We start from the raw sequence: 141,697 nt of genomic DNA, 5'->3' as shown, positions 1-141,697 counted from the left end.
GAGAAAATCGGAAATTTTTTTTGGAAAAAATCGGGAAAAATCGGAAAAAAATCGGGAAAAAAATCGGAGAAAATCGGGAAAAATCGGAAAAAAATCGGGAAAAAAATCGGAGAAAATCGGAAAGAAATTCGGAAAAAATCGGAAAAAATCGGAAAAAAATCGGAGAAAATCGGGAAAAATCGGAAAAAAAATCGGAAAAAATCGGGAAAAATCGGAAAAAAATCGGAAAAAATCGGAAAAAATCGGAAAAAAAATTCGGAAAAAATCGGAAAAAATCGGAAAAAAAATCGGAAAAAAAATCGGAAAAAATCGGGAAAAAATCGGAGAAAATCGGGAAAAATCGGAAAAAAATCGGGAAAAAAATCGGAGAAAATCGGGAAAAATCGGAAAAAAATCGGGAAAAAAATCGGAGAAAATCGGAAAAAAATTTGGAAAAAATCGGAAAAAATCGGGAAAAAAATCGGAGAAAATCGGGAAAAATCGGGAAAAAAATCGGAGAAAATCGGAATGTTTTTTTGGAAAAAATCGGGAAAAATCGGAAAAAAATCGGGAAAAAAATCGGAGAAAATCGGGAAAAATCGGAAAAAAATCGGGAAAAAAATCGGAGAAAATCGGAAAGAAATTCGGGAAAAATCGGAAAAAAAATCGGAAAAAATCGGGAAAAAATCGGGAAAAAATCGGGAAAAAAATCGGAGAAAATCGGGAAAAATCGGGAAAAATCGGAAAAAAATCGGGAAAAAAATCGGAGAAAATCGGAAAAAAAATTCGGAAAAAATCGGGAAAAATCGGAAAAAAAATCGGAAAAAATCGGAAAAAAAATTCGGAAAAAATCGGAAAAAATCGGAAAAAAAATCGGAAAAAATCGGGAAAAAATCGGGGAAAAAATCGGAGAAAATCGGGAAAAATCGGAAAAAAATCGGGAAAAAAATCGGAGAAAATCGGGAAAAATCGGAAAAAAATCGGGAAAAAAATCGGAGAAAATCGGAAAATTTTTTGGAAAAAATCGGGAAAAATCGGAAAAAAATCGGGAAAAAATTCGGAGAAAATCGGGAAAAATCGGAAAAAAATCGGGAAAAAAATCGGAGAAAATCGGGAATAATCGGGAAAAATCGGAAAAAAATCGGGAAAAAAATCGGAGAAAATCGGGAAAAATCGGGAAAAAATCGGGAAAAAATCGGGAAAAAAATCGGAGAAAATCGGGAAAAATCGGAAAAAAATCGGGAAAAAAATCGGAGAAAATCGGAAAAAAAATTCGGAAAAAATCGGGAAAAATCGGAAAAAAAATCGGAAAAAATCGGAAAAAATCGGAAAAAAAATTCGGAAAAAATCGGAAAAAATCGGAAAAAAAATCGGAAAAAATCGGGAAAAAATCGGGGAAAAAATCGGAGAAAATCGGGAAAAATCGGAAAAAAATCGGGAAAAAAATCGGAGAAAATCGGGAAAAATCGGAAAAAAACCGGGAAAAAAATCGGAGAAAATCGGAAAAAATTTTGGAAAAAAATCGGGAAAAATCGGAAAAAAATCGGGAAAAAATTCGGAGAAAATCGGGAAAAATCGGAAAAAAATCGGGAAAAAAATCGGAGAAAATCGGAAAAAAAATCGGAAAAAATCGGAAAAAAATCGGAGAAAATCGGGAAAAATCGGAAAAAAAATCGGAAAAAATCGGGAAAAAATCGGGAAAAAATCGGGAAAAAAATCGGAGAAAATCGGGAAAAATCGGGAAAAATCGGGAAAAAATCGGGAAAAAATCGGGAAAAAATCGGAGAAAATCGGGAAAAATCGGAAAAAAATCGGGAAAAAAATCGGAGAAAATCGGAAAAAAATTTGGAAAAAATCGGAAAAAATCGGGAAAAAAATCGGAGAAAATCGGGAAAAATCGGAAAAAAATCGGGAAAAAAATCGGAGAAAATCGGAAAAAAATTCGGAAAAAATCGGAAAAAATCGGAAAAAAATCGGAGAAAATCGGGAAAAATCGGAAAAAAAATCGGAAAAAATCGGGAAAAAATCGGAGAAAATCGGAAAAAAAATTCGGAAAAAATCGGAAAAAATCGGGAAAAATCGGAAAAAAATCGGGAAAAAAATCGGAGAAAATCGGAAAAAAAATTCGGAAAAAATCGGAAAAAATCGGAAAATAAATCGGAAAAAATCGGAGAAAATCGGGAAAAATCGGAAAAAAATCGGGAAAAAAATCGGAGAAAATCGGAAAAAAAATTCGGAAAAAATCGGGAAAAATCGGAAAAAAATCGGGAAAAAAATCGGAGAAAATCGGGAAAAATCGGAAAAAAATCGGGAAAAAAATCGGAGAAAATCTGAAAAGAATTTGGAAAAAATCGGAAAAAATCGGGAAAAAAATCGGAGAAAATCGGGAAAAATCGGGAAAAAAATCGGAGAAAATCGGAAATTTTTTTTGGAAAAAATCGGGAAAAATCGGAAAAAAATCGGGAAAAAAATCGGAGAAAATCGGGAAAAATCGGAAAAAAATCGGGAAAAAAATCGGAGAAAATCGGAAAGAAATTCGGAAAAAATCGGAAAAAATCGGAAAAAAATCGGAGAAAATCGGGAAAAATCGGAAAAAAAATCGGAAAAAATCGGGAAAAATCGGAAAAAAATCGGAAAAAATCGGAAAAAATCGGAAAAAAATTTTGGAAAAAATCGGAAAAAATCGGGAAAAAAATCGGAGAAAATCGGGAAAAATCGGGAAAAAAATCGGAGAAAATCGGAATTTTTTTTTGGAAAAAATCGGGAAAAATCGGAAAAAAATCGGGAAAAAAATCGGAGAAAATCGGGAAAAATCGGAAAAAAATCGGGAAAAAAATCGGAGAAAATCGGAAAGAAATTCGGGAAAAATCGGAAAAAAAATCGGAAAAAATCGGGAAAAAATCGGGAAAAAAATCGGAGAAAATCGGGAAAAATCGGGAAAAATCGGAAAAAAATCGGGAAAAAAATCGGAGAAAATCGGAAAAAAAATTCGGAAAAAATCGGAAAAAATCGGAAAAAAAATCGGAAAAAATCGGAAAAAAAATTCGGAAAAAATCGGAAAAAATCGGAAAAAAAATCGGAAAAAATCGGGAAAAAATCGGGAAAAAAATCGGAGAAAATCGGGAAAAATCGGAAAAAAATCGGGAAAAAAATCGGAGAAAATCGGGAAAAATCGGAAAAAAATCGGGAAAAAAATCGGAGAAAATCGGAAAATTTTTTGGAAAAAATCGGGAAAAATCGGAAAAAAATCGGGAAAAAATTCGGAGAAAATCGGGAAAAATCGGAAAAAAATCGGGAAAAAAATCGGAGAAAATCGGGAATAATCGGGAAAAATCGGAAAAAAATCGGGAAAAAAATCGGAGAAAATCGGGAAAAATCGGGAAAAAATCGGGAAAAAATCGGGAAAAAAATCGGAGAAAATCGGGAAAAATCGGAAAAAAATCGGGAAAAAAATCGGAGAAAATCGGAAAAAAAATTCGGAAAAAATCGGGAAAAATCGGAAAAAAAATCGGAAAAAATCGGAAAAAATCGGAAAAAAAATTCGGAAAAAATCGGAAAAAATCGGAAAAAAAATCGGAAAAAATCGGGAAAAAATCGGGAAAAAATCGGAGAAAATCGGGAAAAATCGGAAAAAAATCGGGAAAAAAATCGGAGAAAATCGGGAAAAATCGGAAAAAAACCGGGAAAAAAATCGGAGAAAATCGGAAAAAATTTTGGAAAAAAATCGGGAAAAATCGGAAAAAAATCGGGAAAAAATTCGGAGAAAATCGGGAAAAATCGGAAAAAAATCGCGAAAAAAATCGGAGAAAATCGGAAAAAAAATCGGAAAAAATCGGAAAAAAATCGGAGAAAATCGGGAAAAATCGGAAAAAAAATCGGAAAAAATCGGGAAAAAATCGGGAAAAAATCGGGAAAAAAATCGGAGAAAATCGGGAAAAATCGGAAAAAATCGGGAAAAAATCGGGAAAAAATCGGGGAAAAAATCGGAGAAAATCGGGAAAAATCGGAAAAAAATCGGGAAAAAAATCGGAGAAAATCGGAAAAAAATTTGGAAAAAATCGGAAAAAATCGGGAAAAAAATCGGAGAAAATCGGGAAAAATCGGAAAAAAATCGGGAAAAAAATCGGAGAAAATCGGAAAAAAATTCGGAAAAAATCGGAAAAAATCGGAAAAAAATCGGAGAAAATCGGGAAAAATCGGAAAAAAAATCGGAAAAAATCGGGATAAAATCGGAGAAAATCGGAAAAAAAATTCGGAAAAAATCGGAAAAAATCGGAAAAAAATCGGAGAAAATCGGGAAAAATCGGAAAAAAAATCGGAAAAAATCGGGAAAAATCGGAAAAAAATCGGAGAAAATCGGAAATTTTTTTGGAAAAAATCGGGAAAAATCGGAAAAAAATCGGAGAAAATCGGGAAAAATCGGGAAAAAAATCGGAAAAAATCGGAAAAAAAATCGGAAAAAATCGGGAAAAAATCGGGAAAAAATCGGGAAAAAAATCTGAGAAAATCGGGAAAAATCGGAAAAAAATCGGGAAAAAAATCGGAGAAAATCGGAAAAAAAATTCGGAAAAAATCGGAAAAAATCGGAAATTAAATCGGAAAAAATCGGGAAAAAATCGGGAAAAAAATCGGAGAAAATCGGGAAAAATCGGGAAAAAAATCGGAGAAAATCGGAAAAAAAAATCGGAAAAAATCGGGAAAAATCGAAAAAAAAATCGGAAAAAATCGGAAAAAATCGGAAAAAAAATTCGGAAAAAATCGGAAAAAATCGGAAAAAAAATCGGAAAAAATCGGAAAAAATCGGAAAAAAAAATCGGAAAAAATCGGAAAAAATCGGAAAAAAAATCGGAAAAAATCGGGAAAAAATCGGGAAAAAATCGGAGAAAATCGGGAAAAATCGGAAAAAAATCGGGAAAAAAATCGGAAAAAATCGGGAAAAATCGGAAAAAAATCGGAGAAAATCGGAAATTTTTTTTGGAAAAAATCGGGAAAAATCGGAAAAAAATCGGAAAAAAATCGGAGAAAATCGGGAAAAATCGGAAAAAAATCGGGAAAAAAATCGGAGAAAATCGGAAAGAAATTCGGAAAAAATCGGAAAAAATCGGAAAAAAATCGGAGAAAATCGGGAAAAATCGGAAAAAAAATCGGAAAAAATCGGGAAAAATCGGAAAAAAATCGGAAAAAATCGGAAAAAATCGGAAAAAAAATTCGGAAAAAATCGGAAAAAATCGGAAAAAAAATCGGAAAAAATCGGGAAAAAATCGGGAAAAAATCGGAGAAAATCGGGAAAAATCGGAAAAAAATCGGGAAAAAAATCGGAGAAAATCGGGAAAAATCGGAAAAAAACCGGGAAAAAAATCGGAGAAAATCGGAAAAAATTTTGGAAAAAAATCGGGAAAAATCGGAAAAAAATCGGGAAAAAATTCGGAGAAAATCGGGAAAAATCGGAAAAAAATCGGGAAAAAAATCGGAGAAAATCGGAAAAAAAATCGGAAAAAATCGGAAAAAAATCGGAGAAAATCGGGAAAAATCGGAAAAAAAATCGGAAAAAATCGGGAAAAAATCGGGAAAAAATCGGGAAAAAAATCGGAGAAAAATCGGGAAAAATCGGGAAAAATCGGGAAAAAATCGGTAAAAAATCGGGGAAAAAATCGGAGAAAATCGGGAAAAATCGGAAAAAAATCGGGAAAAAAATCGGAGAAAATCGGAAAAAAATTTGGAAAAAATCGGAAAAAATCGGGAAAAAAATCGGAGAAAATCGGGAAAAATCGGAAAAAAATCGGGAAAAAAATCGGAGAAAATCGGAAAAAAATTCGGAAAAAATCGGAAAAAATCGGAAAAAAATCGGAGAAAATCGGGAAAAATCGGAAAAAAAATCGGAAAAAATCGGGAAAAAATCGGAGAAAATCGGAAAAAAAATTCGGAAAAAATCGGAAAAAATCGGGAAAAATCGGAAAAAAATCGGGAAAAAAATCGGAGAAAATCGGAAAAAAAATTCGGAAAAAATCGGAAAAAATCGGAAAATAAATCGGAAAAAATCGGAGAAAATCGGGAAAAATCGGAAAAAAATCGGGAAAAAAATCGGAGAAAATCGGAAAAAAAATTCGGAAAAAATCGGGAAAAATCGGAAAAAAATCGGGAAAAAAATCGGAGAAAATCGGGAAAAATCGGAAAAAAATCGGGAAAAAAATCGGAGAAAATCTGAAAAGAATTTGGAAAAAATCGGAAAAAATCGGGAAAAAAATCGGAGAAAATCGGGAAAAATCGGGAAAAAAATCGGAGAAAATCGGAAATTTTTTTGGAAAAAATCGGGAAAAATCGGAAAAAAATCGGGAAAAAAATCGGAGAAAATCGGGAAAAATCGGAAAAAAATCGGGAAAAAAATCGGAGAAAATCGGAAAAAAATTCGGAAAAAATCGGAAAAAATCGGAAAAAAATCGGAGAAAATCGGAAAAAATCGGGAAAAAATCGGGAAAAAATCGGGAAAAAAATCGGAGAAAATCGGGAAAAATCGGGAAAAATCGGGAAAAAAATCGGAGAAAATCGGGAAAAATCGGAAAAAAATCGGGAAAAAAATCGGAGAAAATCGGAAAAAAAAATCGGAAAAAATCGGGAAAAATCGGAAAAAAAATCGGAAAAAATCGGAAAAAATCGGAAAAAAAATCGGAAAAAATCGGGAAAAAATCGGGGAAAAAATCGGAGAAAATCGGGAAAAATCGGAAAAAAATCGGGAAAAAAATCGGAGAAAATCGGGAAAAATCGGAAAAAAATCGGGAAAAAAATCGGAGAAAATCGGAAAAAAATTCGGAAAAAATCGGAAAAAATCGGAAAAAAATCGGAGAAAATCGGAAAAAATCGGGAAAAAAATCGGGAAAAAAATCGGAGAAAATCGGGAAAAATCGGGAAAAATCGGAAAAAAATCGGGAAAAAAATCGGAGAAAATCGGGAAAATTCGGAAAAAAATCGGGAAAAAATCGGGAAAAAAATCGGAGAAAATCGGGAAAAATCGGAAAAAAATCGGTGAAAAAAATCGGAGAAAATCGGGAAAAATCGGAAAAAAATCGGGAAAAAAATCGGAGAAAATCGGAAAAAAAAATTGGAAAAAATCGGAAAAAATCGGAAAAAAAATCGGAGAAAATCGGGAAAAATCGGGAAAAAAATCGGAGAAAATCGGAATTTTTTTTGGAAAAAATCGGGAAAAATCGGAAAAAAATCGGGAAAAAAATCGGAGAAAATCGGGAAAAATCGGAAAAAAATCGGGAAAAAAATCGGAGAAAATCGGAAAAAAATTCGGAAAAAATCGGAAAAAATCGGAAAAAAATCGGAGAAAATCGGAAAAAATCGGGAAAAAATCGGGAAAAATCGGAAAAAAATCGGGAAAAAAATCGGAGAAAATCGGGAAAAGTCGGAAAAAAATCGGGAAAAAATCGGGAAAAAAATCGGAGAAAATCGGGAAAAATCGGAAAAAAATCGGGAAAAAAATCGGAGAAAATCGGAAAAAAATTCGGAAAAAATCGGAAAAAATCGGAAAAAAATCGGAGAAAATCGGAAAAAATCGGGAAAAAATCGGGAAAAAAATCGGAGAAAATCGGGAAAAATCGGGAAAAATCGGAAAAAAATCGGGAAAAAAATCGGAGAAAATCGGGAAAAATCGGAAAAAAATCGGGAAAAAAATCGGAGAAAATCGGAAAAAAAATTAGGAAATAATCGGAAAAAATCGGAAAAAAATCGGAAAAAATCGGAAAAAATCGGGAAAAATCGGGAAAAAAATCGGAGAAAATCGGGAAAAATCGGGAAAAAATCGGAAAAAATAGAAAAAAAAAAAAAATCGGAAAAAATCGGGAAAAAATCGGGAAAAAATCGGGAAAAAAATCGGAGAAAATCGGGAAAAATCGGAAAAAAATCGGGAAAAAAATCGGAGAAAATCGGAAAAAAAATTCGGAAAAAATCGGAAAAAATCGGAAAATAAATCGGAAAAAATCGGGAAAAAATCGGGAAAAAAATCGGAGAAAATCGGGAAAAATCGGGAAAAAAATCGGAGAAAATCGGAAAAAAAATTCGGAAAAAATCGGGAAAAATCGGAAAAAAAATCGGAAAAAATCGGAAAAAATCGGAAAAAAAATTCGGAAAAAATCGGAAAAAAAATCGGAAAAAATCGGGAAAAAATCGGGAAAAAATCGGAGAAAATCGGAAATTTTTTTTGGAAAAAATCGGAAAAAATCGGGAAAAATCGGAAAAAAATCGGGAAAAAAATCGGAGAAAATCGGAAAAAAAATTCGGAAAAAATCGGAAAAAATCGGAAAATAAATCGGAAAAAATCGGGAAAAAATCGGGAAAAAAATCGGAGAAAATCGGGAAAAATCGGGAAAAAAATCGGAGAAAATCGGAAAAAAAATCGGGAAAAAAATCGGAGAAAATCGGAAAAAAAATTAGGAAATAATCGGAAAAAATCGGAAAATAAATCGGAAAAAATCGGGAAAAAATCGGGAAAAATCGGAAAATAAATCGGAAAAAATCGGGAAAAAATCGGGAAAAAAATCGGAAAAAATCGGAAAAAAAATTCGGAAAAAATCGGGAAAAATCGGAAAAAAAAAAATCGAAAAAATCGGAAAAAATCGGAAAAAAAATTCGGAAAAAATCGGAAAAAATCGGAAAAAAAATCGGAAAAAATCGGGAAAAAATCGGGAAAAAAATCGGAGAAAATCGGGAAAAATCGGAAAAAAATCGGGAAAAAAATCGGAGAAAATCGGGAAAAATCGGAAAAAAATCGGAAAAAATCGGGAAAAATCGGAAAAAAATCGGAGAAAATCGGAAAAAATCGGGAAAAAAATCGGAGAAAATCGGGAAAAATCGGAAAAAAAATCGGAAAAAATCGGAAAAAAAATTCGGAAAAAATCGGAAAAAATCGGAAAAAATCGGGAAAAATCGGGAAAAAAATCGGAAAAAATCGGAAAAAATCGGAGAAAATCGGAAAAAAATCGGAGAAAATCGGGAAAAAAATCGGAAAAAATCGGAAAAAAATCGGGAAAAAAATCGGAGAAAATCGAGAAAATCGGGAAAAATCGGAAAAAAATCGGGAAAAAAATCGGAGAAAATCGGAAAAAAAATTCGGAAAAAATCGGAAAAAATCGGAAAATAAATCGGAAAAAATCGGGAAAAAATCGGGAAAAAAATCGGAGAAAATCGGGAAAAATCGGGAAAAAAATCGGAGAAAATCGGAAAAAAAAATCGGAAAAAATCGGGAAAAATCGGAAAAAAATCGGAAAAAATCGGAAAAAATCGGAAAAAAAATTCGGAAAAAATCGGAAAAAATCGGAAAAAAAATCGGAAAAAATCGGAAAAAATCGGCAAAAAAATTCGGAAAAAATCGGAAAAAATCGGAAAAAAAATCGGAAAAAATCGGAAAAAATCGGGAAAAAATCGGAGAAAATCGGGAAAAATCGGAAAAAAATCGGGAAAAAAATCGGAGAAAATCGGGAAAAATCGGGAAAAAAATCGGAGAAAATCGGAAAAAATCGGAAAAAATCGGAAAAAATCGGAAAAAAATCGGAGAAAATCGGGAAAAATCGGAAAAAAAAAAAATCGGAAAAAATCGGGAAAAATCGGAAAAAAATCGGAGAAAATCGGAAAATTTTTTGGAAAAAATCGGGAAAAATCGGAAAAAAATCGGAGAAAATCGGGAAAAATCGGGAAAAAAATCGGAAAAAATCGGAAAAAAAATCGAAAAAAATCGGGAAAAAATCGGGAAAAAATCGGGAAAAAAATCTGAGAAAATCGGGAAAAATCGGAAAAAAATCGGGAAAAAAATCGGAGAAAATCGGAAAACAAATTCGGAAAAAATCGGAAAAAATCGGAAATTAAATCGGAAAAAATCGGGAAAAAATCGGGAAAAAAATCGGAGAAAATCGGGAAAAATCGGGAAAAAAATCGGAGAAAATCGGAAAAAAAAATCGGAAAAAATCGGGAAAAATCGGAAAAAAAATCGGAAAAAATCGGAAAAAATCGGAAAAAAAATTCGGAAAAAATCGGAAAAAATCGGAAAAAAAATCGGAAAAAATCGGAAAAAATCGGAAAAAAAAATCGGAAAAAATCGGAAAAAATCGGAAAAAAAATCGGAAAAAATCGGGAAAAAATCGGGGAAAAAATCGGAGAAAATCGGGAAAAATCGGAAAAAAATCGGGAAAAAAATCGGAGAAAATCGGGAAAAATCGGGAAAAAAATCGGAGAAAATCGGAAATTTTTTTGGGAAAAAATCGGGAAAAATCGGAAAAAAATCGGGAAAAAAATCGGAGAAAATCGGGAAAAATCGGAAAAAAATCGGGAAAAAAATCGGAGAAAATCGGAAAGAAATTCGGAAAAAATCGGAAAAAATCGGAAAAAAATCGGAGAAAATCGGGAAAAATCGGAAAAAAAATCGGAAAAAATCGGGAAAAATCGGAAAAAAATCGGAAAAAATCGGAAAAAATCGGAAAAAAAATTTGGAAAAAATCGGAAAAAATCGGGAAAAAAATCGGAGAAAATCGGGAAAAATCGGGAAAAAAATCGGAGAAAATCGGAATTTTTTTTTGGAAAAAATCGGGAAAAATCGGAAAAAAATCGGGAAAAAAATCGGAGAAAATCGGGAAAAATCGGAAAAAAATCGGGAAAAAAATCGGAGAAAATCGGAAAAAAATTCGGGAAAAATCGGAAAAAAAATCGGAAAAAATCGGAAAAAATCGGGAAAAAAATCGGAGAAAATCGGGAAAAATCGGGAAAAATCGGAAAAAAATCGGGAAAAAAATCGGAGAAAATCGGAAAAAAAATTCGGGAAAAATCGGAAAAAAAATCGGAAAAAATCGGAAAAAAAATTCGGAAAAAATCGGAAAAAATCGGAAAAAAAATCGGAAAAAATCGGGAAAAAATCGGAAAAAAATCGGAGAAAATCGGGAAAAATCGGAAAAAAATCGGGAAAAAAATCGGAGAAAATCGGGAAAAATCGGAAAAAAATCGGGAAAAAAATCGGAGAAAATCGGAAAAATTTTTGGAAAAAATCGGGAAAAATCGGAAAAAAATCGGGAAAAAATTCGGAGAAAATCGGGAAAAATCGGAAAAAAATCGGGAAAAAAATCGGAGAAAATCGGAAAAAATCGGGAAAAATCGGAAAAAAATCGGAAAAAAATCGGAGAAAATCGGGAAAAATCGGGAAAAAATCGGGAAAAAATCGGGAAAAAAATCGGAGAAAATCGGGAAAAATCGGAAAAAAATCGGGAAAAAAATCGGAGAAAATCGGAAAAAAATTCGGAAAAAATCGGGAAAAATCGGAAAAAAAATCGGAAAAAATCGGAAAAAATCGGAAAAAAAATTCGGAAAAAATCGGAAAAAATCGGAAAAAAAATCGGAAAAAATCGGGAAAAAATCGGGGAAAAAATCGGAGAAAATCGGGAAAAATCGGAAAAAAATCGGGAAAAAAATCGGAGAAAATCGGGAAAAATCGGAAAAAAACCGGGAAAAAAATCGGAGAAAATCGGAAAAAATTTTGGAAAAAAATCGGGAAAAATCGGAAAAAAATCGGGAAAAAATTCGGAGAAAATCGGGAAAAATCGGAAAAAAATCGGGAAAAAAATCGGAGAAAATCGGAAAAAAAATCGGAAAAAATCGGAAAAAAATCGGAGAAAATCGGGAAAAATCGGAAAAAAAATCGGAAAAAATCGGAAAAAATCGGTAAAAAATCGGAAAAAAATCGGAGAAAATCGGGAAAAATCGGAAAAAATCGGGAAAAAATCGGGAAAAAATCGGGAAAAAATCGGAGAAAATCGGGAAAAATCGGAAAAAAATCGGGAAAAAAATCGGAGAAAATCGGAAAAAAATCGGAGAAAATCGGGAAAAATCGGAAAAAAATCGGGAAAAAAATCGGAGAAAATCGGAAAAAAATTCGGAAAAAATCGGAAAAAATCGGAAAAAAATCGGAGAAAATCGGGAAAAATCGGAAAAAAAATCGGAAAAAATCGGGAAAAAATCGGAGAAAATCGGAAAAAAAATTCGGAAAAAATCGGAAAAAATCGGAAAAAAATCGGAGAAAATCGGGAAAAATCGGAAAAAAAATCGGAAAAAATCGGGAAAAAATCGGAGAAAATCGGAAAAAAAATTCGGAAAAAATCGGAAAAAATCGGAAAAAAATCGGAGAAAATCGGGAAAAATCGGAAAAAAAATCGGAAAAAATCGGAAAAATCGGAAAAAAATCGGAGAAAATCGGAAAAAAATTTTGGAAAAAATCGGGAAAAATCGGAAAAAAATCGGAGAAAATCGGGAAAAATCGGGAAAAAAATCGGAAAAAATCGGAAAAAAAATCGGAAAAAATCGGGAAAAAATCGGGAAAAAATCGGGAAAAAAATCGGAGAAAATCGGGAAAAATCGGAAAAAAATCGGGAAAAAAATCGGAGAAAATCGGAAAAAAAATTCGGAAAAAATCGGAAAAAATCGGAAATTAAATCGGAAAAAATCGGGAAAAAATCGGGAAAAAAATCGGAGAAAATCGGGAAAAATCGGGAAAAAAATCGGAGAAAATCGGAAAAAAAAATCGGAAAAAATCGGGAAAAATCGGAAAAAAAATCGGAAAAAATCGGAAAAAATCGGAAAAAAAATTCGGAAAAAATCGGAAAAAATCGGAAAAAAAATCGGAAAAAATCGGAAAAAATCGGAAAAAAAAATCGGAAAAAATCGGAAAAAATCGGAAAAAAAAATCGGAAAAAATCGGGAAAAAATCGGGGAAAAAATCGGAGAAAATCGGGAAAAATCGGAAAAAAATCGGGAAAAAAATCGGAGAAAATCGGGAAAAATCGGGAAAAAAATCGGAGAAAATCGGAAATTTTTTTTGGAAAAAATCGGGAAAAATCGGAAAAAAATCGGGAAAAAAATCGGAGAAAATCGGGAAAAATCGGAAAAAAATCGGGAAAAAAATCGGAGAAAATCGGAAAGAAATTCGGAAAAAATCGGAAAAAATCGGAAAAAAATCGGAGAAAATCGGGAAAAATCGGAAAAAAAATCGGAAAAAATCGGGAAAAATCGGAAAAAAATCGGAAAAAATCGGAAAAAATCGGAAAAAAAATTCGGAAAAAATCGGAAAAAATCGGAAAAAAAATCGGAAAAAATCGGGAAAAAATCGGGAAAAAATCGGAGAAAATCGGGAAAAATCGGGAAAAATCGGAAAAAAATCGGGAAAAAAATCGGAAAAAAAATTCGGAAAAAATCGGGAAAAATCGGAAAAAAAATCGGAAAAAATCGGAAAAAAAATTCGGAAAAAATCGGAAAAAATCGGAAAAAAAATCGGAAAAAATCGGGAAAAAATCGGGAAAAAATCGGAGAAAATCGGGAAAAATCGGAAAAAAATCGGAAAAAAAATCGGAGAAAATCGGGAAAAATCGGAAAAAAATCGGGAAAAAAATCGGAGAAAATCGGAAAATTTTTTGGAAAAAATCGGGAAAAATCGGAAAAAAATCGGGAAAAAATTCGGAGAAAATCGGGAAAAATCGGAAAAAAATCGGGAAAAAAATCGGAGAAAATCGGGAAAAATCGGGAAAAATCGGAAAAAAATCGGAAAAAAATCGGAGAAAATCGGGAAAAATCGGAAAAAAATCGGGAAAAAATCGGGAAAAAAATCGGAGAAAATCGGGAAAAATCGGAAAAAAATCGGAAAAAAATCGGAGAAAATCGGAAAAAAAATTCGGAAAAAATCGGGAAAAATCGGAAAAAAAATCGGAAAAAATCGGAAAAAATCGGAAAAAAAATTCGGAAAAAATCGGAAAAAATCGGAAAAAAAATCGGAAAAAATCGGGAAAAAATCGGGAAAAAATCGGAGAAAATCGGGAAAAATCGGAAAAAAATCGGGAAAAAAATCGGAGAAAATCGGGAAAAATCGGAAAAAAACCGGGAAAAAAATCGGAGAAAATCGGAAAAAATTTTGGAAAAAAATCGGGAAAAATCGGAAAAAAATCGGGAAAAAATTCGGAGAAAATCGGGAAAAATCGGAAAAAAATCGGGAAAAAAATCGGAGAAAATCGGAAAAAAAATCGGAAAAAATCGGAAAAAAATCGGAAAAAATCGGGAAAAATCCGAAAAAAAATCGGAAAAAATCGGGAAAAAATCGGGAAAAAATCGGGAAAAAAATCGGAGAAAATCGGGAAAAATCGGAAAAAAATCGGGAAAAAATCGGAAAAAATCGGGAAAAAATCGGAGAAAATCGGGAAAAATCGGAAAAAAATCGGGAAAAAAATCGGAAAAATCGGAAAAAAATTTGGAAAAAATCGGAAAAAATCGGGAAAAAAATCGGAGAAAATCGGGAAAAATTGGAAAAAAATCGGGAAAAAAATCGGAGAAAATCGGAAAAAAATTCGGAAAAAATCGGAAAAAATCGGAAAAAAAAATCGGAAAAAATCGGGAAAAATCGGAAAAAAAATCGGAAAAAATCGGGAAAAAATCGGAAAAAAAATTCGGAAAAAAAATTCGGAAAAAATCGGAAAAAATCGGAAAAAAATCGGAAAAATCGGGAAAAATCGGAAAAAAAATCGGAAAAAATCGGGAAAAATCGGAAAAAAATCGGAGAAAATCGGAAATTTTTTTGGAAAAAATCGGGAAAAATCGGAAAAAAATCGGAGAAAATCGGGAAAAATCGGGAAAAAAATCGGAAAAAATCGGAAAAAAAATCGGAAAAAATCGGGAAAAAATCGGGAAAAAATCGGGAAAAAAATCGGAGAAAATCGGGAAAAATCGGAAAAAAATCGGGAAAAAAATCGGAGAAAATCGGAAAAAAAATTCGGAAAAAATCGGAAAAAATCGGAAATTAAATCGGAAAAAATCGGGAAAAAATCGGAAAAAAATCGGAGAAAATCGGGAAAAATCGGGAAAAAAATCGGAGAAAATCGGAAAAAAAAATCGGAAAAAATCGGGAAAAATCGGAAAAAAAATCGGAAAAAAAAAATCGGAAAAAATCGGAAAAAAAATTCGGAAAAAATCGGAAAAAATCGGAAAAAAAATCGGAAAAAATCGGAAAAAATCGGAAAAAAAAATCGGAAAAAAAAATCGGAAAAAATCGGAAAAAATCGGAAAAAAAATCGGAAAAAATCGGAAAAAATCGGGAAAAAATCGGAAAAAATCGGGAAAAATCGGAAAAAAATCGGGAAAAAAATCGGAGAAAATCGGGAAAAATCGGGAAAAAAATCGGAAAAATCGGAAATTTTTTTTGGAAAAAATCGGGAAAAATCGGAAAAAAATCGGGAAAAAAATCGGAGAAAATCGGGAAAAATCGGAAAAAAATCGGGAAAAAAATCGGAGAAAATCGGAAAAAATTCGGAAAAAATCGGAAAAAATCGGAAAAAAATCGGAGAAAATCGGGAAAAATCGGAAAAAAAATCGGAAAAAATCGGGAAAAATCGGAAAAAAATCGGAAAAAATCGGAAAAAATCGGAAAAAAAATTCGGAAAAAATCGGAAAAAATCGGAAAAAAAATCGGAAAAAATCGGGAAAAAATCGGGAAAAAATCGGAGAAAATCGGGAAAAATCGGAAAAAAATCGGGAAAAAAATCGGAGAAAATCGGGAAAAATCGGAAAAAAATCGGGAAAAAAATCGGAGAAAATCGGAAAAAATTTTGGAAAAAATCGGAAAAAATCGGGAAAAAAATCGGAGAAAATCGGGAAAAATCGGGAAAAAAATCGGAGAAAATCGGAATTTTTTTTTGGAAAAAATCGGGAAAAATCGGAAAAAAATCGGGAAAAAAATCGGAGAAAATCGGGAAAAATCGGAAAAAAATCGGGAAAAAAATCGGAGAAAATCGGAAAGAAATTCGGGAAAAATCGGAAAAAAAATCGGAAAAAATCGGGAAAAAATCGGGAAAAAATCGGGAAAAAAATCGGAGAAAATCGGGAAAAATCGGGAAAAATCGGAAAAAAATCGGGAAAAAAATCGGAGAAAATCGGAAAAAAAATTCGGAAAAAATCGGGAAAAATCGGAAAAAAAATCGGAAAAAATCGGAAAAAAAATTCGGAAAAAATCGGAAAAAATCGGAAAAAAAATCGGAAAAAATCGGAAAAAATCGGGGAAAAAATCGGAGAAAATCGGGAAAAATCGGAAAAAAATCGGGAAAAAAATCGGAGAAAATCGGGAAAAATCGGAAAAAAATCGGGAAAAAAATCGGAGAAAATCGGAAAATTTTTTGGAAAAAATCGGGAAAAATCGGAAAAAAATCGGGAAAAAATTCGGAGAAAATCGGGAAAAATCGGAAAAAAATCGGGAAAAAAATCGGAGAAAATCGGGAAAAATCGGGAAAAAAATCGGAAAAAAATCGGAAAAAAATCGGAGAAAATCGGGAAAAATCGGGAAAAAATCGGGAAAAAAAAATCGGAAAAAAATCGGAAAAAATCGGGAAAAAATCGGAAAAAAAAAAATCGGAAAAAAATCGGAAAAAATCGGAAAAAAAATTCGGAAAAAATCGGGAAAAATCGGGAAAAAATCGGGGAAAAAATCGGAGAAAATCGGGAAAAATCGGAAAAAAATCGGGAAAAAAATCGGAGAAAATCGGGAAAAATCGGAAAAAAAACGGGAAAAAAATCGGAGAAAATCGGAAAAAATTTTGGAAAAAAATCGGGAAAAATCGGAAAAAAATCGGGAAAAAATTCGGAGAAAATCGGGAAAAATCGGAAAAAAATCGGGAAAAAAATCGGAGAAAATCGGAAAAAAAATCGGAAAAAATCGGAAAAAAATCGGAGAAAATCGGAAAAATCGGAAAAAAAATCGGAAAAAATCGGAAAAAATCGGAAAAAAATCGGGAAAAAAATCGGAGAAAATCGGAAAAATCGGGAAAAATCGGGAAAAAATCGGAAAAAATCGGGAAAAAATCGGAGAAAATCGGGAAAAATCGGAAAAAAATCGGGAAAAAAATCGGAGAAAATCGGAAAAAAATTTGGAAAAAATCGGAAAAAATCGGAAAAAAATCGGAGAAAATCGGGAAAAATCGGAAAAAAATCGGGAAAAAAATCGGAGAAAATCGGAAAAAAATTCGGAAAAAATCGGAAAAAATCGGAAAAAAATCGGAGAAAATCGGGAAAAATCGGAAAAAAAATCGGAAAAAATCGGGAAAAAATCGGAGAAAATCGGAAAAAAAATTCGGAAAAAATCGGAAAAAATCGGGAAAAATCGGAAAAAAATCGGGAAAAAAATCGGAGAAAATCGGAAAAAAAATTCGGAAAAAATCGGAAAAAATCGGAAAATAAATCGGAAAAAATCGGGAAAAAATCGGGGAAAATCGGGAAAAATCGGGAAAAAAATCGGAGAAAATCGGAAAATTTTTTGGAAAAAATCGGGAAAAGTCGGAAAAAAATCGGGAAAAAAATCGGAGAAAATCGGGAAAAATCGGAAAAAAATCGGGAAAAAAATCGGAGAAAATCGGAAAAAAAATTCGGAAAAAATCGGGAAAAATCGGAAAAAAATCGGGAAAAAAATCGGAGAAAATCGGGAAAAATCGGAAAAAAATCGGGAAAAAAATCGGAGAAAATCTGAAAAGAATTTGGAAAAAATCGGAAAAAATCGGGAAAAAAATCGGAGAAAATCGGGAAAAATCGGGAAAAAAATCGGAGAAAATCGGAAATTTTTTTGGAAAAAATCGGGAAAAATCGGAAAAAAATCGGGAAAAAAATCGGAGAAAATCGGGAAAAATCGGAAAAAAATCGGGAAAAAAATCGGAGAAAATCGGAAAAAAATTCGGAAAAAATCGGAAAAAATCGGAAAAAAATCGGAGAAAATCGGAAAAAATCGGGAAAAAATCGGGAAAAAATCGGGAAAAAAATCGGAGAAAATCGGGAAAAATCGGGAAAAATCGGGAAAAAAATCGGAGAAAATCGGGAAAAATCGGAAAAAAATCGGGAAAAAAATCGGAGAAAATCGGAAAAAAAATCGGAAAAAATCGGGAAAAATCGGAAAAAAAATCGGAAAAAATCGGAAAAAATCGGAAAAAAAATCGGAAAAAATCGGGAAAAAATCGGGGAAAAAATCGGAAAAATCGGAAAAAATCGGAAAAAAATCGGGAAAAAAATCGGAGAAAATCGGGAAAAATCGGAAAAAAATCGGGAAAAAAATCGGAGAAAATCGGAAAAAAATTCGGAAAAAATCGGAAAAAATCGGAAAAAAATCGGAGAAAATCGGAAAAAATCGGGAAAAAATCGGGAAAAAAATCGGAGAAAATCGGGAAAAATCGGGAAAAATCGGAAAAAAATCGGAAAAAAATCGGAGAAAATCGGGAAAATTCGGAAAAAAATCGGGAAAAAATCGGGAAAAAAATCGGAGAAAATCGGGAAAAATCGGAAAAAAATCGGTGAAAAAAATCGGAGAAAATCGGGAAAAATCGGAAAAAAATCGGGAAAAAAATCGGAGAAAATCGGAAAAAAAAATTGGAAAAAATCGGAAAAAATCGGAAAAAAAATCGGAGAAAATCGGGAAAAATCGGGAAAAAAATCGGAGAAAATCGGAATTTTTTTTGGAAAAAATCGGGAAAAATCGGAAAAAAATCGGGAAAAAAATCGGAGAAAATCGGGAAAAATCGGAAAAAAATCGGGAAAAAATCGGGAAAAAATCGGAAAAAAATCGGAGAAAATCGGGAAAAATCGGAAAAAAATCGGGAAAAAAATCGGAAAAATCGGAAAAAAAATTCGGAAAAAATCGGGAAAAATCGGAAAAAAATCGGGAAAAAATCGGAGAAAATCGGGAAAAATCGGAAAAAAATCGGGAAAAAAATCGGAGAAAATCGGGAAAAATCGGAAAAAAACCGGGAAAAAAATCGGAGAAAATCGGAAAAAATTTTGGAAAAAAATCGGGAAAAATCGGAAAAAAATCGGGAAAAAATTCGGAGAAAATCGGGAAAAATCGGAAAAAAATCGGGAAAAAAATCGGAGAAAATCGGAAAAAAAATCGGAAAAAATCGGAAAAAAATCGGAAAAAATCGGGAAAAATCGGAAAAAAAATCGGAAAAAATCGGGAAAAAATCGGAAAAAATCGGGAAAAAAATCGGAGAAAATCGGGAAAAATCGGGAAAAATCGGAAAAAATCGGAAAAAATCGGGAAAAAATCGGAGAAAATCGGGAAAAATCGGAAAAAAATCGGGAAAAAAATCGGAGAAAATCGGAAAAAAATTTGGAAAAAATCGGAAAAAATCGGGAAAAAAATCGGAGAAAATCGGGAAAAATCGGAAAAAAATCGGGAAAAAAATCGGAGAAAATCGGAAAAAAATTCGGAAAAAATCGGAAAAAATCGGAAAAAAATCGGAGAAAATCGGGAAAAATCGGAAAAAAAATCGGAAAAAATCGGGAAAAAATCGGAGAAAATCGGAAAAAAAATTCGGAAAAAATCGGAAAAAATCGGGAAAAATCGGAAAAAAATCGGGAAAAAAATCGGAGAAAATCGGAAAAAAAATTCGGAAAAAATCGGAAAAAATCGGAAAAAAATCGGAAAAAATCGGGAAAAAATCGGGGAAAATCGGGAAAAATCGGGAAAAAAATCGGAGAAAATCGGAAAATTTTTTGGAAAAAATCGGGAAAAATCGGAAAAAAATCGGGAAAAAAATCGGAGAAAATCGGGAAAAATCGGAAAAAAATCGGGAAAAAAATCGGAGAAAATCGGAAAAAAAATTCGGAAAAAATCGGGAAAAATCGGAAAAAAATCGGGAAAAAAATCGGAGAAAATCGGGAAAAATCGGAAAAAAATCGGGAAAAAAATCGGAGAAAATCTGAAAAGAATTTGGAAAAAATCGGAAAAAATCGGGAAAAAAATCGGAGAAAATCGGGAAAAATCGGGAAAAAAATCGGAGAAAATCGGAAATTTTTTTGGAAAAAATCGGGAAAAATCGGAAAAAAATCGGGAAAAAAATCGGAGAAAATCGGGAAAAATCGGAAAAAAATCGGGAAAAAAATCGGAGAAAATCGGAAAAAAATTCGGAAAAAATCGGAAAAAATCGGAAAAAAATCGGAGAAAATCGGAAAAAATCGGGAAAAAATCGGGAAAAAATCGGAAAAAAATCGGAGAAAATCGGGAAAAATCGGGAAAAATCGGGAAAAAAATCGGAGAAAATCGGGAAAAATCGGAAAAAAATCGGGAAAAAAATCGGAGAAAATCGGAAAAAAAAATCGGAAAAAATCGGGAAAAATCGGAAAAAAAATCGGAAAAAATCGGAAAAAATCGGAAAAAAAATCGGAAAAAATCGGGAAAAAATCGGGAAAAAATCGGAAAAAATCGGGAAAAATCGGAAAAAAATCGGGAAAAAAATCGGAGAAAATCGGGAAAAATCGGAAAAAAATCGGGAAAAAAATCGGAGAAAAATCGGAAAAAAATTCGGAAAAAATCGGAAAAAATCGGAAAAAAATCGGAGAAAAAAAAAATCGGGAAAAAATCGGGAAAAAAATCGGAGAAAATCGGGAAAAATCGGGAAAAATCGGAAAAAAATCGGGAAAAAAATCGGAGAAAATCGGGAAAATTCGGAAAAAAATCGGGAAAAAATCGGGAAAAAAATCGGAGAAAATCGGGAAAAATCGGAAAAAAATCGGTGAAAAAAATCGGAGAAAATCGGGAAAAATCGGAAAAAAATCGGGAAAAAAATCGGAGAAAATCGGAAAAAAAAAAAAATTGGAAAAAATCGGAAAAAATCGGAAAAAAAATCGGAGAAAATCGGGAAAAATCGGGAAAAAAATCGGAGAAAATCGGAATTTTTTTTGGAAAAAATCGGGAAAAATCGGAAAAAAATCGGGAAAAAAATCGGAGAAAATCGGGAAAAATCGGAAAAAAATCGGGAAAAAAATCGGAGAAAATCGGAAAAAAATTCGGAAAAAATCGGAAAAAATCGGAAAAAAATCGGAGAAAATCGGAAAAAATCGGGAAAAAATCGGAAAAATCGGAAAAAAATCGGGAAAAAAATCGGAGAAAATCGGGAAAAGTCGGAAAAAAATCGGGAAAAAATCGGGAAAAAAATCGGAGAAAATCGGGAAAAATCGGAAAAAAATCGGGAAAAAAATCGGAGAAAATCGGAAAAAAATTCGGAAAAAATCGGAAAAAATCGGAAAAAAATCGGAGAAAATCGGAAAAAATCGGGAAAAAATCGGGAAAAAAATCGGAGAAAATCGGGAAAAATCGGGAAAAATCGGAAAAAAATCGGGAAAAAAATCGGAGAAAATCGGGAAAATTCGGAAAAAAATCGGGAAAAAATCGGGAAAAAAATCGGAGAAAATCGGGAAAAATCGGAAAAAAATCGGGAAAAAAATCGGAGAAAATCGGAAAAAAAATTCGGAAAAAATCGGGAAAAATCGGAAAAAAATCGGAAAAAATCGGAAAAAATCGGAAAAAATAATCGGAAAAAATCGGGAAAAAATCGGGGAAAAAATCGGAGAAAATCGGGAAAAATCGGAAAAAAATCGGTGAAAAAAATCGGAGAAAATCGGGAAAAATCGGAAAAAAATCGGGAAAAAAATCGGAGAAAATCGGAAAAAAAAATTGGAAAAAATCGGAAAAAATCGGAAAAAAAATCGGAAAAAATCGGGAAAAAATCGGAGAAAATCGGAAAAAAAATTCGGAAAAAATCGGAAAAAATCGGGAAAAATCGGAAAAAAATCGGAGAAAATCGGGAAAAGTCGGAAAAAAATCGGGAAAAAATCGGGAAAAAAATCGGAGAAAATCGGGAAAAATCGGAAAAAAATCGGGAAAAAAATCGGAGAAAATCGGAAAAAAATTCGGAAAAAATCGGAAAAAATCGGAAAAAAATCGGAGAAAATCGGGAAAAATCGGAAAAAAAATCGGAAAAAATCGGGAAAAAATCGGAGAAAATCGGAAAAAAAATTCGGAAAAAATCGGAAAAAATCGGGAAAAATCGGAAAAAAATCGGGAAAAAAATCGGAGAAAATCGGAAAAAAAATTCGGAAAAAATCGGAAAAAATCGGAAAAAAAATCGGAAAAAATCGGAAAAAATCGGAAAAAAAATCGGAGAAAAATCGGGAAAAATCGGGAAAAAAATCGGAGAAAATCGGAAAATTTTTTGGAAAAAATCGGGAAAAATCGGAAAAAAATCGGGAAAAAAATCGGAGAAAATCGGGAAAATCGGAAAAAAATCGGGAAAAAAATCGGAGAAAATCGGAAAAAAAATTCGGAAAAAATCGGAAAAATCGGAAAAAAATCGGAAAAAAATCGGAGAAAATCGGGAAAAATCGGAAAAAAATCGGAAAAAAATCGGAGAAAATCTGAAAAGAATTTGGAAAAAATCGGAAAAAATCGGGAAAAAAATCGGAGAAAATCGGGAAAAATCGGGAAAAAAATCGGAGAAAATCGGAAATTTTTTTGGAAAAAATCGGGAAAAATCGGAAAAAAATCGGGAAAAAAATCGGAGAAAATCGGAAAAATCGGAAAAAAATCGGGAAAAAAATCGGAGAAAATCGGAAAAAAATTCGGAAAAAATCGGAAAAAATCGGAAAAAAATCGGAGAAAATCGGAAAAAATCGGGAAAAAATCGGAAAAAATCGGGAAAAAAATCGGAGAAAATCGGGAAAAATCGGAAAAAAATCGGGAAAAAAATCGGAGAAAATCGGGAAAAATCGGAAAAAAATCGGGAAAAAAATCGGAGAAAATCGGAAAAAAAAATCGGAAAAAATCGGAAAAATCGGAAAAAAAATCGGAAAAAATCGGAAAAAATCGGAAAAAAAATCGGAAAAAATCGGGAAAAAATCGGGAAAAAAATCGGAGAAAATCGGAAAAATCGGAAAAAAATCGGGAAAAAAATCGGAGAAAATCGGGAAAAATCGGAAAAAAATCGGAAAAAAATCGGAGAAAATCGGAAAAAAATTCGGAAAAAATCGGAAAAAATCGGAAAAAAATCGGAGAAAATCGGAAAAAATCGGGAAAAAATCGGGAAAAAAATCGGAGAAAATCGGGAAAAATCGGGAAAAATCGGAAAAAAATCGGGAAAAAAATCGGAGAAAATCGGGAAAATTCGGAAAAAAATCGGGAAAAAATCGGGAAAAAAATCGGAGAAAATCGGGAAAAATCGGAAAAAAATCGGTGAAAAAAATCGGAGAAAATCGCCCTGTCTGATGTAAGTTACCAAATTTTAATTCCCTATATCTAGTATAAAAATATTATAACAATATAGACACAACTGGGGTGAATGCAATTTTAAGTTGATCAACGTAATTTGAATGTTGCAATGTGTAAATGAAATGTACTGAATATTTGACTTGGGGCCTACAAGGTGTGAATGAAATGTACTGAATATTTGACTTGGGGCCTACAAGGTGTGAATGAAATGTACTGAATATTTGACTTGGGGCCTACAAGGTGTGAATGACCGTATAAATGTGAATGAAATGTACTAGGTAGATCGGTAAATCTACTGGTTTGTGTGAGGGTGGGCGAACGCACTGGTACGATTGAGAGGTGAACGGCAGTTTAACCACATGAACGGCAGTATACTATACTGGAAATAAGATAAGTTCCTGGATATGTGAACGGCAGTATACTATACTGGAAATAAGATAAGTTCCTGGATATGTGAACGGCAGTATACTATACTGGAAATAAGATAAGTTCCTGGATATGTGAACGGCAGTATACTATACTGGAAATAAGATAAGTTCACTGTGTGAGTGAAGTGCATTACAATATTAGTTGGGGCTAATATAAGTGTGATTGATATTTATAGAAGAGTGTTTGGGGACACTCAGTTTATACGGAATACTTTTACCGAGTGACTGAAAGTACATTAGATATTACAGTTGGGGCTGGTATCTTAGGGGACCCGCATTGCATATTTGATTACATTGTTTATATATAGTAGCGTTTAAGTAGAACTGGATAGATATATGTACTAAAATGTCATTAGAAATAGAAAAGGTACTGAAAACGTTGAAGTCCACGTATGTTTGCAGGTTTGAGTGATTCAAACTGATGTATGTTTGCAGGTTTGAGTGATTCAAACAGATGTATGTTTGCAGGTTTGAGTGATTCAAACTGATGTATGGTTGCAGGTTTGAGTGATTCAAACTGATGTATGTTTGCAGGTTTGAGTGATTCAAACTGATGTATGGTTGCAGGTTTGAGTGACTCAAACTGATGTATGTTTGCAGGTTTGAGTGATTCAAACTGATGTATGGTTGCAGGTTTGAGTGATTCAAACTGATGTATGGTTGCAGGTTTGAGTAATTCAAACTGATGTATGTTTGCAGGTTTGAGTGATTCGAACTGATGTATGTTTGCAGGTTTGAGTGATTTGAACTGACGTATGTTTGCAGGTTTGAGTGATTCAAACTGATGTATGTTGGAAGGTTTGAGAGAGTCGAACCGTGTGAAGTCGATGTACTAATACCAAGTTTGTATGACCTTCGGGTAAATAACAGGTGTGAGACCTAGGTTATGTTTTGAAACGGTAAAGGAGAAGTGCACGGTGTTTACTAGACAGTGGCTAGATTGGGACACATTCTAAGGCAGCACACAATTGAACCTGATAATTTCTATTGTATTCAAATGTAAAACAAGTAATTGAAATATTTAACAATGACAATGACTAGTCAGGAGGCTGAGAAGGTGTTGAAAACATTGAAATCCACACTAGAAATGAATGGAGGTAAAGATGGAAAGGATTGGAAGAAGAAAGGAGAAATTATACAGAGTGGACAGAAGAGGGCAGTATTGCCGCGCCCAACGGGCTCCCAGTCGACGGGGAGCCTGGTTAAATACTGGTGACATAATGAAAAACATAGACTCAATTTCATTCTGATTGTAATTCAAATATTTATAGGATTTGCATCATGGGGAACAATGAAAGGCCCGCAAAGTGGATTGCAGGCTGAGTTTATGTTATGTTAAAGTGTGTGAGTTTAAAGGCAGGGTATAAAGCATTTTGGGGAGACAATTTTGAGAAAGAACAAATGAGTTACATGAAACATCGAGGAAATTTAAAACAAATGATTTGAGGGTATTATTATAATTATTAGGTTTTATTTGTAGTAAACGTTTTGGGTTTAAGGGGATTTCCATGTTCCCAGAGACAGGATATCTTAAAGGGGTACACTCACATATGGAATATTAGGAGTTTTATTTTTCAGAGTTTTAATTAGACAAGTGATTTTTTTTTTTTTTTTAAGATAAAGGGTTACTTAATATGTCTAATATGGTATGGAACACGAATATAAGGGGGTGGTGTAACCTTTGACCTGTTTTCATGGCTTTCCCAGGTGGTCTGATCAGCCACAAGGGGGTGCCATTTGAATAATGAATTTGTGGTCATAGGTAATACTGTTTTTTTAAGGTAAATTAATTATAATGGAGTTTAATTAACCTATATAAGGACTTTAGAAATTGCCACCATATACATGTTTTTCTAAAAATCCATGAGTTTAGATAAAGCCAAACAGTGAGACATTTAGTTAAAATTTGGATACAACACAGTTGTTACAGACAGATAGGGGAAAAGGAATAGGCGCCAGAACATGAGCAAAGATAACAGAATGGGTATAAAACAGTTACTGAGTGGAGACAAAACGGACAATTGGACATGTGGAGAATGAAAGGGGCGCTCCTACATGATAATGTCAGAACATAAGGATAATTTACTAATCTTACCTAAGTAGGTAAGGTTGTTACCTGGGCAGAGCCAGGTATCAAAAGGGGGATGGGTAAGTTGTTGTGGTCTAGGATAGGATGGGGCCTATTGGATAATAAAATAGGGATGGGTAAGTTGTTGTGATCTAGGATAGGATGGGGCCTATTGGATAATAAACTAATAAAAAATCTATATATTCTAGCTAACAAATAGGCATAGAAGTTAAAGATATAATCAGATAGAACAAATGAGAAACTGTTTGTTAACCAAACCTGTATGTCCAAGATTTTATGCATTACAGGTGAATTAAAGGACAAGGGGATTCACTCAATATCGTCCCTGAGGAGAATAGACGGGAAGCAGCCCCGTTGGAAGGGGCCATACCAAGTACTCCTGGTGACAGCCTTCGCTGTGAGAATAGCTGAAAGAGCTACCGGGGGACATATCACACATTGTTGGAGGGTAAGACACACTGACACTGTCGAACCATCAGAGTTAGAGAGAAGAACCGAAACCAATATGGCTCGGGGTTTAACTCTCTTAGCTTCCCTGACCCCGCCCTCTCATCACTGTGTAGCGTTCATAGAAGTGAAAGTGTGTCTGGCCTCTGGCTGCTGATGTGTTTTCCAGGAAAGGGTGGGGCTTTACAGGGTAACCTGAATCATAGTTTAGACAATGAGGATTTTATATTAACCAAGCATGTGGGATCACTTAATCTGGATAAGCAGGGAAGAACTTGAGATATTTGTGTTTGGTTTTAACACCTGTGTATAGGAGGGTGCCAGTGTACCTGTATAATGGTGTACCGGTATAATGGGGGAGGGTGTCCGTGTGGGGATTACATGATAACCAATTTGGGACAGTTCTGGGATTGGAGAAGAGGGTATCCTTATAGCATAGGGGATCCCAGAAAGGTGGATAGGTTTTCCATGATATGGGGAAAACCTGGGAGCACTGTTGAACTCTGTAAAGGTGATGAAATCCTACTAACCATTAGGTCCATTAAGCTTTCTGATGCAGGAACCTATACCCTTGGTCTGGAAAGGGATGGGGCTGACACGATGGGTGTGTTCTCTGTAAAGGTGCTGCCCAGACGAACCAGAGCCAGACCCAGAAACACTCCTCCACCACTCCAGGCCCAACCCTGCCTCCGCCAACTAAGCTACCAAATCCTATCCAGGTAATTAATGTTAAGGATATCACAGATAGCGACCAATTGGGTACTGAAATTGGATATGACGGTAGGGAAAATATGTGGTTGGCATACATGCGATATACTGCCAAGACATTACAAAGGAAGGATGGAGGTGTATACTGGAAAGTTTTTACCATGTTAAACCCAACTCCACCCTTTGCAAGACTTTATCTCTAGTGTTCCCGGAAGTCCCTCCTCAAAAGGCTCATGGGGTGTTAAGGCGTACGGAGGTAACTACAGTTGCATCACTGGTACAGGTAGGGGTTTTGACTATGGACGGTTGCCTGCAGCAGATTGTAGTAATGCCACCTGGCCAGTGAAAAGCTTGAATCAAACTAAGGGTGTTGCTTATGTATGGTGGATGTGTGGCCCAAACAGGCATTTAACACCTGTCCTTAGAGGTAACTGGCAGTGTGCTTTAGCCAGTCTGATAATACCACTAACCATTATTGAAGTTACAGCTAATCAGCTCCTGGGATCTACTAGAAAAAGCACCTAATGATGTTCACCCGTACTCCAGATATAAGCGTGATACACCTTGGTCTGAGAAAACAGATAATATACATTTCAACCTACAAGGTGTGCCAGTAGGTGTTCCTTAGGAATTCCAGAACCTAAACAGGAATGATGGTTTATGGCATCTACTACCAATTCTTGGGCCTGCTATTATAGATGCTAAACAGACTTCTTGGATTAATTATATCTACTATAATCAACAGAGATTCGTTAATTACACCCACACAGCTCTCACTGGTATGGCCGAGCAATTGGAGGCTACTACCAGGACCGCCAGGCAGAATAGATTGACTTTAGATATGATCCTGGCGTGTCACTTACCAAGTTGTGGTTAATCAGGTACAGGGAGGGGAGGCTCATCACAAGGTTTGATTGAATTAGAAAATACTGAATAACACAATAACAGATAACGGAAACTGAGTAGTTGCAGTAACTAGGGTGTGATACCAGAACAGTGAGAATCTATACATCGACAGAGGGTAAACTCCAAGAAGCGCCAAGAAGCTAGGACTAGTCTGAGCGCCTGCGATAGGCGGAGCAAAGTCTAAACCACGCTCAGCCTCTACTGTGATAGTTCCAACCCGTCTGTTGGCCTATGTTTATCACAGTATAAGAACAACTGTTTACATACATCCTGCCAGTTCTCTGTTTGCCCTGCGAGGTGGGACAGAGAGCCTGTATATATGAAAATTGCATTTACCATTTATTGCTTGAATTTAATTATAGATAATTAACGACAGATTCTGACTTTTATTCTTCCTGATACCGGATTCGAAAGACGCACTCTAACACTAAGGACTGTTCTTAGCACGACGCAACGCGGAGTGCCTGGATACAGCCCTTAGCCGTGGTATATTGGTCATATACCACAAACCCCCGAGGTGTCTTATTGCTATTATAAACTGGTTATTATATACAGTAGTAGTGGTTGTGTATCCAGTTTTCCATTTTTTTCCATTATTGGTTTCACTCCTGTATTTCAACACTAGGTGGAGACATTGACCACAGCACACCACACCTTGGCTGCATTTCAAACTCAAAGTAGACAGCCCTCGGCTCTTAACCCTCAGCCCTTGAATGAGGTTTTACATCGTGTGTCTTAAATGTCCCTTGCCCAAGCGAGGAAGAGGGATGATCAGAGAGGCAAAGTCCTTGGTGGAAATCTTGAAGTTGAGCTTAAAAACAACCAACCTAAAGCTATTAATGTACCTAGTAAGCTAACATAGCTAGCTAGCACTCCTGTCGGGTAGCTAAGCTACAGTTAGCTATAACGTTAACTGGCTGGCTAGTTTTATAGTTTGGTAATTTATTGCAATACATTTCAGAATTCCCCAAAATATGTTTATGAATCTAGCTCCGTTTTATTATCTCCTCACTACGAGACTAAGCCAATTTGCCAATGATTAAAACAATTTCGTTTATATATATTTTAGCAAACTCTTCATAAATATTTCTGACATGCCGAAAATGCAGCCTTGTTGATTAAATTTGACCCTTCGCGGCCACCAGAGTTTGACATACGAAGGGAAAAGGGGGATACCTAGTCAGTTGTACATCACATGATAGTGAGTGTGTTACTACAAATATTTGTACTACTCCCCTCACAGACCATAGGGCTATTTACATTGATATCAAAATATTTATCCATGATACTAACCTTGGTAGAGCATCTTACTGGAAGCTAAATAGCTCATTATTAAATAATGATATAGTTATATTTGAGGTTAAAGATCTGCTTTCACACTTTTGGGAAAGGGCTTGTGAAGAAAAATCTTGTTGCAAGAACTGGGAGCTCTTTAAATTTGAGGTGTCCAAATACCTTAGAAAATATGGCAGTAATCTTGCTAAGACCAGAAGAGCTGAGGAGGAAAAGGTGATCATTAAGATAACTTCCCTTTCTCAGAGGTCACCAGTCGAGGAGAAGATGGAACTAATTGAGTTACAAAATAAACTGGATAATATATATAAATTAAAAGCAGAAGGAGCCTTTATTAGATCTAGGGAAAAATGGATTGAGGAGGGAGAACAGAATTCATCCTATTTCTTTAGACTTGAGAAATTTCACCCTAAAAATAACACTATCCATAAGTTAAACATTGATGGTGTTATTACAGATGACCAAAAATTAATCGCTAAATACTGTAACAATTTTTACAGAAAATTGTATAGCTCTACGTACTGTCAGGAATCCACAGATGTGTTTTTTGACTCACTGAATAATGTTCACTCTATCAGTGATATAGAATCTAAACAGTGTGATGAACCCATCAAAGTTGAAGAGACTATAGAGTATCAAACATCTAAAGAACAATAAATCACCAGGTGTTGATGGAATTACATCAGAATTTTACAAATTATTTTCTGAACAAGTAGCTCCCTTCCTATTTGAAGTCTTTTTAGAGAGTATTAAAAACAATGTTCTCCCTCCTACAATGAGTCAGGGGTTAATAACACTGATACCTAAGCCTAAAAAAGAAGTGCTGCTCATCGATAACTGGCGTCCAATTTGTCTTCTTAATAATGACTATAAGATATTAGCCTTACTACTTGCAAAAAATAATTCAAGAAGTCCTGGATGCAATCATTGATGAAACACAGTCTGGCTTCATGAGGAACATACATATTTCTAATCAATGGCAGACTAGTATTATACATACTTGACTACTCAGACCTAATAACTGAGGATAGCTTCATATTATTTTTAGATTTTTATAAAGCATTTGACACAGTAGAGCATCAGTTTCTCTTCCACTCCCTTGAGAGACTTGGCTTTGGGGATTGTTTCTATAAGGCTATTAAGACGCTTTATGCAAACGGTAACAGCTCTATGAAATTGAAATATGGCACCTCACCTAGATTTGAGTTAAAGAGGTTTGAGTTGTCCTATCTCTCCGTACCTGTTTTTATTCATCACCCAACTTCTTGCAAATTCTTTAAATAATAGTCCTGTAAAAGGTATTTCCTTAGCTGGTAAAGAAATTATTATAAGCCAGCTGGCTGATGATACTACACTTTTTCTGAAAGACGCTAACAAAATTCACATATCGATCAATGTGATACAATCCTTTTTCAAAGCGTCTGGTCTATATCTTAACATTAATAAATGTGAACTCATGGCTGTCAAAGATTGTGTGACACCTTCATATTATGGTATTCCAGTAAAAGAAGAACTTACATAATTAGGCATAACCATTACAAAGGATCAAAAGTCTAGAGGCTTACTAAATTTTAACCCTCTTATTAAAAATACCCAGAAGAAGCTAAATCAATGGCTACAGAGGGACTTATCTTTAGGTAGAGTCCTAATAACCAAGGCCGAAGGTATCTCTAGACTAACACATGGTGCTCTATCTTTATATCTTGACAGTAAAATAAGCAAGGAGATAGACCAGATGCTTTTCAACTTTCTTTGGAGAAACCGTACCCATTACATTAGGAAAACTGTTGTAATGAACACTTGTGAGAATGGTGGACTGAATTTTCTGGACTTCACTACTTTAAATAATACTTTTAAGATCAATTGGATAAAACTATTCCTAAGAAGACCCACTTCTATCTGGAATTGTATTCCTCATCATGTCTTCTCTACTTTTGGTGGCCTTAACTTCATGTTGTTTTGCAATTATAATATTGACAAAGTTCCAGTGAAACTTTCTGCTTTTCATCGGCAGGTTTTCTTGTCATGGTCCTTAATTTATAAACACAAATTTTCTCCACACAGATATTATATATGGAATAATCGGGATATATTGTATAAAAATACTTATTTGTTTTTAGAATATTGGTTCTGAAATAATATCCTATTGGTGAGCCAACTGGTAAATGCAGAGGGTCTTTTACTCAGTTATAAAGAATTCTTATCACTTTACAAGGTCCCTGTAACACCTAAAGATTTTGCAATTGTTTTAGATGCCATTCCCTCAGGTGTTGCTATGTTATTCAGGAACGTGTCAAGACCTGACCCTCAGAGCCTACCTTCTATTGACACTGTTGACTCATCAGTAGGAAAGAATTGTTTGTCTTTTGGTCCATTCAACAACAGAGCGATACGATCCTTGTTTCAGCAGGATGTTGTATACCTTATGTCATGCCTTATTGGAATGGATTTATTGATAATATCTGTTGGAAAAAAGTTTGGATGTTGCCACACACATTCCTACTTGTTAACAAAATTGAGGAAGTTTCCTTTAAAATTATTCATAAATATTATCCTGCCAACCACTATATGAAGAAGTTCAAGGAAAACATCAACTCAAATTGCTCCTTTTGTAATGACCACCCAGAAACAGTTTTGCGTCTTTTTTGGCATTGTATGCATGTAAGAAAACTGTGGCAAGACATCAGTAGGTTTATAATTGAACACATTTATGAAGATTTTACACTATTGTGAAGAGATGTACTGTTTGGATTCTTTACATACAATAGAAATAAGCGGAAACATTTTTATGTAATTAATTTCATTATTCTTTTGGCCAAATTTCATATACACAAATGTAAATTTACAAACAGAAAACCACATTTTCGTACCCTACAAAAAGAAATTGAACTGTATTTTAAGACGGTTAAATGCTCTACTAACAAAAAAGCTGTTAGAATTGTAAGTATATGCAAGTCCCTTAAGGTCCTTGTGTAATTGTAATGTGATATTGTACCCCCTAGCTCGATTGTCTATTGTTTGTAATCTATGTATGCTTCTGTTCCCTGATGTGCTTTATGTATTGATTTGTTGTTAATAAAATAACAATACAAATAATTAAAAATAAATAAATAATAATAAAAATAAAAAAAGAGACGCAGCCTCGTGATTGAACCGCCCACTACTGTAGCCGCACCTCCGCCTAAACTATTCTAAGGTTGAAGGGGGTTTAGCAAATTTTTATACATGATTAAAAGAGCACCTTTCTGGTCACATATACCCTAAATGACACAATATATGAATTTAAACAGGCATTAACTACAAATGTTAAAGCTTGGTTTAAGTGCCCTATGTTTTTCATTATAAGATACAGCGGCTGGTTTTCCACTTCATAAACATAATGGTACCTTCTAAAAAAAAACATGACTCGAGTCATGTGATGCGACAATATAAATAAGGAAGTTTAAATCCATGTGTGAAATATTTCAGTCGTAAGTAACTTTCCATCTGCAATTAATCGTAATGAAGTGTGGCGGTACCGCCGAGGCGAAGGATGCCACACCCGAAGTGCAGCAAATCTGCGATGAGGTAAGCATATTTCCTTCATTTATCCTGCATAGTCTAGCTGAGGAACGCTCAACTCCGTTATCGAGGCAGAGTTGAGTATTGATAACTGGTCGCGCGATTTGCTAACAACACTGCTAACATTGGGTTCCCATTCGTTGATTTATATTTTTACAATAATGTAAACACTTACCTGTACTTATGTTTGTCTTGCACCACTGCGGTCCTTCAGCGGGGTGCTGAAAGTCATACTTTTAATGAACATTTATCGAATACAACCACCGATTTGTGTTGCTCAACTCGGCGCGAGAGTCCCAGTTGTAGTTTACTACGTCAAGGCCGCTACGTCTCCAGTTGATTAAAGCAAATTTAAGAAAAAGTCGGTTCTCAAAGTATTTATTAAAATTATGAATTTCAGCACCCTGCGGAAGGATCGCAGTTGTACAGGACAAACTTGGATGCAGGAAAGCTTTTTCAGAATCGTCATTATTACTAGTATCGGCTGATGGTGACTCAACGTTGTTGCGAGAAAATGTTATCAATTCTCACCTCCGCCACGATATAGGAACGGAGTTGCGCGTTCCTCATCTGTCCCACTGAACATCCTCATCTTTTTAACAGCGTTGAGACTCATACTTGATGAAGGTGTGATCTTAAACCTTTTATTGAATAATAAGCTCTACAGTGTATTGTCAACGTTCAATCTATAGGACTGTAGGTGTGCTTGTGCGTAGGCTATATGGAGGAAATTTGAGATGCTGTGGGAACAGCTGAGTCATTGCCTGAGTATTTTTAAATGTTTCTAGATGAAGCCATTTGCAGAGGAGAAAGCTGCAAAGAAGTTTGACGTTTTTGCTGCCAAAACATTCACAACGCAAGTTGTGGCTGGGACCAACTTCTTCATTAAAGTGAGTGTTTAATTTTATAAATATAATTTCTAGCCTTTCAGTTATGCAAAAATAAAAAATGTCACCAGTTTCACTCAATTATATTTATTAATCCTAGATGGCTGACATTGTTTTGAAATGCATTGATTAATGTCTACATTTGTTTGACTATTCTAATAGACACCTTTAATGCATAGGCCTACTTTTAAATTATATTAAGTGAACTGAACGTGAAAGTATCTTTTTAAATTCCTTAACCATTTTTTCAGAGTACCAATGTTACTGTCCCCACTACAACAAATACATTATTTTGGTTTCAAGCTCGGTGACAGCCTGCCACATCCTCACAACCCCTGTGTGGGGTTCAAAGCATTGGGCTGCATCAAAAAGTTATAGGGAGTGAGGAAGGTGGTGGCACCTTAATTGGGGAGGACAGGCTCATAGTCATGGCTGAAACGGCATTAATGGAATGGTATCTAACACATGGTTTCCATGTGGTTGATGTCATTCCATTTACCACATTCCAGGCATTATTATAAGCCTTCATCCCCTCGGCAGCCTCCTGTGGAGTGAACATGTACATACTGGAAGAGCTATGTGAACTCTAAACAAACAGATCATTACTCAGAGTCCTGTCTCCCCATCACCTATTCTTCACTCACCGGCCCCTATTCCATCCTTTTCTCATAGGTCCATGTTGGTGGAGATGAATTTGTGCATCTGCGGGTCCATAGAACTCTACCCCACGCTGGTGGGAAACTGGAGCTTCATGGCGTACAGACATCCAAAGCTCACAATGACCCCATTGGTTTCTTCTGATTACCTGTAACTCCCTGCAGGGGATGCAACACCTCTACTCCATGCCTGGATCATGTGTACCCTTGTTTATTATGGTCACCTGTATTGTATACTTCTGTTGGTAAATGTCTGTCTTTTGTACTAAAAGCTGTCTACACCTTCGACTAAATGGCTTTTGCTAGAACATAAATACAAATTTGACAGAAGACTTGTTTTTGTCAATCTGTGGCGGTTAGTAGTGATTAACATGTTTCTCGGGATTGCGTGGTACATTTCGGGGAGGAGCGATTCAGTTGGGTTTGTTTTTCATTTAGAAAAAAAAGTTTAAATCCAGTGCAGTCTTTCAATTGAGGACCTCAAATAAAGGTCTCCTTAAAATCGGTACAGCTGGAGGAAGTGATTTGACACCCTTGTGCAGTTCTCCTTCCTGTAAAGAAGCCTCTGATTATAGCTCGATACTGTTTGAAAACCTATTTTGCATTTAAGATAGAAAGATGTCCAGAACCAAAAGTAATTACATACATCAAAATTAAATGTTGGCAACAGGAAAGGGTGCATCAATTGCATTTTGCAGTCTTGCTTTTCTTTTTTCTGAACATTTGGGTGTCCACTGAATGCAACTCAAGAGGACTGCAACCATTCTAGAGGTGATCACAACTTGTAATGACAGCATGATTGGCTGATGGCAGCTTTTACCTGTTTAAATTCCACCAAAACACAGAGCTGAAAACTGCTAGTTATCCCTTTGTCTTTGGAGGTTTATGGGAAGAATACAGTGTACAAAACATTAGGCACACCTTCCAAATATTGAGTTGAAACCCCACTCCAATTACGCTCAGTTTAATCAAGTTGGCTGAATGTCCTTTGGGTGGTGGACCATTCTTGATACACAGGTGACTGAGTGGAAAAACAGCTGCATTGCAGTTCTTGACACAAACCGTTGCACTTGGCTGGCACCTGCTACCATACACCGTTAAAAGGCACTTCAATATTTGTTTCTTGCCCACTCACCCTCTGAGTGGCACACATACACAATCCAAGTCTCCAGGAGTATACACTTTAACATGTCTCCTGTAAAGAGCAGGTGTTCTTAAAGTTTGTACATTTAAGTCTCCTATTCTATAAGCCACCAGATTAAGAGAGTAGGTGAACACCACTAGAATGATCAAATAACATTTTATTTGTCCTATGCGCCGACTACAACTAGCCCTTAACCAACAATGCAGTTTTACAAAAATAAGTAACACCATGAAATTATAAGGCTATATACAGTGCCTTTGGAAAGTATTCAGACCCCTTTTTTCACATATTGGTACGTTATTTCTAAAATGTATTTTTATTTTTTAAATTCCTCATCAATCTACACTCAATACCCCATAATGACAAAGCAAAAACGTATTAAAAATGTAAACAAAGAAATGCTTTATTTACATAAGTATTCAGACCCTTTGCTAAGAGTCTCAAAATTGAGCTCAGGTGCATCCTGTTTCCATTGATCATCTTTGAGGTGTTTCTACAACTTGATTGGAGTCCACCTGTGCAATTGATTGGACATGATTTGTAAAGGCAAATACCTGTCTATATAAGGTCCCTCAGTTAACAGTGCATGTCAGAGCAAAAACCAAGCCATGAGGTCGAAGGAATGTGTCGAGACAGCTCTGGGGAAGGTTAAAGAAAAAGATTGTCTGCAACATTAAAGGTCTCCAAGAACTCAGTGGCCTCCATCATTCTTAAATGGAAGTCTGGAACCACCAAAACTCTTCCTAGAGCTGTCCGCCCGGCAAAACTGAGCAATCGGGGGAGATGGGATAACATTCCAGAAGGACAACCATCTCTGCAGCTCTCCACCAATCAGGCCTTTATGGTAGAGTACCAGATACCAGTACCAGCCACTCGTCAATAAAAGGCAAATGACAGCCCGCTTGGAGTTTGCCAAAAGGACTCTCGGACCATGAGAAACTAGATTTATCTGGTCTGATGAAACCTGAATGCTAGGCGTGAAGTCTGGAGAAAACCTGGCACCATCCCTACGGTGAAGCATGGTGGTGGGGATGTTTTTCAGGGACTGGGAGACTAGTCAGGATCAAGGCAAAGATGAACAGAGCAAAGTACAGAGAGATCCTTGCTGAAAACCTGCTCCAGAGTGTTCAGGACCTCCAACTGGGGGCGAAGGATAGCCTTCCAACAGGACAACGACCCTAAGCACACAACCAAGACAATGCAGGAGTGGCTTCGGGACAATTCTCTGAATGTCCTTGAGTGGCCCAGCCGAAGCCCGGACTTGAACCCAATCGAACATCTCTGGCCAACCTGACAGAGCTTGAGAGGATCTGCAGAGAGGAATGGGAGAAAATACCCAAATGCAGGTGTGCCAAATACAGGTGTGCCAATTTTGTAGCGTCATACCCAAGAAGACTCAAGGCTGTAATCACTGCAAAGGTGCTTCAACAAAGTACTGAATAAACGGTCTGAATACTTATGTCATATTTGAGTTTTAATTTTTAATACATTTGCTAAAGTCTCTGACCTTCCTATAGACGTGTGTGTGTAAAAGGGTCTGAGTACTTCTCGAATACACTGTACAGGGGGTACCAAGTCATTGTGCGGGGGTACAGGTTAGTCGAGGTAATTGAGAGAATATGTACAGTACCAGTCAAACGTTTGGACACACCTACTCATTCCTGGGGTTTTCTTTAGAATAAAAGTGATGAAATCAAAACTATGAAATAACACATGGAATCATGCGTTAAACAAAATATATTTTAGATTCTTCAAAGTAGCCACCCTTTGCCTTGACAGCTTTGTACACTCTTGGCATTCTCTCTACCAGGTTCATGAGGTAGTCACCTGGAATGCATTTTCAATTAACAGGTGCCTTAAGTTAACTTGTGGAATTTCTTTCCATTTTAATGCGTTTGTGCCAATCAGTTCTGTTGTGACAAGGTAGGGGTGGTATACAGAATATAGTCCTATTTGGTAAAAGACCGAGTCCATATTATGGCAGTCACAGCTCAAATAAACAAAGAGAAACAACAGTCCATTACTTTAAGACATGAAGGTCAGTCAATACGGAAAAAGTTTAGTCGCAAAAACCATCAAGCGCTTATGATGAAAATGGCTCTCATGAGAACCGCCACAGGAAAGGAAGACCCAGCGTTACTTCTGCTGCAGAGGATCAGTTCATTAGAGTTACCAACCTCAGAAATTGCAGCCCAAATAAATACTCCACAGAGTTCAAGTAACAGACACATCTCAGCATCAACTGTTCAGAGGAGACTGAATCAGGCCTTCATTGTCAAATGTCTGCAAAGAAAATGCACTACTAAATGACACCAATAAGAAGAAGGGAATTGCTTTGGCCAAGAAACACGAGTAATGGACATTAGACCAGTGGAAATCTGTCCTTTGGTCTGATGAGTCCAAATTGGAGATTTTTGGTTCCAACCGCTGTCTTTGTGCGACGCAGAGTTGGTGAGCGGATGATCTCCCCATCTGTGGTTCCCACCGTGAAGCATGGAGGAGGAGATGTGAGAGTGCTTTGCTGGTGACACTGTCAGTGATATATTTAGAATTCAAGGCACACTTAACCAGCATGGCTATCACAGCATTCTGCAACGATACGTCATCCCATCTGGTTTGCGCTTAGTGAAGGAAAAGCAGCCTACAAGTGCTCAGCATAACTCCTGCAAGACTATTGAAAAAAACATTCCAGTTGAAGCTGGTTGAGAGAATGCCAAGAGTTTATAAAGCTGTCATCAAGGCAAAGGGTGGCTACTTTGAAGAATCTAAAATGTAAATACATTTTGATTTAACACTTTCTTGGTTACATGTGTGTTATTTCATAGTTTTGACGTTTTCACTATTATTCTACAATGTAGAAAATGGTCCAAATATATAAAAACCCTTGAATGAGTAGGATTGTCCAAACTTTTGGCTGGTATGGAACATGTAGGTAGGGGTAAAGCGACTATGCATAGATAATAAACAGCGAGTAGCAGCAGTCCAAGTAGCCAATTGTTCAGCAGCCTTATGGCTTCAGGGCAGAAGCTGTTAAGGAGCCTTTTGGACCTAGACTTTTTGAAGATCTAGGGGCCCATGCCAAATCTTTTCAGTCTACTGAGGGGGAATAGGTGTTGTTGTGCCCTCTTCACGACTGTCTTGGTGTGTTTGGACCATGATAGTTTGTTGATGATGGGCCACCAAAGAACTTGAAGCTCTCAACCTGCTCCACTACAGCCTGTCAATGTGAATGGGGGTGTGTTTGGCCCTCCGTTTACTGTAGTCCACGATCAGCTCCTTTGTCTTGCTCACGTTGAGGGAGATGTTGTTATACTGGCACCACCCTGCCAGTTCTCTGACCTCCTCCCTATAGCCTGGCTCGCCATTGTCGGTGATCAGGCCTACCACCGTTATGTCGTCAGCAAACTTAATGATAGTGTTGGAGTTGTGTTTGGCCAGGCAGTCGTGGGTGAACAGGGAGTACAGAAAGGGAAAAAGCATGCACCCTTGAATAAGGTTAATGCTGATCGTGATGCTCGTGGTGGCGTTGTCTTGCTTACTGAAGCTGGCGAGTATGACATAACATAGTATGCAGCGTGACACTCAAGACATAATCATGTGATTATGATAAGTGTTACAGGATAGGCTACAGAAACAATCTTGAGTGACTCACAGTTGACGGGACTTCCCTGTTTTATATATTTTTTATTTGAAGAAACACAAAGAAACGCAAAACCAAGAAAAAGAGGATGTCATTACCCAGAGGAGTGAAGAAGATTCAAGAAGCCCTGGGGGAGTCATACGTTATAACTTGACTTGTTTGCCTGTGTACTCTTCCTCTCTTTCTCTCCCCCACACCACCACTGTGTTTTCTGGGTGATTCATTGCATGTGACACTGTGTGGTGATTAAAACTTTATTAAGAATTGAGAGCCTTGATGTTAAAACTGTTACGTTTCATATCCACATTTTTCTCTGTCCTTTCTGTCTGTTTTTCTGTCTGCCTGTCTGGCATTCATCAGAGATTAAAACAATAATTTCTGATCTTTCAATTTAGAAAAAGTTATTGTTAAGGGTGTCTGTAAGACAGGTGAGCATAGTAAAATTGAGAGAAACCTAATGAAGACAACATACACATACTGTGAATGTTTTAGAGTGGACTGTTGTCTGATTAGTTTCCCTCATTTGGTTTCCTCCTGTCCTTTATCCCTACAGTCAGCTATTTATCAGGGATTTTATAAAAAATACATATAATTAGGTCAGTGCTTATGTTTGTCCTATTTCACACATGTACACGTGTGTATTAATACGCATATTTAATTTAATTATCAAGCAGAACAGAAGAACCACCAGGATCCGGACCTCGTAGGGTTAGAGTTGAATACCCCTGTAACAGATGTTCTGCTTTCTATCATCTAATGATTCAAAGACTTGTACTCTCCTCTGTCCTCAACTTGAAGAACACCATGTCAATACTGCAGATGGACAGCAGAGGTCCTCTTCCTCATGGAATATGCTACGGTGCGAAGTTGGAGTGAAAAGACTTGCAGTAACATTTTGAAGCTTCTGCAGTCAAACCACAAACTGAGTCTGCCATCTGTCAGTATGAACATAGTGGCACACTACCTTACAGGGATTCAATACAACTGATGACTGTCCATTTTCTTGCTCATAGTACATACTAGTTCATCTGGAACATAACACAGTAATACCCAAACGTGCAGGTTCAGTCAGTAGACTACAAACCATACATAAGTGGCAACCTTAGGTCAAACTTAACATTTACATTTACAATGACATTTTTTTTGTTAATAAGAGAATGTTCCAGTAAACTATTTTGTCCACTCAATCAAGTGGTTTGATTTTATTTGCACACTTGAATTAAGCACACAAATATTGTCATTAGATACTGAGAACATTTCTTGATTTGATTTCTCAATATTGGACTGATTCATGGTTTCCAGACCACTGTTTCAACTGGCAAGGTATGTGGGTTGCAGGTGTGTCTGTGGCTTTTAGACTTGCCCACACCTGTTTCAGGAGTTCCATCCCAGTATGTCTATCACCTTACCTTAAGTCGAACAGTCAAAAGAGTGAAACATTTACCACTGGAAAATAGTTTCTTACAACATCTCGTGTTTTACAACTTTTATAAGAATTACTTGCCTGAAGCAGTATCCGATTTAAAGGGATAGATCCCCTAAAAAGATAGGTGGAGAATCATATTAGGTTGTGTTTTTTTTTAAATGTTAAAAATGTTGACCTGAGATAAATCAAACTGAGATTACATGAAGGCTTGCTCTACCTCTTCCAGCAAGGTTTTACACTGATAGTTAGATTTAATATTAAACCACACACAAGCTCGCACACACACACACAAAGAGATTCAGGGCTTGTGTGTTAGGGGGAGCTCTGTTTACCATCCAAAGTGCTGACAGTTAGTTTTGATTATCTGTTTCCTGCCCACAGAAAGCACTGGAGAGGCAGACACTGCATTGTTCATCACTGTCTTTGTGGGGGATGGGGGGGACGCTGCTCCTGTTTGAACCTATCCCACCTCCAGGGTTCTATAGAGGGAGGAGTGACTGGGAGGTCTCAGCCACACCCCCCACAAGCCCCATCTCCACCCGTTGGTATTGTGTGTGTGTGTGTGTGTGTGTGTGTGTGTGTGTGTGTGTGTGTGTGTGTGTGTGTGTGTGTGTGTGTGTGTGTGTGTGTGTGTGTGTGTGTGTGGTGTGGTGTGGTGTGGTGTGTGTGTATGTGTGTCTAGGGGGTGTGGTATAGAGATGGTGTCAGGTAGCAGGTTGTGTATGGGAAGGGGGGGGGGGGGGGTTATGTAAGCTCATGCTCTACAGTATATATAGGAGTGAGAGGCAGTGAAGAAAAACAGATCTCCTGTTCTGTCCTCTTCCTCGTACAACCACTTACTTAAGAATTCTTGATACTGACCCTGCTCAGCTGTAGTCATGACGACCATGCTGCTGAGAGCGCTAGGAGCACTGCTCTGCTCCTTGGTTGTCACCGCTGAGGTTCTTCCCCAAGGAGACTTCAATCTACAGGGGGTAAGAGAGAGAATGAAGAGAGGGATTAACAAATCAGGGATACATTGAAAATCAAATGATAAGGACCAAACTAGAGATTATTATAGAGAAAAAATTTACTGAAAAATACAAAAAAGAAACTGATACAAATGGAAATGATTAAGAGAAATGTGGGAATTCTAGTGACACATTTTCAGATTGAGAATTTCATTTGTAAATGATTCAGGGATATTCCAGTATCAGCTCTCACAGATTTAGGATCGAACAAATCTGTGACCCCACAGACAGGAATGAGAAGGTGTTGTAATCTAATCAGGGCTGTTTTTTTTTCAGGTTGCAGGAAAGTGGTACCTGATTGGATTTGCTACTAATGCCCAGTGGTTTGTCAGCCACAGGGACGGCATGAAGATGGGCACCGCCATGCTGACACCAACTGTTGAAGGAGACCTGGACATGGCATATGCTAGCCTGAAGTGAGTGAGTGAGTGAGTGAGTGAGTGAGTGAGTGAGTGAGTGAGTGAGTGAGAGAGAGAGAGACTTTCTGCTGAACCCGAATGAACTGTATTGTCTCTGCAGCACTGATGGCTCCTGCTGGAGAATGAACCACCTGGCTGAGAAGACAAACCTTCCTGGGAAATTCATCTTCAAGAGCCAGCGTGAGTCTAGAACCTACACACATACAGGGCCGGTTATAACCTTTTGTGGGCCCTAAGCGAGATTTGGTTACAGGGCCCACACCTCGCAGAAAAACATTTTAGTGGCCCCCTCTAGACAGTGTAGAGAAACATTCCGTGCAATTCTATACATTTTGCCATGGGGCGAAGAGAAACTGTTGCAGTTTTAAAGTACATTTTCCGCAATTCTACACATTTGGCCATGGGGTGGAGAGAAAACTTTGCAGTTTTATAACTAACTTTGTTATGACTTATGCCACATTAATATGGTCTGAGTGAGAATGACTAACAAAATCGATGGGGGCTCCCCAACTGATGATGCACAATCAAATTGCACCTGGTGTATTCTACTATTCTTACCAATGATGTATGTAAACCTTGGATTGCTGATGCTATGTATTAGGCAATGAGAGACTTTGAAGCCACTGGATGGCCATATTGGTACTCCTCAGAAAAGCAGTCCTCCGTAGGAATAAATGTAACAACAATTACATGTATTTAAGTGTTTTTGTTGTTGTAGTGGGGACAGTAACATTAGTACTTTCTAAGTATTATATAAAATATTATATAAACTTGTTTTATATCTTTTCAAATGTTTCATTTTTTATGTTTAGCTCGCACAATATAGTTTAAAAGTATGCACTAAGGTGTCTGTAATAGAACAAGTGTTTCAAAAGCAAATGTAGACTTTTATAAAAGCCTTTCTATAGCTTCCAAAATATATTTTACAATGGTGGGGGAGTGCCAAGATGGAGTCGCGGTGGCTTCAAGACATCGCCCCCTGTCAGTCATCTAGTGTATGTATAAACTGTTAGTTGAGACCCGACTGAGTTCCTAAAAATACAAACATATGTTGCTTATGCCTGGAACCCTGCTCATATATATATATATATATATATATATATATATATATACACACACACACACACACACACACACACACACACACACACACACACACAAAAAATGTGTGTGTCTATTCATCTTCTATTCACCCCTCTCTAGGCTGGAATAATGAAAATGACATGCGTGTCGTTGATGTTAAGTATGATGAGTACGCCCTCATTCACACCATCAAGACCAAGGGAGGTGTTTCAACTGTGCTCAACAAACTGTATGGTAAGTTCTTTTCCACTCCTCTGTTAATTCCTATAACTCAGTCTCATTTTGTCACTATTTTTCCCCCATAATTTGTTAGCAATCTTGCGTAATAAATTGTATTGTATCCTTCATAGTATATTTAGTCTGCCATGTTCTGCATGTGTGGTGTCTACAGCCCGCGGGACAGACCTGAGCCCTGACCTGCTGCAGAAGTTTAAGCAGTTCTCCCTGGACACTGGCATTCTGCCTGAGAACATTGCTATCCTCCCCAAAAACGGTTAGTCCCATTTCTGTTTGTGACGTGTATTTAAGGGTTCTATTAAATCCATATTGCGGAAGTTCAGCGTTACAGCGTGGTTGAAATTTAAAGGCAATGTTCCTGCGTTAGCGGAGACTGCATTTCATGATGCATATGTAACCGCTGCATATGTCTGCTCAATCAGATTTACCTTAACATTTCCAGCCTGCAATCTGTAATGCTTCAGCGGTACCGGTTGAATAGAGCCCTAAGTTGAACAATATTTATGGATAGAAGTGTGGAATGTCTCAGGCCTTCTTTCGCTCTTTCTACAGATGAGTGTCCCGCTGCGTAATTTCATTGATGCTCATCACTTCCAAAGCGTCCTCCCTTGATCCTTCTGCATGGCTTTGCTACTTGATGGGTAGGCAGACACATGGCAACTGTGGCAACCAAGAACCACCTTAAGCTGCAGTGACCCATCTGGTTCCGCCTTAACCTGCAGCTACGCTACATTACCCACTGCAGCCTAGTTTTCCACTTCCCCGATTTGTTCCAATAAAATACTGTCTGGTGCTTTATCAGTTTGTCAGGCATCCTACTCTTATATATGACGGTATTTAATACCTCTGATCCTAAGTAATATAAGCTGCTTTAGAAGTCTGATCACATGTATGCCCTATTGTAAACCCAGCTGTAAAATAAAATGTTATCCTACTCCTTGCAGTTACACACAGGGCCTTCAGAAAGTATTCACACCCGTTGACTCTATCCACATTGTGTTGTGTTACAGCCTGAATTTAAAATGGATTACATTGAGATTTTGTGTCAATGGCCTGTGATGGATAAAGTTACCCAATTGTCATACAGATCAGAGGCAATAGGGATGACCTGGGATGTTCTCTTGATAAGTGTGTGAATTGGACCATTTTCTTGTCCTGCTAAGCATTCAAAATGTTACTAGTACTTTTGGCTGTCTGGGAAAATGTATGGAGTAAAAGGTACATTATTTTCTTTTGGAATGTAGTGAAGTAAAAGTAGTCAAAAACATAACTAGTAAAGTACAGATACCCATAAAAATGACTTTTTAAAGTATTTTTACAACACTGACTGTCCTACACACAATACCCCATAATGTCAAAGTGGAAATATGTTTTTAGAAATGTCTTGAGTCAATAAGTATTCAAGCCCTTTGTTATGGCAAGCCTAAATAAGTTCAGAAGTAGAAATGTGCTTAACAAGTCACATAAGTTGCATGGACTCACTCTGTGTGCAGTAATAGTGTTTAACATGATTTTTGAATGACTACCTCATCTCTGTACCCCACACATTATCATCTGTAAGGTCCCTCAGTCGAGCAGTGAATTTAAAACACAGATTCAACCAAAAAGACCTCGTTAGTAAATGGCAAAACAGTGAAATGATTAATAGCACTTTGGGTGGTGTATCAATATACCCAGTCACTACAAACATACAGGCGTCCTTCCTAATTCAGTTGCCGGAGAGGAAGGAAACTGCTCAGGTATTTCACCATGAGGCCCATGGTGACTTTAAAACAGTAAAATGGCTGTGATAGAAAATTAAGAATGGATCAACAACATTGTAGTTATGACAGAGTGAAAAGACGGAAGCCTCTAAGGAATAAAAATATTCCAAAACATGCATCCTGTTTGCAATAAGTCGCTAAAGTAAAACTGCAAATGTGGCAAAGAAATTATCTTTGTCCTGAATACAAAATATTAGGTTTGGGGCAAATCCAACACATCACTGAGTACCACTCTTCATATTTTCCAAGCATGGTGGTGGCTGCATCATGTTATGGTTATGCTTGTCATTGGCAAGGACTAGGGAGTTGTTTAGGATAAAAAATAAAAGGAATAGAGCTAAGCACAGACAAAATCCTAGTGGATAACCTGGTTGTCTGCTTCCCAACAGACACTGGGAGACAAATTCACCTTTCAGCAGGTCAATAACCTAATACACAAGGCCAGATATACACTAGAGATTGCTTATCACGACGACATTCAATGTTCCTGAGGGGCCTGGTTACAGTTTTGACTTAAAATCATCTTGAAAATCTATGGCAACACTTGATAATGGCTGTCTGGCAATGATCAACAATCAACTTCACAGAGCTCAAATAAAATAAAAATATAATAATGTGCAAATATTGTACAATCCAGGTTTGCAAAGCTCTTGGAAACTTACCCAAAGACTTCTAAAGGTGATTCTAACATGTACTGACTCAGGGGTGTGAATACTTACATCAATTGGATATTTCAGTATTTAATTTCCAATACATTTTCAAAAATGTCTAAAAACATGTTTTCACTTTTATTAAATAAAAAAAGTTTTCCATGTTTTATTCAGGCTGTAACAACAATATGGAATAAGTCAAGGGGTATGAGTACTTTCTGAAGGCACTGTATTGGTCAATTATTAAAAAGACAAACAAGCAGGTAAAATACTTTGCTTTTATTATCTTTTTTTAACAAATACGTCAAGTACATCCATAACAACACAGTTCTGATTCCTCCTTTTATGTAAGTGTTTACATCTACACACTTTTTACAGATTTGTGTACAAAACAATAATTTACGTCCCATAGAATTCTAGTTACACTGAACTATACAACAAATTTCATGATGATGAAATAAATATAAAAACTAAAAATTATCACAGGGGAAGGAACTGTCAAAGCCAGAGTACAAACATACCACGAGTTACATCTCTCTTCAGGGAACTAATACCGCTCACTGGTCACTGACATAAGTAGATGGGAGAATCTCAATCGCATACTCCTCGCATCCTCTCCTTCTCAAAATCCAATGGAGAAGGTCAGAGGGGATGGACCTATGGCTCTCTCATCCAATAGGTTTTGAGGAGCGTGTAATGTTGTGGTCATGAATTAGTGGTACCAGATAGTGTGCATCCTCACTCCGAAGGCCTTGCTGGCGCTGCATCACACTTCAGTCAGGTGTCTGATAATCAAGCTTTATTAGGGGTAAAATAATGTGTATAAAGAGGGGTTTATGGGTTGGAGTTGATACTGCTTACCTGTATATTAGATCCCTCTACCCAGATGGCATGGTTGGCCACATCTAGTATCTCACTGTGTTAAGAAGCGAATCAACTAATAAACCTTCTCTGAAGCCGCAGCTTTTACAAATGCCTTGGTTATTTGCTATGATGCAGTCAACTCCTTCACCGGACAGATAGTTCTCCTCAGAACAACAACGACAGTTCTCAGAATACCAAAGATAAGACAACAGAGAGATGTGGGGTCAGACTACCAGGAAGCACAATATATACATTAACTGACATCCCTCACAACAGGCATACACACAAGCAAGCACTCAACTACATACAACACACATACTCTTCGTGTCTCAGCGTTCAAAGCATCAGGTATAATTAATGAGTTCATGACTACTGCATTCATAATTCTTAAAATAAATTGGTGGCAAGTGCTATTAGAATTGAGTTAATCTCGACCACTCTGCTCAGTGGATCTGCTTTTTCTCTCAGCAGGTGAGTGTCCATTTTATTGTGTGAATACAAACAGCTTGTAGATCATATTTTATCTTAGTCGTGTGCCAAGTTAAAGTAGGCTTAAAAATATCCACTTTAATAAAGAACTGATTGTGGCTGTGGAGTAAAAACAATGAATCTACAAAGACCTCAGAGAGACCTGCGACTCTTGCACATTCTGCCATGCAATACTGTCACCAGCAGGGGGACATGCAGATAAAGTGCAAGTCTGTACAGGGCTTTGTCACCTTATTCCATAGGCCTTACACCGGTATATGTACACGTAAATTCATTTTCAGTTGCAGGAAAGTTGGCTTGAGAGTCATTGCGGTAAAAATAATAGATGTTCCCTGTTAATGCAGCAGACACACACACACACACACTCACACACACACATTCAATTGATTACGGTGTGGTGGTGGTTGCATTAGTGTTGTTCTGGTGGTATGAAGGGTGGGCAGTGCCAGGGTCACTCTGCCTGCACCAAGTCCTTGTGGTGGCGTGCGATATGCTGGTTCTTCTCCGAGGGCCTGCGAAAGCCTTTAGAACAGATCTCACAGCGGTGGGGGTAGTCTTTTGTGTGGATGGAGATCACATGGCGCTTGAAGCCTGAGGCATCCCCACTGCTGTAATCACAGTACTGACACTGGTACACCCTCCTCTCCCTGGGCCCTGTGGCCAAGCCCGCAGCACTAGAACTAGCACCAGGCACCAAAACCTGCTTCTTTGCCACCGGTGCACTGGCAGAGGCAGAGGCAGGGGAAGGTCCCAATAAGGTCCTTTTGGCTCCGTTCTTTTCAGGAGAGGCCTGTTGCTCCTTGGTGTGGACTGACAGGATATGGCGACTGAGCACAAAGGGGTCCGCGATCTTGAAGTTGCAGTGTCGGCACTGGTGCAGTTTCTTGGCACGGTGCGACGCCGAGTGCTTCTTCAGTTCAGACGGCCGGTGGAAACCTTTATCGCAGACTGCACATTTGTGGGGGTAGTCCTTGGTGTGCACCGATATGATGTGGCGCTTCAGGTCACTGGAGTTGGAGCTCTTGTGTTCACAGTGGGCACACTGGTGGGTTTTGGCCTCCTCGTGCGTCAGCCCATGCTGCAGCAACTCCTCCTCCTCAGCAAAGGTCTGGAAGCAGCGTTCACACTTGAAGGGCATCTCTTTGCTGTGCTTGGTCTTGACATGCGTCTTCAGGTTGGAGGAATCAGCCGACTTGTAGTCGCAGTAGAGGCAAGAGTAAGGCTTCTCGCCGGTGTGCGTGCGCATGTGTTTCTTCAGCTCGGAGGGGTGCCGGAAACCCTTGCCACATTCCACACAAATGTGGGGAAAGCTCTTACTATGGACGGCCAGCAAGTGGCGATTGAGCAGTCCTTGTTCAGCCGTCTCATAGTCACAGAATTTGCACTTGTGCATCTTGTTGGCCTGTGAAGGCACAGGGCTCTTGGGCTCACGGTGGTGGTGCTGCAGTCGATGGGAGAACAGCGCCGCCTGCTGGTGGAACTCCTTGCCACACACCTCACACTCAAACAGAGCCTTGTTGCTCAGCGTGTGCACCTCCATGTGGTTATGAAGGCTGGCCTTCTTGTTGGTGGTGAAGTCACAGTCCGTGCACTGGTACTTTTTCCTGGTCAGGACATCCTGGTGGTGGTTTTTGGTGTGGCGCTTCAGGAAGCCTCGCGACTTGAACTTCTTGCCACAGAGCATGCAGGGATATACTGTCAGAGGCTGGCCATACGGACCAATTATGATGGCTAGGATGGGAAACAGCGAGAGAGAAGAAAATTAGGGCAGAAACATGACTCACAGATATCACTTGACGGTGTAAAAACAACAGATGGTCTGTATTCAAAAAATTCAACGTGAAAACCCAAGCCATAGAATCAGTACCAGATAGTTATTTTGTCCCATCTGACAGCTGTGTACCTGTCTGGACCTGGCGAGGCTCAGCCCTTGTTCTCTTGTTCTTGTTTCGTTGCCTGTTGATCTTGTCCACTCCGTCTGATTCATCAATGTGCAGCAGAGCACTGGCAGCACCGTTTCTGTTCTCACAGCTCTCACTGTCCTCAGAACCTGGAATAACACAGCAAACGTTTGATGCAAATGCACAGCTTCTCTCACCCCTGCTAGAGCAGAGACACTTATCACTACAGAAGGCAGGTGAGCAAGAAGACATTATCTGCCTTGTTATTACACTGTATGTTTGTATGTAAAGTGTGTTACTGACCATACGTGGCTGCCCAGGCCACAGGCATGAAGTCCTTGCTGAGAGCCGTGCCGTCGTACGACCGCTCGTGGGTCACTGGTTCCTCACCCCCCACCACCACCTCCATATAAACCTCATCAGATATCTTTGATGAACCTGCAGGGTAACATACTAGTTACAACACAACCGTAAAAAAAACACACACACACACGCAGAATTGATCACTTACCATGGTCCCCCTGAGACATGTACACCATCTTCTCTCTGAGCGTTCGGCCTGTAGAGTCCGTCAGTGCCACATCCTCTGTGTCTCCATCACTGATGTCCACTGTTTCTCCTATACAGACAACCACACACTGATATAATACACCTTGGTGATCAACTATTATAGGTTATAGAATCCCTCTTTCCTGAGGTATTAAACATTATTCATGTCTCCTTACCCAGGTCATCCTCCCCAGAGTCTGCCTTGAAGATGTACACCTTGATCACCTCCTGGCCGTCCTCATCCTTCTCCACCTCCTGGTCCTCCTCGGCTCCCTCCACAGTCACCTCTGTGCCATCGTCTGACACCATCTTGCCTGCCTCATCCACTGGAGGAAGACGAAAAGAGAGAGACAGAGTGAGAGATCCATTCACTACTGGTCATTAGTTTAACTGTAATGTTTTCTTTATAAAGAGGCCAGATGACAGTGGTATTGATGTAGAACTGGAGAGGAGAGAAGCAGCCTGGTACTCACAGGAGATCATCAGGTAGTCCCCACAGCCGTCTGTGTCTTGCTCTGGGTCCAGTTCATCCTGGGTATGCCCATCTGCGACCATCACATCCTCAGGAATGTCCCCCATGGCAACACCTTCGTCCTCCCCCTCCAGTGACATCACACACGTCTCCACGGCAACATCCTCATCCTCATCGCAGTGCACATACTCAGACACCACGTCCTCAACAGCATCCTGGATCACCAGCTCGTCTGAAGCAAATCCATGCACCGCCATTCCCTCCCCCTCCCCCTCCGACACCAGCACAGTCTCCTGCAGCTCCACCACAAACTCCTCCCCTGCAGCACCACCCTCATCTGGAACACATAAACACAGGAACAGTTGGATATATTCAGCATAGGCCTACATAAACATGCTGCAGAAAACACATTCATGCACTCTTACACAGACAATAACAACAAAAAACAAAAAACTTGGAAGAAATGTTAGATTTTTGTGCAGAACAACGAACAGTACAGGGAATTACTTGAATGCGCAAACAAAATGTTGCTATTACCTGATCCATGGAGAATGATTTTAGGCTCTTGGGAATGTAGTGCCAGCCTGGTCTCGTCCTCATCCATTGTCCTTACACCTCATTGGTCACTGCAGCACTGGAGGCAATAATTGACCAGTCAAATCAGTCACATGGGCCTAATGGCAACCAAAATCTACCACAGGGGTGCAACTTTCACTGGGGACAGGGGAGACATGACCCCAACATATTCTAAAATTACATTTTTGTTCCCCCCATTTTATCATTGCTGTGTGACACTAAAAGCGTCATAGGTGTGCTTAAGAACCATGCGGAAGCCTCAGAGCAGTTGGGTAGGTTGTTTGCCGGTTTCAGCAGGCAGGATTTAGGACCACACGGAAACCACAGAGCGTGCGGACAGGCTGTATGAAGGCAAAGCTATTATTATAGGACCAGCACGGTGCTGCTGCCTGCATCTGCTGTGCATTTTCTCCAGGTTGTAAAAGCAACTGACATGTAACATGACATGTTTCATCCCTCTCAAGAAGTTCTGTCTGAAGAGAACTAACTAGCTAGCTAATAGCTGCCACAGTTCTAGCCTCTAGCAATCTGTCAGATAGCAGCATCTAACAGCTGTTCTGTGTATGGAAATGTTTTGTAGCCTTTTTGTCCCGTTTCAACAGAAGTAAATTAACTCTCCTAGTTTATGCTAGTTGATGTAGAATTAGAGCTAGTCAAAAGTTGGCTAACGTTAGCTAGCCAGCTCACTAATTTCAGCTATTTATTTTTGCCTCAATCACACTAGACCTGAGCCAAACGAGGAAACCAGTGACCCAAAAAATTGAGGGACAATATTCAGACATTTTTTTGACAACGCAATGTGATTTTATATTAGTCACTATAGCAATGTAACGTTATTGATCTGTCAGTTTCTCTAGCTAATTCCCTACTTTTCACTCTGACATAGTATAAACAGCTCTACAGGCTACACTGTCATGGTGCACAGTCGGTACACAACACTATGTTCATCATATCTTAGCAGATCAGATGGTGACAGGTGTCCCAGCAGGATCAGACAGCCAGGGAAGACCAGTTTACAGAGCTCAGGGGAATATTGCAGTATATAAAAATCAGTAAATGGATACAAAGTTCCATCTTGCGTTGATGGGTTGGCTACAGTCTGGGATCTGGGAATAACGGCCATTTCAATTATTGAACCACGGATGCTGTTCTTGGATAATATAATGTATAAATGTACACCAAGGTCATTATTTTTCAAGCCTCGTCTGAGCAGAATCAGATGGTGACAGGGGACTCAGCATGGTCAGGCAACCAGGGAAGACCAGTCTCACAGCACCAAGGTGAACTTTTGCAGATACAACACTTCATTATCTCTGTGTAGAAAACACTGGACAAGCCAGATGCTTCATAGATTGAAACTATTTTAAGGCAGTCTGACAAATCTCTAAAATTGATTTCCAAACAGTATCAAGGCTTGAGAGGCTTTTCCCAATGACACAAAACACTCCAAGCAAAAATGTGAGGAAGACCTGGAGACACTATTGATGATGATGAATGGATACTGATATGTTTGAATGTCCAGTAATGTTCAACTAAGAAATGCATTGCTATTAATTGGAAGGTTGGTTATCTTCCCACAATGTCACAATGGATGGCAGAAATGTCAAGATATGCATCACTAGTAGAGGTCGACTGATTAATTGGAACTGCCGATTAATTAGGGCCGATCTCAAGTTTTCATAACAATCGGAAATCGGCGCCCAAAAATACTGATTTCCGATTGTTACATTTTTTTTTTTCAATGACAGCCTAGGAACTGTGGGTTAACTGCCTTGTTCAGGGGCAGAATGACAGATTTTCACCTTGTCAGCTTAGGGGTTCCAATGTTGCAACCGCACAGTTAACTAGTCCAATGCTCTAACCATTGCACTCCACAAGTAGCCTGCCTGTTACACGAATGCAGTAGAAGCCAAAGTAAATTGCTAGCTAGCATTAAACTTATCTTATAAAAAACAATCAATCATAATCACTAGTTATAACTACTAATCCAGTTTAGCAGGCAATATTAACCAGGTGAAATTGTGTCATTTCTCTTGCGTTTATTGCACGCAGAGTCAGTGTATATGCAACAGTTTGGGCTGCCTGGCTCATTGCGAACTAATTTGCCAGAATTTTACGTAATTATGACATACATTGAAGGTTGTGCAATGTAACAGGAATATTTAGACTTAAGGATGCCACCCGTTAGATAAAATACCGAACGGTTCCGTATTTCACTGAAATAATAAACGTTTTGTTTTCGAAATGATAGTTTCCGGATTCTATCATATTAATGACCAAAGGCTCGTATTTCTGTGTGTTATTATGTTATAATTAAGTCTGATTTGATAGAGCAGTCTGACTGAGCAGCAGCAGGCCCGTAATCATTCATTCAAACAGCACTTTCGTGCGTTTTGCCAGCAGCTCTTCGCAAGCACAGCGCTGTTTATGACTTCAAGCCTATCAGCCTAATGGCTGGTGTAACCAATGTGAAATGGCTAGCTAGTTAGCTGGGTGTGCGCTAATACTGCTTCAAACTTCACTCGCTTTTAGATTTGGAGTAGTTATTCCCCTTGCGCTGCAAGGGCCGCAGCTTTTGTGGAGCGATGGGTAACGATGCTTCGAGTGTGGCTGTTGCCGATATGTTCCTGGTTCGAGCCCAGGTAGGGGCGAGGAGGGGGACGGAAGCTATACTGTTACACTGGCAATACTATAGTGCCTATAAGAACATCCAATAGTCAACGGTATATGAAATACAAATGGTATAGAGAGAAATAGTCCTATAAATCCTATAATAACTACAACCTAAAACCTCTTACCTTGGAATATTGAAGTCTCATGTTAAAAGGAACCACCAACTTTCATATGTTCTCATGTTCTGAGCAATGAACTTAAACGTTAGCTTTCTTACATGGCACATATTACTTTCTTTTCCAACACTTTGTTTTTGCATTATTTAAACCAAATTGAACATGTTTCATTATTTATTTGAGGCTAAATGATTTTATTGATGTCTTATATTAATTCAGTATTGTTGTAATTGTCATTATTACAAAAAAATAAAACATTTACCCGGCCGATTAATCGGCATCAGCTTTTTTGGCACTCCAATAATCGGTATCGGTATTGAAAAATCATAATCGGTCGACCTCTAATCACTAGATTTTAATCATTATAAGATTAAGAGTATACTGTGCAACTTTCATAAGGTATGGGCGCCTTATGTGGAATACCGTATGGCGAAAGGGGTCTGTATTGAAAACATTTGAATTTTCTAGTTGAGCAGTTGCAAATAGATACTTTTTTTCATGGCACACAAAACACCTGTCTGATTTGCACCTGTCTGATTTGAGCCAGTCTCAGTGGACTAATCAATTGGAGGCCACAGGGATGCCAGTCCAAGAATATGAGGATTGTGGCTCAGATGCACACGGCACATCTCTCTCCAGAATGTGCTGCTCTCTCCCGCCAATTTGTGGGTATTCAATGTTTCATCATTTCATTGTGTGCATTGTTTTCTGTGTATCAATTCCCCATTACATATAATCACCAGTAGTAGCCTACATTTACTGTTAATTCCCATAATTTCTAATCTGGAATGTGTTTGGTTATTCTAATTTCTGTTAATGCATTCAATATATTATTATTAGTCATTTACCGTTCTCATTATCGGAGTGGACATCTGTTTTGCAGAACTCACAATTTATGCTACACTTGAGAAGCACGTTTTTGTTTATTTAATTCCATTTCTGAGTTCTGTCAATTTATTTATCGTCTTTTGTTTGAAACGTTCCTGTCAGTCAAAGTTTAGTAAGGATGAGCACCCGATTACGCATATAGAAGTAGGACTAGTCTACCTGGCCTCCGCACAAATGTAGGCCTATAAATGTGGCCATTGGGGATGTCTGAGTATTTCTGATTGCCTTAATTCACCACCACTAATGAGCTGTGGAGCTTCTCAAAGCCATTCCCCCCCTCAAACAGCAAGTAAACAAAGTCTGTTTTTATAATCAATTGATAATGACAATATTTCCAGCTCTCCCTTTCGATAACCACTCGGCATGAAAGGGGGAAATGGAACGTTCTGATCCAGTGGAAACATTATCAAATATTTGATTACTTCTTATCCATTGCACAAATAGCCTACAGCTGTGTCTGTCTGGAGCAACTAGAGGGCCCAGAATATTTCATACAATGTCTCAAGTTTGCTAGCAGGAGATTCTGGGCGACCCAGTTTATACAATGTTTCAAGTTCTTTGGCTACGATTGGCCTGTCTGCAATGTGATTTATAGGATATTTATTTTGATCAGGATATTTTCTACCTGCAGGCTGCAATGTTTTCATGTGTTGGCTTTATGTAGGCTATTTTTACATAGTTGACAATGGCAATAAAAGTTACTTTTAGATTTATAGAGTTTTAATTTAGATAGAATGTCGATTAACCACAAACAATGATTTTTAGATACAAAGACTGTTATAAATTAAATGAAACTGTTCCATGAAAACGAGCATATGAAAATCATAACTGGCACGCAGATTGGTAGAAATGTTTAATAAATTGGCACTCCAAATGTAGCCTATTACTGGCAACTTCAGGAGCGTAGCGCCAGAATCTGCGAAGGCCAGCAGCAGTGGGAGGAAGGGGGTCAGGAACAGGTTTTTTTCCCTTCTGGTTAGGCTATCTTGATCTCTGGCTCCCTTGAGTCATATGTGTGTCTTAATTATTTAATAAAACAGTGTGCTTAAAGCATCAGACAAGGTTTGTAGCCTACATATAGGGAGGGTGTGTCTATAATGGTAAAATACACGGTTAAACATTTTGACTAAATTGATTGGTCGAAAGAAAAGGCTACTTTTGGTTGACCAATATTATTTTTTGTCAGGGACAGCCCTGGTAGAAATACAGGAAATGAGCTTTAGATCCCCCAAAAAATCCTGAGGGAGGTCCCCCCTGCCAGTTTGTCCCATAGTCTACCATATTCAAATCCTAAATCTCAAACATATTTTTCTCTCTAACAAGAAGCAATCATGTTCCAATGTAACATATATCATTAAGCACATGTATTTCACATCCTGTGAAATGTAGCCATGTCCCAATCGGTCTAGACATCAATTATATTGGTCTGCACTTCATTTGGGGGCAATCTAAACTAGCTAGCTATTTTACTTGGCCTACTGCCTTAAACCAACATGAGGAAGGGTATAGGCAGCGATTAGGTTTATTACATCTGTGATAGGAATGAAAATATCATACTTTTGTTGTAATGTGCTTTGACATAACGAGCGACGTTTTCAGCCATGCAAAAACATTACTATCTTAATCCTCATAGTCTTGCAATGTGAAGGAATCCATGTGGTTACTTTCCGAAATGCATCGAGACAAAAAGGGTTTGGGCAACGTGCCGTTAAATTTCTCGTCCAATTCACCCACCCCCATGGTCAAATCTGACAGCAGTGGTGTGGGAGCGCGAGACAGGCAGTGCAGCTGCATAATGAGCTGATCTGACTCAAAACCTTTAGCTGGCCTAACATGAAAATAGGAACGAACTCAGTACAAAAACGACTGGTATAATGTATATTTACACAATAAAACATTTAAGACAAAAGGTCTGCAAGCAAACAAAATAAGGACATTTCACCAAATCATCTGGCGGTCGTAATAAAATGGTTACGTCATACCTAATATAAATCAAACAGTAGCTCGTCTAGCTAAATGTGGTTAATGTTGTTTGGGGCAGCTTTGAGCTAGCTAACATAAATGGAAACATGAGTTTCATGACAAGAGCAAACACATCCATCCGATAGTCAATATCAATGCATGTAGCTAGCTATTTCGCGAGCCACCTGAAAGGTTTATAGCTAGGTAACTATGGCGGCTACCCTGGCTAGCTAACGCCCATTTCCTTCAGTGTTTTCAAAAACAGAAGTACGCCATTTTGTGTTGGAGATCACAGGACAAACATTTTGCCCACTATTGCATAATAATGCATGCACAGTATCATATTTGAACATGGTGGCTACTATTGTATTTTGTGGGGGTATCTGACTAGCAGACTAATGTTACCGATGTTTAGAAAAATCCCCTCCCGGATTTTCTAGGCCGTAATTGTGGCCTGCTTAAGGCCTGGGCCCAAATAAGCAAGAAAGGCCCAACTCCTCGTGCGCTTCTCCGCTTGTCAGATAGAAAAATAGAATAATGTAAACGCAATCACATATGCAAGGCATTTCATATGCTCCGTGCACATAAAAAAGCGCAAGATAACCTGCTTACCAGATTTTGTAGTACGGGTTGGCCTCCCTCCGTCGCTCGATTTCCAGGCCGTCCGGTTTCCCCAGACTCGGGCAGGATTCAATCGGGAGTTTGCGCTAGCTGGGCGGGCCGCTGAGGCGCAGGGAGGGAGGGGCCGAGACTTTCGAAGCTCCACTGATACTCAGAATCGCTACAGCCCCCAGCTCCGCCAGCACCAAGGCCGCCGTCAGCATTCACGTCACAGCCCGAAAGTCGTAGGAAAATGCGGAAGAAGTCTGGAAACCTAACTGGTAATTGCAGGCAGGCCACGATCAGGGACTCAACACCGCGTCTGTTTGCTTTGCATACCTTTTGAAAGACTGGTTTAGTTTGTTCATGTATTGCTTCATTGAATGTCTCTAAAAATCAAGAACAAACTGCGAGAACTTTAACTGCTGCCGCCATTAATTAGCAAGATACTGTTATTTTCCATCTATATTTAGCCCTGTATAAAACCCTTGGTTTGTTACTACCAATTTACACTACAGGTTAACTTCACGGCTACATATTTGCCATTGATTGACCACTTCTTCTGGGTCATTTGACACTATTTATTAGTACAGTTGATATTTCTTGATCTTCTCTCTTGCCTGCAATTTGATGCCTTTTGAGATAAGAACATATTTTGAATGTAGCAAGAGAGAGACCAGCTGACAGGGGGCTCGATTTCTTCCCGTGCTGAGGGACACGCTCTACCACATGTACGGTAAAAGCCCAGGTCTCGTGTAGAAGCAGTAAAACACTTACACAAACAGTAGCCTATTCCCCAAGAAGTGTCTCCGTGCACAAAGCCCCACCTGCTAGCAGGGGACACGTACTTCTACAGCACCCGTGACACCATAATAATAGTGTAGCGGGAGAGAGAACAGCGAACAGCATCGATTTTACAGTTTTACGGTGCAGAGGCTACTGCTCTACCACCTGTAATACGAAAAAACAGGCCTCAGCTAAAGGCAATAGACCACTCACAGTCACACACTGTATTACACAAAATACTTTATACGATGTGTGTGCAAAGAAAAAACAGAAAACTACCCCACCCATATGAGTGGAGCAGGGTAATGCTACCCATAGTCATTTTAATTCTGTATCCTTTAGTCTTTTCCAGGTGAAGTTCTACAGTAGTTCAGGTGGGAATCACATTGTCCAGAGCAGAGTTTCACTGCTTCCTCTTCCCACTCAAAATCTGAGAGGGAATCCTCACTGGAGTCTTCCTTCAGTCCCAATGGCACAACTATCTGGGGTGCTTCACAATACTTCCTTCCATGTCTTTTTCTCTTGTCTAATTTTGGGCAGGTTCCATTATCTAATGGTTGGTTTTATTCCTCTGTTACTTCATTCTCATCCTGTGGAAAGATGTAGAAAGAAACTGATCGGGAATCAAGAATGGCTACCAGTACATGAAAGTGGCTTCTTCTATGTCCTGTTTTCTAATCCACAGTGTATTGATTCATGTAAAAAATAACCAAGCAAGTAGAATTTATGGTGTGCATGAATATGTTGGATGTAGACTCACCTTCAGTGTACCCCCAAGGATGTACAGATGCGTCTTGCGGGCAGCTGTGGTGCATGCACGGGCAGAGGGGTGAGTTGAGGGGAGGGGTATGGAGTTAGTGGCAGGTTGTGAGGGAGTGCAGCAGGAGACCTATGATCAAGTGAAGACTATATTGCAGTCTGTCACGAGTCATAAACCACAGTTACTCAAATAATGTTACACACACACACACATCACTGACGCCACACACTTACACCCACATGCACACACCTCTCACACCTACGCTGCTGCTAAATGATTATTGATTAGATTTATTACTACCATTCTGCTGCTGTTCATTGATTATTGATTGCCATTACCATTAGTATCTAGCCATTTGTCCTGCTACTGGTCACTATTACTCCTGTTTACATGTATATACACTGCTCAAAAAAATAAAGGGAACTCCTGGGTTCGCGCCCAGGCTCTGTCGTAACCGGCCGCGACCGGGAGGTCCGTGGGGCGACGCACAATTGGCCTAGCGTCGCCCGGGTTAGGGAGGGCTTGGTCGGTAGGGGTGTCCTTGTCTCATCGCGCACCAGCGACTCCTGTGGCGGGCTGGGCGCAGTGTACGCTATCCAAGGTGGCCAGGTGCACGGTGTTTCCTCCGGCGCATTGGTGCGGCTGGCTTCCGGGTTGGATGTGCGCTGTGTTAAAGAAGCAGCGGCTTGGTTGGTTGTGTATCGGAGGACGCATGACTTTCAACCTTCGTCTCTCCCGAGCCCGTACGGGAGTTGTAGCGATGAGACAAGATAGTAGCTACTACAACAATTGGATACTACGAAATTGGGGAGAAAAAGGGGTAAAATTAAAAAATATATATATATATATATATATACAAAAAAAATAAAGGGAACTAAAATAACACATCCTAGATCTGAATGAATGAAATATTCTTATTAAATACTTTTTTCTTTACATAGTTGAATGTGCTGACAACAAAATCACACAAAAATGATCAATGGAAATCAAATTTATCAACCCATGGAGGTCTGGATTTGGAGTCACACTCAAAATTAAAGTGGAAAACCACACTACAGGCTGATCCAACTTTGATGTAATGTCCTTAAAACAAGTCAAAATGAGGCTCAGTAGTGTGTGTGGCCTCCACGTGCCTGTATGACCTCCCTACAATGCCTGGGCATGCTCCTGATGAGGTGGCGGATGGTCTCCTGAGGGTTCTCCTCCCAGACCTGGACTAAAGCATCCGCTTTGGATGTAGCGAGACATGATGTCCCAGATGTGCTCAATTGGATTCAGGTCTGGGGAACGGGTGGGCCAGTCCATAGCATCAATGCCTTCCTCTTGCAGGAACTGCTGACACACTCCAGCCACATGAGGTCTAGCATTGTCTTGCATTAGGAGGAACCCAGGGCCAGCCGCACCAGCATATGGTCTCACAAGGGGTCTGAGGATCTCATCTCGGTACCTAATGGCAGTCAGGCTACCTCTGGTGAGCACATGGAGGCCCCCCAAAGAAATGCCACCCCACACCATGACTGACCCACCGCCAAACCGATCATGCTGGAGGATGTTGCAGGCAGCAGAACGTTCTCCACGGCTTCTCCAGACTCTGTCACGTCTGTCACGTGCTCAGTGTGAACCTGCTTTCATCTGTGAAGAGCACAGGGCGCCAGTGGCGAATTTTCCAATCTTGGTGTTCTCTGGCAAATGCCAAACATCCTGCACGGTGTTGGGCTGTAAGCACAACCCCCACCTGTGGACGTCGGGCACATGCACATTTGTGGCCTGCTGGAGGTCATTTTGCAGGGCTCTGGCAGTGCTCCTCCTGCTCCTCCTTGCACAAAGGCAGAGGTAGCGGTCCTGCTGCTGGGTTGTTGCCCTCCTACGGCCTCCTCCACGTCTCCTGATGTACTTGCCTGTCTCCTGGTAGCGCCTCCATGCCCTGGACACTACGCTGACAGACACAGCAAACCTTCTTGCCACAGCTCGCATTGATGTGCCATCCTGGATGAGCTGCACTACCTGAGCCACTTGTGTGGGTTGTAGACTCCGTCTCATGCTACCACTAGAGTGAAAGCACCGCCATTATTCAAAAGTGACCAAAACATCAGCCAGGAAGCATAGGAACTGAGAAGTGGTCTGTGGTCACCACCTGCAGAACCTCTCCTTTATTGGGGGTGTCTTGCTAATTGCCTATCATTTCCACCTGTTGTCTATTCCATTTGCACAACAGCATGTGAAATTTATTGTCAATCAGTGTTGCTTCCTAAGTGGACAGTTTGATTTCACAGAATTGTGATTGACTTGGAGTTACATTGTGTTGTTTAAGTGTTCCCCTTATTTTTTTGAGCAGTGTACATTATTTTACCATCAGCATATTACCATACATATTTATATATTCCTGCTACCAGTCTCTCACACACTCACAATAACACCCACACTCTACTTATGCTGCCATATTGCTTATTATTATTAATCCTGCTACCAGTCACCTAATTCCTGTCTACATGTACCTCAACTACTCCAGTATCCCTGGACATTGTACATTTGGTACTGGCACTGACCCTGTATATACTATAGTGAACAAAAATATAAATGCAACATGAAACAATTTCAAAGATTTTACTGAGTTACAGTTCATGTAAGGAAATCAATCAATTGAAATATATTCATTAGACGCTAATCTATGGATTTCACATGACTGGGGAGCCAGGCCCAGCCAACCTGTATGAGTTTTTAACCACAAAGGGGCTTTATTACTGACATAAATACTCCTCAACACCCCCTCAGATGATCCCGCAGTTGAAGAAGCCGGATTTGGAGGTCCTGGGATGGCGTGGTTACACATGGTCTGTGGTTGTGAGGCCAGTTGGACGTACTGTCAAATTCTCTAAAATGGATGCGGCATATGGTAGAGAAATGTACATTAAATTATCTGGCAACAGCTCTGGTGGACATTCCTGCAGTCAGGAAGCCCATTGCATGCTCCCTCAAAACTTGAGACATCTGTGGTATTGTGTTGTGTGAAAAAACACATTTTAGAGTGGCTTTTCATAGTCCATGCACAAGGTGCACCTGTGTAATGATCATGCTATTCAATCAGCTTCTTTATATGTCACACCTGTCAGGTGGATGCATTATCTTGGCAAAGGATAAATACTAACAGGGATGTAAACACATTTGTGCACAAAATAAGCTTTTTGTGCATATAGAAATTTGTAAACAAATTTGTGGTCAAAATTTGAGATAAATTGTGCTTATGGAACATTTCTGGGATCTTATATTTCAGCTCATGAAACATGGGACCAACACTTTACATGTTGTGTTTATATTTTTGTTCAGTATACAGTATATACAGTGCCTTCAGAAGGTTTTCACACCCTTTACTTTTTCCAAACGTTGTTTTACAGCCTGAATTTAAAATATATTAAATTGAGATTTTGTGTCACTGATCTACACACAATACCACATATCAAAGTGGATTTTTTGTTGTTGAATTTTCTACAAATTAATAAAAAATGAAAAGCTGAAATGTCTTGAGTTAATAAGTATTCAATCTCTTTGTTATGGCAAGCTTAAATAAGTTCAAGAGTAAAAATGTGCTTAACAAAATCACAATAAGTTGCTTGGACTCATTCTGTGTTCAATAAAAGTGGTTAATGTGATTTTTGAATGACTACCCCATCTCTATACCCAACACATACAAGTATCAGTAAGGTCCCTCAATCGAGTAGTGAATTTCAAGCACATATTCAACCACAAAAACCAGGGAGGTTTTTAGTGCTTCGCAAAGAAGGGCACCGATTGGTAGATATGTATAAAAATAAAATTAAAATAATGTGCTTCCAAACTCACTTGCCGGAGAGGAAGCAAACTGCTCAGGGATTTCACCATGAGGCCAATGGTGATTTTAAAACAGTTACAGAGTTGAATGGTTGTGATATGAGAGAACTGAGGAGGATGGATCAACAACATTGTAGTTACTCCACAATACTAACCTAAATGACAAAGTGAAAAGAAGGAAGCCTGAACAGAATAAAAATATTCCAAAAACATCCATCTTGTTTGCAACAGGGCACTAAAAGTAATACTGCAAAAACCGTGGCAAAGAAATGTACTTTTTGTCCTGAACACAAAGTGTTGTTTTTGGGGGAAATTCAACACAACACATCACTGAGTACCACTCTTCATATTTTCAAGCATTGTGGTAGCTACATCATGTTATGGGTATGCTTGTCATCAGCAAGGACTAGGGTTTTTGGGGGGATAAAAATACATGGAATAGAGCTAAGCACAAGCAAGATCCTAGAGGAAAACCTGGTTCAGTCTGCTTTCAAACAAACACTGGGAGATGAATTCATCTTTCAGCAGGACAATAACCTAAAACACAAGGCCAAATCTACGATGGAGTTGCTTACCAAGACAACATTGAATGTTCCTGAGTGGCTTAGTTACAGTTTTGACTTAAATCGGCTTAGAAATGTATGGCAAGACTTGAAACTGGCTGTCTAGCAAAGATCAATAACTAACTTGACAGAGCTTGAAGAATTTTAAAAAGAATATCGGGCAAATATTGTACAATTCATGTGTGCAAAGCTATTAGAGACTCAAAGACTCACAGCTGTAATCGCTGCCAAAGGTGTTTCTAACATTGACTCAGGGGGATGAATACTTATCTAATCAATATTTGTTTTTATTAATTTGTAATAAATGTTAGAATTACATTACAAAATATTTTGTGTAGATCGTTGACCAAAAATTACAATTAAATCTATTGGAATTCCACTCTAAAACAAAAGAAAATGGAAAGTATCAAGGGCTGTGAATACTTTCTGAGGAGACTGTAGCTGACATTCTCCAGTTTTTCAGTGCTGCAGACATTTGTTGGTACCCTTCCCCAGATCTGTGCCTAGACACAATCCTGTGACTGAAAAACAGCTTCTATCTCAAGGCCATCAGACTGTTAAACAGCCACCACTAACATTGAGTGGCTGCTGCCAACACACTGATTCAACTCCAGCCACTTTAATAATGGGAATTGATGGAAATTGATGGAAAATATATCACTAGCCACTTTAAACAATGCTACTTAATATAATGTTTACATTCCCTACATTACTCATCTCAATTGTATATGTATATACTGTACTCTATATCATCTACTGCATCTTTATGTAATACATGTATCACTAGCCACTTTAAACTATGCCACTTTGTTTACATACCCTACATTACTCATCTCATATGTATATACTGTACTCGATACCATCTACTGCATCTTGCCTATGCCGTTCTGTACCATCACTCATTCATATATCTTTATGTACATATTCTTTATCCCTTTACACTTGTGTGATCAAGGTAGTAGTTTTGGAATTGGTTGGTTATTACTGCATTGTCGGAACTAGAAGCACAAGCATTTTGCTACACTCGCATTAACATCTGCTAACCATGTGTATGTGACAAATACATTTGATTTGATTTGAAATAACACATGGAAACAAGTCAAAATATATTTTATATTTGAGATTCTTCAAAGTTGCCTTTGCCTTGGTGACAGCTTTGGACACTATTGGCGCTACCTGCTCAAATGCACAGTGCCAACTGTAAAGTTTGGTGAAGGAGGAATAATGGTCTAGGGCTGTTTTTCATGGTTCGGGCTAGGCCCCTTAGTTTCAGTGAAGGTAAATCTTAAGGCAACAGCATACAATGAAATTCTAGACGATTCTGTGCTTCCAACTTTGTGGCAACAGTTCGGGGAAGTCCCTTTCCTGTACTGGCCTGCACAGAGCCCTGACCTCTCCCCCATCGAACACCTTTGGGATGAATTGGAACGCCGACTGTGAGCCAGGCCTAAATACCCAACGTCAGTGCCCGACCTCACTAATGCTTTTGTGGCTGAATGGATGCAAGTCCCAGCAGCAATATCTAGTGGAAAGCCGTCCCAGAAGATTGGAGGCTGTTGTAGCATCAAAGGGGGGACACCAACTCCATATTAATTCCCATGATTTTGGAACGAGATGTTCGACGAGCAGGTTTACACATAATTTTGGTCATGTAGTGTATCTCAGTGAGACATTTAACAACAAAGGCAGACTTGATCATGTGCGCCTCGTCTCGTATAATGAATATATGGCCCTTACCCATATTTCATTTTCAACTCCTGCAATGTTGTTAGGCTACTGACTTGTTTGAGAAGAGTTGCTAAAGGATGATTAGAATACTGACTTCACGAGCCAATGTCAAATCCACCTTTCCTGAGCTAATAACCACTGAAAAAAGACCACAAAAATTTTACAGTAAACTGATTGTCGACATTTGCATTCTGCTATTTGTTAAATAACAAGTTACTATCAAGTAATTATCAGGTTATTCATTGGTTTTATTATGAGAGCACCGGCCTATAGTAGATGAACCAGAATTGAAAGAAGGTAACAAGAACTGATTGGAATGCAGCCAGAGAAGCAGCATGTCCCCTCTCATATGCCGTAGGTACTCGAAGTTTGGCACCGCAAAAAGGATCATGTACAAGGTGAGAATATAAACTTTATTTACTACGTAACAACTAAATCACTTGCATTAATGTATGTCGTCTTCAGTCCACATAGATTTATTGTCGTGTTTTTAAATGTTATTCTTTGAATTGAATAGCGATCTGTTTCATAAAAAAATATTTAGGGGACTCGAACTCACGGTGACGCACCAGAGGCAGAGGACAGCGAGCCAGACACCAGACTGTCAAGGGCATTGCTTTGCAAGAAATGCATAATGTAGTATAAAACCTATAATAAAAAATACAGTATGTCGAGGACATTAATAACCAACTCCTTCTGGCGCTGTAAGGTAGCCAATATGTCACCAGTAATCCATAGCCAGCTAATTTAAAAAGTGAGTAAACATGCCTAGTTAGTTTTTCACACGTGTTATTTAACCAGTGAGTTTACCATTTTGTCATCTTGTTGCTACAGTGTGGAAATGCTTTAGGCTATGATGTGACTGCTAGAAGTTCATGAACTGGACAGACACTTGATAAACCGGTAAATGTGTGTAGATATCAAGTCCCCACCTAATGGGATTAACAATACATTTATTTGACACTAGATGGCAACATAGTTTTTTGTAAATCTTAAGGGCCTCAATTCTCAATTTTATTACAACTTCTAGCTTCTACTCCTAGGGTGTTTGCAGGTCTGAATTGACTGTTGGGCCTGTGAAACGTTCAACATTGGGATGGCTCCATTGAGCCCTCCAATAGTATGTCTCAGCTACTAAATGTAACATTTTAGCCAAATATTTGGAAAGTATTTATTCAGTATTCAATTGTTTTTAATACTTAACATTAATGAAAGCAATATTCACATTATCTAAAATGTGTGTCTGCGTGTTCATGTGTTTGACCTTTGCACACAAGCATGAGCCAAGTCTATAATCCACTGAACAGTATGTCAAACTAAATTCATGTAAATTATTGACTCAGTCAAAAAATGGAAAAAAAAACCTCAAGAGCTTCCAATACATATTTGTGTTATGTGTTTCAGAAAGAGATCAAAACTTTGTGAAATTTAGTGTGTTGTGTAAATGTTTCTTTGTTCCAAAATGTGACGTGTGTTTGCTTATCGTCAGGCTATGCTGTAGAGCGGATATGCTCTCAACTGCAAAACGTGAATAACAGCCTTGAGACCTACCATTTCTCTGTGTGACTGAGAGAGTGTAGACCAAACTGTTAATTTCGCAGTTGTTCTTTGTCACCTCAGGTAGCATGGGTGGCTGCTGTGCCTGTAACTCTCAGCCTGATGTCAGGTACTGTGTTTGCTGCCGCCGAGGACAAGCCCAATGTCACCTTAATAAATACAAATGAGGTACTGCATTGTGCACAGAATCACACTTTCTGAAGTCTGTCAGCATACTTCCTGTCTGAGGCAAGCCAACATTGGGATGAGGTAACTGATCCATGTAAAATGTTGTTTGTTACAGCTCTCTCTCTACACTACACCGCAGCAGAAGTTCCGCTATGTGGAGCCAGATATAGGGCACTTGGAGCCAGGTGTTACCACTCTAAGGAAACTGGCAGAGCCATATGTTACTTGGTGTCAGGTACATTGATAACCCTACTCACCAGTGAGCTACTGGGTGACAGTCATTATTTCCTTTGTTAGGAACAGTCTCCTCTCAGAAAATAAAGACAGAAGATTCATAATGTCTGATAGCCCAGCCTCACTGCATGGACCCAAAATAACTTCACATGGGCACTGAAATGTTTTTGCCATGCTTTACATTATCATCCTAGCTGCCTTTACATATTTTACAATGCACCCCTTTTCCTGTGACCTCCAAAGATTTACTATGATTAGTTGTGACCGGTAAATATTAACTGCAGTAGGTCTCACTATTGTCATTCATCTAAATTTCTCTTTGCGTATTGAGTATCCACAGTAATTATTTTCCCAGAGACCCATTCATATTTACTGGTATTCCTATGTGTCTACACCAGGGTTTCTTAAACTATGGGTCGGGACCCAATGTGGGCCCGAGGCATATGAAATGTGGGTCGTGAGTTATACATCTATAATAACACACTCTTAGTTATACATCTATAATAACACACTATTTGTTCTTAATGTGGGTCGTTAGAGGAAGATTTGGGGTCATGGGAGCACAGTACATTTCTAATTTGGGTCTCGAGCTGAAAAAGTTTAAGAACCCCTGGTCTAGAAATACTGTACATTGTGTTTCACCATGGTCAGTTTATTTAAAAAAAAAATTTTATTTCACCTTTATTTAACCAGGTAGGCTAGTTGAGAACAAGTTCTCATTTGCAACTGCGACCTGGCCAAGATAAAGCAAAGCAGTTCGGCACATACAATAACACAGAGTTACACATGGAATAAACAAACATACAATCAATAATACAGTAGAAAAATCTATATACAGCATGTGCAAATGAGGTAGGATAAGGGAGGTAAGGCAATAAATAGCGAAGTAATTACAATATAGCAATTAAACACTGGAATGGTAGAATGTGCAGAAGATGAATGTGCAAGTAGAGATACTGGGGTGCAAAGGAGCAAGATAAATAAATAAGAGTATGGGGATAAGGTAGATTGGATGGGCTATTTACAGATGGGCTATGTACAAGTGCAGTGATCTGTGAGCTGCTCTGACAGCTGGTGCTTAATGCTAGTGAGGGAGGTAAGAGTCTCCAGCTTTAGTGATTTTTGCAGTTTGTTCAAGTCATTGGCAGCAGACAACTGGAAGGAAAGGCGGCCAAAGGAAGAATTGGCTTTGGGGGTGACCAGTGAGATATACCTGCTGGAGCGCATGCTACGGGTGGGTGCTGCTATGGTGACCAGTGAGCTGAGAAAAGGTGGGGCTTGACCTAGCAGAGACTTGTAGATGACCTGGAGCCAGTGAGTTTGGCGTCGAGTATGAAGCGAGGAACAGCCAACGAGAGCATACAGGTGGCAGTGGTGCGTAATATATGGGGCTTTGGTGATAAAATGGATGACACTGTGATAGACTGCATCCAATTTGTTGAGAAGAGTGTTGGAGGCTATTTTGTAAATGACATTGCCAAAGTCGAGGATCGGTAGGATGGTCAGTTTTACGAGGGTATATTTGGCAGCCTGAGTGAAGGATGCTTTGTTGCGAAATAGGAAGCTGATTCTAGATTTAATTTTGGATTGGAGATGTTTAATGTGAGTCTGGAAGGAGAGTTTACAAATTCATTAAAAATCCTACAATGTGATTTTTTTTCTCATTTTGTCTGTCATAGTTGAAGTGTACCTATGATGAAAATTACAGGCCTCTCTCATCTTTTTAAGTGTGAGAACTTGTACAATTGGTGGCTGACTAAATACTTTTTTTGCCCCACTGTATACAGAATGGTGTCGTCTGCGTAGAGGTGGATCAAATAATCACCAGCAGCGAGAGCGACATCATTGATGTATACAGAGAAGAGAGTCGGCCCGAGAATTGAACCCTGTGGCACCCCTATAGAGACTGCCAGAGGTCCGGACAACAGGCCCTCCGATTTGACACAGTGAACTCTATCAGAGAAGTAGTTGGCGAACCAGTCGAGGCAGTCATTTGAGAAACCAAGGCTGTTGAGTCTGCCAATAAGAATGTTGTGATTGACAGAGTCGAAAGCCTTAGCCAGGTCGATGAATACGGCTGCACAGTAATGTCTCTTATCAGTTGCGGTTATGATATCGTTTAGTACCTTGAGCGTGGCTGAGGTGCACCCATGACCAGCTCTGAAAGTGTTTCCTAGCCTTAGTGCAGTGGGCAGCTGGGAGGAGGTGCTCTTATTCTCCATGGACTTCAGTGTCCCAGAACTTTTTTGAGTTTGTGCTACAGGATGCACATTTCTGCTAGCCTTAGCTTTCCTAACTGCCTGTGTATATTTGTTCCTAACTTCCCTGAAAATTTGCATATCACGGCGGCAGTAAATCTGTACTGCGCATTTCACATGAATCAATAGACCTTTACTGTGAATTCATGCTGCAATCGATAATCGTTGCACGTGTTGGAATGATTTTGTCTGTCTGCTGTGAAGTGTTAGTTGTGATTGTGCTGCTCTGCTTCTGCCCATGTGATCACACCAACGATCTGCTACCCTTTTAGCAAACAAGCCATTCGACAGTGTAAAAGGTTCAGGTACTCCCCATAGCCACAAACACATACACTTGTGTACACACACACACACACACACACACAGAATCATCATAAACTCAAAGAGGGGGATAAAGATTAAGCTGATTAGTTAATTCTAAGAGACTGGTAAAGTACTCTATAAAGAATGTAAAAATTCACAGGTACTGCTGACACATGCCAGACCTTACAATGCCTGGATAGGTCCTTTTTTGTATCAGCTTACGACATCATATGTTTTAGCAATCTGTGAGTCGATGACACATTCAACCATATGCATGCAACGTCTGAGCAGGGGAACGCGACATCTGTGTTTGTCACTGTGTTCACTGTTTCTTAGTTGCCCTCCTGACCTCTTCCCCATTGACTCTTTCAGTCCAGAGATAAGCAGCTCATTAACATACAGCACATGTTTGTCAGTACAGTGACTTGGCTGGAACTTTATTGGTAGTTGTTCTTGTACAGTGCAGAATGTCTTTACAATGGGTCAAGGGTACACAAAGTGCTGTTGTTTGATGTTCAACTCGAGCACTCTACTAGATAACAGAATGGCCAGTGCTTAAGGCCCACAGAACTGGATGAGGTTTCTGGGGGCATGGCAGTCCTACCACTAGTTATACTACCAGTACAAACAACGTAAAGCATCACAGGTGCACAGTGTGCTCAGTAACCTTAAATTGAAGACTATTCGGCAAGAGCATATTTACTATGAAATATCGTATTATCATGTTATCATATTATTAAATGTGAACTTATTCTTTAACAATTAAAAATAAGCATTTATCCATTCTTGAATGGCTCTCAAGGTGCAGACATTGGGTGATATTAGCGGATGTATGTTACATGTTCACTGTACTGTCCTCTCCTGTGGGATTCAGGGTGCCATTGTAAAAGTGAAGCCCAAGGTTGAAAGTGCCATCCAATTAGGAAGTGGTAAGAAAACACACACCCCATGATACACACAAAGTGCACACATTACTCATTACTGTGATCCTGTGTGGCTCAGTTATTGAAACATGGTGCTTGTAACGTGTGGGTTCAATTCCCACTGGGGCCACTCAGACGTAAATGTATGCACACCTGACTGTTTAATAGTCACTTTGGATTGGGTTGTGGTCATTGGATTTGCTGGTATCATTGGACTCTTTCTTGCAAGAGGTATTAGTTTTGAGTTTGGATGACGAGTACCCTGTTTTTTATCTCCATTGTGTGTTTGGGTTTATCCACTTTGTCTCTGTGTTTAAGCAAACACTGTATCAGTGAGTCTCTGAGCTAGAGTCTGGTCTAGCGGTAGAGCTGTTGCCTCCAGACCATATCAAATATCAGGCCTACTACTGCTTCCTGTTGCCCTATCCGGTTTTCCCTTTCTTGCTTCTAATCTATCTTCTTGAATAAAATAGTCTGTGGTCCTCTCTCGTGTCTCCTAGGCTCCAGGGTGAAGAAGCTCATCTACCCTACATGGCTGATGGCTGCGGGACACTCTATGTACAACCCCCAAGCGGCAGCATCAATCGCTGTGTCGTGTGTGGTTTTTATTTGTACTTGCACGTGTGGGAGAAAATGAATATTGTTCCATGCCAAGACATAGTGTTGTAGGGTAATCTTGTGATATTCAGTTCTCAATGTACAGTAGTATACTGTTGTGTTTAAGCCTATTTTTCCTTCCCACAGAACACTCGTTGTACGATTTCGCCCTGCAGGGCTACGCTAACATAGAGACATTTTTCAAGTCCGCCACTACACCAGTAGAGGGGAAGGTGAGCTCATCCTGTCAGGTCCAAAACTAGTACAGATTATTTGTGGGCTCTCAAGTGGTGCAGCAGTCACAGCATCGCAGTGCTAGAGGCATCACTACAGACCCTGGTTCAATACCGGGCTGTATCACAACCGGCCGTGATCGGGAGTCCCACAATTGGCCCAGCGTCATCCGGGTTAGAGGGTTTGGCCGGGGTAGGCCGTCATTGTAAATAAGAATTTGTTCCAAGTGGACTTGCCTAGTTAAATAAAAGGTTACAAAAATGTGTAATGGGTTGTCAAGTCAGAATTTTCACATGCTGCCATGGTTACTTTCACAGCCAATGGAAAAACAACAAAAAGAGGAAAACAGCCCAGCTGCAGCCCAAACCCTGATCACAGCAGCTACAAACCTGAACATTTCTGCACTACCAGTCTTCCAGCACCTTCATTGACCTGGTGGTCAATTAGCCTCTTGATCAGCCTGCAGATGTATAGAACACCCCAATCACTTGTCAATTCATGAAAAATGTTTGTGATAAAACAAAATCAGTGTACTTTACATAGCAGGGGCTTATGCTAACAAATTATTGCAGCTTAAGGCTTTTCAGAAAGTGTGATAGGATCATTGACAAAACAAGTTTAGCAGTATTCCCAGGTCCAGCTCCCTGTATGCTACTGTACATATTGTTAGGCTCACTCCCAAACCTGCAATATCCCAGTGTTTCTCTGGCATTTACCCAGGACCAGTCACTTAGGTTATAAAATTGATGTTGAATTGTGATTTAAATGTACTGTATTTGTTGACAACATTGCTTTTTTACAGTAAACTAAAGTTTAATGTTTAAGACATCAGTTGACTAGGTATCCCCATTTCCTTTCTCCTTGATGAAGGTAGGTCACTCACAACCAGTCAGATTTAAACATTGCCAATGGAGTCAAAGGGGGAAGGCTTTGCCATCAGTAATCATTTGATGAATTTAGCGCATCTTGGTAGAAATCTTAACCAGGTCATCCTTCTCAATCGCATAGAGTCGCCAGCCCTCCTCATCAGACAGGTCTGAGGCTCCACGGCGCTTGTAGAACTCTATGGACGGCTTGTTCCACTCTGCTACAATGAAGTGCATGCTACTGCAGCGAGTCTTAACTGCAATCTGTTGAAGGGAGGACAATAAAGTTAGGCGGGACAGGGTCATCAAATAGCTTGAGATTGTTCCATAGGCTGGACTTATGATGTATAGGCTTAACTTTTTCATGTTTTGGAAAATAAAATGTCCTTCCAGTGAATTGATTGCAAAAAAGTAGACTTACCCCACTCAGAAGCTTCAGGATATCTGACCCAATACCATAACCTGAGAAAAAACAGGATCAAAGGTTAGATTGATTTTTAAGCTCTGGATCTATGGACCCTGATTCAGTTGCTTTGCCTTCAATGTAAATAACACATCATATCTACGGTATTATTGACTGTTTTGTTCATTACATGTGTAAACTCTGTGTTGTTGTATGTGTCGAACTGCTATGCTTTATCTTGGCCAGGTCGCAGTTGCAAATGAGAAGTTGTTCTCAACTAGCCTACCTGGTTAAATAAATAAAAAATATGTTATGACAAGACTCAGGGTAGACAATACTTACCCCTGAACTCTTTCATCACATAGAAGTCCTCTAGGTAGAGCAGCTTTCCAATCCAGGGGTCATAGGTGAAGTAGTACATGGCAAACCCAATGACAGTGTATCCTAAAACAGTGAAAACATCCACATCAAAACCAGCAAGGAAGTCAAGTAAAACTATTATACTACTAGGACTTGATGCTAAACCCCACTGGGCTTATTGTGTATGATAATGGAGATTGGTCTTGGTCAGTCAGGAAAATCTATGGGGCCTAATTATGATATAACTAGGAGGTGTTGGAGAATTTATAAGTTGACATTCCAAACCACATCATGATTAATATCGGAGTCCATGCTTGGTCAGGTTGGTCCTTGAGATGAATCATGCTCTGCAAGGTTGTCCGAGTTGAAACTGGACTTCGAGTTATGCACACCAACACTGCACATTTCAAGTTTTGAATTTAAAAGGGAAACGCCACTCAAACGCATATTGTCTCGTCCCAATGATGGCAGGTGTTACTTTGCTTCTTGAACGTCCAATATCTTGAAAACTTGCCTGTTGACATATGCAAAACTTGTTGGGACTATAAACATTGGACTAATGTAAAAAATAAAATACAAAAATTGAGTTTGAGTGGATTTTCCCTTGAATGATTTAACCGTTGCACCATTTCCTTACAAACGGTCATTGAAAGATGTGTGTGGTGTGAGCGAGAACGTGGAAACAAAATTTCAACATATTTTACCATCTGAGCTCTGATGATCCTCAGGGACTTCCGCGACGACGCAATGGTAGAACGGATGATCCCCAAAGCCGTCCTCGAGTAGTTCTAAAGTAAATTAGGAGGACATTTATGAAGAGACTTCGGATTTGTTTGGGGGAAACATTTCATATGGTCACAATAGGCCAAACAAACACGGGCCTAAGAGTAGACTACCTTTCTCTGTCAAGATGACCTGCTCCTCCATTTCTTCAAATTTAGCAAGTTCCTGGAAATATAGGGCATGAAAAAAAAAAATCAATCGTTATAGTTAATAAAATAATTGTTAGTCAAATATGTCACTAACATTGAGAAATATGCCTAGGCTTTTTTTTAATGAACAAGAAAATCTAACTTTTATAACAGGGATTTGAGAAAGACTAGATACATTTCTACACAAATCCTTAAACACAGGGAATGGAACCTCCTACCTTTATGAGTCGCAATATGTCTGACACGTCCTTGGGCTCAGCTTTCCGTAATATAAAGTTCGACATTTTCTTCTTTTACTCTTTTTTCCTTTTCTTACAAGTCCTCGGAATGTAAAAAGAAGCAAAACCTGTTTCTTCATCCGCTTCTCAGGAGTTCACCCCCCGCAGTAAGGTTAGGATTCCAGCTCGTGTGGAATTACATTCGCCTAGGTCGCAGGCAGCGCAATACCTTTCTAGAGTGCTTTACCCCTTTTTATACGCACTTCGTAAGCATGTCACAATCACATCCGGATGACTAAACGGTCGTCACTAGTTCCCCCAACCAATTTTCTAAAATTAATATTCTTAAAATGTGATTTTAAACATAACCTTGACCCCACTGCAAACTTAGTGCCTAACTCTAACCTTAAATGAAGACAAAAAAGCTCCAATGTTGTTTTCATACATTTTTATGAGAAATTGCATTTAGAATTTGTGGATGTGCTATCTAATCTCAATCAGACTAAACGGGGAAATAGCCTAACAACGTCATAGGGTTTCTGCCGTCCATTGGGTGTGGTGCGTTCAGCAATGCCGCGTTAAACTCAGAAAAGTGCACCTGCGACAGACGAACACCAACGTTAGTGGTTTTCTAACAGCAAGGCTCAGATCAACATGGCAGTGTCAACAAACATTTATAAACAATCCGTTTTCTTTACAAAATGTCGAAATATACTTTTCTATACCCCCACATCATACACACTCAAATTGAAAACATGACGCGCGTGCAATTGTTTCAGAGAGGTATCCCCTGTAGCTTTTAGAATCACAGCAAAGTTGGTTCCTGTTTCAATCACGTCAAAGAGTATCTATTATATTGACAAGATAGTTGAGTGACCGCTCCAACATTGGAAATACAAGTCCTCAAAAGATGGAAGGCAGGCGAGATCAGATGGGACCATTCTAGCAAATGAGAGGGCAGACATACTGTGAACAACAGGCACAACTAAAGTAGTTTTTCTAAAATTTGCAGGAATGCCACGTACATCCACTCATATCAGTACGTTTGTTAACAGCCTAAACATTGCAAACCTCTATTGGATCAAACAGGCCTAGTGTAATTCGACACTCATTGACCTCCACAGGAAGAAAAAAAACTCCACTAGGTCTGCTTATTTTACATGGACAGATTTTGGGGTAAATCCTCTCGCTTCGCCTCTTCCTTTTGGGCTATTTGATTCAGCTATGTATTGGGGGGGGGGGGGGGGGACCCTGCATTAGCTGACCGTTGTCTGTAGGTTGAAGTTGATGAGAAGCATTCCCAGTGACTTGAAGGCAATTTAATCAAATCTGCATGATCTTTGATCACATGGTTTTTGTAAAGTTCATTTTTATTCCCATAATGCAACACACTTTCAAAGGCGGTGACCATCGGACTAGACAAAATTGACCCGCTCAAACGCGCCCATTTGAGGACTTCTGCAGGCTGCTTAATGCTCATCTCTTGATGACAATGCATGTACAGTAGGTCTACATCTGTCCATGCATTGTAAAGACTCTCTACAATAGGTTTAGGGTTAACTCTAATTCAGTCATATTTGCCTAGACCACCTACTTGACTTTGTGGAATGCGTCTATTTAAACATTTTTTTAAAAGTTATTAAAATCAGTGCACAATGACACACTTTTACTAGTATTGTAAATGGGTCATGTTTTATATAAAAAGGTAATGTGATTATTGCATGAAATGACCATCAAAGTTATGTAACCCATTTCTCTTGTCACATGGTGTACAGTATTTGTGCGACACCCACATTGTAAAAACAGGGTCACACAATGCCTTGAAGCTGTCCCACATGCATACACATCTGTTTCACAGTACCATCAGAAACACATAGTCCATGTGTTTATGATGTATCACAAGGCTGAGAAGGGATGGTCAATCAAGGGACATAAAAACATATGTAGTTACGTGGTAGGCACATCTACAGAGTAATTATTGTACACATTGGTAGGCACATGTAGACTAATTACATGTCACAGTTGTAAGTACCATAACCCTGTGTACCTACACTGTAATTACACAGTACCCGCCTTTGTAACTTAATTGTAAATACATAGGCTTTAGGCCACTTAAACGTGAATCACTGAGGTTAAGGGCCCTTCATCTCTTCTTTATGTCAACAAAATCTCCAATATTCTTAAGAAAAAAAACACCTATTCTTGTCAAATTGGCCTGCAGTCTTGGCCAAACCTGTTGGTAGCAATATTCTACTGCCAGTCTGAGTTATGTGAAATCCCAGGATTTATTGGAAGTGTCAGTTAGTTATAAAAGTCTAAGTAATTTAAACTAGATAAGAGACCGTATTTAAAAAAAATAATATGGCTCAGTCCATGGCATTGCTCTGCAAAGCTTCACAGTAGTGACTCAGATGTACTACAATCTCCAGGGAAGCAGGTGCTGGCATGATCCATGAACTTGTGACCTTAAACTGCCACGAAACTCTTTACGTTTGGTTTCTCTTTGACTGGTCCTGCATGTGGTATTCTGATGGCATTTCATTAATTGAGACATGTGACCATGCAAACATACTGTACATGTTGTGTAAATGAATTGTGTGTGCACTTTGAGGTACATATTATGGATGTACTGTAGTTTAATTTACATTTAAAACATTTCAAATTATTTCCAGAGTGCATGTCCATCATATTCCAGAGTATTTATTTGTTATAGGACCCCTCCCCAGGAATGCCCAATACTCAAGCGACTAGTTTATAGCCAACTGTTATCTGGTGTCCAGTCCATTGGAGTGGGACATATTTGGCACACTCAACATATTATATAAGAACAGTGTTTCCCCTATATTCATTTAGACTCCAAAAATATGACTAAAACTAGATCAAGTATGTATGTAAAGTATGTAATTTAATAATTCTCATCTTTGAGAACTAACAATCACCAAAATAAAAGTCAGGGAGAATCTAAAATTCCCAAAATGTCATGACTTGGGGCACCACTATAGCATAGGAACACGCCATAAACCAATGCAAAATGTGTAGAATTGCAGGAAATTCATTTTAAAACAGCAACATTGTGTCTGCGGCCAAGAGTGCCTTAAAAAAAAAAAGAAAAGGAAAAAGTGGCCACGCCCACTACACTAACTTTGCCAACCCTGCTGAAAAAAAAAAATCATAGGAGAAACATTGAATACATGCATTTCACTAATTTCCTCAACAGCGCCATCTAATGTCTCCCATTAGGAAAGGGTGACTCAGTTCCAAAAGGCATTATTTGGTTGTTGTAGTTCATCTCAAAGGTAACCAGTTTACGCAGAGATCACTAGATGAGATTTAATTATGTCAAATATGCCTGTACATTGCTAAAACAAAACAGACACCAGATTATCAAAACTCTGTTTTTATTCTGAGCTTCAACCAAAGTGTTTAGAGAGCAAGGGAGGGTCAGTTCAGCTTGTCAAAGTACTTGAGTTTGCCCGATGGGTCTGGGATTATCTATGGGGAGTATTACACTGAATTAGTACAGTAGTCTCAAGCAATGTCTATGAAAACAATATTTCTCACATGCACGCACTTACTTGGAAACACACACACAGTATGAAACTCACCGTGTCACTGCCTGGCTTCCATCCTGCTGGGCACACTGCAAAAAAGAAAAAGTATTTATTTCACACAAACTGTAAACAAAGACCATCCATAGCAACCACAGGTAGTTAAGTATCTAGCTTTGGTCTACTTCCGGCGCCGACAGAGATGGCCGCCTCGCTTCGCGTTCCTAGGAAACTATGCAGTTTTTTGTTTTTTTTACAGTAGTTTTGGAATTGTTAGTTAGATTACTTGTTGGTTATTACTGCATTGTCGGAACTAGAAGCACAAGCATTTCGCTACACTCGCATTAACATCTGCTAACCATGTGTATGTGACAAATAAAATTTGATTTGATTTAGCTGTAATATCTGAGAATGTGTTATGTGATGAGACTGAACCATACCTTCACCGTGTTTGTCAGTGTACTGGAAGGCCTGGACCAGCCGCAGGGTCTCATCTACAGAGCGCCCTACAGGGAGGTCATTCATGGTAATCTGCCTCAGGACTCCCTTGTCATCGATGATGAACAGGCCCCTGAGGGGGAGAATGACAACAATGATTGCTTCAGTTTCAAACTGCATGAATTTAGACTTCATGAACTTAAAACAGTTAACAGGTATTTTGTTATACCGTTTTTCACTGAACCGATTTATAAAAGGAGGTTAATGAGGAAAAATGTTCTGGCTATAGCAGTTGTATCAAACCAATACTAGGCATCATCTTTTGTAGTAGTTTCTACTTCGTGTGTGAGTGTAACTGCACCGGAGTGTGTGTCCTGCATCCTCCAGGAAGACTCCATAGTCCTTGGAAATCTGGTGTGTGAGGTCAGACAGCAGAGGGACTTTCATTGGCCCAAGTCCACCCTGCTTCCTAGGTGTGTTGATCCTGTTAACATAAAACCAGAGGGTCAAGGGAAAAAAGCTGAAGTGCTCTGAAAAAGTCCAAGCACCTCTGAAGAGGGGTGTGATGCTTATAATCTTACCATGCCAGATGGGTGAATTGTGAGTCAACAGAGCAGGCAACAACCTCAGCATTGATGGCATGGAACTCGTGCACACGATCACTGAATGCAATAATCTCAGTCGGGCAGACAAATGTGCTGCAGGTACACAGTGTGAGGGTCATCAGAATAATACATAGCCAACAGCATTATTACTTTAGACATAGCATACTGCATTTTCATTCAGTCAATGATTCTAGAATATAGAAAATGTCATGGTAAGAACTCAGAAAAGTGTATAAACAGTTACTACAGTGTATATTTTATGATAAAATAATAAGACAAATAAGGTTCCTCCCTGTTTCGTTTGCTCTGTTTGGTTCTTAAACTAGTAAACGGTTTCCATTGCAAGAGGTAATTAATACACCCCAGATTATTTAGATTTCTATTTGATCTTTTAGAGCAGTGGTCACCAACCTTTTCTCAGTCAGGATAACTTTTGCAGTCAAAAACAAAGCAGAGACCTACCGCTCAGATTGTTGCTTATTTTCTAATCATGACTTAACTGTTTTTATTAGGTTCATGTAAAAAAAATAATACTGTAGGAATGAGGTTTGGGCAGTAGGCCTAAACATTAACACAGCATATTACCTTTATGCCTGGCCTGCCAATATTGTTATTCTCAGACAGTATTCGATTTCAAAATTCGAGCTTTGATAACAAAATAGATAAGTTAGTGTAGCACTTGCGGTGTACTGCGGAACATAAATTTAAATTATTTGCTTTTTCATTTTACTGGGCAGATGGTAAATGCATCTGATTGTGCTTTCAAGACAACAGGGAACTCGGGAGAAAATAAAAAAAATATGTCAAATCATGACGAGTTGGATAACCTTTCAAAACAATTTTTCGTAGTCGGGATCTAGCTTTTGTTCCTATGACTAGAGAAAATGAAATATTCCGCAATAGTAAAATAGACAAGCTGCTAATAATAATTTAAAAAATGCAGAGCTATCGATACACTTGGCTACTCATTCATTGCAGTTGCAGCACGAGTGGAAGTAGAGAGAAACACGTTTTATATTTTTATTCAACACAATTACAAAAGTGTCGACACTGCTGAACAAATACGTAAACATGGCCTCCCAAGTGGCACAGTGGTCTAAGGCACTGCATCACAGTGCTAGAGGTGTCACTACAGATCTGGGTTAGATTCCGGGCTGTGGCGCAGCCAGCAACGACCGGAAGACCTGTGAGGCGGCGCACAATTGGCCCAGCGTCGTCAGGGTTAGGGGAGAGTTTGGCCTGCTGGGATGTCCTTGTCCCATCGCGCTCTAGCGACTCCTTGTGGCAGTACCGGCCCATCCACGCTGACTGCGGTAGCCAGCTGTACGGTATTTCCTCCGACACATTGGTGCCGGGCGGCTCGGTGGGGTCGTGTTTCGGAGGACGCATGGCTCTTGACCTTTGCCTCTCCCGAGTCCATACAGACTGGGACAAGACTAACTACCAATTGAATATCACCAAATTGGGGAGAAAAGGGGGTAAAAAGTCATTTAAAAAAATGTAAACATGGACTTACTCAAAAACAGCAGCTCTTTGCTTTATTGTTTGACAGTCTCTGAGGTCATGGTTTTAAAAATTATTACATCTTACGTAGGCTAGTCTCAAACTTTGCCATGGCCGGGGGCATGGAATTTCTGTAGGCACAGTGATTTGAACTATCCGATTGGCTACATTGAGTGGCCAAAGATATCCCGGTCTGCCGGGTAGGCAGAGTTAGTCTTCTCAGACAGAAAAAAAATAGTTAAAAATGGGAACACTTTGCTAATCCAGTACGCAGGGCTTCTGAATCAAGTGCACCTACCGCCAACAGCGCAACAAACAGTAAAAAAAAAAGTCAACGATAAAGTGCCAGCCTTTATCGTTGACTTTTCTACAGAAAAGTTTGGTGATCGACTAGGGATGCCTGGAATGTCGACCACTGTTATAGAGTAACAAAGTCACTAACAGAAAGTTACTAGCCTATGAACACATTTTCTGACAGTTGCAACCAACAGTACAGAGATTGGTTTTAGGATGAAGGTCAATAAAAGATAGTACTCACAAGTCCAGGGGGTAGAAGAAGAAGACTAGGTATTTCCCTTTGTAGTCAGACAGCTTGAGCTCCTTAAACTCTCCATCGATCACAGCTGATCCCTCAAAATAAGGTGCCGGCTTTGAAACTGCAAAAATAAGAAAAAATATAGAATTTGATAATGGTTCAAAGCACGAGCAAGCAAGATATTTGCTGATCACCTTTTAGGGACAAACAAATCAAAAGTCTTCAGATTCAAAATGAAAAAGTAACAGGAAGGGTACAAATCCTGCTGTGCACATGATTACTGCATTTATACTGAACAAAATATAAAAATCAACATGCAACAATTAACAATTTTACTGAGTTACAGTTCATATAAGGAAATCAGTCAATTGAAATAAATTCTTTAGGTCCTAATCTACGAATTCCACATGACTGGGCAGGGGTGCAGCCATGGGTGGGCCGGGAGGGCATAGGCCGACCCACTTTGGAGCCAGGCCCAGCCAATCAGAATGAGTTTTTCCTCAGACAGAAATAGTCCTCAGTTTCATCAGCTGTCCAAGTGGCTGGTCTCAGATGATCCTGCAGGTGAAGAAGCCGGATGTGGAGGTCCTGGGCTGTTGTGGTTACATGTGGACTGCAGTTGTGAGGCCAGTTGGACAAACTGTCAATTTCTCTTAAACAAAATGTCGGAGGTGGCTTATGGAGAGAAATTAACATTAAAATTCTCTGGCAACAGCTCTGGTGGGAATTCCTGCAGTCAGGATGCACATTGCACATCCCTCAAAACTTGAGACATCTGTGGTATTGTGTTGTGTGAAAACTGCACATTTTAGAGCTGCCTTTTATTGTCCAAAGCACAAGGTGCACCTGCGTAATGATAATGCGGTTTAATCAGCTTCTTGATATGCCACACCTGTCAGGTGGATGCATTATCTTGGCAAATGAGAAATACTAACAGGGATGTAAACACATTTGTGCACAAAATAAGCTTTTTGTGCATATAGACATTTCTGGGATCTTCTTTCAGCTCATGAAACATGGGACCAACACTTTACATGTTGTATTTCTATTTTTGTTCAGTATATTATGCGTGGCGGACAACTAATAGTATTTGTTCATTGTTGGTGAGCAGTGTGCAGGTAGGCCTATATCTCAGGCCAGGCTTGTGGCACACTTGGCTATCCCATGAGGAGCATCACATCATTGGGTGCATATTAATAGATGTCGACCCTACTCTTGATTATAGCTGCACTGGGGTCAGACAGGATTCCTGTTTAGATTAAGACAACGCAGAGCCAGCGCAAGATATGGCTCGGAAAACAAACCTCAATACAGGGTTAAGAACTGCGTTGTACTCCGTCATCCCAACTGTTACACCTCGAAGATTAAACAACTGCTAGTTTTTTTCCGTCCTGATGCTAGGTAGCAGTAGCCACAGCTGCCATTATGGAAAGGCATATGTTGAATAACAAACAAGAAGTATTTTGGTGTACGAGATTTGACGTTACAAGAGTTACAGGCTGTGTCGAGTGGTGGTGTCTCGTCCTTTCAGTCTGTTGGCCTGAGGTAGGACTAGATAGGTTTAGAATGGAGTAGGGTGGTGGGTTTTTAATGAGTGTAGGGTTAGATGATTGGGCATTTGTTGATTTATTTTTCTTTTTTCAAGCAAAGTATAAGGGTTATACATAAAGTTATACACTAGTCTAGTTGGTGGTGGTAGTAATGCAACATTTATTGGATACCAACCGCTGTTAAACTTCGAAGAAGGCTGACACTGCCATTCCAAAATGGCTGGTGTGGCTTATGCTACCTAGCATGAGCTCGAAAAGGGCAGTTATTTAGTGTAACAGTTGGGATAATGGTCCTATTCAGAGTATAACACATTTCTTATCCCTGGATTAAGGTATGTTTTCCAAGCCATATCTCACGCTGGCTCTGCAATGTTTTAATCTAAACAGGAAGCCAGTCAGACCCCAGTGCTGCTGTAAGCAAGCAGAGGGCTGTTATCTACACTACAATTTCTGTATGGACCTCACTTTTTGCACAGGGGCATTGTCATGCTGAATCAGGAAAGGGCCTTCCCAAACTGTTGCCACAAAGTTGGAAGCATAGAATCGTCTAGCATTGTATGCTGTAGTGTTAAGATTTCCCTTCACTGGAACTAAGACCTAGCCCGAACTAGATGTCGACCGATTAATCGGAATGGCCGATTAATTAGGTCCGATTCAAAGTTTTCATAACAATTGGAAATCTGTATTTTTGGCGCCGATTTAAAAAATAAATAAAAAAGTTACACCTTTATTTAACTAGGCAAGTCAGTTAAGAACACATTCTTATTTTCAATGACGGCCTAGGAACGGTGGGTTAACTGCCTTGTTCAGGGGCAGAATGACAGATTTTCACCTTGTCAGCTTGGGGGATCGAATCTTGCAACCTTACAGTTAACTAGTCCAACGCAATAACGACCCGCCTCTCTCTCATTGCACTCCACAAGGAGACTGCCTGTTACGCAAATGCAGTAAGCCAAGGTAAGTTCCTAGCTAGCATTAAACTTCTTATAAAAAACAATCAATCATAATCACTAGTTAACTACACATGGTTGATGATATTACTAGATATTATCTAGCGTGTCCTGCGTTGCATATAATCTGACTGAGCATACAAGTATCTAAGTATCTGCCTGGGCGGTGGTAGGCAGAAGCAGGCGCGTAAACATTCATTCAAACAGCACTTTCGTGCGTTTTGCCAGTAGCTTTTCATTGTGCGTCAAGCATTGCGCTGTTTATGATTTCAAGCCTATCAACTCCCGAGATGAGGCTGGTGTAACCGAAGTGAAATGGCTAGCTAGTAAGTAATAGCGTTTCAAACGTCACTTGCTCTGAGCCTTCTAGTAGTTGTTCCCCTTGCTCTGCATGGTGGCTGTTGCCGTTGTGTTGCTGGTTCGAGCCCAGGGAGGAGCGAGGAGATTGATTTGTAAATGACAATATTATATATATTATTTTTTTTCTTCTTTAAAATTGGCCTATTAAATCGGTATCAGCTTTTTTGGTCCTCCAATAATCACTATCGACGTTGAAAAATCATAATTGGTCGACCTCTAGCCCGAACCATGAAAAACAGCCCCAGACCATTATTCCTCCACCAAACTTTACAGATGGCACTATCCATTGGGGCAGGTAACATTCTCCTGGCATCCATCAAACCCAGATTCGTCAATCTGACTGCCAGTTGGTGTAGCGTGAGTCACCACTCCAGAGAATGTTATTTTTCTGCTCTAGAGTCCAATGGCGGCGAGACTTACACCACTCCAGGAAACGCTTGGCATTTTGATTGGCTCTACACTGTCATAGTATTACCACGACAACCGGCAAAACATTTCGTATTTCAATCACCCACGTGGGTATAACCAATGAGGAGATGGCACATGGGTACCTGGTTCTATAAACCAATGAGGAGATGGGAGAGGCAGGACTTGCAGTGCGATCTGCGTCAGAAACAGAAAGGAGTTATATTTTAGCCCTTGGCGTCGCAGATCGTTGGCTCAATAATTGAATAACATGGATTTCTAAATGTATTTTGTGATGCTCGGGCACGCGCCGTGTCCGGTCTGGTCAGCACGTTAGGCTTGTGTGCGGCTGCTCGGCCATGGCAACCCATTTCATGAAGCTCCAGACAAAAAGTTATTGTGCTGACGTTGCTTCCAGAGGCAGTTTGGACTTTGAATTGTTGGAAAGGTGGCATCCTATGACAATGCCACATTGAAAGTCACTAAACTCTTCAATAAGGCCATTCTACTGCTAATGTTTGTCTATGGAGATTGCATGGCTGTGTGCTCTATTTTATACACCTGTCATATAGCAGAATCAACTAATTTGAAGGGTGTTCACATACTTTCGTATATATATATATATATATATATATATATATATATATATATATATATATATATATATACACTGCTCAAAAAAATGAAGGGAACACTAAAATAACGCGTCCTAGATCTGAATGAATGAAATATTCTTATTAAAACATTTTTTTCTTTACATAGGTGAATGTGCTGACAACAAAATCACACAAAAATGATCAACCCATGGAGGTCTGGATTTGGAGTCACACTCAAAATTAAAGTGGAAAACCACACTACAGGCTGATCCAACTTTGATGTAATGTCCTTAAAACAAGTCAAAATAAGGCTCAGTAGTGTGTGTGGCCTCCACGTGCCTGTATGAACTCCCTACAATGCCTGGGCATGCTCCTGATGAGGTGGCGGATGGTCTCCTGAGGGATCTCCTCCCAGACCTGGACTAAAGCATCCGCCAACTCCTGGACAGTCTGTGGTGCAACATGGCGTTGGTAGATGGAGCGAGACATGATGTCCCAGATGTGCTCAATTGGATTCAGGTCTGGGGAACGGGCGGGCCAGTCCATAGTGTCAATGTCTTCCTCTTGCAGGAACTGCTGACACACTCCAGCCACATGAGGTCTAGCATTGTCTTGCATTAGGAGGAACCCAGGGCCAACCGCACCAGCATATGGTCTCATAGCACCAGCATAGGGTCTGAGGATCTCATCTCGGTACCTAATGGCAGTCAGGCTACCTCTGGAGAGCACATGGAGGGCTGTGCTGCCCCCCAAAGAAATGCCACCCCACACCATGACTGACCCACCGCCAAACCGGTCATGGCGTTCTCCACGGCGTCTCCAGACTCTGTCACGTCTGTCACGTGCTCAGTGTGAACCTGCTTTCATCTGTGAAGAGCACAGGGCGCCAGTGGCGAATTTGCCAATCTTGGTGTTCTCTGGCAAATGCCAAACGTCCTGCACGGTGTTGGGCTGTGAGCACAACCCCCATCTGTGGACGTTGGGCCCTCATACCACCCTCATGGAGTCTGTTTCTGACCGTATGCACATTTGTGGCCTGCTGGAGGTCATTTTGCAGGGCTCTGGCAGTGCTCCTCCTTGCACAAAGGCGGAGGTAGCGGTCCTGCTGCTGGGTTGTTGCCTTCCTACAGCCTCCTCCACGTCTCCTGATGTACTGGCCTGTCTCCTGGTAGCGCCTCCATGCTCTGGACACTACGCTGACAGACACAGCAAACCTTCTTGCCACAGCTAGCATTGATGTCCCATCCTGGATGAGCTGCACTACCTGAGCCACTTGTGTGGGTTGTAGACTCCGTCTCATGCTACCACTAGAGTGAAAGCACCGCCAGCATTCAAAAGTGACCAAAACATCAGCCAGGAAACATAGGAACTGAGAAGTGGTCTGTGGTCACCACCTGCAGAACCACTCCTTCATTGGGGGTGTCTTGCTAATTGCCTATAATTTCCACCTGTTGTCTATTCCATTTGCACAACAACATGTGAAATTTGTCAATCAGTGTTGCTTCCTAAGTGGACAGTTTGATTTCACAGAAGTGTAATTGACTTGGAGTTATATTGTGTTGTTTAAGTGTTCCCTTTATTTTTTTGAGCAGTAATAAATAAATAAATAAATATATATACACACACACACACACACACACATTAGTGTATTCTGGATGGATGCATCTCACACACACTATAGTGTATTCTGGATGGATGCATCTCAGAAGTCTGGTATTGGCGTCCTTGTCACCTAGCCATCTTCTGTTTGGAAAACGCAGGAAATGTGAAAGCGAATGGAGGCCACCTACTGATAATTTACATTTCACCTGCCTCTTAACGAATGCTGATGAATGCGTGAGCTCGAAGAGGAACCCACTTAACATAACTGACTGAGATGCATCCATTGGGATTGTGTGGTACGCAGCAATTGTTATTGCGCGGGTACTCCTGTACTCGACAAAGTAATTGGAGCAACGTTTTGGCTTGACGTGTCCAAATGTACTAACTACTACTTATGAATGTGGCTCTACAAGTAAAAGCTGGCATTGTTACAATAACGCGCATACAAATGTTATGCTAACGTCAGTGGTGAACTTGGCAAGGGAAAACTGGACAATTTGCAGATAATTGGCACCGTGTCTAGCTAATCAAGTCAGCTAACGTTAGCTTATTAAGCTGCCTGCAGTCAAGCTAGCTAGCGCCGTAGCTAAAAACAAAAGTACCATATGCATATAATGTTGAGTAAAATACAATTATTTTAAATTATTATTTTTGAGTCAATGGGATTGTTAAGTACAACTGTGCAGGGGGACAGGGACAATACCCACTTTTCGCCTTGCTGAGGTGCAGGGAATGGTCAGAGACGGGCACACGGAAAGCCTCTCCAGGGTAGACGTGTCCTCCAGCGTAGTTGTGACACTCTTGATCCTTTTTCCCATTAGAACCGTCTTGGGCTGCAGTGGAAAAATTGGTGACCAAACAAATTGTGCAAAACACACTTAAAATGTCTAACATCTTCATATGAAGCATGACGTCCATTACACTGTCTTGCTAAAAGCACGTAGCTAACTAGCTTCTAGGAAAGTGCAGGGGCGCTATTTCACGTGAACGCGCAATTGGCCTCGATCGATGGAACCTTTTCGCAAGGTACTTTCCCTTTCTCCTGAAAGGAGGTCGTCCTCTTTGTTCAAGTCAACAGAAATGGTTATTAGTGTCTGATAATGATCGATTTGGGTATATCAAACTATATGAAAACGATGTGATGAACGCATATATTTCTTATTTTGTTTATTTGATCATTCTTATTTTTGCATTCAAGGGTCCTCACAATATAGTTCATATTGTGTTACTTCATCTTAAACAGGGATGTGCAGAATCAAATCGAAGTTTATTGGTCACGTGCACATGGTAGAGTGAACCGCTTGTTTGTTAACTCCTCAGCAATGCAGTAGAATAACAATATCAATCAAGTCAAATACAAAAGAAAAAAAGAACAAATAGTAATACAAATTTGAAGAAAAAAGAGAGAAACTAGGTCCCTGTATAAAAAAAATAATATACCAGTCTATACATCGTTTCTATTTATGACTATTTACAATTTTCTTTTGTATGTGCCTGGTAATTCCCGAGGCTTGCACTGATGGTGATGATAAAGATTTGTTTTAAGTCTGTGATGGTAGGAGTAACATTTTTGCAGAAAGTTTACCGGTGCCTTTTGGCTGATCCATATATGGTTTCAGAGTGGGTTAAAACGTTGGGTGCTGTGGTATCGGTTAAGGTAACCCTACGTGGCCTTGTGGTAATTGTTTGTGTTTCCCGCTGGTCAGAGGGAGCAGGGGTTCCGCGCCACACGAATGGGGACCAGAGATGGGACTTGTTTTGCGCTAAAGAAAAGAGCGCTGTTGAAAAGAGTGATTACTGGGGTAACGGTAAATGTGAAAGTGGACCAACTGAAGGGGAAGATTCCCGGTGTTTGTGACGCTCATCGTTTGGTGCGACACAGACAGGGTGTAGTGTGAAACAGGTGAAACAGAAGTCATTGTTTGTTCTTTTGAGTTTTGATGTTGAGTCTTTGACCGACAAAGTGATGTTTGGATATTTCAGTTATCCACTACAAGCTTTTGTGACGAATCCATTATGTTGTTACAGGTGTCAAGCTTATAGGCATGTCCCAGCAGTGTGTAGGAGGGAGGTTACCAGGTGTGCAGAAGGGCATGAGACAAAGGAATGTGTAGTATTGAAGGGAAAAAAGCAGTGTTTTAATTGTACAGGTGCCCATGGGGCTGGGGATCAGAAATGTCCGGTGCGAGAGACAGGTTGAGGTTAGAGTAGTGCAGAGGGTGTCTGCCAGATGTTGAGGCAGTGAAGAAAGTAGAGGAAGATGGGTCAAGGGGGAGGGATCCTGGGAGGATTAGTGTGAGAATTGGCTTTGGCTTTTTAGCATTCATAGCTATGGTTATCAACTGTACCACAGGGATGGAACATAAGTCGCAGAAAATAGAGGTTGTGGTGGCAGCTACATAAAAATATGTTGGTGTATGAGATTTGACGTCAGAAGAGTTACAGGGTGTGTTGAGTGGTGTCCTGTCTTTCCAGGCTGTTGGCCTGAGGTAGGATTAAATATGTTTAAATAGTCAACTAGCGTGGTGTGTTTTTAAATGAGTGTAGGGTTATGGTAGGATATTTAAAAACGATATCTTCCCTAAAAGTATAAGGTAGGACTGTCCAACTCTCTTCCTGGAGAGCTAGGTTCAGTCCAACCCCAACTTAGCATATCTGATTCAGCTAGTTACGGTCTTGAGCAGCTAATTAGTAGAATCAGGTGTGTTAAATTAGGGTTGGACTGAAACACCATAGAACTGTACATCTCCAGGACAAGGGTTGGGTTGCTTTTTTACATTTAAAAAAAAATACCCCAGTCTAGTTTCATTTAACTAGGCAAGTCAGATAAGAACAAAAACAAAACTTATTTACAATGACGGCCTACCAAAAGGCTCCTCTTTGAGGACGGGGATAACAAATTAAAAAATACATGTAGGACAAAACACACCACTACATAAAGAGACCTAAGACAACATAGCATGGTAGAAACATTCTTGGGCAAGAAGGTAGCGACAATACCTCACGCGAACAGCCACAACTGTCAGTAAGTGTCCATGATTGAGTCTTTGAAGAGATGGAGATAAAATGGTCCAATTTGAGTGTTCCAGTCGCTATCTGCAGCGAACTGAAAAGAGGAGCGACCCAGGGATGTGTGTGCTTTGCGGAACCTTTAACAGAATGTTAAAGGTCGCTCCTCTTTTCAGTTGGTTGCGGTAATGCAACATGTATTGGATGCAATCCGCCGTTAAACATAAACGAATAAGTACCTGGTAATTCATTGTGCAATCAAATACTTGAAGAGGAACTCGCTCGTACAGAAAGAAGCCTGTGCTTCTGCAAAATCTCCAAGCTCGTGCATGTATTTATTTTTAGGCGTAGCGCATGTCGTCATCTGCAGTCGACGTGGATTTTGTCGGTGACGTCATTTTGGTAGCGTTTGTTTTGACAGGCAGGAAGGACGGAGGGGAAAACCTTCTGCAGATCGCTGGCGGACAAATAGTATGCAAAAGATGTTGACAATAATCTCCAACGTGCTGAGGGGTAGCGCAATAAGAAATGTAAGTACTGTTTATGTATAGTATTTTACTATAGGATACACATGACCGCTTGTCCTTTTCTTAAAAAACGAGACGAGCTGCGGTCCTGACCTTGCCATCCCGATAGGCCCCGATTCGTACCCGTACCGCAGTAACTTGCTAGCCGCCCTTGGCTTTAGCTAAATATGACTTGGCAAGTTTTAGGTAAATCTGCGAACTAGCTATAATCCAAATAATCATATGCCTATTTAGTTAGCTGCCAACTTGTCAAAATAGTTATCATCGTGGTGCGTTCAAGATTGCCTGGATTGGGAAACCCGATGTTCAATTCCATAGAATTCTACGTCAGACAGAAATCAGAGTTTGAATCAGGAAAGTGATCGATCACGACCTCAACAAGCCAGCATGTTGAATACAAATTTATTTCAACGTACTTTACCGGTTGTCTGTGCGGTTGGTCATTTTTGCTGTTGTAATGTGAGACAATATGTCCACAGGAAGTATAATTACATCTACATTTCAAGGCGCTGGTAGTTCATTCCGTTTTCTATTACCCAAAGCATGTGCACAACCATGTAAACACGTGCATGTCTTGTGCATCTATTTTTATATTGTTCGCATGTTTCAGGTGATAGAAATGCAATGCCAGCGCTTTGAAAAGTAATTAAACTGTAATGAAACAGGCAGGGAGCAGTGCTCGAACCCTCGACCTTCTAGCCCGACGTCCGGCAGGGTCGATTTCCGCGCTTATAAACCCAGGGTCGTTACAATACTTTCCTGTGGTTATATACTTACCGCCAAAAGGATCAACCACACGGGCAACCCATAAAGATAACTTTTCTCATTCAAACTCTCTTTGCCACCATGTCAGTTTTTAATCAAGATATCCAGTGGTAAGTAGCAACCGTCTCAATTGTGAGAAAAAGCTTTGACGAAGGCTCATAGGTGAATAATGGTAAGTAGAAGTACCGTTAATGAAAAACCTTTTATTAATATATTTGGTAGACATTTCTTTATTTTGACCTCCACAGTTCATTGGAAGTGTAAACTCTAACAGTCTATTACCTAGAAAAGTATCTTGGCGGAGTAAAGAATTGTGCTTATTGTGAAGCAAATTTTCTGTAGTTCTACCAATTATTTTTGATTGTTAGTTCTCAGAGATGGTATTTAAAAATGCATATAGTTCAATATATTTTCTGCGTGCTTTTGAAAATTATCACTTAGAACCACCTAACAATTTTCTATAAAGGAAAAACCCCTGTATTTAGCTCCAATTACTAATTGTCTTCATATTAAATGGATATATTTAGGCCATGAAGCCATTTATCTACTTCCCCAGAGTCAGATGAACAGCTAGCATGCTAACTGTTGCTGTAGACTTCCACTAATTGCGCTAATGCTAGACAGCATTGGCTTGTGAAATACCTTTAACTAGATGCAGCGGTCTAAGGCACTGCATCTCAGTGCAAGAGGCGTCACCACAGTCCCTGGGTCAATTCCAGGCTGTATCACATCCGGCTGTGTTTGGGAGTCCCATAGGGAGTCCCATAGGTCTTTGTAAATAAGAGTTTGTTCTTAACTGACTTGCCTAGTTAAATAAACTTCCTTCATACTGGACTCGTAGACATAATAATGCATTCCACGATGGTATTCTGTTGCAGCTAGCGATATTGTTTTTAAATTAGAGGAGGGGGGAATTAATATTTGCAATGATTGGCTGGTCACCATGAATAACACAACTCAAATATTTGTGGCACAGAATTGTCTGAATTTACCCTTTCATGTCTGACAATAAAATCTTTCCTGTGATTCTCTAATGTATCTATCTCTTTATATCTTGATGTCTCCTGTTGTACTCCCTCACTGCTTCCCTTCTCTGGTTCTCTCCCATTGGCTGCCTGATAGGGAGCCCAGGTTGTGTCAGAGGTAAGATGTGGTTTTACTGTAGTGTAGTCGGTGACACAATCCCTGTGGCACACCCGATCCTGCCTATTTTGTGCTCCATCTTTATTCCTAATGATTTCTTTCCCTTTCACATGTTAACATTATATTCTATACTTTCACTCATTCATTTAGTTATTTATTTGGGGTCCAATTACGGAATAATTTAACATTGCATTTACCCACCCCCATTAGAATAATTTTCATTTGGAAATGTTCTCGGTCAGCAATTATGCTATGCATCATAGACCACACTTTAACAGAAGCAGAAATGGTATCTGACCGACTAACGCTAGAACTACCATCACCAGAAATACCTCTTAAAGTGGACCAATCAACCCGGGAATGAAACGTTTCAGAACCTGACATCAGTACTAACAGGGGTGCTTCTGACTCATCCATATTTGAGCTTCAGCTGGCAGAGAGGAGCCAGAATACTGACATAGCGTTGCTTCAACACCCTGAGATTGCCCTTAGCTTGACGGAAGACACTCCTTTACCAGAGCTACAGCTTGCTGGGAGTAGCGGCAGCCCCTCTGTATCTTACACTCCTCCCCTCACAACCATTCATGCTTTTACAGTACTTTGCCTGATGCTGTGATCCGCCTGTTTTCTCTCACTAACACCATGCCCTAACCAGACGCGCACGTTCGTCTGCCATCATGCACAAATTGTTTTTGTCCCCCCACACCAAACGTGATCACTGCGCGGAGGTTCAAGTATCAAAACAAACTCTGAACCAATTATATTAATTTGGGGACAGGTTGAAAAGCATAAAACATTTATGGCAATTTGGCTAGATAGCTTGCAATTGCTAGCTAATTTGTCCTATTTAGCTAGCTAGCTTGCTGTTGCTAGCTAATTTGTCCTGGGATATAAACATTGAGCTGTTATTTTACCTGAACTGCACAAGGTCCTCTACTCCGACAATTAATCCACACACAAAACGGTCAACCGAATCGTTTCCTCCTTCCAGGCTTTTTCTTCTTTGGACTTTATATGGTGATTAACAACTAACTTTCATAATAAGATGCATTACCACAACTGACTTAAGTTCATCTGTCAATCACCCATGTGGGTATATGTTCCTAAAAACCAATGAGAAGATGGCACCTGGGTCTAGGCTTCTAAAACCCAATGAGAAGTTGGGAGAGGCAGGACTTGCAGTGCGTTCTGCGACAAATAGAATCAACTTCTATTTTAGCGCGCGTGAGCAGTGTGGGTGCAATGATTGAATAACATGTATGTGTACATTTATTTTGCAACGCTCGTGCACGCAACCCGACCGGTGTGGTCAGCATGTAAGGCTATCCCATGGTGTGTGATCACTCATATTCCTTTGTGCTTGAATTGACTGGCTGTGTGAACCTGCCCACCCTGAAATTTGGTCTACAACACAATAATATATTTCTCCTTCATTAACCATTCACATTTGAACACACATTTGATTTTTAGAGTGACGGAAATATTCTGGATATGTCTTTTTCAGCCAATGAGGCATTCTTGTTAGTTGATTGGTTCAGTGTTTTTCAAGACAGTCTGACTTTTCACCGGTGCTTGTCAGTGACAATGGAGTGTTTCTTCAGTCTCATTGTTGTGGTGTGTGGATCAACCTCTGGAAGTATAGCTATGTTCCATACCATAGTTTTTCTGTCTACTTCTCACTTTATGGGTCTGTCCTACTGCAGATGCTTTTGTGCTACCTCTCCCGCCTTGCCCAACCGCAGGTCTTGTGAAGTAGATTTGTGTTGTGAAAAGACGTGATGATGTCCGGTTAAATGAATCTCTCAAGTGTCCTCTTTTTTATTTTAGGGTGCCAGTCTGGTGGTGGCATCACGCTCGTATGCTGATTTCACTCCTGAGGCCACCTTTGACATAAAGGTAAAACAAAAAATATACACAATGTGTAGCTGATTTTGATCCTCACAGTCTGCCGTGTTGAGTTCTCATTGTGTGTTCTCCTGCAGAAAGTTGACCTTCATCGTCTGGAGGAGGGCCCACCCCTGACATCCACTCTGACCCGGGAGGAGGGGCTGAAGTATTATCGTACCATGCAGACCATAAGACGCATGGAGCTGAAGGCTGACCAGCTCTATAAGCAGAAGATCATCAGAGGCTTTTGTCACCTGTATGATGGCCAGGTTAGAAGACACAATCTCACTCACCTATTGTATAAGCAAACATACAGTTTCACATTAACACACACTATTGCAGGCTGGTGGGAGGAGCTATAGGAGGACAAGCTCATTGTAATGGCTGGAATGGAACAAATGGAACTGTATCATACACACAAAACATGGAAAACACATTTTTGATTCTGTTCCATTTATTCCATTCCAGCCATTATAATGAACCTGTCCTCCTATAGCTCATCCCACCAGCCTCCACTGGCACACACTGCATTCAAATAGCAGCTAGCATTTCGCTGCACCTGCAATAACATTGCTAAATATTTGTGACCAATAAAATTTGATTTTAATATGAATGCTCAGAGATTGTTATTCTTTGATAGGAAGCCTGTGCGGTTGGCATTGAGGGGGGTATCACCCTGTCAGATCACCTGATCACTGCATACCGTGCCCATGGCTACACCCTCACCAGGGGTGGGACTGTCAGGGAGATCATGGCAGAGCTCACTGGTGAGTGGACTTGACTCAGTCCAATAGAGAACCCTAATAAGATCTAATCACTGTACTTTGAACCTCTGATTTTATCTCCCTAAACATTAAAACTAACCTCTTTCGCTCTTTTTGTTTTCTTCCCTAATTTTTGTATTTTCTTCCTTTGCTGTCTCTTAGGTCGTAGAGGAGGCATTGCTAAGGGCAAGGGAGGCTCTATGCACATGTATACTAAAAACTTCTATGGAGGCAATGGCATTGTGGGAGCTCAGGTAATTCACGAAGGCCTAGTCTTATTCCTTTAACTTAGATTTGAAAGAATCCCATTTTGATTTCTTTTTTTTTAACCTCATTTGCATCTGGTTTATATCCGATTCAAAGATTTACAAATATAACACCTGCCTAATTTCCGCTCAGGTACCGCTGGGAGCCGGTGTAGCCCTGGCCTGCAAGTACCTGGGCAATGATCAGCTGTGTGTCAGTCTCTATGGTGATGGCGCAGCCAATCAGGTTTGACATAAGGCATGCTTCTTGAACCCTGCATGCATTAAACATATGAAGGACACTCAACTTCAAGTTTTTATTTGACCCCAGCTGTTGACAGAATTTTTATTCATCCACAGGGTCAGATCTTTGAGACATATAACATGTCATCTCTGTGGAAGTTACCCATCATTTTCATCTGTGAGAACAACCAATATGCCATGGGCACATCAGTAGAGCGCTCTGCTGCGAGCACCGAATACTACAAGAGAGGAGACTACATTCCTGGCATTAGGGTAGACCGCTAACTAATATATTCAAACTCTTGTACCTCTTACAAAATATATTCTGTAGTCTCACACAATGCATCTGTATCCAGGTGGATGGGATGGATGTCCTGTGTGTTAGAGAGGCCACCAAGTTTGCAGCTGCTCACTGCCGATCTGGAAAGGTGAGCATCAACCTTAGTGGGTAGGATGGTTGATTTGTTTCTGTGTGTACTGTGTACAGGTTTGTGTGTTTTTAGTTTAAGTAGCACAACTTAAACTTTCTCTGTGCACCACCTGTGTTAAGGGCCCTATCCTCATGGAGCTACAGACCTACCGTTACCATGGACACAGCATGAGCGATCCTGGGGTCAGGTAAAAGTCTACATCTATATTGTTATTATTGGATTACTATTGTTGTTATTGACATGATTATTGTTACATACCTATGTTTTTTTTTACTCCATCAATGCCAACGCACCAGGGATTCAGCTAAGCTTTCAGTGCTCTAATATATTGCTGTCCCTGCACTCTGCTATGTCCCCCAGTAGCCTCCTCCCTGCCCTCCTACCCCCCTGTAGTGACACTGCATAGCCATGATCCCTACCCGCTCTTCCCCCTTCCTCAGCTACCGCACACGTGAGGAGATCCAGGAGGTCCGTAGTAAGAGCGATCCCATCTCCATGCTGAAGGACCGCATGCTCAGCAACAACATGGCCAGCATAGAGGAGCTCAAGGTGATTCTCAAACATTCACTAATATACTGCACATTCAACACAGTATGAATAGGCAGCATATACAGGTATCTGCCATAATAAAGGAAATGCCAACAGTGTCTTCACAGGGTGTTGGTAGGGCTGGGCGACATATCAAATTAATTTGTTTGTTTTGGCACAATATTCCAAATATCCGTATCACAAGAATCTAGTTTTTTTAATGAGAGCTTATGTCCGTCCGCTTGTTCTCTATTGGTCTCTTTCGTTCCTTCTGCTGTGACTGTACACCTTCCCATTTACACACAGCCACTCCCCTACCTGGCACTCACTGTTAAACTGGAACCTTGTCATTTCAAGTTAACATACTTTACTATACCGTGTGAACACACTGCAAGGTAGCCATTCCACTCAAGGCTAGGTCCATTAACAACTAAACTTCCCGCGCAGGCGCACTTTTGACAGAGTGATAGCCCCGTAATAATACAAATATATACTTAAAACATGAACTTCACACTCACGACAACAAAGATGAAACATCACTTCTTCAATAAGCGGTTTCAACTCGCTATTTGCATTTGATGTTTGGTATAACAGAATCGGTCATATTGAGACATTATTTGACTGTAATAGACGAGAAATGTATCTTTCTAAGAATACCCTTTTTATGTTTCAACTCAAATTGTGCAAAGAGCAGACCCTACTAAAACGGGAGTATCAATGAACATTGATTCTGGAAAATATATACGCAGTGACATTGCGTGCGACATTGCGGTACCATGTACTGCTAGCAGCATTTAACCCACAGACTGTTAGACTAGACAGCTAGTATGTGTTTTATAAATGTGCAATAGCCATAAAAAAAGTTATTATATAAGGAATTAGCAACTTATTCTGAGAAATAAGGTAGGCCACTTGATTTCAACATCTGAACAAAGTGGACAGGCTAGCATGCTGTTCAAACAGTTGGAGACAGAACAGTGTCTTCATAACAATTCAACTGTTTTACCTTGTTAGCTAGCAAATAGATCCAAGTTTACTTTAACTGTAAAGATTAGCTGGCTACTTACTAGCAAGTGTGCTTGTGCTTGAGAGATTGTTTGAGATCTGTGTTAATTTTCTATAATGCCTGCTACAAGAAGTTGACTGACACACACCATTTAAACCCCCTATGCTCCCTTGAGGCCCCTCTTTCAAAGTAAAAAAAAAAAAAGTTCCTTTATTTTGACAGTTACCTACACAAAGTCAAATAGCTGAATTTGTTTGAAAAACGCATGATTATTGACACATTGAAAATAGTTACAGCTGACTGAAGCATGTCTTTGAGGATGTAAAGACCAAACTTCCATTGTCCTGTATGTGTGCAGGAGATTGACATTGCTGTGAGGAAGGAGATTGAAGATGCTGCACAGTTCGCCACCACAGACCCCGAGCCCCCTCTGGATGACCTGTGTAGCCACATCTTTGCCAACGATCAGCCCTTTGAAGTGCGTGGTGCCACCCCATGGACCAAGCTGACGTCGACCAGCTAAAGTAGCGTTTCCCAAACTCTGCCCTCGGGACCCCAAGGCGTGCACATTTGTTTTTTCCCTCGCTCTACACAGCTGATTTAAAATAATCAAAGCTTGATGATTAGTTAATTATTTGAATGGGTTGTGTAGTGCTAGGGCAATAACCAAAATGTGCACCCTTTGGGTCCCCAGGCCTGAGTTTGGGGAAACGCTGAGCTAAAAGCTCTTGTGCCCCACCCCTTTGTCTCCCAGGCCCTTCCCCTATCCTCCAACAACGCACATTTCTCTTTGCACACATCACCTTCTCCATCTCAGCCAATGGCCTTCATGGACTCTAATCTCTCGCCCCAAACAGAGAAGTTAAGAACCTTTCATTGTCCCTCTCCAAATGTTCTGAGACTGGTCACATGGACCAATTGTCCTTATCAACATTACAGGTGTAGTTACTCCTATTCAATGATTGTGGTTGGTTTTCTCTCCAAATATAAGATTAAAAGGTATTTTAAATCAAGTGATTTACATGGGGATTATTTTTTTGTCATGCCAAATCAAATCTGTGCCTGTGTTTCGACGATGAGCGTCTCTAGGCTGCGGGTCACTCATAGCAGAACACAAACACTGCAGAGCCACGTGGATGAAGTCTGGATATTGTGGTGTGATGCTTCAGAGATATTATTAAATCATGTTGACCTCATGCCTTCACTATCTTGTCAGTCATACCCCAACTTTGTAGACAATGATTGTCCTTCTAAATCATTATTTGCCCTGCTCTCTTGTTCCCTGAATTTTTCTTTTTTTTTCCTCTATCAGCCTCATGTATTTATTGCTGAATGTGTTTTGTAACTGACATCCCAGTGCGGTTTGTTCAAACTACAACTACTTTAAGCAGGAATAGAAAATGCTGATTTTTTTGGGGGGTCGTCAACTGTTACAGTGGATAATGGTCAGAGAACAGTGGGGCACTACACACAGATCTGTCCTAGTTTTCCCCAGAGATGCTAATGTGTCAGGAAGTGTATGTATGCCTTGATTGTCTTTGTACAGTCTATCAAACAAATAAACTTAGAAAGAAAGCTTTGTATACAAATGTGTCTGAAGTGTGAATGTGTGATCCTTGTTCTAAACAAAAGGCATGGATGGGGGGCTTAATGTTAAACAATTACATGGCTATTCAACTTATAGGACCCTATTGTGATGTAAGTTCTAGGTTACATTTTCCATGTCACATCGAGGCTTATTGCATATTTGATCAACTTTAACCTAGTAATTGCTTATCATCACCTGTTTTGATGCCAAATCATGTCCCTCCCAACCAATGACGTATGACGCATTCCAGAGCCTCGTTCTGACATACAGGTAGACCGAACCACGGCGCCATATTGAGAGAGAACGGAAGTGAGTGATTTTTGATGTGGAAAAAGTGTTTATGAAGTTCCTAGAAAACATTGGCAAGAGTGATGAAAGCCGTTTAAACGCACAGTTAGAGTTGAACTGGAACCATTTTACTATTTTGGTTTTCTCGTTTAAGAGAACCCCCCCCCTCAAGAAATACTTTTCCGAATCCCACCCTTGACAGTGTTAAGTCACTGAAAGCGCGCGGCAGCGACTGAACTCTTGTCGAAGATGCCCTTGGCACAGTTTGGAGCAGACCCATGGCAGAAAATGGCCTTGGAGAATTCGGAAAACGAGGTAATGAACATGCCAATGAACGATGGCCACCTTAGCTGTATTTGTCAACGTTTGACGCGGGCTGTTGTGAATCCACTTCCTCACACAGTTTGTGGGACACCAACTTCGATTTAGTTTCGCATAAACTGATTATTAAACTTAAGCGATTAAAAAAAGGACCACATATTTGTGATTAAAGCTGTCTTATTTCTCAAGAAGTGCAGGCTGATAACTGTAACAGCCATTTGTTGCAGGACATCGTGAGAGGGGGGGGGGGGACAAATCGCTAACTACTCACTACAGCGAACATGTGATATTTATCGTTCAAGTTGCCATTTCTAAAGTCTAAACTAGGTCTATTAAATGCAGTTTTATTTCTATATGTTCTAATCAACTAACAATTGGCCCTGAAGCATATTACAGTTTCAAAAACACGAGCCCACCCCAATTTTGTGTGAGAGACAAAGTTAAATCGCTTTCTCTGTGTTACAGGTCATGGATGACTCAATGGGGGAGGATGAAACTGTATGTAGTGTGAGTAAACATTTTTAATAATCTCACCTGTCTTCTCCCAGACTGTCTCGTTTTCACAGGAGGTTGGTGGCACCTTAATTGGGGAGAATGTGCTCGTGGTAATGTCTGGAGAGGAGTCATTGGAATGGTATCTGTGTTTGATGCCATGCCATTTCCTCCTTTCCAGACATTATTATGAGCCGTCCTCCCCTCACTAGCCTCCACTGGTGTGTGCATATGTATTTATGTTTCATGTTCTCTCTCAATTCAGTTTTCTCTCTTTGTCCTCTCTCACCTACTCACACACCTACATCCAGGCACTCCACAATAATACTGAGTACTATGTATTAATATGGACTAGTGGTGGGGTCGGTGAGAGCAAAATGATTAAAGAGAAGATAAGGGTAGCGAAAGAGTGAAAGTGACTGTGAAAGAGGGAGAGTGCATGCTATGTCTTTTAGTCATCCTCCTCCACACCTTTTGATGCAGTGGGAGGGGGTGTTGGATGTGTGGAACCGGTTGCAAGCTGTCCGTCGGCAGCTCCCTCCCCCGGCAGATCAGAGCGTAGCGCAGTCTATCCCATCGCAGCCACACTGTGACACAGGGAGAGGGGCTCTGCTGGCCCAGCACCGGGATGGGGGATTTGGACACCGCTGGGGCAGAACACGGGCCAAAGAAGGAATTTGCTGAGAGCTGGTGTGCTGTACGTGGGTCTGATGTGGCTTGGTGTTGTGTTTGGGTGGGAAAGCATGGGATTTGATTTCTCCATCCTCCCACAGTATGACTCTCTGCTCTAGTGCAAAGAAAAGGTTCTGAGTATGCAGCGCTGAAACAGTCTCTTTCTTGGTAGGGTTTTACTTCAAAACTTGTGAATGTATTTTATTTGATTAATTCCATTGCTTCTCTTTATTATTCTTTGTGACGTGTGTCTGTACATTTGTGTGTTTGTTTTATAGAATTACTGTGTATTCCTATTCTCTCTCCACACTGCGGTGTATTTGGCGTGCGTGTACCTGGTTTTGTTTTGACTGTGTCTCTAATCTTTCACAGGATGAGGGCTCCGTGAATGAGATCAGTATCACAAACCATGTTAAAGAGGGCTCTGAAAGGGCTGATCCTAGGCAGTTTGAGCTCCGCAAGGTACTGGGACAGGGATCCTTTGGGAAGGTAAATGACAGTGTTTGAGATGAAACTGTGTAGTGGTCAAAATGTTTGTTTTATTTTTTATTATGAATTATGGTTTTCATATCTCTGAACATTTGTGTATATTAGACTGACTGATTGATGGATGCTGTTGGGTTTAATAGCTGAACTGATTTGTCTTTTATCTATGTTCCCCTGTTCAGGTGTTCCTTGTGAAGAAAATAACAGGGCCTGATGCTGGCCAGCTGTATGCTATGAAGGTGCTGAAAAAGGCCACTTTGAAAGGTACACTAGTCTGCTGTGATAATTATTTTTTTCTGTGAATTTGTTGATATTGAATATATTATGTTTTCAATGGTTTTAAAACTACTTTACAACTACAGTATATATATTTTTTGTTGAATTATATTACAGTCATGATTTTAATTGTCATTTCTTTCACGAATGACCAGTGCGAGATAGGGTCCGTACCAAGATGGAGCGAGACATTCTGGTAGAGGTGAACCATCCTTTCATAGTCAGACTACACTACGGTGCGTTATCAGACATCATCTGCCTGCCCTGTCATATGTCTATGTCTGATATAAGCACAGGTCATTAAACCTTACAGATGAGTTTTGACTTCAATATGTACCCATGATTCTCCACAGCATTCCAGACAGAAGGGAAGCTGTACCTGATTCTGGACTTCCTCCGAGGTGGAGATCTATTCACACGGCTGTCTAAAGAGGTGAGCAGAATTCAAATAATTTACGCTTTTTTTTTTTTTTTTTACATAAAAAAAAAGGTTTATTTTTTCCTTGTAATTCATGTCCATATTATATTAGGTGTGTTGTTTTTAACAAGTCTGTCTACCAGGTGATGTTCACAGAGGAGGATGTGAAGTTCTACCTGGCAGAGCTGGCTCTGGCCCTGGACCATCTGCATGGCCTGGGAATCATCTACAGAGACCTTAAACCTGAGAAGTACATATTACACTAATGCTATGACATTGCTTCTTCCCATTAGGTACTTGTTTCTCTTCCAATCAGCAACCTGGGAAATTATTGCATATTTTTTTATATAAATCTAATGTTATTTTGAGCTTCGAAGTTATGTTATATACTGTCTGTTTACTGTATGTGTTTCTGCTGGCGGATGTAGAATTTCCTCTCTGACTTAGATCACTCTGTCCTTTCAGCATTCTGTTAGATGAGGAGGGCCATATCAAACTCACTGGTGGGTGATTTTCTGCTCCTATTACATATTAATGTTTCATATTCACACTCAGCCTGACTCAGCCACCGAGCAGAATAAGAAAGTGTTTTTAATGCCTTTTAATTTTAGGGGCCCTTAGTCTTCCTATGTACCATTTTCAGCTCGACTCATTTTGCTGCCCTTTGTTTGTTCCAGACTTCGGCCTTAGTAAAGAGTCCATTGATCATGAGAACAAGGCCTACTCTTTCTGTGGAACAGTGGAGTACATGGCACCAGAGGTTGTGAACCGCAGAGGACACACCCTTAGCGCTGACTGGTGGTCCTACGGCGTGCTCATGGTGAGTGCTGGAGTTCCAAATGGTTCTGTCTCTCTGCAATTCATTACCCTGTTCAAATATCTGATATCCAGTATCAAGTGTGTCCACATTCATATCTGCCTGGATGGGCCAATGTGTCCAATGGCTGACATTGCCACTGATTAGACATGTTAATAAAATGTTGTTTTCATCTTCCCCAGTTTGAGATGCTGACTGGGACACTGCCTTTCCAAGGGAAGGACCGGAAGGAAACCATGACCATGATACTGAAGTGCGTCTTACTCAACCTGTCTTGAGTACCAGTTTAACCAGGCTGTTCGCACATAAGTTTGATCTCAATCTACCATGGTAATTGTTTTGTTTGCACTGCAGGGCCAAGTTGGGAATGCCACAGTTCCTGAGCCAAGACGCCCAATCTCTCCTACGTAACCTTTTCAAACGCAACCCAGGCAACAGACTAGGTAATCATTCTCCATCACTAAAAGGGTATTGTGCACCATGGCTTGTAACTGATGATTGCATTTATAGTTTTAAAGGTTTAGGCTATGAAGTGTTTTTACATTTACTTTGTTTACAAACATTGGAGTAGAAACAGCTTATTTTGAGTTGTTATGGCGTACAACAGTTGAACTAAGTTCATGAGGTATTTTATAAGTTATCTTATTCAACCAATACAGTTGAAGTCGGAAGTTTACATACACCTTAGGCAAATACATTTAAACTCAGTTTTTCACAATTCCTGACATTTAATCCTAGTAAAAAATTCCCTGTCTTAGGTCAGTTAGGATCACCACTTTATTTTAAGAATGTAAAATGTCAGAATAATAGTAGAGTGATTTATTTCAGCTTTTATTTCTTTCATCATATTCCCAGTAGGTCAGAAGTTTACATGCACTCAGTTAGTATTTGGTAGAATTGCCTTTAAATTGTTTAACTTGGGTCAAACGTTTCGGGTAGCCTTCCACAAGCTTCCCACAATAAGTTGGGTGAATTTTGACCCATTCCTCCTGACAGAGCTGGTGTAACTGAGTCCGGTTTGTCGGCATCCTTGCTCGCACGTGCTTTTTCGGTTCTGCCCACAAATTTGAGGTCGGGGCTTTGTGATGGCCACGCCAATACCGGGACTTTGTTGTCCTTATTTTGCCACAACTTTGGAAGTATGCTTGGGAGTCATTGTCCATTTGGAAGACCCAATTTTGACCAAGCTTTAACTTTCTGACTGATGTCTTGAGATGTTGCTTCAATATATCCACCTAATTTTCCTACCTCATGATGCCATCTATTTTGTGAAGTGCAGCAAAGCACCCCCACGGCTGGTGGTGTTTATACTTGCGTACTATTGTTTGTACAGATAAACGTGGTACCTTCAGGTGTTTGAAAATTGCTCCCAAGGATGAACCAGACTTGTGGAGGTCTACAATTTTTTGTTGGCTGATTTTCTTTTGATTTTCCCATTATTTCAAGCAAGGAGTCACTGAGTTTGAAGGTAGGCCTTGAAATACATCCACAGGTACACCTCCAATGGACTCAAATTATGTCAATTAGCATATCAGAATTTTCTAAAGCCATGACATAATTTTCTGAAATTTTCCAAGCTGTTTAAAGGCACAGTCAACTTAGTGTATGTACGCTTCTGACCCACTGGAATTGTGACACAGTGAATTATAAGTGAAATAATCTGTCTGTAAACAATTGTTGGAAAAGTTACTTGTGTCATGCACAAAGTAGATGTCCTAACCGACTCGCCGAAACTAGTTTGTTAACAAGAAATTTTTGGAGTGATTGAAAAACAAGTTTTAATGACTCCAACCTCAGTGTATGTAAACTTATGACTTCAACTGCACATATCATTCATTCACAAGTCCAAAAATGTTTGTAGAAATCACAGATTGCCCCTTTAAATGAATCTCACTCAATGGAAAAAATAATATCTTGCCACTCTAGGCGGAACATAGTGTTTGGTTGTCTCCCAAGTGGTGCAGTGGTCTAAGGCACTGCATCGCAGTGCTAGAGGCGTCACTACAGATCTGGGTTCTAGCTGGGCTGTGTCGCAGCCAGCCGTGACTGGGAGACCCAGAGGCGGTGTACAATTGGCCCAGCATTGTCCGGGTTAGGGGAGGGTTTGGGCGGCAAGGATGTCCTTGTCCCATCGCGTTCTAACGACTCCCGTGGCGGGCCGGGCACATGCACACTGACACGGTCGCAAGTTGGACTGTTTCCTCTGACCCATTGCGGCTAGCTTCCGGGTTAAGCGTGCAGTGTGTCAGGGAGCAGTGTGGCTTGGCAGGGTCGTGCTTCAGAGAACGCATGACTCTCGACCTTCACCTCTCCCGAGTCCATACGGGAGTTGCAGCGATGGGACAAGACTGTAACTACCAATTATATACCATGAAATTGGGATGATTTTTTTTTTATTTATTTTTTTAATAGTAGTGTTTGACATTTGTCATCACTGAACTGCAATCATATTACAAAAGATACCACAGGTATCCTGTAATGTGTGTGGATTTGTTGTTCACAGGTGCTGGTCCAGACGGAGTGGAAGAGATCAAGAGACATTCCTTATTTTCCACAATTGACTGGAATGTAAGTTTGCCTATTAATATGCGTTTGCCATCTGCCTGCTCCTCTGTCAGTGTGTATTATAAATGCTTTTTATGTTTTTAAACTCTCGAGTGGCGCAGCTGTCTTAGTTCTAGAGGCGTCACTACAGACCCTGGTTCGATTCCGGTCTGTATCACAACCAGCCGTGACTGGGAGTCTCAGGGCGACTCACAATTGGCCCAGCGTCTTCCGGGTTAGGGTTTGGCCGGATTAGGCCATCATTCTAAATAGGAATTTGTTCTTAACCTGTCTCGGACTGAGGTTCCATTCCGCTCACGGAACCCCTCGCCAACAGCCAATAAAATTGCAGGGCGCCAAATACAAATCAACAGTAATCTCATAAATCAAATTTCTCAAACATACAAGTATTAGGCACCATTTTAAAGATACAATTCTCGTTAATCCAGCCACAGTGTCTGATTTCAAAAAAGCTCCACAAACGATTATGTTAGGTCACCACCAACTCACAGAAAAACCCAGCCATTTTTCCAGCCAAAGAGAGGAGTCACAAAAAAGCATAAATAGAGATAAAATTCAGCACTAACCTTTGATCTTCATCAGATGACACTCACAGGACTTCATGTTACATAATACATTATGTTTTGTTCAGTAAAGTTCATATTTATATCCAAAAATCTTATTTTACATTGGCGTGTTAGATTCAGTAGTTCCAAAACATGCAGTGATATTGCAGAGAGCCACATGAATTCACAGAAATACTGATGCTGATGAAAATACAGCTATTATACATGGAACTTTAGATACACTTCTCCTTAATGCAACCACTGTGTCAGATTTCAAAAAAACTTTACGGAAAAAGCATTATCTGAGAACGGCGCTCAGAGCCCAAACCAGCCAGAGAAATATCCGCCATGTTGGGTCGTCAACATTATTCATAAATAGTATCATAAATATTAACTTACCTTTGATCTTCATCAGAATGCACTCTCAGGAATCGCAGTTCCACAATAAATGCTTGTTTTGTTTGATAATGTCCTTCATTTATGTCCAATAGCTTATTTTGTTAGGGCGTTTGGTAAACAAATCCAAATGCGCGATCTGGTCCATTTGGACGAAACGTAAAAAAAGTTATATTACAGGTTGAAGAAAATTGTCAAACTAAGTATAGAATCCATTTTTAGAATGTTTTTATCATAAAAGTTCAATAATGTTCCAACCGGAGAATTACATTGTCTGTTGAAAAGCAATGGAACGACAGCTACCTCTCAAGTGAAAGCGTGTGACTGAGAACGAGGCAGAGGGCAGACCACTGACTCAAAGAGCTCCCATCCGGTCACACATCACATGAGAAGCCTGAAACAACGTTCTAAAGACGGTTGACATCTAGTGGAAGCCTTAGGAAGCGCAAAATAACCCATATCCCACTGTGTATTTGATAGGGGTGACTTCAAAAACTACCTCAATTTCCCACTTCCTGTTTGGATTTTTTCTCAGGTTTTTGCCTGCCATATGAGTTCTGTTATACTCACAGACATCATTCAAACAGTTTTAGAAACTTCAGAGTGTTTTCTATCCAATACTAATAATAATATGCATATATTAGCATCTGGGACTGAGTAGGAGGCAGTTCACTCTGGGCACGCTATTCATCCAAAAGTTAAAATGCTGCCCCCCATCCCAAATAATTTAACTGACTGAGTTAAATAAAATGAACATGTTAAGGTTTATTCCAATGTTTCCCCCTTTTTTTTTGGTATGCCTGTAGAAATTATTCAGGAGAGAACTCCATCCCCCCTTCAAACCTGCGAGTGGCAGACCTGATGACACCATCTACTTTGACTCTGAATTCACTGCAAAAACTCCACGGGGTAAATGACAGATTCTTGTTTGGCGCTTTATACAATACGCAGTTTCATAATTGTGTGTGTGAATGAAAAGTAGTGAGGGTTGACATGAGGATTTTCCCCAAAGACTCTCCCGGCTGTCCCCCGAGTGCCAACACCAACCAGCTGTTTAGAGGCTTCAGCTTCGTGGCTATCTCAGATGAGGAGAGTCAACCTCCACAGAACATTAACATCAACATGTCCTCTATACAGGTACCAACACACGCACACACTGGATAGGTCCCTGTATTTATTTATTATAATATGGTTGTGTGTGGAAATAACAGAATTGGTCTCTGTGTCTATCTCTCTCTTCAGCAACTCCACAGAAACACAGCACAGTTTAGTGATGCCTACGATGTGAAGGAGGACATTGGTGTGGGCTCTTACTCCATATGCAAACGCTGTGTTCAGAAGAGCAACAGTATGGATTATGCTGTAAAGGTGAGCTGTAACGCTGGGGCTGCCCATGTCACACCCTGGGAATGCCCATGGTAGAATGGTAGGATTAACTGTTATTACTGATGTTGTTATCCCAGATCATCAGTAAGGCCAAGAGGGACACAACAGAAGAGGTGGAGATTCTTCTGCGCTATGGACAGCACCCCAACATCATCACTCTCAAAGATGTGAGTCATTACATCAGCAGTATGCGATTGAAGCAAGCAGCAATGTTTTTTAAATCTTTTTTTATGTATTTTACTTTTTCTTCCTAATTTTGATCTTCTCGCATCACTGCGACTCCCCAACGGGCTCGGGAGGCGAGTCATGCATCCTGCCAACCAGCACTTCTTAACACCCGCTCACTTAACCTGGAAGCCAGCCGCACCAATGTGTCGGAGGAAACGCTGTTCAACAGACAACTGAGGTCAGCCTGCAGGCCCACAGCCAGCCACAAGGAGTCGCTAGAGCACAACGAGCCAAGTAAAACCTCTACTAACCCAGACGATGTTGGGCCAATTGTGCAACACCTTATGGGATTCTCGATCAAGGCTGTTTGTGATACAGCCTGGGATCGGACCGGGGTCTGTAGTGAGGGGGGGGGGGGGGGGGGGGTGGTATATTTCTGTCTCTATTAAAGCCCTGTTGTGGGGAAAAACTCATTCTGATTGGCTGCTACTGGCTCTCCAGTGGGTAGACCTGACTCACAAGTGGATGGACCTATGCCCACCCATGGCTGCACCCCTGCCCAGCCATGTAAAATCCATAGATAAGGGCCTAATTTGCTCAACTGTATGTGTAAACATGTATACGCAGGGCCCAGCTTTAAAAGAGACCTTGGTCTCAGTCTGTGTTCCTTGTTGAAATAAAGGTATAATAATAATTTAAATTGACTAATTTAAACTGACTGTAATTCAGTACAATATTTTTCATTGTTCAATGTTGCTTTTATATTGTTGTTCAGTATATTTAATATATGGCACATCAGGTTTGAATTATCATGCTGATCAAAGCTCCAATCAAATCCAGACATTATATACTTTTGAATGACACTTCCAGTTTTGGCGGGAAATACCGGTTTACCCGGGAGGAAAGTGATTTATTCGCAGGATGGAACATTTGTAAAATACCGGGAAAATATATAACCCTAGTGCGTGTCGGACATTTCTGGGATATTTTGTTTCAGCTCATGATACATGGGACCAACACTTTAAACGTTGAGTTCAGTGTAGATTCACAATTGAATTGTTCTATTGTTTGGCTAGTATGTCGATGTTCTGAGAGTTATGGGAATATTTTTTTGTGTGCTGAATACTCTTCTATAATGAGTTGTTATTTGTTAGTGTCTCTCTGGGTGACATTGTGAGGTTGTGTGCCCTGTTAACTGTAGGTGTTTGACGATGGGCGCTCAGTGTACCTGGTGACAGAGCTGATGAAAGGAGGAGAGCTACTGGATAAGATCCTCAGACAGAAGTTCTTCTCTGAGAGGGAGGCCAGTGCAGTTCTCCACACCATCACCAAAACTGTGGAGTACCTGCATGCACAGGGGGTAAAACATTCACCATCACAATGATACATAACTGATATATTACGTGTTCCAAGTATATACTATATATAAGCACTTTGCTACTTTCAATACACAGGACCTTTCTACTGTATAAGCAATACGAGTTGACATTGCTACTTTCAATACACAGGACCTTTCTACTGCAATACGAGTTGACAATCTACAATTTGCCTCCTACTCACTATGTCACTGTTGGAATTTCTGTCCCCCTGCTCAGGTTGTCCATAGAGATCTGAAACCCAGTAACATACTGTACGTGGATGAGTCTGGAAACCCAGAGTCCATCCGAATCTGTGACTTTGGCTTCGCCAAACAGCTGAGAGCTGAAAATGGACTCCTGATGACTCCCTGCTACACGGCCAACTTTGTCGCCCCCGAGGTGTCTCTTCTTCTACATGTTTCTGTGACTAGTACCTGCATGCTCAGCTAATGGTCGTCTAACTATAACAAGTTCATCGTATTTTCAGTTTTCAATATATTTGTCTAGTAACTGACATGGCATTCTTTGCATTATGTATTCTAATGCAGTGTGCTATACTTCCTATTGTTGTTAGGTCCTGAAGAAACAGGGCTATGATGCAGCCTGTGATATCTGGAGTCTAGGAGTGCTGCTCTATACAATGCTTACTGGGTATGCGTGCTTTACCAATAGTAATGCAGCCAATGATGTTCATAAAAATATGAACACATACAGTGGGGAGAACAACTATTTGATACACTGCCAATTTTGCAGGTTTTCCTACTTACAAAGCATGGAGAGGTCTGTAATTTTTATCATATGTACACTTCAACTGTGAGAGAGAGAATCTAAAACAAAAATCCAGAAAATCACATTGTATGATTTTTAAGTAATTCATTTGCATTTTATTGCATGACATAAGTATTTGATACATCAGAAAGCAGAACTTAATATTTGGTACAGAAACCTTTGTTTGCAATTACAGAGATCATACGTTTCTTGTAGTTCTTGACCAGGTTTGCATACACTGCAGAAGGGATTTTGGCCCACTCTTCCATACAGACCTTCTCCAGATTCTTCAGGTTTCGGGGCTGTCGCTGGGCAATACGGACTTTCTGCTCCCTCCAAAGATTTTCTATTGGGTTCAGGTCTGGAGACTGGCTAGGCCACTCCAGGACCTTGATGCTTCTTACGGAGTCACTCCTTAGTTGCCCTGGCTGTGTGTTTCGGGTTGTTGTCATGCTGGAAGACCCAGCCGCGACCCATCTTCAATGCTCTTACTGAGGGAAGGAGGTTGTTGGCCAAGATCTCGCAATACATGGCCCCATCCAGCCTCCCCTCAATACGGTGCAGTCGTCCTGTCCCCTTTGCAGAAAAGCATCCCCAAAGAATGATGTTTCCACCTCCATGCTTCACGGTTGGGATGGTGTTCTTGGGGTTGTACTCATCCTTCTTCTTCCTCCAAACACGGCGAGTGGAGTTTAGTCCAAAAAGCTCTATTTTTGTCTCATCAGACCACATGACCTTCTCCCATTCCTCCTCTGGATCATCCAGATGGTCATTGGCAAACTTCAGACGGGCCTGGACATGCACTGGCTTGAGCAGGGGGACCTTGCGTGCGCTGCAGGATTTTAATCCATGACTGCGTAGTGTGTTACTAATGGTTTTCTTTGAGACTGTCATCCCAGCTCTCTTCAGGTCATTGACCAGGTCCTGCCGTGTATTTCTGGGCTGATCCCTCACCTTCCTCATGATCATTGATGCCCCACGAGGTGAGATCTTGCATGGAGCCCCAGACCGAGGGTGATTAACCGTCATCTTGAACTTCTTCCATTTTCTAATAATTGCGCCAACAGTTGTTGCCTTCTCACCAAGCTGCTTGCCTATTGTCCTGTAGCCCATCCCAGCCTTGTGCAGGTCTACAATTTTATCCCTGATGTCCTTACACCCTCTCTGGTCTTGGCCATTGTGGAGAGGTTGGAGTCTGTTTGAGTGTGTTGACAGGTGTCTTTTATACTGGTAACGAGTTCAAACAGGTGCAGTTAATACAGGTAATGAGTGGAGAACAGGAGGGCTTCTTAAAGAAAAACTAACAGGTCTGTGAGAGCCGGAATTCTTACTGGTTGGTAGGTGATCAAATACTTATGTCATGCAATAAAATGTAAATGAATTACTTAATCATACAATGTGATTTTCTGGATTTTTGTTTTAGATTCCGTCTCTCAGTTGAAGTGTACCTATGATAAAAATTACAGACCTCTACATGCTTTGTAAGTAGGAAAACGTGCAAAATCGGCAGTGTATCAAATACTTGTTCTCCCCACTAATACAATAGCAACAATAAAGTACATTAATATTTTATTAGTCCTTATTATTAGTATGTATTTATCTTGATATTTCAGGTTCACTCCTTTTGCCAATGGACCAGAGGATACTCCCGAAGAGATCTTGGCTCGGATCGGCAGTGGAAAGTTCTCTCTGACGGGTGGCTACTGGAATTCAGTCTCTGCAGAGGCCAAGGTATGTCTGGGATGTCGGTTGTACTGCAGCACTGTGCTTTCCATAGTATCCAATTACTCTATGATAGACGGAATCCTTTTCCTAGCACTATACAGTGCATTCGGAAAGTATTCAGACCCCTTCACTTTTTCCAAATGTTTGTTAGACTTATTCTAAAATTATTATTTTTTTAAATTCATCAATCTACACACGATACCCCATAATGCCATTTTTTGCAAATGTATTAAAAATAAACAAAATTAGTATTCAGACCCTTTGCTATGACTCGAAGTTGAGCTCCGGTGCATCCTGTTTCCAATGATCATCCTTGAGACGTTTCTACAACTTGATTGGAGTCCACCTCTGGTAAATTAAATTGATTGGACATGATGTAGAAAGGCACACACCTGTCTATATTAGAGGTCGACCGATTATGATTTTCAACTCCGATACCGATTATTGGAGGACCAAAAAGCCGATACCGATTAATCGGCCGATTTTAAAATAAAAAATACAAAAATGTATTTGTAATAATGACAATTACAACAATACTGAATGAATACTTACTTTAACTTAATATAATACATCACTAAAATCAATTTAGCCTCAAGTAAATAATGAAACATGTTCAATTTGGTTTAAATAATGCAAAAACAAAGTGTTGGAGAAGAAAGTAAAAGTGCAATATGTGCTATTTTACGTTTCATATGAAAGCTAGTGGTTCCTTTTAACATGTCTTCAATATTCCCAGGTAAGAAGTTTTAGGTTGTAGTTATTATAGGAATTATAGGACTATTTCCCTCTATACCATTTGTATTTCATTAACCTTTGACTATTGGATGTTCTTATAGGCACTTTAGTATTGCCAGTGTAACAGTATAGCTTCCGTCCCTCTCCTCGCTCCTCCCTGGGCTCGAACCAGCAACACAACGACAACAGCCACCATGGAAGCAACGTTACCCATGCAGAGCAAGGGGAACAACTACTAGAAGGCTCAGAGCGAGTGATGTTTGAAACGCTATTAGCGCGCGCTAACTAGCTAGCCATTTCACTTCGGTTAAACTAGCCTCATCTCGAGAGTTGATAGGCTTGAAGTCATAAACAGCGCAATTCTTGACGCACAACGAAGAGCTGCTGGCAAAACGCACGAAAGTGCTGGTTGAATGAATGTTTACGCGCCTGCTTCTGCCTACCACCGCTCAGTCAGATATTTAGATACTTGTATGCTTTTATTTATTCGTTATTTTACATGTTCTCATTTGCAGCAACGACCTGGGGAATAGTTACAGGGGAGAGGAGGGGGGATGAATGAGCCAATTGTAAACTGGGGACACTGCCCTGCTTGTATGCTCAGTCAGATTATATGCAACACAGGACACGCTAGATAATATCTAGTAATCTCATCAACCATGTGTCGTTAACTAGTGATTATGATTGATTGTTTTTTATAAGATAAGTTTAATGCTAGCTAGCAACTTACCTTGGCTTACTGCATTCGCGTAACAGGCAGTCTCCTTGTGGAATGCAACAAGAGAGGCAGGTCGTTATTGCGTTGGACTAGTTAACTGTAAGGTTGCGCGATTGGATCCCCCGAGCTGACAAGGTGAAAATCTGTCGTTCTGCCCCTGAACAAGGCAGTTAACCCACCGTTCCTAGGCCGTCATTGAAAATAAGAATGTGTTCTTAACTGCCTTGCCTAGTTAAATAAAGGTATAAAAAAAATAGGCAAATCAGCGCCCAAAAATACAGATTTCCGATTGTTATGAAAACTTGAAATCGGTCCTCATTAATCGGCCATTCTGATTAATCGGTCGACCTCTAGTCTATATAAGGTCCCACAGTTGACAGTGCATGTCAGATCAAAAACCAAGCCATGGGGTCAAATAAATTGTCCGTAGAGCTCCGAGACAGGATTGTATCGAGGCACAGATCTGGGAAAGGGTACCAACACATTTCTGAAGCATTGAAGGTCCCTAAGAACACAGTGGCCTACATCATTCTTAAACGGAATAGGTTTGGAACCACCAAGACTCTTCCTAGAGCTCCAGAGTTCCTCTGTGGAGATGGGAGATCCTTCCAGAAGGACAACCATCTCTGCAGCACTCCACCAATCAGGCCTTTATAGTAGAGAGTGGCCAGAAGCCACTCCTCAGTAAACGGCACATGACAGCCCTCTTGGAATTTGCCAAAAGGCACCTAATGGACTCTCAGACCATGAGAAACAGATGCGCTGGTCTGATGAAACCAAGATTGAACTCTTTGGCCTGAATGCCAAGTGTCACATTTGGGGGAAACCAGGCACTGCTCATCACCTGGCCAATACCATCCCTACAGTGAAGCATGGTGGTGGCAGCATCATGCTGTGGGGATGTTTTTCAGCAGCAGGGACTGGGAGAATAGTCAGGATCGAAGGAAAGATGAATGGAGCAAAGTACAGCGATCCTTGATGAACATGCTCCAGAGCTCTCAGGACCTCAGACTGCGGTTCACCTTCCAACAGGACAATGACCCTAAGCACATAACCAAGACAACGCAGGAGTGGCTTCAAGACAAGTCTCTTGAATGTCCATGAGTGGTCCAGCCAGAGCCCGGACTTGATCCCAATCTAACATCTCTGGAGAGACCTGAAAATAGCTGTGCAGCGACGCTCCCCATTCAACCTGACAGCTTGAGAGGATCTGCAGAAAGAATGGGAGAAACTCCCCAAATACAGGTGTGCCAAGCTTGTAGCGTCATACCCAAGAAGACTCGCTGTGATTGCTGCCAAAGGTGCTTCAACAAAGTACAGAGTAAAGGGTCCTGAATACTTATGTAAATGTGATGTTTTAGATTTTTTATACATTTTTAAAAATTTCTAAACCTGTTTTTGAATTGTCATTGTGTGTAGATTGAGGGAATAAAAACGATGTAATCAATTTTAGAATAAGTCTGTAATGTAACAAAGTGGAAAAAGTGAATGGGTCTGAATACTTTCCGAATGCGCTGTATACTTGATGGAAGTGATAGTATGCACAATCTGAACATTGGCGTTGCTGTCTTTAGGACCTAGTGTCCAAGATGCTGCATGTGGACCCCCACCAGAGGCTAACTGCTGCTCAGGTACTGCGACACCCTTGGATATTACACAAGGACCAGTTGCCCAAGTACCAGCTCAATAGACAGGATGCTCCTCATTTGGTCAAGGTAACAAAACTTTATTCAATGCACAAGTCTCTCTTTTCTGACACTCTGAAAGCTTCTCTGCTGGGTATTGATAAATTAACACCAAGACTGTTCTCCCTCTTACAGGGTGCGATGGCAGCCACTTATTCTGCTCTGAACATGCATGTTCCCCCTGTGCTGGACCCTGTAGGGCGCTCCTCGTTAGCTCAAAGAAGAGGAGTGAAGAAGTTGACCTCCACAGCCCTGTGATCCACTAGTATCAATCTCACCTGTTTAATGCTACTGCACCAGTGCATTAGTGTGTTTCGACTCCCGCTGTGTTAGAAGAACAGTGTGTAAAGACCAAAAAGAAACGGTAACCCATTCACTGAGAAAATGCATCATGTATTTGCTTGTACAATCATCACTGCCTTCAGACCAAGAGTTACAAACTCTTGGAAAGGCTGAACTGTATATTTTATGAAAATGAGATATTTACTACAAAAATAGAATTAAATGTATACGGGTTCCTACAGGTCTGTGTTTAAACAGAGATTGTGTTAAGCACTGGGGGATGAAGGGGTTTGGAAAGGGTTAAAATGATGTTTCCCCCAGTTGCATGGAGCAGTCAGTCCCCCTTATTCCAAATCAACCGCTAAGCCCCTACCCCCTACCTATGCACTTGTATAGATCTGAAAATATTAGATACGTGTAAACAGTCATATTTTTAGTTAGGCCAATTTTTAGAATGTTATATTGTTCTAATTCCAGACATTTGGTTACATAGCATTGTTTAAATATTCCCCATGTCATGTTAAATGGGGAGCTAACCATAGAAATAGAATGAATGGAACTGACTTGGTGCTCTAACCCTGGCAATTTGACTGGTTAACGAACTCACCGTATAGCCCCACAGTGGAGGTGTCATAACACTCCTAAAACCTAGCAGTTAAACAGGGAAATGGGTCCAATTGTTTTTCCACCATTCATTTTTCCCATATGATACTTAATAAGGGCTATTTTTGGTGTAGGTTTACCCTGGCATGTCATTTTGATGACCATGTAAATCTCTGACAAGTTGACTAACCGATATATTTGTCTCCATTTACTCTGCTTCAAAAATGCTAATTAGTGTCCAAGTAGACATCACGCAAGATTACAAATACCTGCAAGCTCATGCACGTGCTGACACCTTTGCTAACAGTTATTGTGTCAAGACAGTTCACATAATTGTCCATTTAAATACATAATTGTCATTTTTTTTGTGGGGGGGGGGGTAAATACAGGCAAATATATTTATAAGTCACCTTGTCCTAGAGAGATTTACACCGTTATCAAAAGCCCTTATTTTAAGTGTTTCTAAAATCCCCTATGGGAAAAATGAATGGAGCCATTTCCTTGTTTGACCCCTAGGTTTTATTTGGAATATTCTATCAATAGATTCTGGATTGCCATGGTAATGTAGAATGTTAATTCAAATTATGCTAGCTCAGGGGTGTCAAACCTTTTGCATGGAGGGCCTTGTCTGTTGGTTTTTCGTTTCAATCAATCCCTAGACAATCAAGTGTGGGGGGGGGGGGGGGGGTCCTTACTAATTTGTGATCTTAATTCATCAATCAGGTACAAGGGAGGAGCAAAAACACGCAGACACTCAGCCCTCCGTGGAATGATTTTGACACTCGTGTGCTAGCTGATGTGGCTCATGAATGTATTTTTTGTGATGTCAGTTGAGTTGACTTAACAGATTGAAGTTTATACTTCTTGCTTTTACTTCCTGCCATTGGTCTAGGGAAAAAATATACAGGTTAAGACAACGTCGTCACAAATCTGGGATCATTGGTGTTCGTTAACTACCAGCGCCATTGCTAACCAGTACAGCTGGTCCTATTCTTGCAAAGAGTTATGGGCTATTAGAATCTTGTTTTCTTAACCTTTGTCATATTCAACCTAGTCATAGGTACACTCAATGGCTACCAGTCCAGCCATTATGCTACCGTTGACTTTAATGGGGATGCCTGTTATATTCATTCTATTTCTATGGAACTATTATGGCTGCCATGGAATGTTTTAGTGTCATGTTTTTGCATCATTGCCCAATTCAGACATTCAGTTTTATACAATTTTCTATTTTATTTTTATATTCCCCATGTAGCTATTGTTAATAGTGAGCTAACATGGCTGCCATAGAATGTTGAAGTGTCAATATAAAATGCATCATGATGCGGAAACCGCATTGGCTCAACTTTCTAAATACAAGGCTCTGGGAATAAGCAACATGGAATTATTACTATATTGCTTATTTATTGGGCAATTAGGGTTTGGACACTGACAAACTCCTTAATAGTGCAACAGTTTACCAAGGCCCTGTCAGCAATGGGGGAGAAAAAGTGCTAACCTCCTTCCTCACTCCAGTATCTGCTGCTGCACTTTCTCTCAGACCTTTGTGTTGGGGCAGGGCCCAGAGGGGTTGGAGTTTTCTTGCTTTACTTAGTCTTTAATTTTTTTTTGTCCTTCTCATAATCATAAAGGGAAACGTGAACTTGGGATATACTTATAGCAATTAAGATTACTTTTCCAGTCTACTTTTAAGAGACCATTAAGAATGTATTTTTGTATATGTTGATGAATGAAACATTTTCTACATGGTGTGCATGATGGTCACAGGACAGCTTTAGTTTGGGGGGGTTTTAAGGGAAAGAGAAGGGCTTTCCAAGAAGATGCTGGGGAAATGTAACATGCTAGATGGAGGGGTGAATAGATAGCGTCTTTCCCCTCTGGTTTCCATGTTTTACAGAGAAATGTTTCTCAGTAGATGTGGGCCAGGCAAGTGACTGCAGCTTCATTTGTAATCTAAAAAATTATAATGAATACATCAAATAAATATACAATAAAATAATGCATCAATTGTTCATTCTTTCCTCCACCGAAAGGCCACATAACTATCAATTTTAATGAGTATATGATGTAGGAGACCAGATCGGTTAGGAAACATGGGAAGCCACTTTTTAAACCCTAATGCTGCTTCACGGTGCAAGCGGAAGTGGTATCCCCGAGAAAGCTAAGCTAACAAGCTTGCTAACTTTGTAAGTGTGTGACATCGTCACGGATTGGTATTTCATTCCATTTTTATAACACACAATTCGATACGGACAAAACAGGACTGATTTAACAAAGCCTGTTAGTTTGGGAATATGCCGAAGAATAAAGGTAAGTAGCAAACATGTTGCCTTTGGTTGTTAGCTAACGTTATTCCATGGAATGGTTGATGTTTATGCTAGCTAGCTAGCCACCCGGGCCCATGCTTAGCAACGTGACTGGAGGAAGGCACCGTATGGCATTTAACAAATATTTAAACGTGTGGAAACGTTGCTTAACCTTCATTACCACCAATGTCATATTGTTTATATTATCGCAATTTGACTATTAATAATTTAGGAATTCGACTAGCGAACTATGAACTGCCTTTTGTCACATTATTTTGCGCAACTGAATGACGTTAGTACCAACTAGTGCGGTAGGCCAAAAATATCCCTGCCCTGTGCCTATCATCTTGAGCCTCAGCCCTGATTCTGTCACATTAACTAACTAACTAGCACAGGTAAAAGGGATTAATTAAAGTATATTTGTAGCTAGGCTACAGCCATTTGGTTGGCCTATTTATCCGTGTTTATTTGACTCATGTTGCCAATGACTGGTGGAATTGGAATGACAGTCACCCATTAGAAAAATGGGCATTCTAATACTCATCCTCTCATTACAGGTAAGGGAGGAAAGAATCGACGACGTGGTAAAAATGAGAATGAATCAGAAAAGAGAGAGCTGGTTTTCAAAGAGGATGGCCAAGGTGAGTGCAAGGTCCCCCTTCAACCTTATTTAGTCTGTAAGGTTCTGACTTAATTTCAACCAATTGTCAACTGCTTTAACACTGACCATGCTAACAGTGTACACTGACCATGCTAACAGTGTAGCTACTAATCGAATACAGTTATGATCTAGATGTATTCAACATTTGTGTGCTCCCTGGTTACCAGTTCAGCACTTACATTTGAGTCACCTCGTGACCTCTATATGAATTGCCTAACTGCTTCATCTCTGTTCGTCTGTTCTAATCTAGAATATGCACAGGTCATTAAGATGTTGGGTAATGGACGACTGGAAGCTATGTGTTTTGATGGAGTCAAGCGACTTTGCCACATCCGAGGAAAACTACGGAAAAAGGTAATTCTGTACACAGTAGCCTATATAGCGTTAGTGCTACCAGTCACAAAATTTGGCAAATAGCTGCAGGCTGATATGTGAACTGTATAAATGCAATCCAATGACATCATCCTTTACGCGCTACTTCCGTAATGCTTTGGGTTGGAAATGACATGAGGGTTGACAGACTCTTCTACCTGGGCTGTATGTGTCCTGTTCTATGATGGAAGTATTACAGTTATTATACTCTACATTCTCCTTGCTGACATCTTGTTATTCTCTCTTGGGCAGGTTTGGATCAACAGTTCAGACATCATCCTGGTGGGACTTCGAGATTACCAGGTAATAATTATGAGAGACAAAAATCAGCTATGGTTTGTATTTTTTTAATGATAATGATAATACGTTACATTCTTCCTTAAAGGACCAAAAAGCTGATGTTATCCTGAAGTACAATGCAGACGAGGCCAGGAGTTTGAAGGCCTATGGGGAGCTTCCTGAACATGGTAAGTATCTGGGACCTACCTGTTTTTCGACCACTGAATGCTCAGCTATGAAAAGCCAACTGACATTTACTTCTGAGGTGCTGACCTGTGATTATTATTTTACCCTGTTTGTCATTTATGAACATTTGATCATCTTGAAGACCGATCTGGCTTTAATGGCCATGTACTCTTATGATTATGGGCACATGTGCACTCTTTAAGGCAAACTAGTTCATTAACGGTGAGTGTATGTTCTAACTCCCTAGCTAAAATCAATGAGACCGACACGTTTGGACCTGGTGACGACGAGGACATTCAGTTTGATGACATTGGAGATGATGACGAGGACATTGATGATGTGAGTAGAAGGTTCCTCTTGCAAGTCACAAGGAAAGCTGTCAATGAGTAATAGGCTTGGGCGATATACCGCATACCAGGGTATTTCAAAATACGGTATGATTTTCTATACTGTTTTTGGGGGTTGAGGCGGGGGCACGTGCAACACCACTGCTTATAAGTTAAGTATAACTAAGAAATCTAAGATGCCATGAATTATATACAGCACAGGGCTCCAGGTATACATTTAGTCTACTAAGTGGCTAAATGTCAACATCAAGGTTCTTGGTTACAGCAGAGACATTCAATCCCTGCCTGGATTAAGATCCCTGTAACAATGTTCCATCTTGGCCATGTTCTGTTATAATCTCCACCCGGCACAGCCAGAAGAGGACTGACCACCCCTTATAGCCTGGTTCCTCTCTAGGTTTCTTCCTAGGTTTTGGCCTTTCTAGGGAGTTTTTCCTAGCCACCGTGCTTTTACACCTGCATTGCTTGCTGTTTGGGGTTTTAGGCTGGGTTTCTGTACAGCACTTTTATATATCAGCTGATGTAAGAAGGGCTATATAAATTGATTTGATTTGTTGCCTAAATTGTTTTGTGCGCCCCTTGTGTGCACTTCTGGTAATACTGTATGGCACAGAAACGGTATGGAATCTGAATACCCCCCAACCCAAATGGATAACTGATGTAGTCAATCAACTGAAATCACATACAATTGAGTGAAATGCTTTTTCGCTCTGTGCATTTTGCTTGAACGTTTTGTCTTTGCTATTGGGTCAGGTAATACTACTTGGTAACATGCCTCTCTCCCCATTCTCTCAGATCTGAATCAGGACTATTGTGTGCCACATCATTTACGCAGAGGAAAGTGGACATTTCTATAATCCTCAAGTCAGTTGAGACTGCTTAAGACCTGGAATCTGTCAACTGAGAACATCATCACACCTACTTCAGTTCACACTTCATATTTTTGTTATAGGTGTAATATATTTATATTTTATTCCATCTCATGCGGAATATAGGCTCAAATTACAGAACACCAGAATTTAAAATAAAAAAAACTGAAATAAATGTTTGGTCTGAAGATTTGTTGTCTAAAACAAAATATCCTTCCCTTTTTTAGAACATACTTTTGTTTTCTTGATATTGATGATCAATAAAGTAATTATTTTAAAATGTGTGCTAATTTGATATGCCTTTTTCAATCAAAAACCATCTTGGCTGGCAACAGAAATTTCACTTTGTAAAAATGGTGAAAGCAGGTAGAGGAACTCTGTCCTATTGGTAAACCTTTTATTTAGCATTTACAGTATTGGCACAACACTGGACCTAGTATGTAATAGTGCCTCATTTTTATACAGTATTCCACCTATCAATAACAATGCTGCATTTAAGCCTAGGAAACAGATACTTCGCCCAGATTTGTAACCAAATTAGGGGTGCTCAAAAAGATCTGTGCTAGGCCCACAGCATGATCACGGGTGAACTCAGGCAAGGATGGTCTCTTCGCATTTGTTTTATTTGCTATGGCTTGATGACACGCACAGAATTTGGCTGGCTTTGCTACAAAGTCAGACTGACAGTACCGGGCGAGGTTAATTTGAGTCTGGAGCGAGACCGCCGCAGGGTACCCAGTCTTGCTCAGATGCTGCGCACCACTTAATCCACGCTCACGTCTCTGGGCAGAGGGGATCAGAGGCACATCTACTCAAACGTTTTGACGCTGTCATTGTAGTGTTTTTCACTAATAGCCTATTTGAAGAAAGCATATTAATAATACAATTAAGACATCAGTTATCTATTTCCAAATTCATATTGGGCTTTTTTAAGAAAGGTATTATTTCACCCCAAATATAGCCCAATGGAAAATAAAACGCACGAAACAACTGTCCCACTCCCATCATGTATCCAATTATTTGATGGCAACGTATAATGCTATTAAATGCAATTCAATAATTCGATTTTAGCCTACTTCATGCATTTGCTTAGGCTACAGTTTGTCCCTCCATCAATGATGTAATGCGGAGCCGGCTGGCGAGGCACTGACGCGCTGTCGAATATTCGCACATCATCTCTATCCAGCTCTACTCCCTGAACTGGAGCGCATAATTTTCTCCCCTCCTTCCCAACAGTTATCCAAGGATACCTAGCCACGAACACTTTTGACCTTCAAACTAGTCCACTAAACAGCAGCCTATTGCCTCATTCAGTAACCGCATTCACCCGAATATCCTACTGCTCTCCCGATCGCCTGTGCACCGTTCCGGGGGAGCGCACATATTGCAGGCAGTGGAAAACAGATACATCCCTCGATAGCGCAGCATATGTTCTCATGCGCCTGAAGGTAGAAGCTGGCGATGCGGTTTCCCTCGGCTTGATTTGGAGCCTTTTGCTGCGGGGTGTTTGACATTGCACCCATACATTTGAGGGTGATCCGCTAGTGACTACGACGATGGCGGAGAAGGCAGTCAATACAGCGTCCAGCGCCTTGACAGGTAAGCTAGGTAAAACGTTAACGGTCTATTGTTTACAATATCCAATGTTTCTCTCCAATGTAGCCTATTTTGTCAAGGGTTCTATAACATTGGCATAGGGCTACGCGCATAAATCACTGTATCCCCAAACTGCATTTCATTGTAGTCTTCAGTCATTCCTAATGTAGCCTATATAGCCTATGCTAAATATCGTTGACTGTATTGAAGGTCAGTTGCCTAAACAATTAATTATTGTTACATCAAAAGGACAACTTGCACCTTTGTTGATTGCCAAATTGATTGTCTCTGTGCCAGAGGCGTCATGCCAATAGGGGGCACAGGGGCAGTGTGTATTCTAATTTTAGATGTTTTATTTTAATTTTTGGGTTGTTTCTCTGTAATGCTACTAGCCACCTAGTAATTTTATGAAGTTGGTGTTATTTAGCCCAGATAGGTTCCCAGTCTCCCAACCTCACAACTAGCTACTAATAAGCCATTTCAGGTGATCAATGAAGTTAGAGTAGCTAGTTTGTCTATCTACACTACATTACCAAAAGTATGTGGACACATGCTCGTCGAATATCTCATTCCAAAATCATGGGCATTATTATGGAGTTGGTCCCCCCTTTGCTGCTATAACAGCCTCCACTCTTCTGGGAAGGCTTTCCACTACATGTTGGAACATTGCTGCGAGGACTTGCTTTCATTCAGCCACAAGAGCATTAGTGAGGTCGGGCACTGATGTTGGCTGATTAGGCCTGGCTCGCAGTCGGCGTTCCAATTCATCACAAAGGTGTTTGATAGGGTTGAGGTCAGGGCTCTGTGCAGGCCAGTCAAGTTCTTCCACACCGATCTCGAACAAACCATTTATGTATGGACTTTGCTTTGTGCACAGGGGCATTGTCATGCTGAAACAGGAAAGGGCCTTCCCCAAACTGTTGCCACAAAGTTGGAAGCACATAATCGTCTAGAATGTCATTGTATGCTGTAGCGTTAAGATTTATTTTCACTGGAACTAAGGGGCCTAAACCATCATTCCTCTTCCAACAAACTTTACAGTTGGCACTATGCATTCGGGCAGGTAGTGTTCTCCCGGCATCCACCAAACCAAGATTAGTCCGTCGGACTGCCAGTTGGTGAAGCATGATTCATCACTCCGGAGAATGTTTCCTCTGCTCCAGAGTCCAATGGTGGCGAGCTTTACATCTCTCCAACCGACTCTTGACATTGCACATGGGGATCTTAGGTTGTTCAGCCATGGAAACCCATTGCATGAAGCCCCAGACGAACAGTTCTTGTGCTGATGTTGCTTCCAGAGGCAGTTTGGAACTCGATGGGGAGTGTTTACGCGCTTCAGTACTCGGCGGTCCCAATCTTTGAGCTTGTGTAGCCTATCACTTTGCGGCTGAGCCGTTGTTGTTTCCACTTCACATTAACTAGCAGGGCAGAAATTTGACGAACTGACTTGTTGGAAAGATGGCATCCTATGACAGTGACACGTTGAAAGTCACAGTTCTTCACTAAGGCCAATCTACCAATGTTTGTCTATGGAGATTGCTTGGCTGTGTGCTCTATTTTATACACCGGTCAGCAGTGGGTGTGGCTGAAATAGCCGAATAGCTGTAGACTTTAGAAAATCAAGCAATTACTAAATTCACAGAATAAGACTCACATTCCTTTCAATCCTTTACCCAGACTCCCGAGTGGCTCAGTGGTCTTAGGCATTACAGTGCTAGAGTTGTCACCACAGACCCAGGTGCGATCCCAGGCTGTATCACAACCGTCCGTGATTGGAAGTCCCATAGGGTGACGCACAAATGTACCAGCGTCATCCGGATTTGGCTGGGGGGGCTTTACAAGTAGGCCGCTATTGTAAATCAAGGTTGAATAAAATCAAATAAAACGATTTTTAGCAGAGATGCAGATAAGCATATTTAGTTTGAAAAAATAACCACAGACAGCTCAAAAGGTATGATTAGATATGCAGAAACATAAACATATATTTTTTTTACATAGAATAAACATGGCTCTAGATTACAGGAAAAGGCTGTTTCAGCTGTTTGAAACCAACCTATGGACAGGGTGCATGACGCCACAAATTAAATTCTTGGGTCAATTTTAACCGTTGCCTAGATTTTGGTGTCCAAGGTAATTGTTTTCAGTTACTGGTACAAATGTCATCATCAAGGTATGATTTGTGCTCAAATAACCCAGTCAGATGTAACCTGAACTGTGTTAGCTAAGGAACGCTCAACTACGTTCTCCGAGGAGTTAAGCATTCCTTAGCTAGATCTGAGTATGTCCAATCAAAAGTGCCCAGTAGCTTAGAATTTAGGGCTGATCAAAGGCATATAGCTACATCTGGTTTTGAGGCCTTATTTAGTTTTCATAGGGTAGACATGTTTCTAAAAATCAAATCAAATCAGGGACTTGAAACATATGGTTTCTCACCAGAACACATACCATTTATCAATAGTTAAAGACATGTGACCTGGCCAGTGAAAAGGTATTCTTGTAAGTTGCCTACCTATAAGGCCTGTCCTGGCAGACCCCGGTTTTAAGTTTATAGCCTATACTCTAAATGCATGATATGGACAGTCTCAATCGAAGTGCTTTTTAATTTATAGGTTTACTTACACTGGGTCTGCGAAAACACCCTCAGTATCTAGGCTAATTCCTAGTTTCCCAAAAGTCAGTTCTTTCATTATAGGCCGTGTACAACCCAATGTTGTGATTTGATAGGTTTCTCCTTGACTGGGAGCTGTATTAGCTTTTGGTGAGTGATGCATAAGTAACAGGGACAGATTATGGCTGTTGTTTTTAATCTAGTACAGAATAAATCAATGGCCTGGCTGCTATTTGTCCTTGACTGACATACAATAGCTATTCAGACTTTTCGCTTGACTCATATGTTCCCTTCTCCAGCCGAAGGATTGACTCCACCGTCAGTTGCGGAGAAGAGACCCCAAAGCAACAGCCATGGCTCCCCAGCCCGTGTTGTACTTCATCCAGGGAGCCCAGCTGTGAAAAACAGTAAACAGCTCCAACTGATGGCTTACACTCTTAACATTTAAAAATATTTATTGGGTGCTTATTGGGTACTTGTCTGAATTGAAAAGGTGCATTACAGAATTACTTTAATAATTATTTTATTTGGCCTTACTGCTACTATTAGCCTGTACAATCACATTGAATAACAGATTCACTACATGGAACAACAGATAGTCCCACCCCAAAATCTAAAGGACGTTTGTTTTGAAGTGTCTGTCTTATATCTGAGAGATATCAGGAAACAGTCAAATAAAAAATAAAAATGTATTGAAGTATTTTTGGCGTAAAACAGTCTCCATATATAGTATACTGTAATAATTTTTTTAACTGGTACCAGGGGACCTTCAGACGAGTCTTGTGAGTCCTGTGGGTGTCCTAGAGCAAAACACCCTACATGTTGTATTAGTGTGTAGCCTACTGGCAGATTAACTGTACCGACTTCAGACGAGTCCCATGATGCTTGTGGCGGTCGTAGAGCATGACCACTCTGGTATGACCACTCTTTCCATAGAGTGGTCATAGTTTGTAGGTCAAACCGTTCGGACCCTACAGAGATGACACATCCAGTGCATCCAATACTGTGGTTTAGTGCTATGTATAGCACTGCTTTCCTCTGCTGATAAACTGTGGGGACTGTTATCTCTCCCATATCAGACGAGGTGCTGAGCCCAGCATTGGTCATAGAGAAGAAGCCCCAGCTCAATGGGCTCCCCTCCCCTTTACGTCTGCCAGGCAACAACACTAACAATCATGCAGGTAAACAGTGTAAGTCACACTCTCACCCCCACTGTGGCTGTTAAGCTCCCCTACAGAATCTTTCCTTTTTTCTAGATATGAAAGCTGCTTAAGATCTTCAAGGGTCCTCTCTATAAGCACATCTCTCCCTCACTATCTATTTGAACGTCTCTCCTTGCTCTGTTTCTGTCTAGCCTGTCTGTTTCTCTTTTTTAATCCCATTTCATGTCACTTTATATCTCATTCCCTCAGATGTGGAAGGGTATCTGAGGACAGATGACAGGATGCGTTTAGCCAAAGAGAGACGTGAGGAAAGAGATAAAGGTTTAGGTAAGTGATGTTCCTGTCAGTATTTAGACTGATGGAAATCATATCTTATTGAAGCCAATATTTGTATTATAGCAGATTAGCAGAAATGTTGTATAATTTATTATAGCAGATTAGCAGAAATGTTGTATAATTTATTATAGCAGATTAGCAGGAATGTTGTATAATTTATTATAGCAGATTAGCAGAAATGTTGTATAATTTATTACAGCAGATTAGCAGAAATGTTGTATAATTTATTATAGCAGATTAGCAGAAATGTTGTATAATTTATTACAGCAGATTAGCAGAAATGTTGTATAATTTATTATAGCAGATTAGCAGAAATGTTGTATAATTTATTATAGCAGATTAGCAGAAATGTTGTATAATTTATTACAGCAGATTTGCAGAAATGTTGTATAATTTATTACAGCAGATTAGCAGAAATGTTGTATAATTTATTACAGCAGATTAGCAGAAATGTTATATAATTTATTATAGCGTGTTAGCAGAAATGTTGTATAATTTATTATAGCAGATTAGCAGTAGTGTTCTATAATTTTGCCCCATAAAACTTCCAGCCAGTAGTGAGGTTCAGGAACAAAGATTGTTGTTGGTTCTTAAAGTGGTGTTACAGAGGGTGGTAATCTGGGTGTGTTGGTTGGTGTTTCCAGCGGTACGAGAGCAGGCGATCATGGAGAAGGAGCGGCGGGCTCAGCTGCAGTATGAGCGTACCGTGGAGGAGCGCTGGAGGAAGCTGGAGGAACAGAGACAGAAGGAGGAGCTCCGCAGAGCTGCTGTGGAGGAGAAGAGGAGACAGAGGCTGGAGGAGGAAAAGGTCAGACTCACCACTTAGCCACTACATCTTCCAGTGCATGATGTAGTTCCCTCTGTGCTCACACTCCGCTCTTTCAGCTTCAGTTCAGTTTCAGTTCCATTTCTGCGTGTTTATTATTCAGTTTGTATGCTCTGTTTTTGTTTCTATGTGTGTGTGTGGCATGTGCAGCAATAGCCCCAACAGCCAGATGTTGAAATCCTTCTGTGGCAACGTTGTTTGGGGTTTTGGAGAGAGAGATAAGCAGGAACATAATGTATGCTCTTTAATTCACTCAAATCCTGTAGTTCATTAATCACAGTACTTAATGTCGTCTCCCAATCAAATATTGGATAGACCTCTGCTCTGTTAGGTAATGGGGATTTTCACCCACCCCCTCTTGTCTATCCCACCCTGCATACCAGTCAACACTGGCTTCTGGGAAGCTGATGCCATTGGTATTGATCTCTATGTAAATCTCAGTGACCTCATCAACCTAATCAATGAATGTCTCTGCCATTCCATTTGTTTAATCTGATCCTAATCCTGCTTTGTCATTGCTCTCAATTTGTCAATGCTTCCCAAAATATCTGCTCAGCCACGACGACATTGGCAGCTTTGTCTTTTTAAACCACGTCACACACTGCCACTTTCCAAAGACGGGTCCATTTATTTTAGAGATTTGTAGCCTACATTGATTCCACCGTTTAGCCTTCAAACCTAGCATAAACATGTATGTTATAGAGAATTAAGTATGTCTAAGTGGAATGAAATAACATGAATTATAATTTTTGTCTGCTCTCTTGATATCTTCATAAAATTGGTAATATTCATAAGATCATGCATTTTTGAGACGGATGATACAGCATTTACCTGGGCATCAATCTCACCCGGATCGATTGTGTGCGTGTGTGGTGTGTGTTCCTATTGGATGGATTATATCCTCTGGATGATGTGATTTTAGACCAATAGAAAAACAGGAGGAGCCTGTTGTCGGATTTGCTTTTCTGTGTTACTAAAATTCTTCACTTTCTTTTCACCCTTTATTGAATCTTTGCAGTGTCATTCTCATTCAAATATTTGCTATTGTGCTGGCTTCATCTGTGTGTGTAGTTCATATTGCCGGTGCATGTCCATGTATTCTTCTGTGTTAGATAGGAAGAAATTAAAAGGAAGAGCAGGGATATATAGGAGGAAAAGATGGAACAATTTTAAATGGAGAAATGTTGGCAATGGTTGATCCCCTACCAGATGGCTTTGTCTCCTGCTCTGTGTACCATGGCAACACTGTGGGTGGGAAAGGGTTAACTAGCTTGGATGAAAGATGATTTACTGGGGAAAATCTGAGTAGAACAGGAGGCCAATAGAGAGAAGGGGGTATAGGATAAAGGAAGAAGGGAGCTAGTCTCCAAACTGTGTCAATACTGTTGCATGCTGGGAGATTGACTGTGTGAGTGTCTTTGTGTCATCATGTGTATGTGATTGGAGGGGTGGAGTCCCCAGGCAGCTGTGCTCTCTTTCTATCTGCCTTATGAGGTAAAGTGAGATTGTGATGTGCTGTGAGACTGTACTGTGCTGTGTAAGAGGAGAGGTGGTGGTTATGGAGCGACCAGCCTGGTCCTCGTGGGAGGTCCAGGGGAGCAGCTCAGTGATAGAGTCCCTTGTCTTCCCGGTCCTGGAACGGAACAACCAGGAGCGACTGGACGCTCTGATGAAACGCTCCCTGGAACGCAGCCTGCAGCTAGAGCAAAGGCCCAAACGCTGGACATGGGGCGGAGCTGGAGGAGCACAGGGTGAGTCCACAACAGGGAGATGGAGAGGAGTACAATGAGGTGTGAATGATGAATCAGTGACTGGAAGGAGAAATGGTGAGAGGGAGGGAGGAACCGCACTAAATGTTCTAGGCTAATTCGATTTGGCATGTCCCTTTGTGGCTTCTAAAGTTATAGGATACACATTTGGAGTTCTCCTCTCTACCAGATACAAGCACACAAGCAGTCCATCAGATAAACTAGCACACAAGCAGTCCATCAGATAAACTAGCACACTAGCAGTCCATCAGATAAACTAGCACACAAGCAGTCCATCAGATAAACTAGCACACAAGCAGTCCATCGGATTAACAAGCACACAAGCAGTCCATCGGATAAACTAGCACACAAGCAGTCCATCAGATAAACGGGCACACGATAGGTGTTGTTCTGGAAGCTGCTGGTAGCTTATGACTCTCCTCCACCCTTCTAGACTCAAGGTCAGACTGTGATGTCTCTGTGCCTGCCTGTCCCAGACCTGTTGTAAACCGTGGAAATAGTAATCAGTTCAGTCAACCCTGAGGGGAGCAAAGCAGACAGTTTTAGAATTGACAGCATACTTGCTGTTGGTTTAGGGCATTATTGAGGGCTTCTGTCCTGAGTCAGGTATTGATGATTTCATTTCGATGGGGCACTGGGAGTTTGGTGTTCTTTATGGATTAAGATGGAGGACTGAGATACAGAAACATAATGTTCTAAATGTAGATGCTGATGTTTATTACACTGTTTTCTGAATGTGTTTGTACATGTGATTTGGATTGGGTCATAGAGGGATACATGTATATGGAGGATAAAGGTGTGTATGTGAGAGAGAGTCTTTCTCCCTGGCCTGCTCATTGCCTCCAGCCTTGCTGCATGGGTTTACCTCCCCAGACAGTTGTCTACCGGAGCACCCTGCTGGGTGCACAGGTATATCAGGGGGTCATCAGGTAAAGCCATGAGTGGCAGCTCTGGCCATAACGCTGTGCTCTCTCTGCTCTGCTCCGCCCGCTGCCTATAGGTGACTGTGAGAATGCCCCTCTCCCCGCCTCCACCTTTCCCCATGAACTCGCCGCCCCCTTTCCTGCTGCCAGCGAATCCGGTAATGTTATGAACCCCTCCCGTTCGGTCCACCAATCCCCTGTCCCCCATCCTGCTCTCCACCCCACAGTGACTACTGCTCTCATTGGCTGTTTGGTTTTAGGGAAATGTCATGCCGACTCAAAGGTTTTATGTATATTTCCCAGAATGCATGTGCAACAGCTAAATCAGAAAGTGTATCTGGAAGCATGAGGGTGTGTGGGAGGAGTTGTGTGCCTGGAACAATTACTAATGTACAAGTGCACATTGATGTTGTATAATTGCTGCTTTTATCAATATTTTTTTTACGTGTGTATGTGTGAGGGTATGTGTAGGTGTTTGTGCTCAGCTTTGCTATTTTGATATCTTAGTTGTCTTTTGGCACTTGCAAGTCAATCCGGGTCGAGCAAAAGAGACAGCAAGGGATAACAATAGAGATGTAGGGTTTAAGGACACACAGAGAAGAAAGTGAACAAGTGAGGCCACGGCACATGTACACCACTTCACTTCCTCCTTTTCATTGTTTGAAACCTCCTTGTCGCTCCTCATTGAAAGCATATGTCACTCAGTCACAACACTTTGGTTGAGGTTTGACATTCGCAAGGTTTCTTTCTGCATCCTAACAATCTGTAATATCACCCATTGAAATACTCAGTGTTATATATTTTGTATTTCAGAGAGCCCATCCTATCCCCACGAGTATTTGGAAAACATAACCCAAAAATAATGAAGCGACGAGCAGTATTTGCCATTCAACATGCACAGGGACAGGTAGTCCACCAGTTTTACATACAAGTACTACTAATACTCCTTCTACTACTATCACCACTAGTATTACTACTACTACTACTACTAGCATCACTAGTACTACTACTACGACTACTATCACCACTAGTACTACTACTATCACTACTACTACTACTATCACCACTACTACTAAGACTGCCACTACTACTTCTACAACTATCACCACTAGTATTACTACTACTACTACTATCATCACTAGTACTACTACATCTACTACTATCACCACTAGTACTACTACTATCACCACTACTACTACTATCATCACTACTACTATGACTGCTACTACTACTTCTACAACTATCACCACTAGTATTACTACTACTACTACTACTACTACTATCATCACTACTACTATGACTGCTACTACTACTTCTACAACTATCACCACTAGTATTACTACTACTACTACTACTACTACTACTACTATCCCCACTAGTACTACTATTACATCACTAGAACTACTGCTACTACTAATCCTTCTACTACTATCACCACTAGTACTACTACTTCTACTACTATCACTACAACTACTAGTACTACTACTACTATCACCACTAGTACTACTACTACTTATATCCCCACTACTACTACTACTACTATCACCACTACTACTACTACTACTACTACTAATAATAATAATAATAATCCTTCTACTATCACCACTAGTACTACTCCTTCTACTACGATCACCGCTACTACTACTTCTCCTTCTACTACTATCGGCACCACTACTACTACTACTATCAGCACCACTACTACTACTACTACTCCTTCTGCTACTATCACCACTACTACTACTACTACTACTAGTACTACTACTACTTCTCCATCTACTACTATCACCAATACTATGACTACTACTATCACTACAACTACTAGTACTACTACTACTACTACTATCACCACTAGTACTACTACTACTTCTATCACCACTACTACTATCACTACTACTACTATCACCACTACTACTAGTACTACTACTACTACTACTAATCCTTCTACTATCACCACTAGTACTACTCCTTCTACTACTATCACCACTAATACTACTAGTACTACTACTATTACTATCAACACCACTACTACTACTACTACTACTACTACTACTTCTCCTTCTACTACTATCAGCACCACTACTACTACTACTCCTTCTACTATTACTACTACTTCTCCTTCTACTACTACTACTACTACTACTCCTTCTACTACTATCACCACTACTACTACTGGTACTACTACTACTTCTCCTTCTACTACTATCAGCACCATTACTACTACTACTACTACTCCCTTGACTACTACTAGTACTACTACTAATTCTCCTTCTACTACTATCACCACTACTACTACTACTACTATCACTACAACTACTAGTACTACTACTACTTCTATCACCACTACTACTATCACTACTACTACTACTACTACTACTATCACCACTACTATTAGTACTACTACTACTACTAATCCTTCTACTATCACCACTAGTACTACTCCCTCTACTACTATCACCACCACTACTACTACTACCACTAGTACTACTACTACTTCTCCTTCTACTGCTATCAGCTCCACTACTACTACTACTACTACTCCTTCTACTACTATCACCACTACTACTACTAGTACTACTACTACTTCTCCTTCTACTACTATCAGCACCACTGCTACTACTACTACTACTACTACTCCTTCTACTACTATCACCACTACTACTTCTAGTATTACTACTACTTCTCCTTCCACTACTATCAGCACCACTACTACTACTACTACTACTATCACCACTACTACTACTAGTACTACTACTACTTCTCCTTCTACTACTATCAGCACCACTACTACTACTACTACTACTACTACTACTACTACTCCTTCTACTACTCTCACCACTACTACTTCTAGTACTACTATTACTTCTCCTTCTACTACTATCAGCACCACTACTACTACTACTACTCCTTCTACTACTATCACCACTACTAGTACTACTTCTCCTTCTACTACTATCACCACCACTACTACTACTATCACTGCAACTACTAGTACTACTACTACTTATATCACCACTACTACTTTCACTACTACTCCTTCTACTACTATCACCACTACTAGTACTACTACTACTTCTATCACCACTACTACTATAACTATTACTACTACTACTATCACCACTACTACTACTAATCATTCTACTATCACCACTAGTACTACTCCTTCTACTGCTATCACCACTAGTACTACTACTACTACTACTATTACTGCTACAACTGCCACTATCACCACTAGTACTACTACTCCTTCTACTAATATCACCACTACCACTACTACTACTACTACTACTACTTCTCCTTCTATCACCACTACTACTACTATCACTACAACTACTAGTACTACTACTACTACTATCACCACTAGTACTACTACTACTTCTAATCACCACTACTACTATCACTACTACTACTACTACTATCACCACTACTACTACTACTACTAGTACTACTACTACTACTAATCCTTCTACTATCACCACTAGTACTACTCCTTCTACTACTATCACTACTACTACTACTACTAATAATAGTACTTCTCCTTCTACTACTATCAGCACCACTATTACTACTACTTCTCATTCTACTACTATCAGCACCACTACTACTACTACTACTCCTTCTACTACTATCACCACTACTACTACTAGTACTACTACTACTTCTCCTTCTACTACTATCAGCACCACTACTACTACTACTACTACTACTACTACTACTACTCCTTCTACTACTATCACCACTACTACTACTAGTACTACTACTACTTCTCCTTCTACTACTATCAGCACCACTACTACTACTACTACTCCTTCTACTACTATCACCACTACTACTACTATCACCACTAGTACTACTACTATCACCACTACTACTACTATCACCAAAACTCTATGACTGCTACTACTATTACTTCTACTACTATCACCACTAGTATTACTACTACTACTACTACTACTTCTTTCACCACTAGTACTATTTCTATCACCATTACTACTACTCCTTCTACTACTATCACCAATCATACTACTCCATCTACTACTATTACCACTAGTACTACTGCTATCACCACTATTACTACTACTACCTCTACTACTACTGCTTCTTTCACCACCATTACTGCTACAATTACTGCTACTATCACCACTAGTACTACTACTATCACCACTACTACTACTCCTTCTACTACTATCACAACTACTACTACTCCTTCTACTACTATCACCACTAGTACTACCACTATCACCACTATTACTACTATTACTGCTACTGCGGCTGCTATCACCACTACTAGTACTAGTACTATTATCACTTCTACTACTACTATCAATGCTACTACTACTAACCTAAACACTATGACTTTGGCAACTGCTACTCTCACCCTCACTGCTAATAGCTACTTCTGTCGGCGTCATCACAAATGACAATGAGACATTTGAGGCAGGCCCATACATCTTTTCCATTGTCCGGGTGTACAGTACTCACTAGTCTAGAACAAGCATTCTTAGCCCCATTCCGCTTCTCCTTCTGCTTCGAGCACCTTCATTTCTCCGTCTCATGTCCCTCATGGCATTTTGTTTTGTTCGTCATCCTCATCTCCGTCCCCTCCTGCCAACTCCTCCATTGACGCCTGACCCCTCCATCAGCCCAGCGCTGTCACATGAACTCTGTGGAGAGCCTGATGGTCCACCGCCTTCTTACCCACACTCACTCCTCTATGACCCAGTGCCACAGTGCAGCAGACCTCCATCTGCCCTGCCACCGATGCACAGATAGCAGCTAGACAAAGCATTTGGACCGACAAGTTTTTGCACATAGGCAGTAAGTGTTTCCAGGCAGGTACTGTAACACACCAGTGACATCATGCAGCATTAGTGATGTAGAAACTAGGGACTGCATGGCAGCATTTCTACTTCTGCCGATAGACATGACATTTTATCTACTTTATTTATGTCTAGGTCTGGCTTTTTTGAATGTATGTGTATGAGGGTATAGATGTGTTTAAATGTGTGTATTCAGTATGTTTGTAACAGCTGTCTACTGTGTTTCTGTGTATGTTTTGGAGTGACAAGGAGAAAACCTACATGCTAAGATGCTTCACAAAAGTGTTGCTTAACATTGCATGCCTTACATAATGTACAGTGATGTAGTGGTAAACAAAATAGGTGGATAAACACAGTACTTTCAATGAATTTTTCTGTAACGCTCGTGTGAAATAAAAAAGGTGAGTAAACGGTGTTTACCCTCCACTACACCACTGTAAATATGGCAGTAGTAATGTGTGTGGGTGTTTTTATTTTATTTTCTAAATGCCAATTTATATAGTATTCGTGATGTATTTGGGGGGATTGTGCAAATATCACTCTAACTTGCGACATATGACCATGCGAAAAGACAAAATTATTTGTATGATTCATTACAAAAATGGATAGTATAGTTAGTTCCCTCCATACCTATACTGTGGATATTGATCGGAAAATATGGAATTACCATCATTGTATCTCCTCTGACCACAATACATCTTAACTTGATAATTATTTTATCCTTTGACCTCTGAGTGTCTGATGTTTGTCGTTGTGCAGCTCCCTGCAGCCCCCACAGGTCACCCTATCGGGGCTCGCCAAGCCGGACTAATCGACGGAGGCTCCAGGGCTCTCCAGAGGAGTCAGCAGGGGGGTCTATCTCCACCCCTCAAACCCCCAAGGTCAGACTTGTTTACCTACCCACTTGGTTGTGGAATAGACAGAAACCAGTTGAGAGTTGGCAGGGCCATGTTGGCAGGGCCATGTTGGCAGGATTACACACACATGCACACACACTGACATTCTCTCTGGTGTGTTTTCAGAAGGAGAGGTTGCGCAGAGAGAGAAGGACTGGCTCCCCGGCGACAGGCTCCCCTGTGAGAAGAGCAGAATCCCCAGCCATGTTCACCAGACGCTCAGCCTCCCCCGCCACCCCCAAGTAAGACTCGCTGTCCTGCTGCTGAATCCATGTGGTCGGTCCTAGTTACTGTGACAGAGGGTGATGATATCTTTCTTGTTGCTAGGTTGTTGCCTAAGAGCTGTACCCAGTCTCCCTGCACTGTGCGCCAGTACCACTCTTCTCCCATCAGGCACAGACCCACCACCCCGGTTACCGACGGCAACAAGAAGGAGGACGGACAAGTTGAAGAAGCCAAAGGGCACAACAACCTCAGTGACAGAAATGTCTCCAAGCCAGAGACCCCTGTGAAAAAGATGTCTGATATTCAGAGCCCTGAGAAGTCTTCTCAAGCCGACACCGCTGAAAAAAAACTGTCTAACACTGAGACCCCAGAAAAGAGATTCCCAAAAACTGAGACCCCCAGTAAGAACTTAAAAGGTGAGATTTCTGAAAAGAAGGACAACCCTGATAAGAAGAGTCCTATGGCTGAGACTGCTGATAGGAAAGCCTCCAAAATAGACACTCCAGACAAGAAGATGCCAAAGTCCGCCTGCAGCGACCTGAATACAGATAACAGCACAGGTGAAACTCTTTACCAATCGTTTTGTGTATATCAATATTTAAGTACATCAGTGCATTGTCAAAAGGGCACGACTTTCAATGCACACACATTTGGGCCTTTATCTTTGTGACAGAGCCATCGTCAGTGACGCCAACAGGAAAAGGAATTGCTGGAACGACAAGCGCAGAGGAAGCATCTAGACTGCTAGCGGAGCGTAGGCGTCTGGCCAGGGTGCAGAAGGAGCTGGAGGAGAAACAACGTCCTGAGCAGGAGGAGGATGAGCGGTAAGGAGACTGTGTCTCTCAGTGGTTAGTGTCACCATGCGTCTCTTTGTTTGTCAGTACTTGCCGGACAGATGGTGTGTCTGCGTGTCTGTGGATGTGACTGATGGCATATACTGCAAGTCATCGTATCTGTCTCTGTGTCACTCAGTCTGAAGGCGGAGCAGCTGAGGAGGAGACAGGCAGAGGAGCGAGCACGGCAGGAGGAGGAGGCTCGACGGGCTGAGGAGGAGAGGAGCAGACAGGAGGACCTCCGTAGGACGTGGGAGGAAGAGGAGAAACTGCAGAAAGAGGGCCAGGATAAGGAGCTACAGGTCAAGATGGACAGAGAGGTGGGGGGGGTCACTATGTTGTGACTGTCTGTATGGTGATTTGCAGAAAGTCTACTCTGGTGCATGTTTAACATGAGTTGTTTGCACAGCACACAGTACTATTTCACTTCCAAGCATAAATCCTCTATCTTCATCAATACAGAAGGAGGAGGCCGAGTTACAGGCACAGAAGGATGCGGAGCGTCAGCGTCAGGAGAGAGAGATACTCAAGCTACAACAAGAAGAGGAGAGACATCTGCGGAAGAAGGTTTTTATGACTCAGAACTCAATGCTTATTACTGAATAAATCAGCCTCTCTGAAACCCAGTCTGCACCGCTCAATACACGTCATCAAAGTCTGGACCAGTCCTTAATCAAATGTTGATGCAATCCCCACAGAGAATTGAGGAGATAATGAAGAGAACCAGGAAGAGTGATGAGAACCAGGCTGAGATGAAGGTACTGTAGATGTGCCTGCTGTTCACATAGCTCTGCACCGCTTCAAGGAAGGGACCTGCTGACTGTTGTATTATCCATGTGATGTTGTGGGATCTTGTAAGGTATTGCATACTAACATAGTATGTGCTTTGCAGCTTGTACCCCCCCCCCCCCCCCCCCCAAGAGCTTTTGTTTTTATATCTATGTTGTGATCATTATCAGGATTAAATTGTATCATTGTTGATACATTGGTTTATGCGTCCTGATTACTACAGGTCTTAATCACACAGTATTGTACATAATTTTGTTCTTATTTGCTGTGGAATAATAAATGTTGCCTCCATCTTTGTTCCATATTGAAGCAGAATGAGGAAGGGCAGGTGGATACTCTGCCTCAGCCTGTCTCACCACCAGGTAGGTGATCCATTCCACTCACCCACTGATACTCTGCCTGCCAGAGCAGGAAAGACCCCCTATGAATATATAAATGCTTACTAAAGCATGTTGTATAGGAGTCCCACCCAGTGGCAACAGAAAGTAGTCTGGGCATGGTGGGTGAGAGACCCCAGTACTTTTCCATCAACATAGGAGACTCCTGCATGGCTGTAATTTAGCAGTGTTTTTCCAATACCTGTCCTCGGGAGAGGATTGGATTCGCTCTGCATCCTAGATTATGTTCAAGGTCTTTGGCTATTTATAACTCCTCTGTTCCTGCCAAAATGCAGCTCTCAGCATGTAACTTCATCCATACTATTTTTCACTAGAAAGGTTGAACATCAAATCAAATGTTATTTGTCACATGCGCCGAATACAACAGGTGAAATAACCTTACAGTGAAATGCTGACTTACGAGCCCTTAACCAACGATGCAGTTTTAAGAAAATACAACAACAAAAACGTTTTTTTTTTTTTTTTTTAAGTAGGAGATAAGAAAAACAAATAATTAAAGAGCAACAGTAAATAACAATAGCGGGCTATATACAGGGGGTACCAGTACAGAGTCAATGTGTCAATGTGCGGGGGCACCGGTGTTGAGGTAATTGAGGTAATTATATACATGCAGGTAGGGTTGTTAAAGTGGCTATGCATAGATAATAACAGAGAGTAGCAGCAGCGTGGGGAGGAGTGCAAATAGTCTGAGTAGCCATTTGATTAGCTGTTCAGGAGTCTTATCGTTTGGGGGTAGAAGCTGTTTAGAAGCCTCTGGGACCTTGACTTGGCGCTCCGGTGCTGCTTGCCATGCGGTAGCAGAGAGAACAGTCTATGACTAGGGTGGCTGGAGTCTTTGACAAATTTTAGGGCCTTCCTCTGATACCGCCTGGTATAGAGGTCCTGGTTGGCAGGAAGCTTGGCCCCGGTGATGTACTGGGCCGTACGCACTACCCTCCTGAAGGGAAATAGGTTTTGTTGTGCCCTCTTCACGACTGTCTTGGTGTGCTTAGACCATGTTAGTTTATTGTTGATGTGGACGCCAAGGAACTTGAACCTCTCAACCTGCTCCACTACAGCCCCGTCGATGAGAATGGGGGCGTGCTCGGTCCTCCTTTTCCTGTAGTCCACAATCAACTCCTTTGTCTTGATGTTGAGGGAGAGGTTGTTGTCCTTGCACCACATGGTCAGGTCTCTGACCTCCTCCTTATAGGCTGTCTCATCGTTGTCGGTGATCAGCCCTACCACTGTTGAGTCATCAGCAAACTTAATGAGGATGTTGGAGTTGTGCCTGGCCGTGCAGTCATGAGTGATCAGGGAGTACAGGAGGGAACTGAGCACGCACCCCTGAGGCGCCCCCGTGTTAATGTTCAGCGTGGCGGATGTGTTGTTACCTAATACATACAGTATTTAGAAAATGTAATGAAATTGAAGAGAAAGACCAATCTGCATTTCTTGTTCTATTTGATTAGCTGATGTAGAACAGAGGGCAGTAGCAAATCTGCCTGTCTACTTGATCTTGGGAACCCCTCTGGCTCACAAAGGTAGTCATGTATGATATGTTGCCACAGTAGTGGATATAGGTTAAGGAATGGGACAATTTCAAGGGGTAATATTGGCCAGGGATTTAACAAATTCTGACATGATTCTAGGGGAGGCATGGGATTTGTGTATATTTAGCATATTTTTAAGCCGTCCTTGGTCAGGTCTTGTGGTGCTCTTTCTCAGGGAATAGTTCTGTGCAATGTGATAATTTTGTTCTCTACAGGGGAAATGCAAATGAACTCAAAGATGAAGATTGAAACTAATGCTCAGGTGAATGTGCAAGAAAACCCAAAGGTTGAGTCTCAGGTTAATGGACAGGTCACTGTTCATGTCAACAAACAGGACAGTGCCCTGGTGAAGGGACAAGCCACCTACCAGGTAACCCCACTGAAGACTGATCTGAAAAAGGGACAGGACGCTAAACAAATAAATAAACAACAGACAGCCCAAGTGAATGGACAGGGTGGAGCCCAGGTTCTCAAGCAAGAGAGTGTCTTTGTAAAGGGACGGGTCGCTTCCAAAGTGAACCAGCAAGAGAGTGTACAGGTGAAGAAACCGGAGGAAACCCAGGTGAGCAGCCAAGCCACTGCTCAGCTCAAAATCCAGGAGTGTACCAAAGTAAATGTGAAGTTGACCACACAGACAATCGCACAAGAGGTGCAGCCCAAGAAACCGTCCATGGCGTCCCTACCGGTGGGCCGACCCCCACCTCCACCTATCAACCTGGAGCCTCTGGTTGTGAAAAGCAGCGGGGTGTATGACGAGGTGCAGTCCATGGAGGTCAGGTAAGCCATCAGAGCAAGGCCATGTCTATCTACAGGAATACATGATGATGTACGTATAACTGATTCAAACAATAAATGCAACTGTATGAACATTTGCATATGTATTGCCCACCATACCAGCTACCTATGTGTGTTACCCTCAGGGCGTATTAGGGATTTTGTATCAACAGAATCCTATTCCGAGCTTTTCCACAGCACTTCGTCATACCCTGAGGAATATTGATAATGAAAATGGCTTCACATTTATTATTCACCTCATAACCGCCCTCGTTTACTCAAGGGCAGCATGCTCCATAGTAGTATACCATCGAGGGAATAACCATTATGAAATTCACAAATTTGCTCCATCCCTTGTCCTCTCTCAGCCCAGTTTCCAAGGAGGAGCTCGTCTCCATCCCAGAGTACTCCCCAGTCAATGAGGTCCAGCACATTGGCATGAGTAATGCCCGAGCCCTGGAAGATCTGCTGGACCTGACGGGCCATGTGGCCTACCCCAAACTCTCCCCCATGGGAAGCCTAGGAGACTGCAACAAGAACCTGATCGAGGGGCTCTGCAGCCCCGGTGCCGATTCCAAGCTCATCCAATCTCATCCTCCACCCTCACACAAGTTCAACATCCAGTAGTCCGGTACATAAAAATGTATGTGAAGATGAGAATGTGAATCTGTGAGAATGTTCACAGGTGCATGTTTACACACTTTAAATCACAAACGCAAGTTGTCACATACAGTAGCTCGCCCACACTAGCTTCTCTCAAACACACAGAATCTTATGATGACCTTTTTCTTTTCAGAGCCCTGGACTGGCAAGCCATGATGGAGAGAGCAGGGGGAAAGCATCTATGTTGTCTGGTGTTATTGAGGATGGAAATCTGGCACCTCTTGAGATGAGAGAGAAAGCACTCTGAATGTAGTTTTTGATCCTCCTTGTTGGTCTCCAACCTTGAATGTCCATTAACCTTCAACCTCCTACAATACATCTGTCTTTATAGCCTTGGACCACGGAGCATAAGTGACAATAATATTCATAGATTTACTGTACTTCTCAGATAATACCTTGATGATAGTCATAGCTATCTGTGTCATGTCATGTACTGCATAGAGCTGTTGTTAGTGTCTGAAACATGTGTGTGCGTGCGTGCGTGAGAGAGACTGTCTCAATGAAACAAAGTGCCCATGAAGCAAGACCCCACACCCATGTAGAGAATCATATCAGTAATTTGCCTTTGCTACTGCAGTATTGTTCCTCTAATGACAGAAGTATTGTTCCTTTAATGATTGAAAGATTAATATTGGTATGTATCCACCCACTGTAGTTTAGTATGTACTGATCTTTCAATTAGATTGTTCCACTGAAAAGTCCACCGTTTTCTGTCTGTGGATGCCTCAGGCTAGCTTGTATCTCCCTGGACATAATTCACTCCCAAGAGACTCAAGCTTGTTGTCATAATGTATGTGTCCAACCTGCTGTGCGATTGGGATTGTAGCATGTGTGCCATAATACTTGAACCCAGGTCAAACAGTAGTCCCTACTGCAACTCAAAAGTCAAAATAAAGAAGCTGTACAGAAACATTCCTCAGTATAATCCAGATTGTCACCAACCCATGCATTGCAGGTTTTGTTCTCTCTTTCCTCCTCGATCAACAAAGTATGGAGCTGTGCCTGATCCTTCAAAAGTCTCAAACCAGTAAGCTGGTATCATTTGAATGTTAAATGGCTTGTAAGATGGAATCCAGTTGGCTGTGTTGTCAAAATTAAGTACTTTTGGTGTGTATATGCACAGATGTGAGTGGACAGTCACTGGTTCCACTATGACTGTATTGTGTTTTGAAAAATAATGCACCAGAAGAAGGAAAGATTTTTTTACTTGAAGTCTAAGCAACCAGGGATGTAGAAAATCAGTTTTAAAGAGAGAAAACGTTATTCACAGTTCAAACCTACTGTGTCTGTCGTATCTCTAACTAAAGCAGCATTGCAATGAATTTAAAAAATGTGACTATTGTAGACATTGTGCATGGGACATTAGCATGAGATGATAAATATCAGTACTATTAATAAACCTTAAAACAATAATGTATTGTTGTATCTGAATGCCTACAGTAGGTCACAAAGCCACTTAAAAATCTAATAATTTATATCTGACAAAAATCTGAATATGAAATGTTAAAAACAAGACTAGCCAGTGTGTGCCCAGTGGGTAAATACCAATGTCTTAATGTTTTCATGTAAAGTACAATCATTTGATAATAACTAATGATGTTTGCACTGCAAAAATGTTGTACAAAGTCAGTGTACCAACCCAAATTTCATCCTACAATCAATTGTTCATCAATTGTTAGAAAACAGCCCGATGCCTCTACCAACTGATTTACTTTTTCTTATCCTATTGGCTATAGCACTTTAGGTGTTGTGCTATTCATTCCAATTATGTGGAAAGGTTTAGCCATATAGAGTGCATTCGGAAAGTATTCAGACCCCCTGACTTTTTCCGCATTTTGTTACGTTACAGCCTTATTCTAAAATGTATGAAAATGTTTTTTCCCCCCTCATCAATCTACACACAATACCCCATAATGACAAAGCAAAAACAGGTTTTTAGAAATGTTTGCAAATGTACACTACCAGTCAAAGGTTTTAGAACACTTACTCATTCAAGGGGTTTTCTTTATTTTTACTATTTTCTATATTGTAGAATAATAGTGAAGACATCAAAACTATGAAATAACACATGGAATCATGTAGTAACCAAAAAAGTGTCAAACAAATCAAAATGTGAGATTCTTCAAATAACCACCATTTGCCTTGATGACAGCTTTGCACACTCTGCTCACACTGGAATTATCTCAACCAGCTCATGAGGTAATCACCTGGAATGTATTTCAATTAACAGGTGTGCCTTGTTAAAAGTTAATTTGTGGATTTCTTTCCTTCTTAAAACCGCTTAAGGATCTGCCCCTCAATTTTTGCCTAAAATGACATACCCAAATCTAACTGCCTGTAGCTCAGGCATTGAAGCAAGGATATGCATATTCTTGAT

The 141,697-nt window shown here is 40.2% G+C and overlaps 10 protein-coding genes across 12 annotated transcripts; 7 read left to right on the top strand and 3 right to left on the bottom strand.

Annotated features, from left to right (window-relative positions):
- The first annotated feature begins 32,353 nt into the window (after positions 1–32,353).
- LOC139388765 (cystatin-B-like) lies at positions 32,354–34,373 on the top strand. Its single transcript, XM_071135674.1, has 3 exons — positions 32,354–32,506; positions 33,289–33,390; positions 34,060–34,373. The coding sequence occupies exons 1-3, from the start codon at positions 32,441–32,443 to the stop codon at positions 34,186–34,188; spliced, it is 297 nt and encodes a 98-aa protein (XP_070991775.1). The 5' UTR covers positions 32,354–32,440; the 3' UTR covers positions 34,189–34,373.
- Positions 34,374–41,025: 6,652 nt separating this feature from the next.
- Positions 41,026–43,960, top strand: LOC139388764 (lipocalin-like). The gene is made up of 6 exons (XM_071135673.1): positions 41,026–41,227; positions 41,540–41,679; positions 41,783–41,862; positions 42,886–42,999; positions 43,157–43,258; positions 43,555–43,960. Exons 1-6 carry the CDS (start codon positions 41,132–41,134, stop codon positions 43,572–43,574), a joined length of 552 nt encoding a protein of 183 aa, XP_070991774.1. The 5' UTR covers positions 41,026–41,131; the 3' UTR covers positions 43,575–43,960.
- Positions 43,961–45,692: 1,732 nt separating this feature from the next.
- On the bottom strand, positions 45,693–61,185 carry LOC139388762 (zinc finger Y-chromosomal protein 1-like). Its single transcript, XM_071135671.1, has 8 exons — positions 56,518–61,185; positions 50,228–50,324; positions 49,692–50,027; positions 49,395–49,544; positions 49,181–49,288; positions 48,973–49,107; positions 48,672–48,818; positions 45,693–48,499 (listed from the first exon to the last, which is right to left on the bottom strand). The coding sequence occupies exons 2-8, from the start codon at positions 50,292–50,294 to the stop codon at positions 47,220–47,222; spliced, it is 2,223 nt and encodes a 740-aa protein (XP_070991772.1). The 5' UTR covers positions 50,295–50,324; positions 56,518–61,185; the 3' UTR covers positions 45,693–47,219.
- Positions 61,186–64,516: 3,331 nt separating this feature from the next.
- Positions 64,517–71,875, top strand: LOC139387850 (MICOS complex subunit MIC26-like). 2 transcript variants are annotated; one of them, XM_071134132.1, is made up of 4 exons: positions 64,517–64,565; positions 65,788–65,892; positions 66,008–66,127; positions 70,111–71,875. In XM_071134132.1, the coding sequence occupies exons 1-4, from the start codon at positions 64,557–64,559 to the stop codon at positions 70,120–70,122; spliced, it is 246 nt and encodes an 81-aa protein (XP_070990233.1). In that variant the 5' UTR covers positions 64,517–64,556; the 3' UTR covers positions 70,123–71,875. The 2 variants fall into 2 exon arrangements, with proteins under 2 accessions (XP_070990233.1, XP_070990232.1); XM_071134131.1 differs by lacking the exon at positions 70,111–71,875 and adding an exon at positions 67,914–69,054.
- LOC139387849 (diamine acetyltransferase 1-like) lies at positions 69,096–73,487 on the bottom strand. Its single transcript, XM_071134130.1, has 6 exons — positions 73,221–73,487; positions 72,967–73,018; positions 72,775–72,858; positions 72,053–72,154; positions 71,729–71,769; positions 69,096–71,571 (listed from the first exon to the last, which is right to left on the bottom strand). The coding sequence occupies exons 1-6, from the start codon at positions 73,284–73,286 to the stop codon at positions 71,398–71,400; spliced, it is 519 nt and encodes a 172-aa protein (XP_070990231.1). The 5' UTR covers positions 73,287–73,487; the 3' UTR covers positions 69,096–71,397.
- Positions 73,488–76,601: 3,114 nt separating this feature from the next.
- Positions 76,602–86,316, bottom strand: LOC139387848 (peroxiredoxin-4-like). The gene is made up of 7 exons (XM_071134129.1): positions 86,020–86,316; positions 79,853–79,970; positions 77,788–77,904; positions 77,568–77,690; positions 77,209–77,339; positions 76,826–76,860; positions 76,602–76,712 (listed from the first exon to the last, which is right to left on the bottom strand). Exons 1-7 carry the CDS (start codon positions 86,228–86,230, stop codon positions 76,662–76,664), a joined length of 786 nt encoding a protein of 261 aa, XP_070990230.1. The 5' UTR covers positions 86,231–86,316; the 3' UTR covers positions 76,602–76,661.
- Positions 86,317–88,666: 2,350 nt separating this feature from the next.
- LOC139387847 (pyruvate dehydrogenase E1 component subunit alpha, mitochondrial-like) lies at positions 88,667–97,437 on the top strand. Of its 2 annotated transcripts, XM_071134127.1 has the most exons (12): positions 88,696–88,851; positions 90,736–90,756; positions 92,584–92,652; positions 92,739–92,912; positions 93,284–93,410; positions 93,570–93,661; positions 93,807–93,899; positions 94,013–94,168; positions 94,252–94,323; positions 94,446–94,513; positions 94,767–94,875; positions 96,219–97,437. In XM_071134127.1, the coding sequence occupies exons 1-12, from the start codon at positions 88,795–88,797 to the stop codon at positions 96,381–96,383; spliced, it is 1,203 nt and encodes a 400-aa protein (XP_070990228.1). In that variant the 5' UTR covers positions 88,696–88,794; the 3' UTR covers positions 96,384–97,437. The 2 variants fall into 2 exon arrangements, with proteins under 2 accessions (XP_070990229.1, XP_070990228.1); XM_071134128.1 differs by lacking the exon at positions 90,736–90,756 and having other exon boundaries at positions 88,667–88,851.
- A 273-nt stretch (positions 97,438–97,710) lies between these two features.
- On the top strand, positions 97,711–114,530 carry LOC139387927 (ribosomal protein S6 kinase alpha-3). The gene is made up of 22 exons (XM_071134316.1): positions 97,711–98,051; positions 98,523–98,564; positions 99,594–99,710; positions 99,890–99,971; positions 100,139–100,219; positions 100,337–100,416; positions 100,545–100,651; positions 100,867–100,904; positions 101,079–101,221; positions 101,401–101,471; positions 101,573–101,661; positions 103,722–103,786; positions 105,531–105,633; positions 105,737–105,861; positions 105,967–106,092; positions 106,188–106,277; positions 107,480–107,638; positions 107,874–108,035; positions 108,211–108,287; positions 110,018–110,135; positions 113,157–113,297; positions 113,403–114,530. The coding sequence occupies exons 1-22, from the start codon at positions 97,986–97,988 to the stop codon at positions 113,523–113,525; spliced, it is 2,205 nt and encodes a 734-aa protein (XP_070990417.1). The 5' UTR covers positions 97,711–97,985; the 3' UTR covers positions 113,526–114,530.
- A 1,739-nt stretch (positions 114,531–116,269) lies between these two features.
- LOC139388483 (eukaryotic translation initiation factor 1A, X-chromosomal-like) lies at positions 116,270–119,454 on the top strand. Its single transcript, XM_071135173.1, has 7 exons — positions 116,270–116,462; positions 117,016–117,099; positions 117,370–117,473; positions 117,744–117,794; positions 117,877–117,958; positions 118,204–118,295; positions 119,099–119,454. Exons 1-7 carry the CDS (start codon positions 116,447–116,449, stop codon positions 119,102–119,104), a joined length of 435 nt encoding a protein of 144 aa, XP_070991274.1. The 5' UTR covers positions 116,270–116,446; the 3' UTR covers positions 119,105–119,454.
- A 933-nt stretch (positions 119,455–120,387) lies between these two features.
- Positions 120,388–140,725, top strand: LOC139388062 (MAP7 domain-containing protein 2-like). The gene is given in 19 exon segments (XM_071134578.1): positions 120,388–120,771; positions 123,676–123,783; positions 124,456–124,557; positions 124,789–124,866; positions 125,520–125,683; positions 127,353–127,452; positions 128,471–128,551; positions 133,970–134,091; positions 134,233–134,348; positions 134,434–134,891; positions 135,005–135,155; positions 135,304–135,484; positions 135,627–135,731; positions 135,863–135,922; positions 136,267–136,315; positions 138,099–138,660; positions 139,026–139,245; positions 139,247–139,300; positions 139,454–140,725. Coding segments are annotated over 19 exon segments (2,868 nt in total). The 5' UTR covers positions 120,388–120,728; the 3' UTR covers positions 139,568–140,725.
- Positions 140,726–141,697: the final 972 nt, after the last annotated feature.

Source organism: Oncorhynchus clarkii, chromosome 29 (genome assembly GCF_045791955.1).
Source record: "Oncorhynchus clarkii lewisi isolate Uvic-CL-2024 chromosome 29, UVic_Ocla_1.0, whole genome shotgun sequence".
Taxonomy (NCBI): Eukaryota; Metazoa; Chordata; class Actinopteri; order Salmoniformes; family Salmonidae; genus Oncorhynchus; species Oncorhynchus clarkii.
Note: the sequence above shows the minus strand (reverse complement) of the source record. Positions and strands in the feature narration are given on the sequence as shown.

Excerpts from the sequence above, each read along its gene's own strand:
- LOC139388764 (XM_071135673.1), top strand. The coding sequence starts at position 41,132 with ATGACGACCATGCTGCTGAGAGCGCTAGGAGCACTGCTCTGCTCCTTG. Across the intron at positions 41,228-41,539 it reads GAGACTTCAATCTACAGGGG|GTTGCAGGAAAGTGGTACCT; the intron begins GTAAGAGAGAGA and ends TTTTTTTTTCAG. Across the intron at positions 41,680-41,782 it reads ATGGCATATGCTAGCCTGAA|CACTGATGGCTCCTGCTGGA; the intron begins GTGAGTGAGTGA and ends TTGTCTCTGCAG.
- LOC139388483 (XM_071135173.1), top strand. Across the intron at positions 117,100-117,369 it reads TTTCAAAGAGGATGGCCAAG|AATATGCACAGGTCATTAAG; the intron begins GTGAGTGCAAGG and ends GTTCTAATCTAG. Across the intron at positions 117,795-117,876 it reads TGGGACTTCGAGATTACCAG|GACCAAAAAGCTGATGTTAT; the intron begins GTAATAATTATG and ends TCTTCCTTAAAG.
- LOC139387850 (XM_071134131.1), top strand. Across the intron at positions 65,893-66,007 it reads CCTTAATAAATACAAATGAG|CTCTCTCTCTACACTACACC; the intron begins GTACTGCATTGT and ends TGTTTGTTACAG. Across the intron at positions 66,128-67,913 it reads CATATGTTACTTGGTGTCAG|AATGGTGTCGTCTGCGTAGA; the intron begins GTACATTGATAA and ends CACTGTATACAG.
- LOC139388765 (XM_071135674.1), top strand. The coding sequence starts at position 32,441 with ATGAAGTGTGGCGGTACCGCCGAGGCGAAGGATGCCACACCCGAAGTG. Across the intron at positions 32,507-33,288 it reads TGCAGCAAATCTGCGATGAG|ATGAAGCCATTTGCAGAGGA; the intron begins GTAAGCATATTT and ends AAATGTTTCTAG. Across the intron at positions 33,391-34,059 it reads GGACCAACTTCTTCATTAAA|GTCCATGTTGGTGGAGATGA; the intron begins GTGAGTGTTTAA and ends CTTTTCTCATAG.
- LOC139387927 (XM_071134316.1), top strand. The coding sequence starts at position 97,986 with ATGCCCTTGGCACAGTTTGGAGCAGACCCATGGCAGAAAATGGCCTTG. Across the intron at positions 105,862-105,966 it reads TCAACATGTCCTCTATACAG|CAACTCCACAGAAACACAGC; the intron begins GTACCAACACAC and ends CTCTCTCTTCAG. Across the intron at positions 108,288-110,017 it reads CTCTATACAATGCTTACTGG|GTTCACTCCTTTTGCCAATG; the intron begins GTATGCGTGCTT and ends TTGATATTTCAG.
- LOC139388762 (XM_071135671.1), bottom strand. The coding sequence starts at position 50,294 with ATGGATGAGGACGAGACCAGGCTGGCACTACATTCCCAAGAGCCTAAA. Across the intron at positions 49,289-49,394 it reads CTCTGGGGAGGATGACCTGG|GAGAAACAGTGGACATCAGT; the intron begins GTAAGGAGACAT and ends TTGTCTGTATAG. Across the intron at positions 48,819-48,972 it reads GGCCTGGGCAGCCACGTATG|GTTCTGAGGACAGTGAGAGC; the intron begins GTCAGTAACACA and ends GTGTTATTCCAG.
- LOC139387848 (XM_071134129.1), bottom strand. The coding sequence starts at position 86,230 with ATGGACGTCATGCTTCATATGAAGATGTTAGACATTTTAAGTGTGTTT. Across the intron at positions 77,340-77,567 it reads GATGCAGGACACACACTCCG|GGGCCTGTTCATCATCGATG; the intron begins GTGCAGTTACAC and ends TCTCCCCCTCAG. Across the intron at positions 76,713-76,825 it reads GGAAGCCAGGCAGTGACACG|ATAATCCCAGACCCATCGGG; the intron begins GTGAGTTTCATA and ends TACTCCCCATAG.
- LOC139387849 (XM_071134130.1), bottom strand. The coding sequence starts at position 73,286 with ATGTCGAACTTTATATTACGGAAAGCTGAGCCCAAGGACGTGTCAGAC. Across the intron at positions 72,155-72,774 it reads GGATCATCAGAGCTCAGATG|GATACACTGTCATTGGGTTT; the intron begins GTAAAATATGTT and ends TCACTGTTTTAG. Across the intron at positions 71,770-72,052 it reads TGTGATGAAAGAGTTCAGGG|GTTATGGTATTGGGTCAGAT; the intron begins GTAAGTATTGTC and ends GTTTTTTCTCAG.
- LOC139387847 (XM_071134127.1), top strand. The coding sequence starts at position 88,795 with ATGCAAAAGATGTTGACAATAATCTCCAACGTGCTGAGGGGTAGCGCA. Across the intron at positions 93,662-93,806 it reads ATGGCATTGTGGGAGCTCAG|GTACCGCTGGGAGCCGGTGT; the intron begins GTAATTCACGAA and ends ATTTCCGCTCAG. Across the intron at positions 94,514-94,766 it reads ATGAGCGATCCTGGGGTCAG|CTACCGCACACGTGAGGAGA; the intron begins GTAAAAGTCTAC and ends CCCCTTCCTCAG.